This window comes from Tauraco erythrolophus, chromosome 1 (genome assembly GCF_009769465.1).
Source record: "Tauraco erythrolophus isolate bTauEry1 chromosome 1, bTauEry1.pri, whole genome shotgun sequence".
Taxonomy (NCBI): Eukaryota; Metazoa; Chordata; class Aves; order Musophagiformes; family Musophagidae; genus Tauraco; species Tauraco erythrolophus.
In genome coordinates, this window is record NC_141465.1 from 119030864 (window position 1) to 119175042 (window position 144179).

The 144179-nt window shown below is 41.2% G+C and overlaps 2 protein-coding genes across 2 annotated transcripts; one reads left to right on the forward strand and one right to left on the reverse strand.

Annotated features, from left to right (window-relative positions):
• Window positions 1-24559: 24559 nt before the first annotated feature.
• On the forward strand, window positions 24560-112346 carry CWF19L2 (CWF19 like cell cycle control factor 2). The gene is made up of 18 exons (XM_086621771.1): window positions 24560-24643; window positions 36923-37033; window positions 37752-37871; window positions 39293-39400; window positions 41479-41598; window positions 43144-43237; window positions 44367-44482; window positions 46023-46741; window positions 50888-50984; window positions 53871-53960; window positions 82522-82653; window positions 83938-84075; window positions 102126-102338; window positions 103433-103549; window positions 105721-105876; window positions 107252-107332; window positions 110759-110860; window positions 111732-112346. The coding sequence occupies exons 1-18, from the start codon at window positions 24560-24562 to the stop codon at window positions 111957-111959; spliced, it is 2826 nt and encodes a 941-aa protein (XP_086477897.1). The 3' UTR covers window positions 111960-112346.
• Window positions 112347-137116: 24770 nt separating this feature from the next.
• VMO1 (vitelline membrane outer layer 1 homolog) lies at window positions 137117-138824 on the reverse strand. Its single transcript, XM_009980688.2, has 3 exons — window positions 138654-138824; window positions 137961-138064; window positions 137117-137411 (listed from the first exon to the last, which is right to left on the reverse strand). Exons 1-3 carry the CDS (start codon window positions 138822-138824, stop codon window positions 137117-137119), a joined length of 570 nt encoding a protein of 189 aa, XP_009978990.1.
• Between the last annotated feature and the right edge of the window lie 5355 nt (window positions 138825-144179).

Genomic DNA, 144179 nt, shown 5'->3' on the forward strand with positions numbered 1-144179 from the left:
TCTAGCTCTTCATTACGGTGTTGTTTGAAAGCTCTTCTGAGGTTGCCCAGCTGGAATACGCTGGTCAGCTCTGATAAATGCCTACATTCCTGTGAGCACAGGACTCTGTGGCTGCAGCACCAGGGCTCATGGTGTGGTGCCAGCTCAGATACCCCTGGGGAAAAAAAAAAAAGGAGAAAGTTGAAGTGAAGGCAGTATTGGTGCAGTTTTCTACAGGGTAGTTTCAACCCCTAAATGTTGGCACTGGAACAATTTTTATTTATTGTACTTCAGAAGAGCAAAGAACGAGAGTAGAGGGGAACTGACGCTGGGCTGGCTGACTCACAGCAGCCATTGCTGCCGTTGCCTGCGATGACTAGCACAATTTATGCAGCACAGCTCTTTAATTCTTCCAGAATTAAAATATAATGGACTGACTTTTGCAGGGCGAGTGGCTAGCGGTGCCTCTAAAAACCTGTACTGCTAGGCTCTGCCCTCATTGCACTTTTAATTGATTCCTCACCTGTAGTTGTTGCAAGATCTATGGTATAGACAGGTCATTGCTGCTGTAACTAATGGCATCTAAACCAAGGTGCCCATTTTGGTGTTGAGCAACATGGTTTAGGGACCCTGACAGTGCAGGGTGAATGGTTGGACTCGATGATCTTGAAGGTCTCTTCCAACCAGACGATTCTATGATTCTATGATCCTGAATCATGGGGACTTGGAGGATAGCTGTGTGCCCTTGGCCTACTCCTGCGTGCCTTAGACTTGCATCCATTTTGCACTGACCCAGGGCAGAAAGTGTCGCTCTCCTTGTCGCAGGTAGCCCGGTGGTGATGGATCTTAGCTGTCCTGGTTCTGGAAGGAGGTTCTGGCATGGAGAACTCTGGCTTGGGCAATGCTGATGTGTGGGTTGAACATGCAGTACATGACTCATTACCAAAGGGGGTTTTCCCAGCATTCCCAAGGGCTGTGAGCCAAAGGCCAGTCCCAGGAGCACGTCAGCTCTTCAAAGACATTAGAAGAGTTGAAAGAACTCTGACATCCTTCAAGGCCTGGAAACATTATGAAATATTTCTTTGATAAAAGTCAGGCAGTCTCTTCAGATGCTCAGAGAGGAATCAAGTGGTGAAGGAGAAAATGACAAGGGAGGATGGCAGGTGGATGTTAACAAAATGTATTGCAGAGGTTTATCGAGGAGCTCGTTGCGACACAGAATTACGTGCCACCACAGCTGCCCTCTGTAGTACTCACTTGCCCCTTTTTACCTCCTGGAAGTGTAATGAGCTGAAACTCTTTAAGGTCAACAGTTGGATTTAAATGTTACAAGTTTCACAGTGCAGTGGTTTTCATAATAATTATGTTCCTTTTTTTGGCCTTATTTAAATAACAAATGTGCTTAAATGGTTATTCGTTTGCAGTCTAGAAGATAAAGGGAAAGTAGAGCTCCATGTGGGTATGACCTGTGCTGCGAATGCCAATGCCTCTCCTGCGGCAGTCCTCCCCGTGTCCCAGACATCCTCAACGTGCCTCAGTGCACCCAGGAGTAGGGAGGTGGGAGTCTCTGCTCTGGCTCAGATACGCTCTGGGCACATGCAGGCAAATGTCTGGTGGTGTGACCAGAGGTGGCTTTTTGTTTTGGGGGTCACTGACCCCCTTGTTCCCAGCCTCCTGTTCCAGGGACCGGCAGGCTGCCCCACCTGACCCTGCATCGGACAGCGTCTTTCTGCTGCTGTGTTGCACTGTCTGGCCCTGACAAAACAACTGCTTCAGAGCATTTGTGAGCTTAAAGCTAAGTACACAATGATGTGATTTGTCCCAGGGGCAGACAAAAAAGAAACCTGCTAAGCACTGAGAGCTTCTCTTAACTTCACAGAGGTCCTTCAGACTGATGTCCTGGTGCAGCAATCCCTCAGACCTCAGAGAGGCTGGATTTCCCTGGAAGTGCTCAACTTGAGCTTGGAAGGGAGAGACTTAGAACAGCAGATGGCAAGGGACAACACACTGTGTTGGTTTGCTGACTGAGAGCCTCAAAAAGCTGCATGGGGGACCACAGCTTCTCTTCAGAGAGCTTGAAGGACTTGCCTCAGTAGAGCAAGCAGAAAATGAGTTCTTGCACTGCTCCTCAAGGCTGTATGAAGTCAGTATAGAGGAGAATGCAGAGGGAAAGGGAATCTTCCCTGTTTTGGAACTTCTCCAACAATTTTAATATGATGGAAGAATTCTTGATGGATTTATGTGTCAGTCCTTGATCAAAGCATCAAAATGTACTTGAGAACCTATTTCTGGTAAAGCTTCCAAATGATCATTCTAAGAGAATATTTAAGTCTTTACTGAGCAACAGAAGTCTCAAGTTTGCTACTTGCCTGGGGTTTTTTTCTGTTTCGTGTTTGTTTGTTTCTTCAGAACTGTTTCTCTATTTTTAGTGGAGTTTGTAAAGATCTTTATTTTTGTGTGCGCAACAACTTCCAATGTGATTTTGTTGAAATCTATGATGAAAAATTTCTGGATGCGTGTGGTGAAGTTATGTATGTGGAAAAAAAAAATGCTATTTCCACATGCAAGAAACAATACAAAAACCCTTTAAACTCTCGTTTTAAGTAAATTCCTTGTTTATCAAACATGAAAATAAAAAGCCAATACAGAAAAATCCCAAGTACTCTCCCCCATGATAAGCCATGCTTCAGCCATTGTCTTTGTTTTTTTCCATTTTATATGAATCTGGGAGGGGTCTCAATGTGCAGTCCACAAATTTCCCATGTTACTGGGGTCTTTATTTCTGCAAATTCCAAAAAAATGGGGTTTGGTTAACTTTTCTGTATGATTAATAGTATGCAGTATCTTGTTCCCTTATTTCTCTCCTTTGCAGTGATGCCTAGAAAATACTGGAGCAGCGTGCTATCCGTAGTTACTGCCTGTCCCACAACTGCGTGACTCCTTGCTCCCTTTGTCTGTATCCCTGTTTCCTTCTGCCTTATTTTGTACGTTCTCTGAGGCCTGTGTTCTTTGTGTTTGTGTAGTGCGAGTGCAGCTGGCTCCTCTGCAGCTGTGTTTCCCGTAGGGTTTGATTCCTCATCAGCAAAGGCAGACTGAGATGTGTCACCTCTTAAACTGCAGATCCCATCTCTCAGCTATGCTGAAAACTCTGTTTGGCTGCACAGAGAAAAATTACATGAGGTACATGATTTGTAGGAGGAAAAAGGCCTTAGAGAGATAAGATTGCCCCGGCTCAAGGTTATTCCATGGACCGGTGCAGGTCCGTGTACTGAGAGTCCAGATGGCAGGAGGTGGTGTTTGACCCCCTTTCAAGCTTTTGCTTTGTTTAATCTCTCCTAATTTTTTACAAGTACATTGGCTTGTTTATAATAAGCTTTTTTAAGAAATGTCAGCTGAATTACAATCCATCAAGACAGACGGTTCACACATTGCTGTGTTAGCAAACAGCATTCCAGTTTGTTTCTTCTGGAAAAGCTATTGCGTGGTAGGAAGTGTTGAAGCAGGATGAGGGCTTAGGAAGTCGTGCAGTTCAGAAGAATCTGCCAGGTGTTCAGCCTTTAATCCTGCAGACCATCAGTCTGCTCTTAGACAAAGCAATTAATCTGTACAAGAAGTGCAGATATTTAGGTCAAGGTCTTTTCTCCCAATTTATGTACTTAGAGTGGTTTGAGCGGCACAGGAACACAACGTCTAGAGCTGAGGATAATTCATCCTTGTCTCAGACACATTGCAGGCTTCTTCAAAGGGCAATAATTTAGTGAGGGTTCGACACACAGAATGGTAGTCCAATGCCGATGCAGAGAGAAGCCAGTGGTAGTTCATGTTGAAAATAAAGGATCTCTTGGTCAGAATGACGCTATTTCTACTGCACCTGCATGACAGGTCCAAATCAGGCCTGGCTGCTGATACGGGGTGCATCTCTCTAGCCTGGACAGAGTGAGGTCTCTCACATCTGTCTGTGCAATGACTCATTCATGGGTTGATCCAGAAAAGCTCAAGGTATCTCAGAGCTTCAAGGAGGCCGAAGAGACCTGCTTTGGTGTCAGGTTATTTGTTCTTGGGGGGGACAGACATGGCCTCAGCTCTCTGCGACTCGGGCAAATCACAGAAAGTCAGATTCCCCTAAAATTCTTCTGTGCCAAACTTGTAGGTCACTTAGCTCAAGAGCTGAATTTACAATCCTGCATATCCTCTGAGCTCCCTCCGACTGAGAGGCATGCTTTCAACACAATGGGCAGTAAACAGGCAGAGTGTACTCCTAGATGAAGATGAGTGTTGGGGGTCAAGAGCTCTGAGAAGCTCTTGACATAGGAGCTTTGTCTCCTGTCTCCTGGTACGTATTTCTATAGCATCGCAGGTTGTGAAAGCAGAAGTGGACCACACTTCACAGGAGTGGCTTATTCCGGTGGAGCTGTGATGAGGATGCCTTGAGAAAGGGCCACCTCCTGAGGCTCGGGCACAGCTTTGAAATGTAGATGAGAGGTAGGTGAAGAGCTGCTTGGTGATGGGAATACGTAAAACAGAACTGCAAGTACCTCGTGCAAATGCTCAGGCCTACAAGGCTATTGCGTGGGAAATTTTTCTCATTGCAATTTTAGATGTGTGTTATTTTGGATCTATCTCCATCTTCCCTGTTTCCATGTTGCTAGGAATCAAGGTGCAACACACACTTGCTATCAGGACAGGCTGTTCCTTTTTGGGGTCAGGTGTCCTTGCACCAGCTTTTGTTTTGTATCAGTCAGAGGTGGTCAAGTAAAGGCCCCAGGAAGCACATTTGGACTCTGGAGTGGCCCTGAAATAAAGGCTTTAGAAGAAAGAGCACATCATGTTTCAAAACTGACAGAAGGAAAAAGCGTGAGTATGAGGGCTCTGTGGAGTTGCTTTGCTTTGTTGCTTTCTGTTTAGGCACCAGCAAGGGGGAGGACCTGGAGGAACGTGCATGGAGAGCTGTGCTCTTCTGAGCGTGCCGGGGAGCTGCCCAGTCTGCGCGGTGCCGTGGGGAGATCACCATGCCAGTGTGTGTGCAGACAGAGATACAGAAATGGAGTCGTTATTCTTGTGATGCTTCTGTCTCTGCTTGGAGCCGGGTGGTTGAGGAGGACGTTTGCTCACTTTCTAGCTGTGCAGGGATGCAGTACGACAGAAAGGGCAGGACTGTTGGGATTCCCTGGAAATGAAGCAGCTTGTAGAGAGGGGCTCGCAGCAGGGTCTGTCAGCTCAGTGGTCTGAACGAGAGCGATTGTGAGACAGAAGGACTTGCCTGCAGGATCACGTCTTTGATTTTCCTGGAAGATTTTAAAGATTGAGCTCGCAGTCTGGCTGTCCAAGAGAGATGGTCAGGGAAGTGGTGTGATGGTATCAGTAGCAATCCTTTTCATGTTTTGGGAAGGGGAGGACTTACCTTCAGGTGTAGATGGAAAATTAGTGGAATTTGGAAAGACAACCCCCGCTACTGCTAGGTCACCCGACTTCAGTATTTGAGTTGCTTTGTTCCCTGGTGTTAAGGGGTCATGAACAGATGTGCCCAACAGGAGCTGGTCAAGTTTAGCAAAGACAAATGCAAAGTCCAGTTCCTGGGGCAGAGCAACCTCATGGATTGTCACGGGTGAGGGACTGACTGGCTAGGCGACATTTCTGCAGATAAGAAGCTGGGTTCCTGGTTGACAACAAGCTGAACATGTTTCAGCCCTGGGATGTGGCCCACCCAGAGAGCTTGTGCAATCTCTGTCCTTGGAGATTTTGAAAATTCAGCTGGTCAAAGGCCTAAGCCACTTCCTTGGAAATTTGTTTCACTTCAAAGTGTAGTTGGACTATGTGATCTCCTGAGGTCCCTTCCAACACGATTTGTTCTGTTACTCTGTGACCACAATTAGTTCCCAATTTTTTCTTGTTATTTTTCCCCTGACCCTTGTCAGCAAATCGCTCACTCGTCTGGTTCCCTCACTGCTCCCTGTGTCTCTTTTGCTTCAGACGGATGCTTTTCCGTCTCCCTTGCTTCAGACGGATGCTCTTCCAGTGTCTGTGCTGCCGGCATGGCCACGCTGGCTGTTTGCTGCAGCAGGGAGGGGACAGCACAGGTTGCAGCAGAATGGAGCCAAGAGCTTTCCGTGCTGCTGGTGGTCTGATTCCCTGCAAAGTCCTTCCCTGCCACAAGGGACAGTCCGGCACAGGACCAGGATTTGAAGGCGATTATTCTGAAGTCAATGAAGAGATAGAGAAATGTCATGGAGCAGTGGGAGGGAAAGGTGACACCTTCTCTGTCTGCTGCTCTCCCCTTATTGTCACCTACTGTCACATCCCAAGCCTCTGGAACAGGCGGGTGTGGATGGCACCTACTGTGCGAAGCACTACGGCTTACTGCAGTATCATCCTGCCCCTTATCTTTGCATTTTTCTCATGTGAAAAGGTATCCAGACTTAAAAACTGTAGAAAGAAATGGCCACTACTAATATTGCTAAATGCATGGTTCTCTGAGATTAATTCACAAGGATAAAGCCAGCAACTTCTGGTTTTACCTGGATCTTTCTAATTTCCTATGGGTGTAGATATCTGTAATAGCCCTTGGTGCAGGGAATTTCACCCAATACTTTGTCTAAGTGCTTAGAGTTGGCTTGGATGCCACCAGGCTGGACCTGTGTGCCTCCAAGTTCCTCCTAGGCTGAGATTAATTTGTGGTGGGGCTGTAAGCAAGCCCTCCCCTGGCCCTAAAATAACCAAGCCATGAAACAGCTCTGTGTTAGCCCAGCCAGCACATACATGAGGTGGAGCAGCTTCCTGGGAATGTGCAGGATCTCCCTCAGCCAGGCAGCTGCCACAGTAATCCTTGTGCTAAATCAGGCAGGTAGGTTTGAGACCCAGCCTGGCACTGCCTTCTGCCCAGGACTGCCACCCACAGTGGGCTTCCAGACCCCTTCTGCCTGATTTAACCCCACAAGGGGGAAAACAGCTGGAAATCCCACAGGGAGAGAGTCATCCCATATGGCATTGTTAGATATCTGTGTCTCCCAAGCGCAGGATCAAGACACCATCTGAATTTAGCCCTCTGATGTCTCTTTAGGAAGTGTGGCTGTTTGCCACGGGCCACCAGGGTTGTGCTACATCTCTGGGGGTAGCTGGTTGACGACCTGGTCTTCACAGTTTGTCTTTCTGCAGGGACATGTGGTAGTTCAGATAATAGAGCTACTCAGGATTTCCTGAGCCCTATATTATACTGAATTATGTGAAAAGCAGAAGGAAAAATACAATCTTTTTTTCTTGGCAGTAGATCCTTGCACTGCTATAGCATGTTTTCAGAATTTCAGAATAGAAAGAAAAACTAACTCTGTCTCAGACAAAACAAGAACAAGGGCAAAGTCTTCTGAAATGTCCTGTGGCAGCAAAAGTTTGCATGGTTTTCTCTTCTACAGAAACATGTGTGTAACTGCGCAGACAGACCCAGCCTGCAAACACATCCCTCTTATTCCCTATTCCTGATCTGAGACTGAATTGTCTTCAAAGTCAGGTCAGTAGGGGCTTTCAACAACCTGATCCAGTGGAAGATGTCCCTGCCCATGGCAAGGGGTTGGACTAGATGATCTTTGAAGGTCCCTTCCAACCCAAACCTTTCTATGATTACAAATTCTCCCATTACAACTTGATTCCTTGTTTTGTTCCTGAGGTAACTCTAGCATTCCTGTCCCACTGCAGGAAAGCTGGAACAAAATTGCTTTCCCTCTGTTTCATCCCATTTGTGCAGGTCTTGTTTATGGTGCCAGCCGATGGCCATCAGCTACTGCCTCCTTTAAACAGACACAGCGGTGCCACTTTGCATAAAGAGTAAAGCCACCAGGACAATGGATGAACATACAACCAGTTTATAAAAAGAGATTGGAATCTGTATGATGTCATGTTCCCCAGACCCTCCCTGCTGTTACCAGGACAAAGGAGGAGACAGCAAAGAACTTGGCGTTTACCTCATCTAATACAGACGGGGGTTTTGCAGACTAAGGTGAAAACAAACTTTCAGGGTGTTTGTGTGCATGTCTTTTCCTTAAGTGGGTAGAGAAAACATCCCTGGCAACTCTTACTGGATGTGTTTACAAGATGCTACGTCGAAAGTTACTGCCACATCTGGATGCTGTTGACTGAACGAGATTTAGCACTTTCCATTGCAGCTCCTTGCTTCAGCGGTGCCCTGGGCCTCAGTGCAGTTTCAGGGGGATTCAAACAAAGAGAAAAAAAAAAAAAGCTCAACTACGTGCTTAGGTTTTGACTTAGGCATGTGGTTGTAGATCCTTTTTAAAAATTCTTCAGGCTGCTACTGCTCACCTTCTTGTACTAATCCCCACCAGGGAGATGTTTTGTGTTTTAAAGACGTCTTTGAATAGAGACTGGGAGAATAAGGAATGGGCAAAGATTCTGCTAGGCTGACTTAGTCTTAGTTTCTGAAATACAGTAGAGGACTGTGTTGTTGCAACTTGAGGATGAAAGAGGAAAAAGAAGATAGTTTCATGCAGTATTACTCTCCTGCCCTTTCCACTCCCCTTTCTTTGTTCCTAAAGGACGATTTTAATCATACAATCACAAGGTTGCTATAAAGCCATGCTCTCCAAATGTCACTGTCTAATGGGCTGGAAAAATGAATACGTAGTTTGTTGCAGGCAATACTGTACTTTACTTTTCCTCCTTGTCCAGCTTGGACTGCAGCAACTGTGGGGGTTTGTGCCTGCAGACTGGTCTACACATTCCTGTGACCAGCCTGTTTCTGCAGCCAGCCACAGCTGGGGGAGGTCGCTGCTAAATTGTGCTGGTTAGCAGGAGTTTGGGTAATGCAAATGTGCAGCCTGACCCTCTGAACTCTCCCATATCCCTGCCCGGAGGAAACTGATAGGGCAGCCAAGGGTTTTCCTCTTCTGCCGAAGCTCTGGAGTATTTATAGAGTTAGGTTTTGGGATCTCTCAATACCAGAACACTTTGATACAGCTTTGGTGGGAGTCAAAGATCTCTGCCACTTAACACAGAAAAGGCTACGTCTTTCCACCAGTGACATGCCCTGATGCTGCCCAGACATGGACTAAGAGTGTGTCTACCACCGGCACCTCTCCCACATGCCTGGATAGCCGGTTCTAGAGAAATCATGGTTCTTCTGGTCAAAAAAGAGGACTTCTTTTCACAGCTTGACTATGGTAGATGATGTAGCAGTATCCCTCACAGCTGGCCCTCCATACATCCCTGCTATGTTGGAAGGCATGCCCAGTTCAGGCTGTTTCCTATATAATACAGTAAGCTTATAAAGGTTGAGTGTTGCTTGATCAGCTGCCTATAGGGGACCCTAGAGAAAGCAAAGCAGAGTGGGGAAGGGGAGCACTGATTGACAGACCTTACAGAGAAAAATAATTTGGAAGAGGAACGAGTGGAGAAATTGTTTCACATGCTGTTAGTAGTGAGGTTCCAGTGCTGGGAGAATACAAAAGAGCAAAATAGTGCTGGGTAGAGGAAAGATGACAAGAAGAAGTTTAAGAGTAGGCAAGTGTGTTTAAAGAAGGTAGCTGCAGAGGTGGAATGATCCCTCACAAATGGTGGATGTGCTCCCTCACAAGTTGATAAGCAATGGAGCTGCTGAGGTGGAATGATCTAAAATGTTGTCCTAAGCATAATGGGCACTTTGTGTTTGAAAAGCTGTGAGTCAGAGATTGGAAAGGAGTAAGCTGTTGGTCAGGGCATGAAGACTAATGCTGAATGTATGTTACCAGTCTCTTCTTGCCCACAATGGTGTAAGAAAGCAGGAGAAGTAGGGGTTGCAAAGGAGATGGAGATGAAAACTCTGAGTCAGAGACAGGAATGAAATTCGTGTAGCTGAGAAGGTAGAAATAGCAAAACAATCCAAGTGGCTGCTGGGGGAAGCTGTTACAAAGTGCCTGAGGGTCAGCCATAGGATCACAGACAGAATCGGGTTGGAAGGGACCTCTGGAGCCATGTAGTCCGACCTACTGCTCAAACCAGGCTTAAATTCAAAGTTAGAGCAAGATGCTCAGGGCTTTGTCCAAATAACTTAAATTTTTTTTCCAAGATTTTTTTCAAAAGTTGTGATATCGTGACTCTGTGCCTGTTTCTCCACTGACCTTGATGGAGGCCAAGGAGGTCTTTTGCTAGTGCTGACTATCAGGAAAAAACTTCTTCCATGGAGGCCTTTGTATTACCAGTGTTTGAAGTAATCCATGCAGCTCAGAGGAAGCGCGTTCTGTTACACTGCTATATATCCTAAAGGATGGCTAGCATTGGGTGTTGTGCAAATGTTCCTCTTCCCTTGTCTGAAGATTAGAATGGAGTGTAGTAACTTGGTGTTACTATCTACATTGAGGTCACCCTTAACTCAAACAGCGTTAAGGGAAAAACAAATGTTAGGTGTTTATTTACAAAATCTAAACAATGAAGGTGTTAATGCCAGAAGGAAGAAACCATGTTTGTTGTACTTTCCCAAATTCAAACCCGAAATATTTCTATCCTCTTATCTTAGAAGCATTAAGCTTAACCACGTGGCTGTGGACCACTTCAGTTCTGAGGTTTTCTTTTGAGGAAAGAACCATGAAGAACAGTGCTAACTTTTATGCCCCAAATCTTATTTGGGACTTGCTTTCGTCTTCATTGAAATAATCTCCCTCCCTTTACTCACTGGACTTTTATCTTTTTGAATTCCCTGACTTTTAATATTTGTTCCTCTGCACATCTTCATGCCTTGGGAAACGATAATGTCCTGTTCTTATGCCAGGAGTAGGCATGTCTTTCCCTTGGCAGAACCATTATGAATATGAAACTTTACCATATGCTGAATCTTCTAGTCTGTATAAATACAAATGCAGATGTGCTTTGTATGTCCAAGTAGGATTAAAGTGTGCATCTTGCTGCTGGCTTCTGACTGAGAGCGTTGATTTCCTTCACATCTGTGTTGATACTGGATATAAGGTAACTAAGTCACGTTTCAGTCTTTAAGAGGTGTAAGCGTAGGAAGCCAGGAAGTTGCTTTAACGTACTAAGATATGGAAAAGCAGAGAGATTTTAAGAACAGGTTATAGGAAAGAGCTTGGTGAATCGAATCTACAACTTAATATCAATAGAGCATGGCAGCAGAGAGTGGGGACTAATAGCCATCAGTTAAATGACATGATCCCAGTGGGAACAATAAAAGTAAACACCTACCAGAGATATTAAATACAGGCTAGAAAAACAGCAATCAGTCTGACTGGTAGCAAGCTGCTGGTGTACATACAGGCTGAAGAAAACTTCTGAGAACGATACAGAAAGTCAGCTCTGTAGGTAAGTCTCTCCTGAGCGGAGCTCAGACACGCTCCATGTGAAGTGAACGCAATGAGCATGTTCGGGGAACTGTGCACCAGAAATTAATGTTGTGCAGCTGTCACTGCCCACAGCAAATGTTCTGAATTGTACAAAATGTTGCCCTGACCGTATGGGAAACAGTGGGTGGATGGGGAGCCATCCCAAACACTTGTTTTGTGGGAGATTTAGAGTGATAACATTGCCTGTACATTACAAGATTTTCAGATTTACCAGACTCTGGATGAGTTTTAGTCTCAGAATTCCAGTTCAGATATGTTACACCTGCAAATATCACAGAAACTGTTTCCATTTGCAAAGGGAAAATGGTAAAGATTTGTCTAGAAGTACTAGAGAATATTAATAGTTACTGCCTCCAGTGTGCTTTGTCTTGTGTATTCTTCTTGCTGCCACAATTAAGGATTTCTTGTCATTATCACTTTCTGTGTGTCACTGTGGTTTTCTGTAATTTATTGGGGAGAAAAGAGGGAAAGACACTTCATTCATCATTGCAAATCTCTTTTATGTGTGTTAATGCACTTTATACGAAGTGATTACTCTGACAACAGCAGCATTTGGACTCTTCATTTATTATGCAAATAACTTGCCCTGTATTAACTAATATGTGTCCTCCTGGGGCAGAATCAGAATAGCATGGCTTTGTCCAGACTGCTCTGAAAGGCCATACCTGAAATCTCAAGTGGCCACAAATGACTCATTTTCCTTCTCTTGCCTGCCTCCTCACCAGATACTTGCTCCCAAGATGCTTGTTGAATGCAGACAGCTTGTTCCTGTGCCTGATGGTGCTCTCATCCACAAGCTAGATACAGATTTCTAGGCTGAGCCACTGTGGGAAAATAACAGAAGATTGGCTAGGAGGATTGTAAACACGCTCAAGTGACTTGCAGCTGGGGTGCAGAAAAATCATAGAATGGTTTGGATTGGGAGAGACCTTCAAGATCATCTAGTTCCACCCCACTGTCATGGGCAGGGACACGCTCCACTATATCAGGTTGCTCAAAGCCTCATCCAACCTGGCCTTGAACACCTCCAGGAATGGGGCATCCACAACTTCTCTGGGCAAACCTGTACCAGTGCCTCACCACCCTCAGAGGGAAGAATTTCTTCCATCTAATGGAAATCTATCTTTTTTCAGTTTAAATCTGTTACCACTTGTCCTATCACTACATGCCCTTGTAAAAAAATCTCTCTCCAGCTTTCTTGTAGGCCCCCTTTAGATACTGGAAGACTGCTAGAAGGTGTCCCCAGAGCCTTTTCTTCAGGCTGAACAACTCTCTCAGCTGTCTTTATAGGAGAGATGCTCCAGCCTTCGGATCACAAACGCATATATCATACTAATTGTTGTTTAGCCTTGTGTGTTGGATAAGTAGAACACCTGTGTTTAGATAACATAGGCCTGTGATAGACTTAGAGGCACCCTATTGAACACGCTTGAGATTCCTGCCCTGGTGTGAGAAAGATCCAAGTGCCATGGCAAACTGCGCCTGCGTGAATCCTTGAAATACAGGCAGGTTCAGTGATCCTCCAGCGTGGACTGAGCCCCACGGTGCCTGTATCCCTGCTTGTGCGCCTGTGCTCGGGTGCTGCTTTAAGGATCCTCCGGTTGGCGAGGTAACAAAAAATGGGCACAGATTATAGTCATTTGTGTCAATGCCTTTGGTCACTGAAATCCTGGATTTGTTGTTCGCTTTTGTTTTAATAGCAAGTTTCTGCATGCGGACGAGTTGCTGTGGTTAATAGCTGAGCTAACGTAACCAGGGACAGGAGTCATAAGTAAAATCATAGGCAACAAGGAAAACTAAGACCTTTCACAGAATATAATTTGTTTTTATTTGTTCAAAGGAAGAGCGGGGTTTAAGGTTGCAGTATCCCTGTTGTACTTATGCACTTGCAGCAAGCCACTACTGGGGTGTAAATACTGTAAACTTATTAGAAACTTTGCAATGATTTTAAGCTATTTTAAAGGTAGCCTTGTTTAAATTAATCTAATCTGTGACCTTGTCATAATAAAAATAAAAATATATCAAAAAATCAAATAAAATATATATAAAAAATATCAAATATCGGATATTGTGTGAGTTGACTCTCAAAACTAGATGTTTTTTCCTGTCAACCACAGCTGTGGCTTTGAAGAGCTGAGGATAACACAAGGAAGAAGCTAGAGACAATCTAGTGGGATTTCTTGTCCTGTCTGTTTCTTCTTCCCTTCGCTTCCAGTAAGTAAGGTGGTCTAAGTATTTTATTTTAGGACTTTATCTAAAGCCTCCTGGGAAGTAATGGAGAGTTGCACCTCTGACTTCTGTGAGCTCTGGATCAGGCTCTGGGGAAGGTGGCGTAGCCAGGAGTGCTGGACACACCAGCTCTGATGTAGCATGGGAGAGGAGTAGAGATGCTTGTAGATCTAAGAAGACACCAGGACCTCACTGTAGGCAGCCCTCTGTTGCTGTCGTGCCGGGGATGGAGAGAAGAACGCCACAGAATTCAGGTCCAGGAGAAAATGCCAATGCAAACAGCCAGCCAGCCTTTAATTAATTACAAATCCGTATATATAACATGGTTCACAAAGATGGCCAAGGCTATTCGCCGCTTGACCATCCACCTCCCAGAGTGATCGGCTAAATGCTACAACACCCATTTCAAAACAACTTTCCCAGTGTGCCATAAACAAGACTGCATAACAAGCTACAGGTGCAAGATAGAGTCTTAGTTTACAAAAACCTCAAACTGTTTCTCTGCTAGCCTGCATGGGAAAAAAGAACTTTCACAGGGTGCTGCAGTAGCTGGAAAATTTCTGCTTCTAGCTTTTTGGTATCCATACCCCTCCACGTAGCAGCTTTATGGAGGTACATCTGGGCACTGACTGTATCCGGGGCACAGAGCCAGCTCTCTGACATGAAACTTCTCTCTCCCTCTTAAGCAGGCTGTGCCTATGCTTTACCATTACAAAACAACAACCCCAATGACAGCAGTAGTTTTTCCTTTGATTTTACAAAAGCAAAGGCAAGACATTTCCAATTCACAAGCAAATAAGGTAGAGAGAAGTGTCACTGCAGTATTAGTAATTAAATTTCTCCTTCCAATGCAGAAACGCTCTGTATTATCCCTCTAACATGATGGCAAGCTTACCTTTGTTGTAAAAATAATGCCCTTTATCTAAAAAATAAAAAGAAAATCAATCTTCTATCACAACAATCCACAATATCAATGTATTTATTCTTAGCTATGTCTTTGTCTTGTATTCCTACTGAAATTTAAATGAAAAGGAAAAACTACAGAACCAAAGCATAAGACAGTAGAATAAATTAGTGTGAAATGCATATTTTTGTAAAATGATTTTGTTTTCTTCATGTGATATCTTGTTCAGAATCTAGATCAAAAGCGAAATAGTGATTCCAAGGCCTAGACAGAGTTTAGAAATTAACATTAGAAATAGCTTATAGTCTGTTGCTGAGCCATCCTCTCTCCTCAGCTAGTTCATCTTTGATGCCTTGTGCAGAGCAGAAGATGGAGAAGCACGTTTCTCATCACATTCAACTGCTCAAACACACATCAGTCCTTAATGTCAGACCTCTCGTACCTTTGGATGAGTTCAAAGTATAAACTTTGAACCAAGGAACCACTAAAGCATTCATGTCAGAGAGGCAGAGTCTCTTACAGTGTGCTGCAGCTCTCTTTGGCAATCATTCAAGCTGCAATCTGACAATATCTAAAGCTCTCTTAGAATATTTACAGTGAATGCTGCACTCCTGCTATTGGAAGGCAAATCTTGCCTTCAGTTTTCCATTTTCAAAGCTCACCAGCTTTTCACACTGCCTTATTCTTCTAGTTAAAGATGGCAAGGATGAGAAACAAGAGGTTGTTCATTCTTTTTTTCTCTTCGCCTCTTGCTCAGTCTCCAGAAGTGATTTGCATGGTCTATAGTCTTCACACATTCTTTTGTTCTCTCTAAATTTAGTAACACAAACCTGCTGGTTTTCTTTCCCTTTTTCTTCGTTTCAAAATCAATCTTCTGTGCACAACATCGCTTTCTGAGGCCTTATTTTGTGTGCTGTCCATCTTTTCATCTTCATTAAAGTACATGTTTCCTCTCTCTGGCCTCTAAACTCACCCACATCAGATTTCCTAATATACCAATACTGAAATAATCTGTTGACTCACAAGTAATGCCATTCCTGAGTCCCTTGAAAATCCTAATACTTTATATTTCTCATTCAAATACTTGCCTCAGATTATTTGCTCCTCTCTGCAGGACATTATGCAATCTTTCACAAAACTGCATTTTTTTGCTTCTAACCATCTCCTTTTATGGCTCTTTTTTAATCAGACGCTGGCTTTTAAGAGGTTGTTGGCCATCCTGGGGAGGGCTCCGTGTGAAGGAATTATGTGAGGTGTGAAGCCTCAAGTCTCAAAGAACAGGCCATCTCATCCTCCAGGGAGTGGATTACTCACAAGCCTTGACACTGGCCAAATGCTGCTCACTTTTTGAATGAGACCTTGAACACTCTCTCTGTCTTAGGTATCCACAGAGGAGCAAGTGTGACCAAAGACATGACTTCCAGAGAGCTTAAAGGAATTAGAATTTAATGATTAAGATTTAAGTCTACAGTAATTTTCTGAGAGCAATTTTTGGTTCCTGAAAGATAGATTCTTTCTGGGCATCTCGGGCTGGGAAATTTTGATGGGTTATTCCTTTCCAGAGAGCATGTTTTCTTTGAGGAATGCTTCCTATCTCATTTTTTATTGCTACTCTAATGATTTCAGCTGTATGTACTCACTTCACGTCTCACTTTCCTCACGCCATATCCCATATTTTGAGGAAGGATCAGAGGATGTTTTATTTAGAGTTCATCGCTGCCTCTCACCAGGCCACCAGCATGAGAGGATAGATTTCATCTGGCCCAACTGTTTGATTCCCTATTGTCCTTCCGATTGCTTCCTCTCAAATTGCCTTGAAGTTAAATTACTGCAAAGACACTGGAAACTAGCATCCATATTCAGAGCATAAGACATATTTTTGAGACCTCCAACCACTCTAATATCTTTTTTTAATTAACAAGAAATTAATTAGATGCTCCTCCAGTGTCAGCACTCTCTACTCTACCCCTTGTGAACTGGGATTTGCAGAGAGCCTCAAACAGAGCATTTGAGCAACCTGATGTAGTGGAAGACGTCCCTGCCTATGGCAGGGGAGTTGGAACTAGATGATCTTTAAGGTCTCTTCCAACCCAAACCACTCTATGATTCTATGATTAAAAGGCATCTGGTTCTGGTAGGTGGTTTGGTTTAAGACCTTCTACGGCACTGGCAAGAGAGGGCTGTCACCTGCAGCTTTTAACACTGCATGTGTGCCTAAAGGCAGCGCCTATCACAAGCCTCCACGGTGGAGGCCAGAGGAAGCCTGATTGCCGTGTGAGGTTCCTATCTGGCTAAGTGCAGCCAGCACTTCTGGCTGTATCTAAGATTGGAGAGGGATGCAGGAGTCCTGCCCCTGGGCACGACCTGGTTTCACAGTTCTGCAGACCAGAGGAAAACTGTTACAGTGCTTTCCTCTCTGCTTCCTCACAAAGTAACGTGTTCTCCTTCTCATCTAGATTAACTTAAGCCTCAGACAAAGAAACAAAGTTTCTAAGGGAGTCAGAGCATCACATTTGTCTGTATTCAATTAAAAGTAAATGAAAAGAGCCTGACATACATACTAGGGTATCTCTAACCCATATCACCTTATTCTATATCACAAACAGTGAAAGCACTGATTTACCACACCACTTATGGGGGGAGGTAGGGGAAGGGCTCTTTACATTAGTGATGGGTGATAGAACAAGAGGAAATGGGTATAAGCTTAGTCAGGGGAGATTCAGGTTGGACGTTAGGGAGTATTTCTTCTCTGAAAGGGTTGTCAGCCACTGGAATAGGCTGCCCAGGGAGGTGGTTGAGTCCCCATCCCTGGATGTGTTTAAGAATAGGGTGGATGACCTACTTAGCAATATGGTTTAATGGGGATTAGGGACAGTTGGACTCAATGATCTCTAAGGTCTTTTCCAACCTAGAAATCTATGAATCATTAAAGCGGAACCTTTCCTTGCATGAATGGTTCTTGTGTCAGTGTGCAGGAGGCACATTTTTGAACATGGGCTTTAGTTTTGTTTCTTGTTTTTACCAGAAAAGATATCTAACCTTTCTTTCTGAGGCAGTGCTATGAAGAATGCACTAAAAAAAACATGTTTATTTATCGTGCACTTTTCTTGGGTCTGAGGCCGTATGTGGCAACGATGTAAATTAGAAGGTCATCTGCAGTGAAACACATTTGCACTGATTCCTTTTAATGAAGCAATGCTGATTATGAAGATTTAGCTTATCTGTATACTTTAAGTCAGAGGAATTACTGTGATTAATCTGTCTTGATATCTTGCAGATTAAATAAACACAATTCTGCAATCTATGGTCTTGTTCCTGTTCTCTCTCGTTTCGGCTATAAAACCTGAAAGACATGGAGCCAGCTTGCAGGCCACAGTTACGTTTATCACACCAGGATCCCTAGTAGGAGCATTGTTAGGATGGCCAGAGCTCTGATCTCACTGCTGCTCTTCCCAAATACTCCTCTCAGTTGAGTTAATCCGCTTGGCCAGGCCCACATGCCAGGTAGTCTCCTGGGGGAACAGGCAGGAGAAAATACAGAGGCAGAAATCACTCTTCACACATCTACCCTGTCTGATAGGTGCTTGGCTTTATAAGGCATAAAGGCCTTTTATTATAAGGTATTATTCGTGTGTGACCAATCCCTATCTGAATCCACCATCCAGGCAGGATGTTGGCATCAGTATACACTCCAGGGCTATGCGTCTGTCTTTGCCTCTGTCAGCAGCTCCCTAGGATGCTTCTGGTAGGCAGGGTGAGAGCTTGAAACCACATCACGGAGAAATATCGAGTGGATCTTTACTATGAAAGATACTATGTTTGCTCTTTCCCACTCTGAAACTCCTAGGACAGAGGAGACCAAAGCACACATTAAAAGAAATCCGAGGTCCTCCCACCGTATTGTCTCTTTTCTGACTCAGTAGTATCCAACACCATGACATATGCTTGAAGATACACTTGCTTGCTGTCGCCTGTGCGTTTGCAGTAACAGGGGCCTGGAGAGGCATTTGTGCTTGAAAATGAGGTGAGTGGCGAGAGAAGCTGGTAGCGTTACGCTCCTCAGAGGGTTTGCTGTCAAGAACAGTGACAAAGGCAGTGGCTTGGGATGTCAGGCACGTTACCCAGTATTTACAGCTATTTCTGGGTCAAGGGCTGAGACAAGAATTAGATATGAAATTACCCTTCCCTCTTAACTCAGTACTGTAAAATAAAGAAAAATGAATAGCAGTTTCAGGAATTGTGGGGTGAAATGGGAGAAAAGTAAATTGTTCGAGTTGCTGCCAAAAGAGACAATTATGGACACTCTCTCTGACAGTCAAATTCTCTTTACAATTATTATTACAGTGCTGTAGTGCCTTGGAGGCCTTTCCATGGAGCAAGACCTCACTGGTCTCAAAAATTTTCTTCTGTAAGTGTTCACCATTTAATTAGAGAAAGACATGCACCCATCCCCGTGTGTTTTTTGGTTCTCTATGGCAATGAAAGCAGGAGATTCTCCTACAATGCTCCCCATGTGAAGCCCAGCTGGGAGTGTTGTGGCAGCTCCCTTTAGTTTGCTGGGTGCTGCCCACGCAAGTGTGCATTGGACTGAGAGACAGTGCTGCAGGAGAAAAGGGCAAAGACAGCCCCAAGGTCTCTGGAGCAGCCAAAGGCTGTGGTTTCTCTGTACAGAGTGCTGCAACTGAAGATATTGCTGCTCGTGTAACTAATGGGCTGATACAACTGCCTGTGGGATCAGGCTACAAGCTGGCTTCTGGAACTGACCTACCCTTAAAAAGCAAAAATATGCTTTAATCTCACTTTAAAAACAAATCCAACTCACTGCACTGTATTGAAGCTCTGCCTAATATGGAGTTATTATTGCATTGGTCTGAGGCATAAGGACCAATAAACTAAAGCACCAGGGTTTTAATTCCCGCCCCAGCCAGGTGATCAGAGCTGTTATTTGTCTCATTTTGAAAGTAGCTGATCTGAAGCTCCCTGACATGTACACCTCTGGCCCTCTTCAAGTTGAGCAGGCACCATGAAAGACTTACCCATTTCTCTCAAACAACTGATTTCTAAAACAGTGTGTTACCCGACTCAGCAAATCAAGGACAGGATGGGTGTTATGACCACTGTGAGCTTCCCGTCTGATAAAAGTCTTTGTTTTCAACTTCTAGAAAGAAAAAAAAGCATGTAAAAGCCCCACAAGAAATGAACTGGATGAGTTATCACTTCACATGTGTAACAGCTTCCTCACAAAACATTTATTAGTAGCAGTTGTCACTGGAGAATTTCCCAGATGAATGAGTCTCTGTTACAGACATGAAGCTGGGGTGGGCAGAGGGAAAATGGACATTTCTAAACCCCGTCGCCCTGATCTGCAGAACTACAGCTGAAGAGATCACTTGGTTTCAAAGGAGCTGAGCAAATTAATGAAATAACTATTGCTCCAGGGCAGACACCACACGATTTGCTATTGAATATGGAACAATGGGTGAATCATTCTTCGATCCACCGCAGTCTCGCAATTTGTTTTCACTGCGAGCCGAGCTCTCCTTTCCAAGGCAGCCTGTCAGGACCCTCAATGTCACAGGGGCTCTTTTATTGTTGCCAGGAGCACTCTTTGTGATGGACAGTGGAAAGTTGTCTGGCTTTTCAATTCAGGTGCTCACTGTGCAATTCAGGCATGAGCAACTAATAACCCAGGCATTGCTACTGCATTGATTTTTGGGCAAGGTGTTCTGTCATTTTATGGCACTGAGTTTAGACGACTGCTTTAATTTTCTCCTGAGGAAACATAATGAAATTTCTATGAAAGAAATATGCTTTTCCCTATAATTGCGTCATTCTTTGGGTTGGTTATTTTCCCCCTGCAATTTCTCCAAGGACTGACATTTTTATTCTTAGACTAGTCATTGAAAATTCCCATCCCAGCCTAAGTAATCCCTCAGAATCAAATGTAAATGACTGCTCAGCAGTACCAATGGCAACTGAAAACCGTGTGGTTTTAAAAATGAACAGAACAAGAACTAACTGAAACCAAGTACATTTTGACTTGGGTGTACTGCCTCTCTGTCCTCTTCCCAGCATCCTACTGGATATTTTGCTTCTTTAGTGGGTAGACTTCAGAATGTGTTGTTAAAATTGAGGTAAGAAACTCTCCAGCAGCACTGCGGAAAAAAAGTTTCGTATTCTCAAAGTAAAAACCCCTTTTCCCTAGAGCAACGTTGCCTTTCGCTTAAAGAAAACTGCACAGGATCACACTGACTGGAGGGGACTTTTTCCAACCTTTTCCATATAAAAATAAAATATCAAACAAAGTGCAGAAGGCAAGCAGTGAAGGTTAGCAGCATGGAGGTTTATAACACAGGTCAGTTGGAGAGTCACCAGCTTCTTTCAGAGAAAGTGTAAAATTCGCCAATAAATGGGAATAATAATTCACTCTGCAAGGTCAGCGCCTCCCTGTAGGAGTTCAGCAAAGATCAGTATCTCCGGAGCATTATTGTTTTATTAGCGGGTTTAATTTTGGCGCTGAGGATGAGATGACTGAACAGAGGTGCCCAGCTGACCATTAGAACTGGAATACCAAGGGCGTGTTCTCTAGGCTCACTGGAGATTTCTGAGCATGTGAGGAGCTCTCAGACATACTAATGTCTTGAAATAAATAGGACTAAAATTTCATTTTTGCCTGCTTCCTCTGAGAAAATTCTTTTCTTGGATGAGGAGAGGAAATAAGATTAAAATATGTCCTCCTTTCCCTAACTGCAGACTTCAAACTTACAGTCAGCTCTCAAAAACCCCAACGGCAGAATGATTATATTTATAGAACAGCTTTCTAGTTTCTATTGTTCTTCACTTTTTCGAGATTCTAGAGTGTATTTGCATCGTGGTTTCTCTCCTAAAAACAGAACTACTGGAAATGTGTTTTTAAATGAAAATGTACAGTGCCATGTCATTAATGAAGAGGTTACAGATACCAGGAATAACACCACATACTGCAAAAGCTCACACTCTGTCTTGAGTTGTCTTCCTTGTCTGTAACTTCTGGCTGTAGAAAACACATTCCCTGTTCTCGTTCCCTGTGTTGGGTTTGTCCGGTGAGGTTTTGGTAGCAGGAGAGGGGCTACAGGGGTGGCTCCTTTGAGAAGCTGCTGGAAGCTTCTCCAGCTCCAAGTTGGACCCACCTCTGGCCAAGGCTGAGCCAGTCAGCGACACTGGTAGCACCTTGGTGATAACGTATTTGTAAAGGGGAAAAACCCAGCAAACTGCTGGGGAACCTGCAGCAGAGAGCGGGGGAAGGTGCGGGCCTCACCCCCAGCCTCCCGCGCGGGCGGCTGTCTGCGCTGGGCTGCCAGGGTTCGTCAGGCTGGTTGGGCCTGGTGTGGTGGTGGAGAGGAGTGGGATGTGAGAGAAATTACTAAGCAGACTCCAAGGTCAGTGAAGATGGAGCGGGAGGAGGTGCGCCGGAGCTGAGATTCCCCTGCAGCTCGTGGTGAGACGGCAGGTGGCCCCCCCTGCAGCCATGAGAGGAACAGTGGAGCAGAGATCCACCTGCAGCCTGTGGAGAACCCCACACCAGAGCATGTGGCTGTGCCTGAAGAAGGCCATGACTCCATTGGAAGCCCACGCTGGAACAGTGTGTTGCTGAAGGACTGGACCCCGTGAGAGGCGCCCACACTGGAGCAGTTCATAGAATCATAGAATCATAGAATGGTTAGGGTTGGAAGGGACCTCAAAGATCATCTAGTTCCAACCCCCCTGCCATGGGCAGTGAAATCCTCCACTACACCAGGTTGCCCAAAGCCTCATCCAACCTGGCTTTGAACACCTCCAGGGATGGGGCATCCACAACTTCTCTGGGCCACGTTTTCCAGTACCTCACCACCCTCAATGTAAAGAATTTCTTTCTTATATCTAACCTAAATCTCCCCTCTTTCAGTTTAAATCCATTGCCCCTTGTCCTGTCACTACACACCCTTGTAAAAAGTCCCTCTCCAGCTTTCCTGTAGGCCCCCTTTAGGTACTGGAAAGCTGCTATAAGATCACCCCGGAGCCTTCTCTTCTGCAGGCTGAAAAAAAGTGAAGTTACCACCAGCAGGTGGTAACACTGGGATGGAAAGACACCAGTTTGTCTGCAAGAAGAGCACATCACAATCAGAGAAGAGTCTTTCCTTACTGGGCCAAACGTGTTTTTCTCGCTTCTCCTCTCTCACATTTGCTGCATATATCTGAGGACTGAGCATAGCATTAGTCAATCTTGCTGGAACCTCTTTTGTATTCATCTGTTTGCTTTGTACATGGCTCCCCAAAGGGGGTTCACATGCTGCTTTTCCAAATGGTGTCTGTGAAGCTCTATCAGTTATAATTCTCCACCTAGTGGTGATCTACAATAGGTTTTTCTTGAGATGTTGTTGACTGTCATAGCATAAATGAAATAAAGATGCAAGTGCAATTTACACATTTAATACCGCTGTGATAATGATTAAATTACCATTATCACTTTGAAAACATACTGTCCCATGCAAATAGCTAACAAATTACCCAAGCACTTCCCTCAGAACTTTACCTAAATAATGTTATTACTTGGCAACTGTGAACACATTTGGTGTCAGACACAGTAATAATGATCTCATCCCAAAGAAACTACGTCTCAGAAAAACATTTGCTTCACCTGAGATATAGAATCATAGAATGGTTAGGGTTGGAAGGGACCTCAAAGATCACCTAGTTCCAACGCCCCTGCCATGGGCAGGGACACTCTCCACTATACCAGGTTGCTCAAAGCCTCATCCAGCCTGGCCTGGAACACTTCCAGGGATGGGGCAGTCACAACTTCTGTGGGCAATCTGTTCCAGTGCCTCACCACCCTCCGAGTGAAAAATTTCTTCCTTATATCTAATCGAAATCCCCCCTCTTTCAATTTAAATCCATTGCCCCTTGTCCTATCACTACACGCCCTTGTAAAAAGTCCCTCTCCAGCTTTCCTGTAGGCCCCCTTTAGGTACTGGAAGACTGCAACAAGATCACCTGGAGCCTTCTGTTCTCCAGACTGAACAGCCCCAACTCTCTCAGCCTGTCTTCATAGCAGAGGTGCTCCAGCCCTTGGATCATCTGCATGGCCCTCCTCTGGACTCATAGCAGCACTGTCAAACACTGTTGGCCAACTGCAACTTGTAAGTGCTTGAATGTGCGTAGTTTTTAATTTCCCTCCTACCCAGGCACACCCTGATTAGCTAGCACCCTGCCCTTACAGAAGCCAGAGGCTACCATGGACACATGGAACTGGCTGCAGATGGGACAGAAAGGGCCTGGGGGACTGTCTGCAGGTGGGTCATGGCAAAGAGGAGCAGTGGGCGCTGTGTGGAGCTGGAGCGTGTGAGCGCGGGCCAGGCCGTGCTTCCCTCGTTCACTCCTTGTTAACGTTGCTCCGGGCGAGCAGGCCGGGGTTCACGCCAGGTGATGTTGGCCCAGTGCGAGGGGCGAGCCTGGAGGTCGGTATCCCCAACCCGGGCCTTCCTGGTCCTGTCAGAGTCAAGCTGCTTGTGCCGTGACACAGTGTCTGCTGTGACCTTCACTGGCGAGGCGGTGGAAAGCCTTCCGAGAGCTGACTGCAGTTTTGAAGGCATGAGAGAAGTTGAGGAAACGCTGCCATGAGACTGAGCGCGTCACGGCCGGACACCGGCGAGACCCGAGGGGCTGAGAACGGGCGTACGGGGGGGCCCTGCGATCCGCCGCCTCACCCCGTGCGCGGGAGGCGGGCGGTGCTTCACCCCGGCGGGGCCGCTCCGATCCCCAGGTGCCCGGCCCGGCGGCGAGGGCTCACCGCCGCCAGGGCAGGGCACGGCAGGGCAGGCCCCGTCTCGTCCCGCCCCGCCCCGCCCCGCCCCGCCCCGCCCCGCCCCGCCCCGCCCCGCTCCGCTCCGCCCCGCTCCGCCCCGCTCCGCCCCGCTCCGCCCCGCTCCGCCCCGCTCCGCCCCGCTCCGCCCCGCTCCGCCCCGCTCCGCCCCGCTCCGCCCCGCTCCGCTCGCCGTTGCCCGGGACGCCGTTTGTGACACTCTCCCGGCCGCGCCGTACGGCCGGGTTGCTGCGCGACTGCTGCGCGGCGCTTAGTTTCCGGCGGACACTGGCGATGGCGTCCGGGTTTGAGAGCGAGCGGAGCTTGGCGGCGCGCAAGGAGCAGCGGCAGCAGCAGCGAGAGGCGCTGCTGGCGCAGGTGGGGTGCCCGACCCGGCCCGGCCCGGCATGGCCTTTCCTCGGGGGCCGCTTCGCCCCGTCCCTGCCCCGGGCCCGGTGCTGGGGCGGTCTCGTCTTGCGCGGGGCCGGTGCTCCCCTGCGGGAGGCCCCGGGCGCGGCCTCCGCCCGCAGACCCGCCAGCGGGGGGGCGCCCCGGGGAGGGCCCGTTCTGCCCCGAGGGAGGGCCCGTTCTGCCCCGGGGCAGCTGGGCTGCGGTACCGGGAGCGGCGGAAAGCGACTGGGAACTTAGTTTTGAGCCACAGCCACCTGAGTTCGTGTGTTTTGCCACTTCTGGCGGTATTTCGCTTGTGTGATTCTATTCCTACGTCATTGTAAAGAGCCTGTCCTGTCCTTCTGTACACCCTCTCTGCAGACATTTGTACGCATCGATAAGATGGCAGCCCCCCTGCTCCCCGGCCTGCTCTTCTCTGGGCTAAACAGTCGTGGCTCTCAGCCTTTCCTGAAATGAGGCATGAAATGCAACTCCTCTTCCTTGTCTTCCTGGCCTGTCCTCCCTAAAGAGTCGATACCCCTGCATTACAACAGTCTAGTCATGGAGTAGTAATGATTTGTAATAACTTGAACAGAAATGGTACAGCCAGTTTCTGTGGAGCCAGGATGTTACTTGCTTGGTTACATCTTGCTGAAGTGTCAGCCAAGAATTAGGAGGCTTCCGGTCACAAATGCTTTGCTAGAGTTACTGTGACTTGGAGACCTGTGCTAATCCTGATGGATTTTATTCAAAATCTGTTTATATGCCATGTTTGGTACTTGTGCAGTAAGCTGCTGATTCTTGCTGTAACTTGTAAGTGAAAGGTAAAGTAGTAAATGGCACATTGGTGAGATGACGTAACTTGGTTTGAAGTTTAAGGAGTGGAGAATAACTATGGAAAGAAAAGTGTAAAAGAGGAGGACATGGTGTGGAAAAGGTCAAGGTTGTAATGATGGGCTTTTGAGAGATGGAAGGCCAAAGTAAGCAGCAACCAAATATTACTGGGCAAAGATACTTTCAGAAAAAAAATAGTGGGAAAATGGTCTGAATAGCCTGAGGCTTACATGGTATTGATGTCTTTTCTCAAGGCAAAGTAGGAAGACAGAGGATTTCAGGTAATATATGCTGTGAATGTCTCTGTCACTCAGTTGTGGAACTGTTTCTAGGCAGTGGAAGTTCCTTTCAGTAACTTCAAAAGTGTGGGGTGATCATAGAATCATAGAATGGTTAGGATTGGAAGGGACCTCAAAGATCATCTAGTTCCAACCCCCCTGCCATGGGCAGGGACACCTTCCACTACACCAGGTTGCCCAAAGCCTCATCCAACCTGGCCTTGAACACTTCCAGGGATGGGGCAGTCACAACTTCTCTGGGCAACCTGTTCCAGTGCCTCACCACCCTCAGAGGGAAGAATTTCTTCCTCAGATCTAATCGAAATCTCTCTTTCAGTTTGAATCCATTGCCCCTTGTCCTATCACTACACGCCCTTGTAAAAAGTCCCTCTCCAGCTTTCCTGTAGGCCCCCTTTAGGTACTGGAAAGCTGCTATAAGATCACCCCGGAGCCTTCTCTTCTCCAGGCTGAACAGCCCCAACTCTCTCAGCCTGTCTTCATAGGAGAGGTGCTCCAGCTCTCGGATCATCTTCTTGGCCCTCCTCTAGACCCGCTCCAACAGCTCCATGTCATTATGTTGGGGACTCCAGAGCTGAATGCAGAATTCCAGGTGGGGTCTCATGATAGCAGAGCAGAGGGGCAGAATCACCTCCCTTGACCTGCTGGCCACGCTGCTTTTGATACAGCCCAGGATACGGTTGGCTTTCTGGGCTGCCAGTGCACATTGCTGGCTCATGTTGAGCTTCTCATCCACCAGCACTCCCAAGTCCTTTTCCTCAGGGCTGCTCTCAATTCATTCTCCGCCCAGCCTGTACTTGTGCTTGGGATTGCCCTGACCCATGTGCATCTTGCTGCACTACATGCTTTCCCCTTTTTGACAAGCAGGTGAAGGGAAATTCCTGTAACTTAGTAATAGCGGATCATACTATCCTGCAAAAGTTTGTTGATGTTGTTAAGATGTCTTTTGCTCTATTTGAACTGCTGTATGATATGTTTTAAGAGTGGTCCTTTGCCCAGTTCCACCTCTTGGATGTTCAGAAAATACTCTAAAGTGGAAGTGAAATTTATGTAGAATACCATTATCCTACTTTTCCTTTTCTTTTCAGTTGTTGCCACTTCTACAGCAAGCTATCTGGGGCAATGCCACCCTCTTAGAATCATAGAACAGCCCTGATTGGAAGGACCTTGAAAGATCTCTTTTGTGGGAAACGGAGCCTAGATGAAATTTGTCTAGTACTCTGTCCAGTTGTGTCTTGAAAATCTCCAGTGATGGGGATTCCCCTCCTTGTCCTCTTCATGTGACTCCCTTCTTGTGAAGAGAGAGCTTCCATCCTCTTTGTGGGTGACCATTAAGTACTAGAATACTGTGATAAGATCCCCCCTTAGACTTCTCTTCTCCAGGGAGAAAAGACCGAACTCCTTAAGCATTTCCTCATAGGACAACCTTTCCTCAAGGTTCTCCAGCATCTTGATCATCTTCATGGCCCTCCTTTGGACCTTCTCCAGTCTGTCCGCATTTTTTTTGAACTGTGGGAGCCGACACTGGACACAGTACTCCAGGTGTGGCCTGAAAAGCACAGAGTAGAGCGGGATGACCACATCTCTGTCTCTGCTAGTGATGCTCCGACAGGTGCAGCCCACGATCGGATTTACCTTTTTTGCTGCAGCGGCGCACTGCTGGCTCCCGTGCAGCTTCTTGTCCACAGCCCTCAGCTCCTTTCAGCAAGGCTGTTCCCCAGCCACACAGATCCAAACCTGTACTGGGCTCTTGGGTTATGTCACCCCAGGTGCAGGACCTTGCATGTGGCTGTGTTAAACTTTCATACAGTTCTTGCTAGCCTGCTCTTCCAGCCTCTGCAGGCATCTCTAAGACGGCTCGCCCTTCTGATGTGTCCACCTCACCATCCAGTTTGGTGTCATTGGCAGACTTGGTGAGGGTGCTTTCAGACCCTTCATCCAGATCATTCCTGAAGATGTTGAGCAGTGTGGGGCCCAGTATGGATCCTCGGGCACCCCACTTGTGACAGACTGCCAGCGTGAGTAAAAACCATTGATAAATGGTTACTTTTCGTAAAAGCTTTTCTGGTGTCAGGCATTGTTGCAGTTGTTAATGAAATAATAATTTTCTTGTTTTCTTATTTGCTTCTATTTGCGTCAGCACCTTAACATGAAATAAAATTGTTCTGTGAGGATGTGGTTTAAAAATTTTGGTGTAACTTATTCTTTGCAAACATCTGTGGATGATTTTTTCTTCTTTTGTTCATAACTCTGTGTCCTCGTTTTGACTGGGACAGTTTTTTCTTTTTAGCAACTGAAAGAGCTCTTTTGGTTTTAGTCTGGGGTTCGCTATGAGAAGAATGTTGACAGCGCACTGACGTTTATAGTTGGCACTGAGGCCACAAGGACTTTTCAGCTTCCCGTGTTCCTGCCAGTGTGCAGGAGCACAACAGGCTGGGGGGGAGCATGGCTGGGACAGAGGGTCCACAACTCCCCTTATGATTTGAACTTAGATTTAGGATTGAGGGTCAGATTGACTTTTCCCATGTGGCTAATGTAGCCAAGACAGTTGTTTCGTGGTTGCAATATTGGAAGCTCCTGCTTTTACTTTGGGAAAGACACTTGGGAAGCTGTATAGGTCTTTGCTTCAGATAATCAGAGAATTTTGCAGAAATGACTGTGCTTCAGCAGTTCTGTTTCTGGAAAGATGAGATGTTCAACCAACTTGCCTTAAGGAGCTTTTAGTTATAAAATATTGGAAATTATTACTCCGTCTTCTGTTCTATAGAATATGTAGTTAGGGCTAAGATAAAAGGGAGCTTTTTAACTCTGGTTCTTGATAGTTAGAACAGTGAGGAGTCTGAGAGAACCTTCACTACCTCTTCAAAAGTAATTCTCCCCAGATCACTGAGCTCAGTAGCAGAATCTGGGATTAACTCACTCTTGCAGATTCCATAGCCACAAAAATCAAGAGATTAAATAAATAGTAGATTTTGAAACAGTTATAGAAATAAAATGGATTTCCTTAGTACCTTTTACCTTAAAAAGAAGCTGAACAGAAGAAGATGCTTTGTGTTGATTTAAAAAAAAAATATTTACTGTTTCATGTTTTTGTTGGTTATGAACTTATACTTCTTTTGAAGAACCAAAATATCACCCAACTCATTGATTGAGGTTTGTCTTTTGGATTTTGGAAACGTATTCTTTTATTTCTGTAGTCTGTCCTCCCTACTGCATTGGTAAAACCCTGCAGCTGGTAATGTTTATGATAATGATCAGTAATCAAATAATTAAGTGTTGACATGCAAATTGTTATTAAGCTCCAGAAATAGCATCTTGTTTTGATGAGCGTGATAGCTCATAACACTACTGTTTTAGCTTGCAAGTTTAGAAGGAGAAAAGAATCTGATGGGTGTTTTGGTAAGTGCAGGGATGTGTACTATTTCTAGACACGAACGCTTTTATTTTTTTGTTAAAAGCTAGCAATAATGCAGTTTTGAATTATTCTTGCATCTGTGGAAGACCTGGTCTTTCTGTACTTCAGGGTTGCTCTTCTGTTTCTTGTCTTTTTTCATGGACTTTGAGTCCATGAAATCTTTCTCTCAAGAAAAATGTTGAGTGTAGGTAAATAAGACCTCACTCTATTTCAAAGAAATAAGATATGTTCTTTAAACAGTGTAAATAAAACAATGTAAATAAAATGATACAGGTTCATTGCACAAACAAGAAATTTTGTGTTTAGTTTTACTTATTTAGTTTTCTGAAAATATTGATTTGAGATGTGCAAGCCATTATTCTTGGAAGCATCTTGTTTGATGCTTTTGACTTAAACCTCTACCTTTATTTTTCATTTACGTTTCTTGATTTATTTTCTTAGAAATACAACTTAAAATTTAAAAAACCCCAATGTGTAACAATATCACTGAGCTCGCTGTATTTGAGCTCTAAACAAGCTGTGAAATCAGCAGGTTTTCCCAGTGAAGTTCGATCAGGTGTTTCCTAATAAAAGCCTAAGCACTGAGTTGTTGCAGTGATTATTGTTTGCCAAGGTGATGGAATGCTTTGGCGGTATTTTACACTTCAGTATGCAGTGCAAAATTACAGAAATTTCTCCTTGGACAGAAATTAATAGCAAAACATATCACCGTCAGGGGTTGTGGAGCTGTAATTTGTTGGAAGTTGCTTCTGTGCTGTAATACTAAGTACCTTCTTTTTGTTCATTCCCTTTTAAATCCTCTATGAAGCGTTATATCCCTGACCCTCTCTGTTGAAGGAAATAAGCGTGTCAGGATTACTATACTCACTTAAATCTTTGAGTGATATTAGGAGAGGAACAGCACTGAGAAATGAATATTGCCTTTTCACAAAAGATTTTCAGACTTTTGACAAGGCACTTTTGTATGCGTTTTTGCAAGCAATATCTTTGATTTAACAGACAGGTCATTCTAGAAGGCGGGTGATGAAGACAGATATCTCCATTGTTACGTTCTGTAAGTCCTTCCTCTAGTGCTCTCTGCAACAGGATGGAGAGGTCCTACATTAACATGAAATGTCTGCCTATAGTTTCCTAGCAGTCGTAGCTACCGTCGTGCATGTGTTTATCTGTTGTGTCTGCAGCTGTGCCAGGAGAAACAGTTACTGCCTCCCAGATGTTTCTGCCCGAAGAGTGACATGTCCTACAGTCTGCTCTTTAAATTGCATGTCTGACTGTGGAGACCAGTGACGTACCTCAGGGGTTCGTAGTGGGACCGGCGCTGTTTAAAATCTTTGTCGACGACATGGACAGTGGGATTGAGTGCACCCTCAGCAAGCTTGCTGACGACACCAAGCTGTGTGGTGTTGTGGGCATGCTGGAGGGAAGGGATGCCATCCAGAGGGACCTTGACAGGCTGGAGAGGTGGATCTGTGAGAACCTCATGAAGTTCAACAAGGCCAAGTGCAAGGTCCTGCACGTGGGTCGGGGCAATCCCAAGCACAAGTACAGGCTGGGCAGAGAATGGATTGAGGGCAGCCCTGAGGAAAAGGACTTGGGGGTGTTGGTTGATGAGAAGCTCAACGTGAGCCGGCAATGTGCGCTGGCAGCCCAGAAAGCCTATCGTATCCTGGGTTAAATCCAAAGCAGCATGGCCAGCAGGTCGAGGGAGGTGATTCTGCCCCTCTACTCTGCTCTCGTGAGACCCCACCTGGAATTCTGTGTTCAGCTCTGGAGTCCCCAATACAAGAAGGACATGGAGCTGCTGGAGTGAGTCCAGAGGAGGGCCACGAAGATGATCAGAGGACTGGAACACCTCTGCTATGAAGACAGGCTGAGAGAGTTGGAGCTGTTCAGCCTGGAGAAGAGAACTGTTCTGTAACGATCATTGATCACAGGAAGCTTAAATGATTTAAGTGATGATTGTTTCAGTGACCTGTCTTCTGTGCCTTTTGGCAGGCAAAAATGACAAAGAGCAGTGACGTTTCCAGCTGTCACGGCCATGTCTGGAGGAGGCAGAGGTACAGGCAGCACTCTGATTCAGTTGCGATTTGGCAAGTTGGAGTAGAAGCTAAGCCCTTTCTTGTGTTTCCACTGCTGTCCTTCTTGGGAAAGCTTTGTGGATATAACAATAATTGGAATGTTGACAGTAGAAAAAACAGTCTAAGCATTCATGAAAATAAGTGTATTAGTCAGGTAGAGAATTGTTATAGGAGCATCAGAACTGCAAGGAAGGGTATGTTCAGGTTCCCTGAGCTTTGGGGTGATGGAAGCTGGGAGGGTAATACAGGCCACGGCAGCCTTTCTGATAGCTGAATATTGGAACTGGTAAATGAGTGGAATGGATTGTGTGAGAGGATGGGAGGAGGTCCTGACATCGGAAATAAAAGCTCATTGTTTAAATTTTGGGTGCCTTATGTTAATGACTGAAGGATTGATCTAGATGTTATGTCTTTTGAATTTATCTAACAGAAAGCTGCTGCCAAAAGGGGTATTTCCTACTTCTTCCTCCTGTTCCCTTCCTCCCCAAAGTGCACGTTTTTGTTCTCATTCCTTGTGCTTAAACTCGTAGCCTTGACGACCTTGCCAGAGGGCCAGCTTGGAAGCTTGATCTGCAGGAGGCTGCACCCTGGTCTTGGTGGGATTCATTTTGCATCAGGGTAGTCCTTGAAGTCTCTCAAGGCTAGAATGCAAGGACAGACCTGTGCAGGGAAGGTGGAGGAACATGCAGGTGGGATTGTGGAGACGAGAGGTATGGAATGGAGCCCTGCCCTTCGGTGGCAGGTAGCCATTAGAGCAGCTTAGCTGTTACTCTCTGTGTTGGATATTTTTGTCACCCTGTATCCATCTGGTGGTGTGCTGTGGAGTTTCCTCTGATTGCTTTTTGGAGAAAAAGGGAGTTTTTCTCTTGGATGGGGAAGTTGGCTTTTGAATGGGAGTGTTTATCATCTGAAGAGCTAGAGGCTAACCACAGTTAAAGATGGAAATTGCACAGTCTCTGTAGGGGTATGGAAAATTTTCTCTGGCCTTGGTGATTGCTGAAATGGTAAATAGAGTTGGGGTCAGGAAAGAGCATTGATCAGGGTTTCTGTGGACTGGGGAGGGACTGCCTTAGCCTCCATCCCTAGGTGAGGTATGTCCACTTCTGGCTATCTTTGGGGGACTGACGTGTTAAAACCTCCATTTATTGTGTGACCTCGACCTTGGCCGCTGGCAGTGTCTTTGATCTTTTCTGCTTCTTCCTCAGGTGGAGTGGTGTCATTTTTTACAGCTTTTGGTATTTGTTTCTGCAGTGTATTACAGGCTGTTTGGAGCAAGTTTTATTCTTCATTTAGCAGATACTGTTGTCAGCAACCGTGCAGGCTGGCCTCAGTGACCTGTCTCATGAAAACCAGAAAGCACTCTCCCTGATCTTGGTTTCCTTCCTCATTCAGATGGGGCTGTGAAATCCCAGACCCTTGGTTCTGCTGGTGGTAAAGACTACAGAGTTTGGCTCAGTTCACCTTGGCAAGCGTTGCTAACAGTACTGTAGAATAGTTACTGGTTTTTTAGCACCTTACCAACAGACCTTTCAGAGTGCCTGGCCAGCGTGGTATTGCACCTCGCGCTTGTTGCAACGGAGACCGTGAGCGACTTTATTAGGGTGTTGCAGAAGTGGTAATACAGCAAGATGCTTGCCCTCCTTGACAGTTGCTGCTTGTAATGGTCCTCTGTTCACATGTAGCATGCCGTTTGCATAATTAATGCATTACTTTCAAATAGAGGTATTCCAGAAATGTGGCATGCTATATTTATGGAGGAAAACCATAAAAACATTGCAGTGATAGCCTAAAACGTACCTGATGTTAAGTACTTGTCTGTAAAGGGGAAAGGATAAATTGTTGGATATATTTGTGGTATCATAAAGTATGAACGAACCTTAATGTGAATTAAATGCTTGAACTTCTGTGGGTTGAGAGACGTGAAACAATTAGAGTTGGCCTTTGTAGCATAGAACGATAAGTCTGACAGGGGACTTAATTATAAAATGTAGAAAGAGAATTAAAACTAGGTAGATGCTAGTAGGTCCTGCATCATTATAAAAGACAAGTAGACTAGAAAGGTAAGGTTTGAAACTAATGAAGTATAGACAGATTTTTCCTTCTCCCCCCCACTGGAGATAATTGGCGCTTTGCATGTGTGAAGGGAAGCCATTCACTAACAATAAAAATGAATATTGTAATTCGATGGTAGAGGGAGCTAGATAGTTTTTAGAGACAGAATGGATCAGAGGGTATCACTGCTAACTTTCTAGTCTTGTGTTAAAATGATAATTTAGGTGAAAATACAAGTTCTTTCATCTTTTTAAATCTCTAGGCAGATTTCTCTTTTTTATTTTACATATGGATATTGTTAAGAATCTTCTTTGTATCTTTCTCTAAGAAAAAAACAAACTTTCACCTGATGCTTTTGTACCTGTCTCTTTAACAGTCTGGTGGTATTGCCACTACGGATTCATCTTGCCCAATCCTGTTTTATTTTGTATTCAGGAGACAACAGTCTGCAGTTTGACGATGATTTCTAGTCCTTATGTATTCTGAATATATATTTGTAAACTTCAGCCAAAATGATGATCCACCTCTTTTATTAGGATCATGTATCTCAAATACTTGCCTGTATTTTTTCTGTTTGTTCTTAGATCTAACAAAAAGTATAAAAGCTCCTCTTGTGCCTTATTTATAATGTTAAATTCATTTAATGCAACGTATGTTTGTAACTTTGGTAACATGAAGGAAATAATAATTTTATTTAAAATGTACCTGCTGTTATAGAGAAGAGTAAGAGGCTAAATCTTCCTAGACAGGAAGAGTGTATTAAATGAAGTCGTGTTGACAAGCTGATCTTGATGGGCCTTTATTGGACATGTTTAGGGATTTATATGCCCAAGAGCTGCTGAAGGGGTGGAAGGGAACTGTTAACTCCAGTTGCAGGTCTTTCACAGCCAAAAGCGAAACAGTATGTGGAAAGCCTGTCCTTTTCCCAGTCTAAATCTTGGCAACATGTTTTGTGTTTTCTTGTGCAGCAGACAAGTTTGGAGTCTGTTTTTGTTGTATTTTTCCCGTCAAATCTATATTCAAGTTCACTTTATCTCTGCTGTTTCATCCTTGTCCAGTTATAAGCTTAAGTTTTGTGTGTATGTGTACACGTTTTGTGAGTTGCATAGCTGAGGTTATTACCCTTCACTTGCCCATGAATGTGGCATGCTTAGTTACTTTATTTTACTGAAATAAATAGTTTTTAATACAGAAGGGCTGTCATCATTTCTGTGGGCTAGAACAGAAAATATCAGTCAATAATTTCTGCATGAAATTTCAAGCTTGATGTCCCAGATGGATAGATGTCTTAGGGTGGGCAGGGTTAGACAGTGAGACTTCTGGATCATGAGAGCTAGCAGGAAACATACCTGCATTTTTTGGAGTCCTGGGTGGTTTTGGTGACCCTATGTTATGCTTAACATCCATTTTACTCTCACTTAATTAAAATCCTTCTTATTCTTTTGTTATTTTGTTTATTTATAAGCTGAAAAACTGTTTTGATATTGGAATAAATGTCTCAGTGTGCTCTAAACTCATTCTTCCTTTATCCTTGCCTTTTGAATTTTAAGATGTAGCATTCACCCTTGTAGACTGTCAGCTTCATTCTAGACATGGAAGTCCCAGTCTTGACCTCTTTATTCAAGCTGTCTTAAACTATTTTTTTTTTTATTTTATTTTGCAACGTCCCTTCTTTTAGAATTTAGAAGTCTGGGTAGCAGCCTTGCTTTGCCTTCATTTAAGTGCATTAGGAAGTTTATCACTTTCTGGGGCTTCTAAGAAAGTAGATGATGAAGGTTTAAAAGGATGCTTAGTTTGGGCACAGATATGTAGTATTTTTTTTTTTTTTTTTGATCTTTGTGCCACTTCCAATATTGCTAATGACAGTGTTTAAGAATACAACAGCACTTCTAACTTACGTGTTAGTTTCTTTTTTTTTTTAAAAAAAAACCCTTTTAGTCTTATTTTTTAGCATGTATTTCTGTTTATTGAACCCTTACGGTGTACTGGTCCTTGTCCTGCAAGCCTTGTTTTCTGACAGTACAAAAGCTGCAGATTTCCTTCTTGACTGTATCAAAAAAGAGAAACTGGCCCATGGTAGGGAGGTGCCTGTCTTGTGCAGTGCATAGGCTTGTGTCTAGAATTTGTTACAGAGAACTAATAGCTGACCAGGAGGAAAGGCTTCACTGTTTGTCTAATCTCCTGAGATTTTTTTTTTTTTTTAAAATACTGATCTTTTTTAAAATTGTGTGTGATATCTTGGCTTATGATTAAAAACACTTTCTGGTAAAACTTGTTGTTTCAGGATGAAAACCAAACTCCACCTTTTGGCTTTGACTTTAGTTATTAGAAAAAAATCCCACGAACGAAAAAACAAAAGCAAACTCAAACTTGGAAGACTTCTCACTCAAAATTAGGGTTATAATAATATAAAATAACTTTCCTCCTGCTATTCAGGTGTGATGATATATTGCACTATGGGATAAATAGTTTTCTAGTGGCAAGTTATATTTAAGTAAACTTGTTTTTTGAAGTCATGTTTCTTCTGAAAGTAATAGAGGGAACTTCAGAGGCTGAAAAGGTTGTTACTTTATTGATGTGTTTTATAAAAATCCTTTTCAGGAATTGAAACTGTCTGCAGCGATTATTATTTTTTCAGAAGTAGTAGTAAAAGTATGTATAGTTTTGTCTTCATAACTAGAAAGGGAAGAACATTTTGCAGCCCAAAATGCTAATCCTGATATATTTGTATACTCCTTGAGAGCATGGACTTCTGCAGTTCCAAGTTTTGCATCTGGCTGATATATTTTCACAGTTGAATGTGCACAGATAGGCTTTCCAACTTGTCAGATTAATAGATATTGAGCTGTGCTTTGCAATAGAATAGTTGCCCATGGAATTTTTTGAAATAGAAACTCAGAAGTCCACTATATAAGGTACCTTCCAACCCTAACCATTCTATGATTCTATCATATCATGGGCAGTTCATGAAGGTTGTAAGAAAAGAAGGCTTCTCAGAATGAGAAGCGGAAGTTGAAAGCCTTTGTGTCACTCTTATTTAAGATGATGAAATCAGTGCTAGAGGAACTGCAAAGCTGTAGCTTCAGGAAAGAGAGTGCATAATATGTTTATGCACATGGGCGTGTAGTGATAGGACAAGGGGCAATGGATTCAAACTGAAAGAGGGGAGATTTCGATTAGATATAAGAAAGAAATTTTTTACATTGAGGGTGGTTTAGACACTGGAACAGGTTGCCTAGAGAAGCTGTGGATGCCCCATCCCTGGAAGTGTTCAAGGCCAAGTTGGATGAGGCTTTGGGCAACCTGGTGTAGTGGAGGGTGTCCCTGCCCATGGCAGAGGGGTTGGAACTAGATGATCTTTAAGGTCCCTTCCAACCCTGACCATTCTGTGATTCTATGATTCTATGTTTTAGCTGAGTTTCCCCTTTAATGTGTAATCCAAAAATATTTTTATTGCAGTCCTCTAAAAAGAAAAGTTCTCAAGAACAGTTCTCAACATTGCGGATGGTTGTGCCAGTGTCTTACAAAGGTGCGTCTGTAAGTAGATGCTACTGAATTCCGCCTGATTATTTTTCTTTTCTGTTTGTCTTAGGCCAAAAGTAGTTATGAAAAAGAGCAGAGGCACAAGCTGCTGAAGCGTCTGCGAGGTGAAGATACATGGATGCTCCCTGATGTGAATGAACGTGTGGAACAACTGGAAAAGGTGATGGAACTGTACATCACAGAATCGTGTTGCTAGCTTTACAGCATGTTTGTGTGAACAGAAGGCTTTGAGGCTTTAAGATGATCTTTAAAAGCCTCCCAATTTCTGAACTCTTTATGCTTTGATATTAGCTTTTTTTAAGTGGAAATAATCTTTTACTCACAAAGAGGAAAATTTTCTGTCATTCAATTCCAGCTTTAATTTCTACTAAATGCAGAAAAGCAAACTCTGCCAGACAAGATTAGTTCCATGGGAAGAAATCTGGAGGATCCAAGGCTTTGTAGCAGTCTCGTTTGTGATCATTCACAGGAGAAGCCTTAATGGAACCTCTGAATGTCACATCCTTTTAGTGTAGAAATCTGTGCAGATATTTCAACAAAGGACAGATGTGTATTGATGGTGCAGCGATTCCTGAAGAAATAGATTTGACCAAAATAAATGCAGTGTAGAAGATATTCTATGTATAGTTATAGTGCCTTACTTCCAGGAAAAAGACACTGAGAAGGGGAAGAAATGTTGATTATGAATGTGAGGTGTGCCTTTCTCCCCTGCCAATAGAAGAGAGAGAGGGTAGTAGAAGTAAAATGTAGCTATATCCAGCTGTGTGTGTGTGTGTTAACTTTTTCAGTGTGGTTTGGTAAGTAGATGGTGATTGTTTTTCTTGTATGTGGGTGATTTGGTTTGCTGGATCTCATTTACAAATAACATCTACTTGTAGGAACATTCTGTGCAGAAAAAAAAGAAAAAGGATAAGCATTCAAAAAAAGCTAAGAAAGAAAAGAAGAAAAATAAGAAACAAAAATCTGAAAAGAAGAATGACTCACCTGATAGTTCTTCAGTAAGTAAGCAACTTTAAAATGCTTCAAATGACATTTTTAAAACCTGCACCATTTTAGTCTCTGTTGAGTACACACGGTTAGTAAAATTAAGACTCATTCTTACCATTTTCTTATGTTTGGGAAAAACTGTGGCAGTTTGTCTTTTTAATATGCTGCATATTTAATCAATTGAAAAGATGCTGTTATGTGAGTTCTTGTGAATTTTATAATATTGATTTCACTCATTAGGAACTAAGGGATTTATAGTTTTTTCAGCAGAGAGAAATTGAAAAAAATCATCATTCTAGGATAGAATGGAAAAATTCATAGGTTCCCTATAGCCAGTGGTATATGGTAGAATGATGTGTCTAAAGTTGCAAATACTTGCCTTTGATTTTAAGCATGAGTTACTGCTGCCTTTTCCATGGATGCTCAACCACAGAAACTCTCAGCAACATGTTGTGCGTGGGTCTGAAGGAAGGCTCAAAATTGCGCATTTGAATCTGTAAACAGATGCCTTCACATTGAGGGGCACTCTGGCAAAACGGTACAGAGACTGCATGAGAAATCTGCCTGCTGCTTTCTGGCCATATTGTGTAAAACATCCAGCGTTTTTGGTGCAAGGCAGGTAGTGCTGTGGTCTTTTCTCTTTTCAGAGTCTCTTTTATTGAGTGAAGGAGCATGCAGTATGATGAGATTTATTTCCCAGGGACTGATACCAGAAGTGAACTATGCTTTTCAACGTGGGTAGTAACCTAAGCCACAAGTGTCCCACATTTCCCATGGGAGTCATCAAAACCCCTCAGATAACGTGAGTTCCAGGATACAACACAGTCCTGGCTGATACCTTTCATCCAAAGTCTGTTATTCCCATGACAGGTTCCTGTAAATAGCAAAGAAACTCTGTTTAATGAGGTCTTATTTGCTTCAAGTGTAAAATCTCAGTACACTGTTTGCAAGTGCAAGTATAGGAGGTTGGATATGAAAATAGGAGATAGCATGTACAGTGCTTTATATTGTACTGTGTCACTGATTTTACTTTTTTGATATAAAACATACTTAGTAATGAATTTAGATTTTTTAATTTCATTTTTGTAAAGCCGTAAAAACAGTTGGGTTTGGTTTTGTTTTTATTCTGATGGTTTTAGCTTTAGCAGTGTTACGCTAATAAACCGCCAGCATTAACTAGTCTTACATACTGTGAAGTGCTCATGAAGTATGGTGGAGTGTTTTGATCATGAAGGAACAATCTCCTATGGGAACATCAATATTCTATTTTTATTATCAGTATTTTTAAATAATAACCAGTATTATATTAGTAATGCTTAGCAATCACCATCGATTTTGATTATCAATATACTTGGTAAGTATTGCATTTTATCAACACATAATAGTATGTTAAGGTGTTATTATTATTCTTTACATTAAACTCTATTTTTAGGATTCTTCAGTTGAATGGGTTGAGTCAAATGTGTCACAGTCAGATAACACAGAAAAAGCTTGGAAGGTCAGCAAGCACTCAGATGCTGTGAAAGAACCCTCCCTGCAGGTGAGCAGTCTGGTAACTACTCCAGAAATAAATTCAGCATGACCAAATGTGAAACATGTTTAGGTTTCATGGCAGCTCTTTTGCAATGTGTTGAACAAAACCTGTGTTACAGACGAATGTCGTTGTTTAGCTAGGTAAATGTTGCATTTCGTTCATCCGAAGACTTCTCTACCTAATACTTGCTTAATGTTTAGCAAGGCACTACACTTAAAGTTGCCTAGCACCAATTCCTTTCATCGTGTTTTGAAGCTCTATCAACTTAGCTTGATTTAGCTTGAAGGCTCTGGGGAGACCTTCTAGCAGTCTTCCAGTACCTAAAGGGCACCTACAAGAAGGCTGGAGAGGGACTTTTTACAAGGGCATGTAGTGATAGGACAAGGGGCCATGGATTTAAATTGAAAGAGGGTAGGTTTCAATTAGATAGAAGGAAGAAATTCTTCCCTCTGAGGGTGGTTTAGACACTGGAACAGGTTGCCCAGAGAAGTTGTGGATGCCCCATCCCTGGAAGTGTTCAAGGCCAGGCTGGATGAGGCTTTGAGCAACTGGATGTAGTGGAAGGTGTCCCTGCCCATGGCAGGGGAGGTGGAACTAGATGATCTTTGAGGGTCCTTCCAACTCAAACCATTCTATGATTTTCTCAAAGAGGTCAACTTAAAGATCTTAACTAGACATGTTATTTTTTCTGCATAATTTTGGTGGCTGTTCTACAATGGAATGAATTTTAGCTTCTGTAAGGAGACACACACACACAAAAAAAAAGACAGAGAAAGAGAAAAGCCCTCCAAACTGCAGATCTGAAGCCTATATGGAAAACAGAGTCAGGCTCTTTTCAGTGGTGCCCAGTGACAGAACCAGAGGCAATGGGAACACGCTGAAACACAGGAGAAACGGTTTTGCTGTGTGAGGGTGACCAGGCAGTGGCACAATTTACCTGGAGAGGTTGTGCAATCTCCATCCTTGGATATGTTTACAAGCCAGCTGGACATGGTTCTAGGCGACTGACTGTAGTTGGCCCTACTTGAGCAAGGAGGTTGGAACACATGACCTCCAGGGGTCCCATGCACATCTACTTCTGTTGATTCACGTTGCTTGCTAATGTGGGCATAGATACTGTTGAATCACTTGAAGATAGATTGTTTTCAAGTTCCTTCTGTTTCTTAGAGGAAATCTGAGAAGTGAAATGTTGTGTTTCACCTCTGAAACTCTCTGGTGTGTTGCTTAATATAATTTTTAAGTAACAGAGAAAGTGTGACATATGACATCTATTCAGATTGACAACTCAGACTTGAATCCTGCTGAAGATATGAAGACTCTATTGTAAGGACATGTTTCAAAATAGGTGTAATCTTGTTATTTTGTTTGCTATACTATCCACAGAAGTGTTCCAAATACTTATTTTTGTAGAGTAGTTGTTTATAGTGTGTATGTCACTGCTTTCTTTTGAGGCTTCAGGTTTTGTGTGTGTAAAAGTAGTAGGTATATCTTGGCTTTTTGCATGCTGCTTTTCTTTAGAGAGTAATCCTCATTTTTAAAATGTCCTTAGTCTGGCTTAGGTTTTGTAAATGCAGTTTTCTACCTGTTGTTTTGAGTACAAGTCACAGAATTTAGATGCGTAACTGTTTAATTTCAGGGTGCAGTTAGTGCCTAGATATCCGAGGTAATGAGCTATGCTCGGTTAGTGATTGTGAATTTTGTATGTGCGAGAAGAGATGTAAGAGGTCATGAAGTCAGAATTAGTAAGATGAAAAGCAATTGATCTAGATGTACAGTGCTCATTTAAGCAAATAATAAGCAGTCTGTATAGTTTGCATGCTTATTAGTGTCTTAAATACATTGGGAAGGTGTCTTTCAAATTACAGAAAGACATTTATGAAATTTGTGTAAGTGAATATTAAAAAATTGAAAGATTTGGATTCTTAAAATCGCACTTGCTTTTCATTAAAGTATTTAATACATGTTTATAAAACCTATGCTGTTTATTTTAAGTAACCTTTGTTAGTAGTTGCACTGGTTTGATTTGTACCTAAGCCACATATTTGTTGGAAATATGATGCTGATTCTTTGTGTTTGTTTTAAAGAGAGAAGAATGGATGAATTTAGACTTCATGTCATTGAAAACCACTTCAGCAGAAGCTGTCAGAGGTGAAAGACACAAAGAAAAAATGCTGGAACGACAGAAAGCTCAAGAACTTGAGCAGGTAGGAGGAATCGATATATCAATTTTTTTCTGCATCTTAATTGTGTGTGATGAATGAGCCGATGAATTGGTTCAAATATGTAAGTCTTTGTATAGTTTTTAAGCTAATGCCTGATGTATTGTGTGATAGTGATTTTAATTAAATCGATGAGTTATTTGTTCTGTTTGGGATGGGAAGGGTTCATACAGCAGGCTTATCTGTGGAGAAAAACCTTTAAACTAGCTTCTAGGTAAGGAGAAAGCCAGTTTTGTTAGTACTAAATTCTGTAATATTTGAAGTGCTTCTGAGATGTTTTACTTAATAACAATGACAGACTTCTGGCCTTCTTCCCCATGATGTCTGTGAAAGGAGCACCATTCTTTTATGTGATAAAAGCTTACCTAAGTTTCTGTGTTAAAGTGTAAGGTGCTGGGGCTTGTTTTTGCCTGAAGAAAGGATTGAGCAGTTGCTGTGCCTTTCGTGCTGCATTTGTGCATGAACACATGGGTGAATCATGCTCTGGCTGGGGAAGGGGTTGCTGTCGTTAAATTAATTCTGTTTACATAAAGTTGCTGGCTGCTTCGTTTGTTCATTCAGGTCCTTAAATGTGATGTGGTGTGACTGAAAAACAATGTAGTGTGATCTAAAAACGTAGTTGCTGATCACTAATATTTACTTGCCCTCACATCTAACAGTAGACCATTTGTTGCTGTTAGGTTTTCCAGTTAGTTATGTTGTGGCTAGGAACCAGATTGACCTGGAGTGCTGTTTTTGTGTAGTATGTGGCACTTTGGTTATTGTCTTTTGAGAAGGAATTAATCTTTTTGTTTTTTCCCCACATAATTTTTTGCTGAACGTTTTTTCTGAGCTGTTGAAGGACCATTTAATTGGGAGATCTTAAATCACCAGAATGTCAGCATGTATTATATGGTTAATGACAATTTATATGTATTCTTGATCCTAGAAAAATAGGATTTTTATAGACTCTCCCACCCAACCACTTGCTCTCTGTGCAGGTTTATACTTTTGTATTTTCTACACCAGAATGTCTGTCCTTTCTTTGATATGTAAAACAATGCGTACAACAGATGCATGCAGCACGTCAGTGGTGGTGGTGTGTTGATGATGTAACATAGACAAATTCAACATATTGTCAGTGCTGGAATGCCTTATCAACCCTTTTCTCCTGTGGACTTCCTTGCCTGCTTCCAGAGAAGTCAGTTGACAAAATCACAGTAAGTGATCTAGTTTGAAGGTGAAAAGCAGTAACTTGAGGTAAAACTAAGAGCCCTCGTAACAACAGTGCTTCAGACACGAGTACGTTGCTGCTACGCTGGCAGTGAAGTCAAACAGTAAAACTGCTTCTGTGTAATAACAGTGCCAGCTAAGCACGTGTTTGAGAGCTTTAACTCAGGATGGAGCGTTATGTTTATTTCCACCTGTCTTTAGGTAGCACAAGTTATGAGTCAGCTCTTCTATTCCCACACAAGTCTCACAAAATTTATCGAATATTCTAGAAAATACAAACTGCATGCTATGCACGCATGAAAATTATTTCTGTTTCAGGCCATGCTGTCTGAGAGAGAACTCAATCCCTATTGGAAAGACGGTGGTACAGGTTTGCCACCAGAGAAGGATGAAGAAGCTTCAGTTAAGACAGGTAAACAGCAACTTTTAGTAATAATCTTAAATTTCTGTCTTGGGTCTCTGGCCTCTGTGTTCCTAACAAGTTGCTATTAATGTTGACGTAAAAAGATTATGAATAACATGTAATCAAGTAAAATTTGGATGAAAATTCAGTAGTGAATATTGGGTTAGTGTCACAGTATGTTGTTTTCCAGAATTTCTCTTCACTGATTTTTAATCTTGAGTGGTTTGACCTTCAATATCTTTACAGAAATTCTCCATTTTGAACTAATTAAAGGAAAGCATGATTTAACCAAGACAAGATAAATTGTTGTTGTCACCTCATTTGGTTCCTTTCATTCCATTACACAAATTATAGTTTTAAAATATTCAACCACAGAAGCCTGAGTCACATTAAAATGAAGTACATTACAGATGCAGTTGGTGGAAAAATATTGTTTCTGTGACCTTTTCACTTCTTTCCTTAGCCTAGGGTTATTCTGCCTATTTCCAGCAAGAGCAGTTAGAAAAATGTTTTTCGTAATGTCATGAAACATTTATTATGTGATAAGAAGGGTCCTTTTATTTTGTCAACAGGGAACAGTAGGGTCCCTGGCTTTCCTCTTTGGGAGCCTTTCCCTGTGGACAGTCTCTCCTGCCAAACCATTAGCCTCATGCCCACTTTTAGGAGTCACAGAGATCAGTGATCTCTAATAGGTGACGGGCATCAGTGAGTATGTGTCCTGAATGTTAAGACCTCTGCTAGCTTCTCAAATGAAAAGCAATGGATTACTCATTAATTTTCTCAGAAGGGGAAAGCCCTTGTTTGTTTAAACAATAAGAAGGTTGTAGGTTTTTGTTTTTTGTTTTTCATATAAACCCTCACAACTTCTCATATGCCACTCCTGTCTTGGAGTTTACTTGTTGTGTTCTATGATCAAATGGCGAAACTTAAATTAAATCAGTGGTATTACTGAGGTGTATCCAGCATTAACTTATAAAACCATGTAATTGTATTATGGTACTCTTTATATTTTTCTTTTGCACTTCTTCAATTTTTGCATTAAGTTTAGGTGGAGGTTTAACGTCACATACAGAGTAAGGTTAAACAGGAATAACTACTGAGATATAAAACTATGACCTCTCATTGTTTTCTACTTTAGTTACAGTGGTAGAAGATGCTGGATTGAGTTGGTTACGAAAATCATACCAAAGGATGAAGGAACAGGCTGAGAGAGAGAAACGAAATTTTGAGGAAATTGTAGCTGAGAGATACGGGGTAAGGATATTAAATTATTTTTTTTTCTTACTACTAAATGCTTGGAAAATATTGCTTTCATGTGAAGGCACAAATACTTCATGTGTAGAGTTAGATATAAGGAAAGAAGCAGGAAAAAACAGTCTCTGAAGCTTCTCTCAAGTAACAAAGAGTTTAAAAGCTACCTAGCCTTTTATATCTTTTTCGTTAAATATTTTGTAGTAGATGAGATCCTATAGCAAATTTAAAATACTTATCTTCTACATCAGGAAATTCAAATGATCCCAGTTCCAAAGTACCTGAATGCTTCCGAAATTCTGATGTATACTAGAAAATACATTTTGTTCTCCTGCATGTAGCAGATAATAATTTAAGTTTTGGATAATAATAATGCCGAGATAATTTGGAGAGCTGTGTCAAACTTTACCAAAGATGAATCTTTTGGCCACTTGTGATCTGTTCAGTCCAGATTTATTGAGAAAGCTGATTAATTCTGAAGAGTTTAAAAATCTTCAAAATTAATTTTTAATTGTTTTAATAGCAATGTTAACTCTTTAAAGCCTGCCCCCTTTACATACTATATTATTGGCGTCAAAAGTGTGACATGTTAAATCTTTGCCATAGTGTTACAGTTCAGTTTTCTGTGGGTTTTTTGATTAGGTTGGTTTGGTTGTGGAAATCTTGGATAAGATAATATGACTTCATACTGTTGTCTATAAACTGAATTGTAGTCACTCCTGAGCGATGAAACCAACATGGTCAGCACTGGTAGAAATTATTCAGTGCCAGTGATTGTAAAGAATATTATTTTTAAGAACCTTTCTCAAGAAAATGTCGTTCAAACAGCGTTGAACCACTCTGGCTGCTGAAGTACAGGATAGTGATTGAAAGAGATCCCTGCCTGATTTGCTTCAGTATGTAATGTTATGAACAAAAGAAACCAAAAAATATTGGTGGCTTTTAATTCAGCTCAGAAGTGGGAAGAGGAACAGTCCACATTTTGCATAATTGCCTAATGGGTAGACTCTTTGTCCAGAAAACCAGAGACAGAGGTTCAAAGCCTGTTTCAGGCTAAAGATTTTGAACCCTCTCTCCTGTGTTTTTAAGACTAGATTGTAAAATGGTTTAGTGAGAAAGTCCATTGGTTCTATAGAAGCTGAGCATCTGTTGACGGTAAATGCAGAGTTCATGGGGAAGAAAGAAGAAGCCTTTCTCCCTAGCTCAAGCCTCTAATCTGTAGTTTGCCTGGAGGAGACAGTTCTGAGGCTCTGGTCCGTTTTCCCAGGAGTGCTTTAGCACCGTACTTTAGAGCCATGGGATCAAAGTTAGAAACAGTCCAAGAGAAAGGATCAGAAAGCCTTCCCAGCAAAGCATCTTAGACACGAGGCTGTAAGTTCTCTGTTTTGCACTGTCTTCCTTTCCACTCCATGGCTCATGCCTTGTCCTTTGCACAGTGACTCATTTTCACAGAATAGTGCTTTTCTTGTAATACTTTGGAGGGAGTTTCACAATACCCCGTGATCTTAAAAGCAGTATGACTTTTTTTTCTTCTTTTTTATAGTCAATGGAGATATTTCAGTCACGATTAGAAGAAGCTGAAAAAGTTGCATCCAGAAAAGAAAATTATTATGGAAGTGGAAGATGGAAGAAAACTGACTATTCAGAAAGTGAGAAAGGGAAAAAAGAACAGCATATGAAAAAGGAGATACGAGACAAAGACGATATAAACAGGAACATGTTTGGGGGCTATACTAGGGAGAAGTATGGCAAGAGATGGGCTCAAGAAGACAAAGGTTACAAAAGAGATAGGTCAAGAGAAGACCAAGAATGTGGACACAGTAGCACGGACTCAGAATTGAGAGGCTACAGCTCCAAAGCAGAAAAACACTCTGATGAAAAACGAAGTCAGGGAAAGAGTTCATCTCTAAGCAACATAAAACATAAATTTCTGAAACCATCTGAAGATGATTTGTCATCTTACAGTGCACCTAGAGACTACAAGTCACAGCACTCCTCTTCCAAACTGCCGGTTCATAGCTCTTTGAGCAGCCGTTTCCAAAAACCTAGTGAGGATACTGCACTGGAGACCGAAACACACAGAGAAGATAACAATGAGAAATTAATTTCTGATCAAAAATCATCAGGTACTTGGGAACAAGTTAATGACGATAGCTGGAAAAGAACTCCAAGTGATAAAAAAGAGAAGTCACGACAGGAGCACCCGAACGGTATCCCTGAGGAGAAACAAACACTATCTGACCATAAAACATCGTGTTCTAGGTATTTTACACATATCTTTATTTGTCTTTTATTTACTGTATTTTTCATGGCAAAGTGTACTAGAAACCCTGTCTTTTTTGTGACAGTATTAGATCTGATCATATCAGACCTCTTTAGTTAGGAGGAGGCTAACCTCACAGCGAGGGACAGCTGAACCACTGTAGAAGTTATGAACATCCCCTGCTTGTCCTGTCTCCTCAGCATATTTGAGAATTGCTAATGATAGATTATTTTCTTCTCCTTTCTAATGCTAGTTCACACTGCAGTGAAATTGGCCTTTTAGCCAAAAAAAACGGCAAAACAATATTTCAACTGTCGTTGAATTTGTAAAAGACAACCTTGAAATGTTAGAAAATGCTGACTAAAACCTAAAATAATTAATACAGCAGGGATAGGTTTGCCACCTGTGAGATAACTCATACGCTAAAGTAGTAGCATATGAAAAACAGTAGAAGGTATTGATGAGAAAAGTGCATTTTCTGTGGAAAAGAGGGAAGATGAATAGGAGTGGGAAGGGAAACGCAAACTAATATGTGGTAGGAATTTGTTTGCCTGACTTGCTTTAGTGAAAGGCAGCAGAGGATAGTGAGGAGAAGCGGTCAGAAAAGTAAGTTGTAGACAACTGAGCTTTTGCTCTACTTGAGGCTACCTGTTCTCCAGTATTACCAGCTTGCTGGTTCTTCCAGTGATATGGGTAGCGTGTTTATTACTGTGAATACTTTCTTTCAGATCTTCCCAATAATAGGTAGGCATGTGCAAAAGTACTTTAGAGTCAGGATGGCCTTATTTAATTGCTTGGGAAAGCTGGACAAGTCAATATTCTTGGTCAGAGTACGTAAGAAGGATGATATGATTTAGTTTGAAACAGCATTTGATGAAATATGGTAAAGTGTAATTTCTTCTTTCTTATATGCTTATGTTGACTATTTCCAGAAAAAAAAATTTTATAGTGGGATTATGAATTTACTTTTCATGTTTAATTGTTGGATTCTAATAACAGTACCTTAAAAGTATTAATTTTTATAACTGTTCTTCATGTAGTACTTGCAGATACCTCACCATGTATTTGCCAAGAAAAATTGTACATCAAATGAGAACTGTGTGACTAACCAGAAACAGGCAGCGTAGTCTAAACAATTCTTTATATTGTATAGGTTGGGTATTTTTTTCAGGTTGTACTTGCTGTATTTTCTACTTTGATAGGAGCCAATGAAATTTATGTTTTCGTTGATAGCAGGAAGATAAATTGTTTGTATGATATTCACTCAATCTAAGGTATTTCTTTATTTGTTTTAAAAAGCATGAGTTTGAATGTCCCTCATGGCAGGAGTAGTTCTTGATTCTGGCCTGAATAGTTTGTATGCACTACGGGAAGTCCCACTCATAAGTGTTTGTCATGTTGTGTTTTATTGTTTATTTTAGTATTTACCTAGGTGTTATTTTGCTGGAAAATGAGAAATACATCTTTATAGTTGTCTGAAAGAAAGATGTTGTAGCATTAACCCTGTGATGTATGAGACATTGTTAGAGATGCAAATTTGTAATGCTCTTTGTTTTTCTAGATATTGCCCAAATACTTATTGCCCTGAAGTGCCGGGGGTTTACCACTTAAATGCACTTTGTAAACTGCAGATTAGAATGATTTACAGTGTGTCTGAGCTGGAGCCTGTGAAACTTCTTTAGCTCTTGAGTCCTGGTGTGTTTGTGACTTTGTTCCCCTACAAGGTCTGCACAATCCACACTTATTTTTGGCCTGCCTTGGGTAGCGCGTTGGTTTCCACAAGGAAACGTCTGTATTCGTGTAAGGAGAGATGCTGTGGTGAGCTGGGAGAGTGCATCTGCACAGACTCTATGGAAATACATGCTCAGAACTGTATGTCTGGAAAAAAACGCACCCTTTTGAACAAACACTGGTGTGGTGTTGGCACTGTCACCAGTTGAGTCCAAAGCACAGTACCATACGCGCTGTTATGAAGAACATAAATTCCATCCCAGCCAGACCTAGTAGAGCATGTAATTACTGAGTAGAAGTGAATGCCGTTGCCTCATTATTGTTATCTTAGAAGAGACACTACTCCTTTACAGTCTTTTTTTTTTTTTGTTAAATAATGATGAATCACTTTTTTGTATTGCAAGTACAAGAACTGTACCTTTTAGCTTTTGGTTGCCACATGTAGTAAGTGCAGTGCTAATTGTAACTGGACAGAGCTGCAAATTTCGGGGAACTATATTGTGTATGGAAGTGGTTTGCTTGTTCAAGTTCAAAGAATTCAATTATTATGATAGAAAAGATAATTATTTTCCTTGCAGAAGAGCTTAGAAACTATTTAGCTGATGTTTTCTTTTGCATGTGTTTTCTGTTTCAGTAGTTAAACCCAACTGTGCATCTTCGTTGATGTTTTAATTCTATTTCTTAGCCAATACAATTACTGAGCTGATTTATTAGTTAAGTGGAGATTACTTAGGCCTAGAAGACCGTATAGCCTCTGCTTATTGACTTATTTATTTCCAAGTTCTTTTAAGCTCACTCTTAACTCCTAAGCTTCTGTGTGTTTGAGGTAGTGTATGACTTGTCTTACTGTTTCCTTCAGTGGGACTTGTCTTTTTTTGGTAGAATTTTGTAGAAAATTCTGACTCTTGGAACGTTTCAGGTTTAGATATGTGGGGTAGTTATCTGTTGGGAATAATTCATGTGCTGCTACTTTCTTCTTCCTGAAGCTTCTAGTCTCGTACTACATGTACTCTTTCAGTGGTGTTCAGTCAGTCACAAAAAATAAATCTTCATTGACTTTGATTAATAGGGATGGTGGTTCAGTTCCTCATCTCTCATGCTGACAATGTACCTTTTAAGTTTTATCCCTTCTAAAACACAGAGAGAGTTTCTTCAGCCTATAAATCAAAGTATTTTGGACAGTTATGACACAGGTTAATTAAAAGTGCTGATTGGATGTCCAAAGGATCTCCCCAGAGGAGAAGTCCATCTAGCAAGCGTTTGCTGAAAATCACACTTAATAATGTGACTGCTTCAGAGTTTAATTTGAGACAAGATAAAAAGGAAAAACAAAACAATGTCTCTAATCTCAAAAAGTTCAGACGGTGTTTCAGGTGCTAACGCCGCTTAAAACAAGCATGTATGAAGTAGTAAACATCTCTTGCTCCCTTTACTGAAATAGTCTGCCTTATTTTGGGCAACCTGGTGTAGCGGAGGATTTCTCTGCCCATGGCAGGGGGGTTGGAACTAGATGATCTTTAAGGTCCCTTCCAACCCTAATCATTCTATGATTCTATGATTCTATGATTTTGAAAAATATAGGTTAAGGAGAAGTGAGAACTTCATCTCTGAAGGTTCTGTTTCAGATTAAGTTAATGTAAATGCTTCTGCTGAGTTTTTGGGTTTTGAATTGGACATCTTCAAAACTGATAAAAGTAACTTTGTTAATTTCCTCAGGCTGAGGAGATCTGGCAGTTACAGATGACACCATCTTCAAATCCTACAGGGTTTAACCATATTAAGTAGTGAGTGAATTCTCTCTTTTAATAGCAGGGACCAATATCATAGCTGTATTCTTGTGTCTCTTATGTTAGATATTTTACTTTCAGAGTTAGTTGGTTATACTACTGTGAGCAGATAAGTATGGGTATATAAGTAGTTTTCAAGAGATGGAAGCCACTTGTCGTACACGAGAACAGCTAGGAAATGGGTGATTTTGCTGGTGCTGAGAAGTAAAAGCATGACCAAAGCCAGAAAGGACAATTAACAGAGTTGGTTTAAATTACTCTTTCTGCTCCTCTTTTCCTTGCTTTTTGTCTGCTTATACCTGTTACTGGGTCTTGTCTGTTTTTTCATGCTAAGCTTTCTCATAGAAACAAGAGAAAAAACAATATATCTTGTTCATAGATAGTGCTTTTCATTTTAATTGATTTCAAAACTAAGAGGAAACATACCTCATAAAAAATTTTATTCAAGCTTTTTGGTTTCAGAGTCCTTGGCAACATCCGACTGCAAATATATTTTTATAATATGTTGTTATCAATTATTTTGACAACAGGAGCTTATGTACCAGTACAGCAGGCATGTAGTATGTAATGACACAGGTGAATACTACATTGTTTTCCCATAGATTTAGTGCTGCTGGTGTTTTACAGAGATACGTCAAAGGATGAGCCGCCTCGGGTCCTTAGTGGAGAGGAGATGAACAGACTGGGAGCGAGGATTGTGAAAGCAGAACTCATGGGAGACATGGTAATGTCTTTGAAAAATTGTCGTGATTTACTGCAATTTTTCTTTAAAACTCACAGTGATTTAGTTGTTAAAAAAAAAAGGTATTGATTCAAGCAAATAAAGTCTTGCAAAATTTCATCAGGTAGGATTCAAAGATACTGCTTTTACTGTAACTTCTGCTTTAAATGCAATGGTTCATAGACTAGAATAGAGGATTTGGGTTCCCAGGTTTTGTACGCTAGGCAGCATATCCAAACCAAGTTGTTCTCTGCCTTTTCCATAGGATTTAATGTCTTTTTATTAAGCAGGCAGCAGGTGAAAACTACAAAGCTCCCAGTCTGTGTTACAAGGTAGACAGTATCTGGAGCTTTTTTTCATCAGCTTTGTCACAAGTGGATGCTTGTGGTCCACAGCTCTGCTGTATAAGCATAGTTTTTAATTATGGTATGGAAATATAAAACTGAAAGGAACTGCATAGGCCATTGCATCCAGCTCTGCAATGAGAATAGCTCTGCAATGCGTTGTGGTCAGTTCCACAAAACGTCTGCCCTGAATGAGACTGGGTCCATGATGCTGAGCTAAACAGCTGCATGTTTCATGTTGCTTTAGAAGGCATGTTTCAGCAACCTGAAGAATCAAGAATTTTACTATTTTGGAACACTCTAAACTCTGGACTTAATTTTTTTTAAAATTACATTAAGTATGACTGCTTGGAAGTTTCAGTTATAACAAGTGTTAGTTTTTAAACCATGTTTTTCAAGTGCTTGCTCTGAATAGTTGCTCTTAAGGATGTATTGTTGAAATTTTTTGAAGCATATAATAAAATAACATTTTAAAGAAGTGAATGCTATCACTATGGGCCTTTGTTTTTTTTTTTTTTAAAGATTAATTTTTAGTGTGCTGGTTTACCTTGCCTCTTGTGACAGAATATTTGCACCAAAATCTGCATCAGTAAGAAGTAGTAAATAAGACATGCTATGACTTCAGGTGCCAGATTAATATTTCCTGACATTCAATGATGCTTTGATTTGTGGGAAGTTTTAGGATATTTGGCATATGAATGTATTGCTGGATTAGGACATGGTGTTGGTTTTTGTCAAAACCTGTATCACATAATTTAATTATTTTTAGGAGAAAGTGTCCGTTTTATAAATATTTTCTGTTCAAACTGATTTTATATTGTGGATTCTCTTTGTACAGACTTTAGACACAGATATGTTTATGTAGCTTTACAAAATTTAAAGAAATACACCTTTTCTAGAAATCCTGTTAATTTGAAATCTTATCAACTTAGAAAGTGAATTAAAAGTAACTTCAAGCAGTGTATTTTCTACTAAGATGTAATGAGTGTTAATGATTTAAATAGATGCCTCCATATTTTGTTTTGTAGTTTTCCTAGTTAATATACAAAAAATACACTTGTGAGGAAAAATATGTTTATGAATATAATTATATGATAGGTTTGTGAGGGACTGGTGTTAGTCACTTCAGATATTATTTTAAGACATTTTCCTACAGGAGAAAATGGTTGAAGCTATCTATACACTAGTTGCTCAAAAGTACTGGGGAGAGGAAAGTTTTCCAAAGACTCTTATGGAGAGCAGCAAAAATTTTAAAACTTTTTTTTTTACTGCTCCACTGCAATAGCATTGTCCAAATAAAAGTTTGGACACAGTATGGGTTTTTTCTTTTCCACCTGACAATAACTGAATAAGAGTAATTTGAATAAAAATATACAGGTATTCTGTGGGGAGAGTGTGATTTATTATTCTACCATTTTGATTTGTTTTGACCAAAATCATGTAGCAGAAGCCAATATTACAATTTTAGTGTTAATTTTATATGTAAATTTTTCTACATATGCACTCTGAATTAGCCTAGTTAAAAAAAAAATTCACAACGAAACAAACACCACAATATGAATAATAAAAAACCTATCTTAGCCTTGTTGCTCTTTAAATATTTTTTTCATGGACTTTTTCTGATCAGATTGAAATGCAGCTTGTTTAGAGAAGTTCATCCCCACACACCAGAACAGATGGTTATATAACAGCATGTCCTGGTGGCTGGAGCTCAAGGTTGGCCATGTGAGACAAATGAATTCTGAATCTGTTTTTGTTGCTGACTTGCTGCTTGGTGTTGATCAAATTACTTAATTTTGAGGCAGCGATGATAGGCTTGATTGCTGGAGTCCAATCAATGAAACCAACAAAGTGGCCAAAGTTTAAATGATTGTATTTCTTATAGGTTGATAGGTTGTCAACTGGTAGTTCTAAGGAAACCAAGATACTCTAAAGTGCTTGTATTTAATAAATGGATGAAAGAGCAGGAGCATCAAAAGAAATTTACACAAGACTAAACAGTTCTCATTTTCTACATCTTGTCCGTTTTAATACCTGAAGTAAGATCTGAAGTGCCAAAGTTGGACATGTGGTGTAGAGAGATGTGAAACTGCATAGCAAAAATGCCTGAGACACACTTCCCTAGACCCATTGTGTGCGTGTGTGTGTGTATAGATATAAAAGTAAATAAAATGATATGTAGCATAACCTGCAAAGGTTATACTCTTGGTATGTTCAGACTTCCTTATTTAGCCTCCTATACATAAAGTATATACACAAAGCATTTATTAGTATAACTGAATAATGTTCAAACGTATTTTTTCTGGTGTTTTTATGACAATGTATGTTTCTATACTTTAGATGCCTCTGTTCTGAACAATTTTTTTTGTCTATAGTAAAGAATCGTGTGAATTATATTGACATATTTTATTTAGTCTTTTGTGTCACTAGCGTTTAAAAAATATATCAAACCATTAAGAAATGGAATGAATAGTTAATTCTGATATAAAGGTCTCTAAAAGTTTAAAATGGTTAAACTAATGGAGTACTACCACTTTCTTTGAAGGAGTTAGCTTCACAACTTCAAGCAGAACTTGAGAATGCACGCAAATTGATAGAGACTCAAGGGCAGATTCCGGCAAAGCCTGGTGGAGAGGTAAGGGGAAAATATTCTTCTTTTCCTTGTGGTAACACAATGGTATAATACATGTAGCAGCTGAATTATAAAGAACATGAAAAGTACTTAGGAAAACTACAAAGCGTGACTTTAGATGAGTTATTGTTCAAATTAAATTGTACTTTTTGGTGGTAAACAAAACTTTCTCCGTTGTACTTTAACAACTTCCATAGGATTTTTTTTTTATTGATATTTTCTCATCAATGATATATATCGTCCATTAAAAATAAAATTGATATGTGCCATGTCACTGACTGTTTGCCCAGGAGGCTTAGACCTTGTGGTCTGGAACCTAGGCTGTCTTGCTTTCCAAACTCTGCAGTGACTAACGCAGGCACCAAAGCACCAAGCAAAGCAGGTCTGCATCTTGCTTAGCTTACCAGGATTTAGTGCTGGCTGTTACATAACTCTGATGTCTCTGCAGAAGCTGGCCCTTCAAATGTTATTCTTTTTAAAGAGTGGTGTTCCAGAAATGGATAGTAAACTTCTTCCACACCAACTTTGATATAGCTACACGGAAACAGGGTCAATACCTTAATTTATGAGCTCTGTCCTCATGATGGAGAGGAGACTTTTAGGCAAAAACTAATGTTCTTGTCTAATTTGACCCCAAGTCCAGACTAGACTTGTGTAGTTACACAGGAAAAAATCCATTCAGATTTTAAAATTGGAAAGTAGAGGGCATGTTATGGGTGCTCCTAAAGAATGTTGATAAAAGACCTGTTCCTTAGAAACTGAGTCATGAATGTGAATGACAATTTTGGTCAGCCTTAGTCTTAACCATGGTCTAATTTTTATCTTAATTTTTAATTAAAGGATTTTTAAAATTTACAGCATGTTAAGTACCAAATGTAAAGACTACTTGAATTTTCAGAAAGGAGAAATAATTTAAAAATACCAAGTGAAAACATACTTAGCATGAGGCCTCTCTTTTTAGCTGTCTTCATCCTGGGGGCAATTGATCTCACAGTTTGCGCTTTTACCAAGTGATAGTCTGCTCTGCAGAGATTCTTCCCTACATGTAGAAACAAGCTTAGAGATGCGAGATTTTGGAGATTCAGAAGGATAGACTGATAAAGAAGAAATAGTCTACATCCTTCTGGTCTAACATGGGTCCTAATCTATCTCTGGAATGGCATCTGAAAAATACATGAGTAGTCCAGGAGGAGCCTTCTGAAAAAGAAAAGTGTATTATAGACTTGGATAGATTGGAAATACCGTCTTGCTGTGCTAAAGCCTCAAAGGGATTGACTTAGTCATTTCTATTCACGAATGTGCTGTAAGATAGTTAGATTTTTCTTTTGTATTTTGTGTGCCTGTCCATAATCAGTTTGCACTCTTGTGTGCATATTTACTCAAGCTGGGCCTGGGGACTTACAGGGCATGTTCACTCCTTGCCCTGCATTCTCTTTAAACATGGTGGAAAAAGTTGTGAATACCCATAGTCTCCCCTGTCTTTCGCTTCCTCTTCTGTGGGAGTTTGACTAAGCCCCCATTGACCACTTCAGTGTAGTGATTGATATAAGCTTCTTTGCAAGATTGAAGGGATTTAAAAACAGGGCTCTTTCCTCTCTGAAGTATCTTGGATGCGAAATGTCTACCCGTCTGAGTTCTATGTTGGCTTTCTCTGAAGGTCAGGATTGTCGTCTTACCTAATTCCGGATGTAGGCGCTTGGTTTTTAGGTCTGTTCATCAAAGAATGCTTATTTTTGTGTTAGAGTCCATCTGTCTTGCAGAAACAATCTTTAGCTTGTGGGAACCAGGACTGTTGACAGTCCTGCTGTTTTGGACTTCCCATGGTTTGCCATTGAAAATAGTCCCTTACAGATGCAACAGGACTGATGTCTGTAATTCTGCAAATGGTTAGTTCTTGAACTGCATCATGCCAGAACAGTATCAACCTCTTTACAACTTGCTGTAAGGTTGCTCAGCTTCTTAGACTTGCTGTAAATTGACAGACTCCCCAAACCATGGTGAAAACCTTGAAGTTTACTTGAAGTCACTTGGGCTTTAATTACTGCCAGGGCTTGCTTTCTAGAGGGTGAAGGTCTTCCTGTACATTTTAGAGGCTTGCTGCCTTGTCTTTATCGATATGCTTTGTCTCTGCCTGTTTCATAGCTATTTCTAGCCTCTATTACGTGGCTTTTGAGTGCGAGCAGTCCAGCAGAGGTGACAGTTGCTCTGTCATAAGTCATGTCCCTGTGATAGTTGCCAGGGTGACTTTGGACTATTGGGATGCAAGCAGAATGTGTTGCGTACTCCTGTGTATCAAGGGCCAGCTGTATCACATTGTGTCCCAGATGTTCAGAAACTGTTTTGTTACACAAGAGCAGCTTATTTGTGAAAGTGTATTTGATATTGTGTGAATCAGTCTTGCTGTAATGTTGACCACCCAAGAGACAGCCTCAATCAGTTCAGCCAGCTGTATTCCAAGTTTGCTGAAGCAGTTTCCACAGAAGTGGCTTTACAAATAGATATCCCATTGATCCCAAAGTTTGATAGCTTTGCTTTTGCTACCAGTGAAGTGTTTTGTTTCAGGCAGGTCTGTCTTTGGTTCTTGGAGCAGCATGACCAATGTCGTGCTGAAAGGTACTGAAACATGGCTTTGCCTTATTTTCACTTCTGTTGGGAGAACTGGGGAGATAAAGTAGGAAGCAGTGAAGGCAATTCCAAATTCATCTCCCTAGGAAGGATTTTGTACTTTGTGATTAATTGAACATGGATCAATTTCCCAATTCGGTTCACTATGTGACTGAATGAAGACTTGTGCTAGTATAAGGGGGTGTGCATAGGTGGCTGGGGTTTGTACAGAGCACAAGATCAATTTTTTTGACAGCAGTGCTGGTTTATTCTGCCTTAAAGTGATGAAGAAAATACAGACTGAAGGGACAGTGAAGTGGTAGATTAAATCCTGGTTTTGTTTGTTTGTGAGAATAAAGGCAAACCTAGCTTTTATGATTTATTTAATTTAGACAAAAATTCTACCCCAAGCAACCCCAAAATTATGGTTTTGAAGTACAATTTTCAAATGCTAATGTTTGGTATTTAAAAACCTTATGTCAACTGATGTATTTCACCAAGCCTGGTAAGATCACCAAGATCCTGGTAAGATACTTTAGCTACTGGTTTTCATTTTGGCCAAAATCATCCTTACTTTTAAGACCTGCTGTTTTGTAATACATTTAGACATTGCAAGTAGAGATTTCCAGTTGAAAGAAGCCAAAAGGCACGGATATATATGTCTTTATGAACCTAGAATAGCAAGAAAATTGTGCAAGATGCTGAAGAAGAAAAGTCCTGAGTAAGATCACTTGAGTAATTTTATAGCCAAAATTTATCTTGGGGGAGAGGATTGTTGTTGTTTTCTTGTTTGTTTTTTTTTCCTCTGTTCTTGGTAGTTAGTGTGACATTTCTATTAAATAAAGTGAACAAGCAAAACCCATAAAGTTACAGGTTTTCTGTGTACGAAGGTATCTCAGATTAAAATTCAGTACAGCTGAAAACATGTTTGGATTCTGTTGATGTTGGGAGGGGGGAAGTTACTTTTTCTTAAACCGTTTTTCAGCAGTATTGAAGTGTTTCTTTTATGCACTGCCAGGCCTCATTTTGCCTGCCTAACATTTGATTTGTTTTCAACTGCTAGACTTCCACATGTCCAAAGCGCAGAAAAGATGAAAATTTATTAGTTGAGCTGTCTTAAATTGTTTGTGACTTTTGAGTAGCTTTATAAATTGAATTCTTTTGCCTGAATTGAGAAATGAATTTTTAAAGAAGATTTGTCTAGTTGAAGAGGTTAGTTTATATATATATTGTTCTTGAAGGCAGGAGTAGTTGTTATCTTGCTTTTTATGATACTTCGGGAAAAATAATAGGACATGTTGTTTGGGGATATTGGCTCACTGAAGTTGTTTCATTTTTTTCCACTTTTTTCTTTTCTCCCTTGCGTCATTTCCACATAATCTTAAATGTTTAATTTCTCAATTGCACTTTTTCCTACTTCTTTCCTGTAGTTAATTTTTTGATAAAGTATCTGTATCTATAAATGAATAAAATATATATAATATATATATCATATATATATATTAGCACACATATGAAACCTAAGTAATGGATAAAAGTGTTTTTTTTAATAGCCTTTGAACTAGTGTGCTATTGTATTTTCCTTGTTAGTTGTGCTGAGAGATCTAAGAAGCCTTAGTATTTTCAGGCTTAGTGCCTGAATGTGCAGTAAAAGAAGATAAAAGTTTTCTGCTGCAGTAAGCAGAAGGGCTGTGAGAGGACACCACCATGTATCAGGCTGCTGTAAGTTGGGAAAGCTCCTCAGTAACTAGGCTTTGTGAAACAGAAAACCAGATTAGATGGGAAGATAACTGGAAGTAAAAGGTAGATTTATTAATATTTATTCTTTTTGCACCTCTAAATATGTCAATATCTGATATCCTTTAGTGCATCACAGAGTATTTTCTTTATTAGTAACATTAAAAAAAATTCTGATCCTATTTTTTTCCTAGTTTGAAATGTGAAATTAGATCAGAATAACAGTTTAAGCAGTCTAGACACTGAACAAGCCTGACTTTTGCCACATGGGATTAGATGGCTCTCACGAGACAGAGACTGTGTGTGTGTGGTAAATGAGAAGTCTGGACCATAGAGTTTCTGAGTTAGGATAGGTGATGAAAATAAGTTCTTATTGAATGTAAGGAGACAGCAGCAGAAAATTGTGGAGACTTCGGCATTTAGAAAATAACTTCCATGTGTTCATGGTTTACCTCTAAATGCAGTTGATATTTGTTACCCAAAAGTACTACATGACTCTTTGATTTGAGTGCATTGGTTATGAGCATGTTACCTCTGCCATTGTCAGTAGGAGTCATAATTGATGTAATTTATGCTTTTATTCTGTATTTTTACTTAACAAAATATATCTGGAACATTAGCGCTCTTCTGAGGCACACCGTTTGCAGTGGTTTTTGCTGGTACGAAAATTGGGAGTTAAGAAGTTAAATGAGCAAGAGGCAGATTGAAAATAAGTGGAGAAAAGGTGATTCTTCACAGAATGGTTGCTCCAGGATGTGGATATTGGAAACTTAAGTAGATTCAAGGAGAGACTATATCAGTTCATGAAAAATAAATCCCTTGCGGATTGTACAGAAATGATGTCTGGCTCTTAATGGCTGAGTCGCAAATGCTGGGAGACATCCTTTGTTTTTGTACTCTTCATTAGGCATTCACATTTGGCTACAGCTGGAGAAGGCATGTTGGGCTTTGGATTGATCCAGTATAGCTGCTTTTATGTTTTAATCTGCATGTAGAAAGTGTTCTTTATGACGGTTCTAAATGATTTATGATGTGCATTATTTTTGGGCCTTGCATTTTTGATTTTTTTTTCGTCAGATTTTTTCCCATCTTTTATTGTACTTCAGTCAATATAGTCCCTGCTTAAGAATTAGAGTCTAATCTGCTAAATGAAAAACAGTTTGCTTTTGTGTTGCTACAGACTGACTTAATTGTGTTTGTGTTTTTTAATCAGGGATTATATTGACATGATACAAAATTAGGTAAATGTAGACTCTATGGCCTATAAGAAAAAAACCTTCTCAATGCTAAGCCTGCTACTGTGTTCCATAGCACTTAATCAGTATGCAGGAAACAGAAAGTAGTCTCTGCTGAGCAATTGCTGGAGACAGTTCTTAATAATGATGAATTGTGTTTAAAATGCAAGATCAATACAAAATTGAATGAATGGTAGAAGGTGGTACCATAAGCACAATAACATGGTAGAGGATATACTAACATAGAATATTTAAAAGAGGAGAGTGAAGTTCTGATAAACTAGAGAGAAACAAATACAGGCTTTTCTGTCATGCATTTGAGAAATTGTAAGGAAAACGCTAGTGATTTCAGCATAGCAAATCTTCATTTGCATAATTGAATTTTCTATGATAGTCCATCAGCCTTCAGTCGTGTATGATTAATTTAATAAATATATTTAAAGCATAAGGAATAAAACAGTGATTGAGATAGATATAGATGTGTATATGCACACATACACTCACACAAGGTGTGTAAATGTATATATATTCCACAAGCTATTTATATTCCTCAAGGTAGAGAAAAAAAATGAGAAAAAGTCTCTTAAGGTTTTTCTGATGAAGGATATGTAGTGATTCTGTGAAGCCTCTTGGGCATGAAAGATATCTGTAGAGCAGAAGTTTTCAATTTTGGCAGGCACTATTTCACTTTATAGTAGGCATCTGACTGATGCTGCTTTAAAGGAGAAGACATCTAGGCTACCTCTTGGCTCTGTAAGGGTAACACTCTCCAATCCGTTGCTTGTGCATTTCCGGTGGGGAGAAGGTTTATACTGCAAGGCAAAGTTGATTTAGCTAGTTTTATGGCATAAATAGGGCTCGTCTTTTAGTGAAAACCTTCATAATATTAAGAGCTTCATATATATCAAATGCTTCTGCTTTTTAATTTATTTTTCCCGAATATGAATAAGAAGGATGATTAGGTTTCCAGCACCTTCTCTTACAAATTATATCTGACCACAAATTTTGGTGTATTGAAGGTCTGATATTTAATGTGGATCCTCGAGATGCATTAGAGTCCAGACTGGGAGAGGGTTCTGGGGAACTTAGCACAGTTAAATGGATTTCTTTTTTTTTTTCCATCTTTTTGAAGAATTAACACCATTTTTCAGAAAGGAAACTGAATATCACAGCTTGGCTTATGCCTCAAATCCTGTTTATGATAAAATACCATCCATTGCATGCCACTATGTATGGTTCTGCATTAAGAGAGACAGGATGGAGCATGCTCAGTCTTTATCCAGAGAAATTATTTGCAGCACAGTTATTATCCTGAGACAAGTAAACCATATGACATTAGGAGTAGCTGAGAGGAATCAGTTGTGGAACAAAACTTGAAATAATATTCTATTGGTTCCAATAATGATACTAGGGAACAATGAGAACATTTCTTTATTTTTCATGTGTTTTCAAGATTGACCTTTTCAAAAGAGCTTAAAAATGACAGTGATTCTGTGGGAAAAGACCCAGTTATCTAAAAGTGGTGTGTATCTGAAAGTGAAGTGGTGTGTTTGTGTGTGTGTATGCATGTATGTCTGTGTATATGTGTGTAGACATGTAAAATTTAGATAGTGATTGATACTTTGGAATAGGAAATGAAAGAAAGAATAATCAGTGCTACTGATGTGTGGGTTGTTTTTTTTTTTCTTTTAAAAAACCAAAACCAACAGCAAACAAAAACCCCCTCAAATCACTCTGAAAATTAACATTCAAAATTGCAGGTGTGCCAGCATGTTTAATTTTAGGTTTGAGAATTGAGACTGTAAACACAGACATTTTTCTGCAATAAAAATATTTGGTTGTCAAAATTTACTTGCAGTGTGTTTTAATAACACATGGTTGAGTGCCCTTTCATTGTGACATATCCGATGCAGAACTTAAATACAGTTGTAGTAAAGCTTTTAGACTTACGATATAAGTAAAAAAAATATTTAAAACTACGTCTCAGAAAAATATAGGTGAGACGCTTTTATAAAAACTAGAATGCTGGGGATTAATGATCCTTGCTAAATGGCTAAAAGCACAATAAAAATCTGATTTCATGTAAAACCTCAGATTGTGGGGAGATACACAACAGATGGCTCTTGGCCTGTTTACTCTCAGATGTTTTCAGCTCATCATAATTTCTAATTTCTGCTGCTCCATCACGATTGAGTCTCGTCTGCAGGATGACTTTGACATTCTTTCTTCAGCAAAAGTTTCTGTTTTCCTTGCAAAGAGTTGACTAGCTCTAACTGGAACAGAGAATAATGAAGTGTGCATAATTTTGCAGAACAGCTTTAATATCATTAGTGCATACTTTTAAAAAATAATAGGTATATGCAGTTTCTGGTAAGTGTATTTCCTGAACATTCTTGTTGACGTCTGTAAGAGAGGATTACACAATTATTTATAAGACAAAAATATATTAAGACAAAGTGTCTTAATTTCCTGAATGCAATTTATAGGAAATTGGTTTTTGAAATTAAAAAGTACTGGAGAAATTGTGTCAGCTACTAAATGATACAGAATATCTTACTGGTTTCAGTACATGTAACAGGTATAAAAGGGCAGAATGGATAAATCTTAAGAGTTCAAACTGATAGTACAGAAGCTCTGGACTATGCTTTGAAACTGGAAGCAAAAGACCTTTCCAAGTGCCATGCAGCACTTGTAGTTGATGGTGCCAGTTTTTCTGGCTCTGTTTTTCTCCTAAGTAGAATTTCTGCATATTTTTACTTCATTGTCTACCCTATCACTCTGTTTGCTCATAGTGAATTCTGTTTTTCTTAACAAATTTGGCACCCCTACACCAAGAAAAAACGTAAACAAAAGTATTCCTGGAAAACCTTCCTGGTGCAGTAGATACTTCCAGTTTGAAACTGAAATGTAGAACCTCATTGATGCTTCTTTTGGTCCTCACGCAGCCAAAGTAAACTCAGGGTATTGCACCTTTTTGGATTTCAAATAATTTACAGGTAAAACCAATTATAAAAGTGTGAAGCATGAATCAATAGTGTAATTTCATAGAATCATAGAATCATCTGGTTGGAAGAGACCTTCAAGATCATCGAGTCCAACCGTTCACCCTGCACTGTCAGGGTCCCTAAACCATGTTCCTCAACACCAAATCTACATGTTTTTTAAACACCCCCAGGGATGGGGACTCCACCACCTCCCTGGGCAGCCTGTTCCAATACTTCACAACTCTCTCTGTAAAGAAATTCTTCCTGATATCTAACCTAAATTTCCCCTGGCGCAACTTGAGGCCATTCCCTCTCGTCCTGTCATTCATAACGTGGGAGAAGAGACCGACCCCCATCTCCCTACAACTTCCTTTCAGGTAATTGTAGAGAGCGATAAGGTCCCCCCTGAGCCTCCTCTTCTCCAGACTAAACAGTCCCAGCTCCCTCAGCCGCTCCTCATAGGACAAGTTCTCTAAACCCTTCACTAGTTTTGTTGCCCTCCTCTGAACCCGCTCCAGCACCTCAATGTCCTTCTTGAAGTGAGGGGCCCAAAACTGGACACAGTACTCCAGGTGTGGCCTCACCAGTGCTGAGTACAGGGGGACAATCACTTCCCTGCTCCTGCTGGCCACACTGTTTCCATCGACCAACACCCCCAGGTCCTTCTCTGCTGTGCAGCTTTCCAGCCACACTTCCCCAAGCCTGTAACGCTGCAGGGGGTTGTTGTGGCCCAAGTGCAGAATCCGGCACTTGGTCTTGTTGAATTTCATACAGTTGGCCTCAGCCCATCGATGCAGTCTGTCCAGGTCCCTCTATAGAACCTATGTATGTTTAAGTAATGAAGTGCAGTTACTGTGTTCAAAATGAGGTTTTGAAAGGAGAATTTGACCACCCAATGACTTTTGAGACCACCTGGTCTTTAGTGTAATCACAGGTCTCTAGCCATTGCTACCAACATAAGCAGAAAAGTTTTCTAGAAATAGGCTGTTTCAGAGGAGCAATTAAGCTATGCACCTATCCTTCTATAAGGAATTAAGACTTTTGGCTTTTGACTAGCACATCTGGATACTGAGATACTTTCATCTAGCAGCACAGTTTGCATGTTTGTGCACATAGATTTTAGCAGAGGTTCTTCATGAGCACTGCACTAACGGCTGCAGAGTGGGGCTCTCCACCCATGTCTGGAATGGATGTGCTACTACCTGTGTTGGTATTGGCTTTCCTGTTCTGTTCTGCCTGTGAGCCCAGGGGAATTGCTTCTAGGTAAGATGGTGTTACAGACTCACTGCTTTTCCAAGTCTTTGGCTTTCTGCTGATGTCTCCCAAAGTATCAGCAGTGATAATGGCTTGAGGGTATGGATATAAATGAAGAGAAGCTTAAAAGGAGTTGAATCTTCATTCTGCAGCATCAAATTGTCCACGTTCTTCCTCTAACTTTTTTTTTTTTAAGATCTTTTTCTACATATGCTCCTTTAGTAATAATTTTTCAGATTGAACTACTTCTCTTTCTAATAAAAATGCATTATTAAGCTCCCTCGTGTCTGAATTGCTGGTTTTGGTTGGGTTAATCTGTTGCTTTCAGCTCGTAAAATTATCGTTTCTGATACTGCACTTTCTGAAAATACCTTATATACCAGAGCTAGGGTAAATCTCTTTTCTAAATAGTGAATATTGAGACCTGAACATTTTTGAAACTTCTCGTGGTATTTTTACTAGACTTTCATATTTACTTGTTACTATTTTTTTTATATTTATTTAAGTAAACTCTGTTTTTATTTAAGTATTCTGAATTTCTGCTTATCGCCTTCCTGGTCTTGTATTATGTTTGTCTTTGATAAGTCCACAAATTCTGGTTTCATATTATGCTGCAATACCTTTCTTTTTGTGGTCTGAGTATATATGTTTTGTATCAGATATTCTTGCTATGGAAGCAAGCCTTTTTTTTTTTTTCTTACATCCTCTAAGTATAGTGGCTCACTGATGCTGTGGTTAATTGACCAACCATTTCAAAGTGTAGCTAACAATCTAAAATATCAAACTGTACCTTCAGACCTTTCTTCAAAGTGTATTTGCAAGGTTATGTGGCTTGCCAATGTCCAGTATTATTGTTAAGTTAATCACTTTGGTTTTCCCCATTACTCGACACATCACTGGACACTTTACAAGCTATTGTAAATTGCACATTACTAGTTCCAGTCTTACTTCCACAGGTTGGCAGTACAACCCTTACTGAACTTGATTTGAGATTTGCATGCATGTCCATTCTACTTGTGAGATATTATTTTGATCGCCCTATCTCAGAGATGCTCTAAGAAAATAAATACGGAGAGCGAAAAGAAAGAGTTTTGAATGCTGAGATGATTGGAGACATTTCAGTGTAAAGAGGAGATGAATAAGAAGGTCAGGTTAGCTCTTCTGAGTAATAAACAGCTTAACTAAAATACCTTTTTCATAATATAAGAACAAAGAATTGTTGAATTTAAAGGGCAACTGATTTTATATCAATAAGATGAAATTACATTTTTACATAACATGTTATTAACCTGTGTCACTCTGACTGGGGGAAAGAAAGGAAGGAGGCTAAACAATTAGTGGTTATCCAAGTACCTAATCATTTTGTAATAATGAGTGTTTTCACTTATAACTAGGAGCTCTGGTTTTGTTTGGGTTGTTTTTTTCAGTCTCATAAACTTAGTGCTACCTGATGAAGACACTCTTACGTAGGCTGGTTTGTTTCTGTGTTACAGCCTGCATTAGGTTTTCTAATGCTTCTCCTCACCGTTAAGTGCAAATTCCTGATTATGGCAGGATCTTTTTGATCTTGTAAAACCTTTTTTAATCCAATTCCTATATTAGCTTAGTCCCTTTTGAAGTTGTAATAGTGATACTTATTGCTATGTTTACAGAGTCTTTCTTGAAATACTACATTTTTAACCTAGGTGAAAGTCTGCTCTTGTGTCGCTTCCTCATGCTGCTATTTCCCTTAATCTTATTTTTTTTCAACTATAAGAAACCCAAATCAAAGATCCAAGTTTTATACGGTGGACTGCTGTTACAGAGCTGGGACCTTTTTAGTTTCATCTTGCTGTGAGATCCAAGCCTTGGTCTTGCTATGGGGAATGGTCTACCGACTGATTTTATAGGCATTACCTTAAGGTGGGCAGTTCCATTATTCACAACAGATGGCAGACCCTGAATGGAAGCTTAGATGCTTATGTTACGTGGGGACTCCAGATAGTGACTACACTGAACTCCTCGCCGAGGAGACCTGCTCTTGCAAGTAGCCAGCACTTTAGGAGGCAGACTGCTCCTTTTAAATGGAATTGGCTCATCCTTCTGATAACTGTGGTGATCGTGTGTAAACATGAGCTGAGAACTGAACAAAAGAGTAACTGAAATGAGAGAAGAAAGAGTAATTGAAAAGAACAGGAGACAGTGGATGGAAGAAATAGCTACGTTTGTCATGCTGAGAAGAGCTAGACGTCTTCTAGACTTACAAGGACAGACTTTTCTAACAGAGGAATAAGGCAACATTCAAAGCATTTCCATTGGCCATAGACTGTAAGAGAAGGGAAGCAGGTTGTGTGCTTAGTTCAGCATCTAATTTGTCCATAGTGTTTGGGTGTAGAGGTTTGTTCCTTGCTGAAGGCTGTTGCTGACTTTTGTTACTCTTTTGTTATGTTGTGCTTGTACCACTTCAGTGTAGCTCTGTAAACATTTGCAGACAGCTCTCAACTCACGCAGCATGCAGCTTTCTGTTGGCTCAGTAATTAAAAAAAAAATGTTTGTTTTTCCTAGCTCGAGTTGCTCCCTATCCCACAATATACTGACTGTTAAAATATATTTTATTCTCGTTAACTGTTAACATGGAAAACCAGTTCCAATTGAGTAGATCCTCTCTCAGATGCTTGGCTGGCCTGCTCCCTTTGTTCAGCTGCTCCAGTGTCTGTTCCTCAAATGAAGCAGTGCACCTGTGACAGAGCTTTTCCATTTCCTCCTGCTGGATTATGGAACAGACATCATCTCTGGGGAGTTCAAAAATCTTTTTTAGAACTCCGTTTTATTTATTTATGTATTTAATTTAACACGTTTATCTTTCAAAACCAGACTTGTCTGCTTTGTTTTGTTCAGTTGGGTGTTAATCGCTGTATAGTGGTTTGTGTGTTTGGTGAGAACAACTGTGTACTTTGCATATTTAATTGGCCTGAAGTAAAAATTCATGTTTCTTAATTAATGGCAACAGCTCTCATTCTGTAAATACACTCTGTCTTTGTTCTTTTCAGACTGTAAATTATATTGTTTGTGTAGAGTCATCACAAGATTCAGGGATAGTGACCAAGCCTCTTCTCCAGTTTCAACTTCAACATTTAATAATATGTATTTGAAGTACTTCAATATATATTTTTAAAACTGACATCGTACTTATATAAATAGAGATAATATTTATCTGATGGTAATTATTAATGAATAATTATTATATTGCTATCACCAACATGTCTGTTTATAATATAGCTTAATACATTTAATATTTAATAATATTTATTTAATAAGTCATTAATTCATAATTCAGAAGCTCAAGAGGTTTAAAGTAAGCTATGTAATACCATGCATTCACTGCATGAAGTAATACATTCTCCAGGTATTAAAAGCAAGTTACAACAGAAGCAGAAAGACAGACTGAAGTGAATCTCTGCATAAAGCACAGAGAGATAATTATCACCTCTTTTAAGAAAGATGGGAGCAGTTCCTGGGAATATTTCTGAGGTCTCCTGGATGATTTCACAGTTTGTCAGTAGGAAAGAAAGTAGTTACTCCATTCTAGTGCTATGCTGAATGGCATGTGGGTGTTACTGTATGCCATGTCATATAGTCGTAGGAATGCAAGCCTATAAAGGTGTAAAGAAAATATCAACAGATTATATGAGTTTTAAGTACAGTTTCAATTAGATTGGTATCCATACTCCTTTAAATCCCTCACAAAAGTCAAATACTTCTGTGAGTCATGGCTTTTCCCTGCAAAAGCTCTTTCCCAGTATGCCGTGTTTGTTGAAGTGTAGAGGAGTTCTGTTCTTTATTATGCTTGTGTGAGTTTGTCCATTACAGATGTTAAGTGCATCACCCTGTAATTCCCAGAATCAGCCTTTGGCACATTTTAAAGGTTTATGTTGCACTTGCCACCCTCCATTATTTTTATACTGTGACCTATTTAAGTGATATCATAGAATCATAGAATGGTTAGGGTTGGAAGGGACCTTGAAGATCATCTAGTTCCAACGCCCCTGCATAATGCGTGCTGAAGGATGTGGTCGTTATGTGTTGGAATTCTTTTTGGGGCCTCTAGTGAAAATCATCTCTTCAAGGCACCTTGCTTGAAAAATCATTTTACTGATATTTCAACTAAAAGATGATTTTTGAAGTTTATTCTGTTTTTTAAAGGAAAACAAAAAGTTGTTGAATAGGAAAATCTTATGTTTAGAATGCAAATAAACAATTTATTATTCAAATGTCGTCTTCTGATACTGCTATAACCATTTGATCATCTTTTTTTTTCTACCAGAAAGCTTTCTGCTTCTGATGTTTTTAGAAATAACTTTAGTATTTATTGTTAGTAAGATGCTGCTCAAAATCAATTTTGCCTTGCCATTTTATATTAATACAGTACCTTTCTATATTTATGCTGTGTTTTTCACTCAGTTCTACTTAGACAGGATTTTGAGTTCTGAAGGATGTCTTTACCTCTAATGACATCTTTAATCTCTGAATAATCATGCCTGGCATATTTGATCTATCAGATTCATCTTGGTTCATAGGATGCATTTACTTTTAGTCTATAACATGACTTCACATTAGTCTTCATGGTGTCCCTAACTATGTTGTCCTTTTTTTCTGCTTCTTTTAATTTCTCTTTGATGAACCACTTCTTTTGTTGCACTGTCTTCTAAAGCTAAATATTACTGTAATTTTTGGCCTTTTCCTTATCTTTGGAATTTTAAATCTAAATATGTTATGGTCAGTCTCATATGCCTTGTGTCAGGACTCTGGACTCTTTGAAATTAGGGAAAAAAACACCCCAAACCTCACAAAACCCACAAAAACCTGCCAGCTGTAGGGTTCTGACTCAAAAAATTCAGTATGTATTGTTTCTGAATGTTTATCCTCTGCATCGTTTCCTGTTGTGTAAATGACACCCTGCTGAAATCTCTCGTAAGAACTTACTAATGCCATACTGTCTTCCTCTCTCATTTCATTGTACATATTTATGGTTCTTAGTAGTTTTCTAGCCCTTCTTGTTTTTTTTAAAAAAGAAAGAAATTATTTCATATTCTTCTTAGGCAACTGTATTGTTGTTTGCAGTCCTTAATGTTAGAAGACCCTTTCTAATACCTAACTTGCGTTTCTTCTGCAATTTAAACCTTCTTGTTTTCCTCTTATTTGTCACGTATTCTGTTTTACAGAATCACAGAATGTTAGGGATTGGAAGGGACCTCAAAGGATCATCTAGCCCAATCCCCCTGCCGGAGCAGGACCACCTAGATCAGATCACACAAGAACATGTCCAGGCAGGTTTTGAACATCTCCGGAGAAGAGATGCAGCTTACCAGCATGTGTCTCCTAATTTTGTCTTCCTTCTCTCCCAAATATTTAAAGATTTTTTTCTTGTCCTCTAGTCTTTCTTTTTGCTTTTTTTTCCAGTTTCTCTCCTGTTAAGTTTGCATCTTTCTTGATGTGTAATGCCCCAAATAGGGTGTAAGGCCATCTGAAGTCTTTTTCATATGGAAAAATGGAAGTATTCCCAACACAAGTCAGCTTATAATCGTATACATCTTGTGTATACGTTCCAGTATAATGCTTCTTTTTTTAGCACAGGCTGTAAGTTTACTTGGTTTGTGAACCATTCTGCATCTCCAAGATCAGAGCATTCACCTGGAGAAAAGATTTTATCTAGAGACAACAACTACTAAACCAGCAGTTTAACAGCAGCTTAGTGTTTGGTGGCAGCTACTGAGTTTTATATCATGATAAAATTACAAAATATTCTAGTGGAATGTTCAATTGTGAATTGCTTATTGCTAGAATAAATAGACAACTTTGAAGGACTTCATGGGATGACATTTATCGGGAAGCTGAGAAAGTGATTTCTGAGGCAGAATTAGAGCACTTTTAAACAGTAAAAAGGTGGGAAGGAAACATATGCCTATTTATGTAGATGATCATTAAATGTGAAATAAACCATTGATATCTGTGTCAAAAACGATACTTTTACTTAAAAACATTCCAGAAGCATGTCCAAAATTGTACTTCTAAGTCAGAAGTTAATCATCATTTATGGGCAGATTTGGTTGTTTTTTCTTCTCTCAGTCTATAAAAGGCTTTTTGCAAAAAAAAATTGGGGTTTTGGTGTTTGATTACTGCATTGCATTTTTGCTTGATCTTCAGCCAGATGTTACAAGTTTGGTAGCAACCTATGGGGAGCTAATATTTGACTTGAAAGAGTTGACCTGCCTGAGGATGGAAACTTAGTGAAGAATTTGATTATCAGATGCATTTAGAGAAAGCAGAAACATTTGAGTGGGCACAGAGGCAGCTGTATTTTATTAAGTTTCCGCCCGTGCCCCAATTCATTCCATAGTTCAGATCCAGAAGATACTCTTCTACTGCTTGTATGTTAGTGTGTTGGCATGCAGAAATGAGAAGAAAACAGAAAGTGCAACTGTTGTTAGGATCTAACATTTTGGAGCCTGTCTTCAAAGGCACATTAAGTCTGTTTTTTTCTGACATGTAGAACACCTTGTGAGTTCTATTCATGTTGGGAAAATAATAGGCTACTCAACAATGACATCCTTTTTGAAATGTCTATTTCAAAAAATTTAGTGAAGAGCTTAACTCTGGGGATGGATGTTTTAAAAGGAATTAGATGCTTGTTAAGTTGACATGAAGATCTGATGTTTACTATTCTGTGCGGTTGCTGAAGCAAAGCAGCATTGCTGTTGTAATGTCTGTTGGTTTTAGGGATTTATTTTTTTGAAAGTCATGTATACAATGAACTGAAAATTTAGAGACTGGGAATGGAAAAGATGTAGCAGTTCCTTGTGGAAAATTTCCATCCTTTTTGTCTCAGCAACAAAAGATGTGGGGAAGGAGGAACCTGATTCACCTGAAGTCAGCATCTTTTTGGAGACTCCATAGGAACACCTGTTTAAGGTGTTTCAGTAGTCTAACAAGTAACCGTTTCTGAAGGGTCCCGTTTGTGTGAAATCCCCCGTCAGGCATGCGCTTCCGCTCATTCGACTCCTGATACTTGCTGCCCCTTCTGTGTGTTGATTCCACTAGTCCTTTTGGAAGACGTGCCGTATCCCTACTTGGCCACATGGGTTTGGTAGGTTTGCGACAAGGTGGCTTTTTTCCTCTGCAAAGGTCTATTTCATTTCAGACTAATTAGCAATGCTCTGGATTTTTTTAGTTTTCACTGCAACATCTGCAGTTATATCTTCAGCTTCGAAACTTGTAGAATTATCCAAATCTTTAAAGAGCTAGGGCATTTGTTGTGTTTCCTATGATGTGTTCTGTTGGTCCCTACCATTTTGTATTGCTCTTTTAATGATTCTCCTCTACATGATGATCTTGTGTTGTCTAAAATATTTAGCTTGTAAGTGTATTTGTCTTTTCCACCATTTCAAACAAAATTTTGTGCTTATTTGAATCAAGTGTTGCAGATGGATGAGTTTCTTGTTGTCAAGTGAGGTACACCTTAGGAATCAGTTTCCCCCCTGCCCCATTCGTTTTTTTAAAGTTTTGCTTTTTCTTTTTATTTGCTCTTCCCTGGCTCCTTCAGCTGTTAATTTTTTTTTACTCTCTGTCACCGTACTGAGCCTTGCTATGTCAGGTTGTTTAAGCATTACAGTATTTACATGCAGAAAGAAATGACCAGTGTCCTAGCAGTTATAACCTCTTCATTGTTCTCTCCAGAATCCTCATTTGCATTTAAATCCCATTAAAAAGTGTGGTGTACATCCTACTGCTTTTTCCTCATGTTGTATTCTTTCCTCACCCTGTTGTCCTTTGTCTTTGCTCATCTATTGGTGATTGGTTTTCTTTGTTGTTGCATTTTCAAATTAATAGTGCTTTTAATGCTGTAGCGATAACTGGGTCTCAGACCTGTCTGAACAGCGTAGTGATGACATGAAAACACAGTTCCTCCCTCTGATTGTCTCTGTCTCTACTCGGCTTTGAGCACATGGCAAGTGAGAGGTGGAAGCACATGGTGTTTTTCTCCTGTTGCAATGTTTCTCCTCTCTCCCCCTCCCGATAGAGAGAAAGCACCTTATTTTGTGAAAAATTAACAGCTGAGGCAGATATCTGGATAATGCTGGAAATAAGTATTAGTGTATGTATATTCTCCGAAAATATCATTATTCTTATTGGATCCAGACCAACCAGTGCTGGACATCTTGGTTTGCATTGCAAAATCAGATTTGCTTTTGGTGTTACAGAAGAGAGAAGCTTGGCTTACCTAGGCAGCTTTTTGGCCCATAACTTCTACCTGTGTATGACTTCTCTTGGAAAAATAGAATTAAGCTGTTGAAGCTAATGTACTTCAGTATCTACAGAATTTTCGGACTTATATTGAGGTTTCTGGGACAAACCTACATTAGGCAAGGATGACAGATGTAAAGCAGACATCAGTTTGGTGGAAAATAGCTTCAAATTGAGATTAATAAAGTTGTTTATAAGATTTGACAAAGGCTGTCTTAATATCACCAGATTTAGTGATGTCCCCATTATTCGCTCTAATTTAATCAAACAGCTTACCTGCACATCTTTGTAGTGTAATCAAGAAGCTCGCAGGCTTTTTAAATATTGTGGGGTTTTTTATTCTTAATCTTTACAGAAAGTTAAATATTTGTTTTCTGGTGAAGAATTTCTGTCTTTTTATTTTTATATGTGACAGCCAACATGGCTTCACTAAGGGCAAATCCTGCCTGACTAATTTGGTGGCCTTCTATGATGAGGTTACAGCATTGATGGATAGGTCAAGAGCAACTGACATCATCTCCCTGGACTTATCCAAAGCATTTGATACTGTCCCACATGACATCCTTGTCTCTAAACTGGAAAGACATGGTTTTGATGGATGGACCACTTGGTGGATAAGGAATTGGCTGGGTGGTCACACTCAAAGAGTTGTGGTCAACGGTTCAATGTCCATTCAGGGGTCAGTACTGGGGCCAGTGCTATTTAACATCTTTATTGGAGACATGGACAGTGGGATCGAGTGCACCCTCAGCAAGTTTGCAGATGACACCAAGTTGTGTGGTGTTGTGGACACGCTGGAGGGAAGGGATGCCATCCAGAGGGACCTTGACAGGCTGGAGAAGTGGGCCTGTGAGAACCTCATGAAGTTCAACAAGGCCAAGTGCAAGGTCCTGCACGTGGGTCGGGGCAATCCCAAGCACAAGTACAGGCTGGGTGGAGAATGGATTGAGAGCAGCCCTGAGGAAAAGGACTTGGGAGTGCTGGTGGATGAGAAGCTCAACATGAGCCGGCAATGTGCGCCTGCAGCCCAGAAAGCCAACCGTATCCTGGGCTGCATCAAAAGGAGTGTGGCCAGCAGGTCGAGGGAAGTGATTCTACCCCTCTACTCAGCTATCGTGAGACCCCACCTGGAATACTGCATTCAGCTCTGGAGTCCCCAACACAACAAGGACATGGAGCTACTGGAGCAAGGCCAGAGGAGGGCCACGAAGATGATCCGAGGGCTGGAACACCTCTCCTGTGAAGACAGGCTGAGAGAGTTGTGGCTGTTCAGCCTGGAGAAGAGAAGGCTCCGGGGTGATCTCATAGCAGCTTTCCAGTACCTAAAGGGGGCATACAGGAAAGCTGGAGAGGGACTTTTCACAAGGGTGTGTAGTGATAGGACAAGGGGTAATGGCTTTAAAGTGAAAGAGGGTAGATTTCGATTAGATATAAGGAAGAAATTTTTTCCCTGTGAGGGCGGTGAGTCAGCAGAACAGCTTGCCCAGAGAAGTTGTGGATGCCCCATCCCTGGAAGTGTTCAAGGCCAGGTTGGATGAGACTTTGGGCAACCTGGTGTAGTGGAGGGTTTCCCTGTCCATGGCAGGGGGGTTGGAACTAGATGATCTTTCAGGTCCCTTCCAACCCAAACCATTCTATGATTCTATGATTCTATGATTCTATGTGTGTTTATAATATGTTTATTTAAGACTGAGAAACACCCTTATGAAGTGGGAATGCTTATTGTCTCTGCTTTGGAGGGAGCTGAGCTGACCTGGCTCTTGACAGGATGTCCATCATCTGAACAGATGTTTTTCAGCTGAAGCTTCCATTCCAAACGAGAAGGTAGTTGGTGGGAGCAGATGAATGTATGGGAAGTCTGAGGGCTCGGTGCATAAAGGGAGTGACATGGAACAGCACTTAGCACTCCCATGCTTTGCTTGTAGGCAGCTGGCAACAATAGTGTAACCTGCAACTGTAAGTACCTACAAATAGAGTTTGCAACAGCTGAGGTGTAATGAAGTAATTAAGCAGTCATTTGGGAAACGGTAATGTTCGTTCTGCTCCCTGGTATTTTGTCTGAAGGACTGGAATCCATGGGAGTGCTGTATGATAATGCTCCATTTTCACACATGCTGATAAATTCTCTCTGGCTTAATGAGTCCTCCTTGTGTATTCTTCATTCCTGCTTTACAGGTATTCCAGGCCTTCTGCTCTCTGTACTTGGTGGGTAGAGAATTCATGGGAAGTAAATTTGTAATCTTGCTGAGCTGTATTGAAGTTAACTGAGTGAATGATATTTCTCCAGAATATTTTTACAAAAGAATATATTTTTCTGAATTAAATCCGTGACCGCAGTGGGTTTTAATGAACTCAAGAGTGTTAATAAGCACTGGATCTGAACTAAGTCAACCAGGGATAAAACTTAGGGATAAGGGTGCTTAGTCTAGGCATTTTGATTGTGTTTGGATATAGAATCGATGTTAAGCCTTTCACCTCTGGCAAAATGGGAGCAGTTTTGGGCATGCTGAGAAGCATAACCTGATATGGCTCTAGAACTCCACTGGTAAAAACTTAGGTGTCCATAAGATCTTAAGTGGTGAAGGATAGACTGGGGGTTTGAGGATTGCACTTTTCTGTCCAAACTAAGACGACCTCATTTGTAGGTAGTTCCTTGAGGCAGGTGTTTGCTTCTGGTCGTACTTTTCTGAATATGCCCAATATCATAAGGATTTACACTATCTGGCAACATGTTCCTATTGTACAGGGAAATTGAGGGATCTCCTCTGGGCTCATATGAGTGATAGTGATTTTAGTATCCATCAATGGTCACTGGCTGACAGATTGAACTGTGGGCTAGCAATGGGCAGCTTGCTTCTTGGGTTCTGATAAAGGAAAGTCAACATTACCAGTAGTTTTCATATTAACCTTATATCTAGGTAAGTATTTATGCCTAATAGGAGGACCGACCACTCTGTGAACTTCATTCTTTCTGATATCCAGCATTTAATGTGTTTGCAGCTGTTCTGTTTTTCCCTCTTTGGAAAATAATCTCAGAAGAACTGTCAGTCATAGGTAATAGGGTTTTACGTTGGTGTTTTTTTTCTTTTTCCCTCTTCAGCTGAAGTAGAGATTAGGAGCATAATGCCAAATGGACGTGCACCTTTCTTTTGATAGCATCCCTGTGTAAATTGTGACATGGATCTTGTGACTACCCCTTCAGTAGTGATCTCCAGAGGACTAGTTCTGGGTCCTGTCTTTAATTAGTTTGTGTCCTGGGACATGGTGCTTTGTGAACTACAGTATTGCAGAAAAAAAAAAAAAGGGTTCAGAATGCTGATAGCGATAATGAAGGGAAAATGACACTGTTTAGTTTCCTATTGGTCTTTATTCCATTTAAATAAAAGATGTATGTCAGACAAAGGATTCATAGAATCATAGAATCATAGAATCATAGAATCGTTAGGGCTGGAAGGGACCTTCAAAGGTCATCTAGTCCAACCCCCCTGCAAGGAACAGGGATATCTCCAACTAGATCAGGTTGCTCAGGGCCTCATCCAATCGGGCCTTGAACGTCTCCAGGGATGGAGCATCCACCACCTCTCTGGGCAACCTGTTCCAGTGTTCTACAACTCTCATGGTAAAAAATTTTTTCCTAATATCCAACCTGAATCTACCTCCCTCTATTTTAAAACCATTACCCCTTGTCCTATCACAACTGGCCCTCCTGAACAGCCTCTCCCCATCTTTCTTGTAGGCCCCCTTGAGGTACTGGAAGACCGCTATAAGGTCACCCCGGAGCCTCCTCTTCTCCAGGCTGAACAGCCCCAACTCTTTCAGCCTGTCCTCATAGGAAAGGTGCTCCAGCCCTCTTATCATCTTCGTGGCCCTCCTCTGGACCCTCTCCAACTGGTCCATGTCCTTCTTATGTTGGGGACTCCAGAACTGGACGCAATACTCCAAGTGAGGTCTCACGAGGGCAGAGTAGAGGGGGAGAATCACCTCCCTTGACCTGCTGGCCACGCTCCTCTTGATGCAGCCCAGGACGCGGTTGGCCTTCTGGGCCGCAAGAGCACATTGCCGGCTCATATTGAGCTTCTCGTCCACCAGTACTCCCAAGTCCTTCTCCTCAGGGCTGCTCACGATCCATTCTCCGCCCAGTCTGTATTTGTGCCTGGGATTGCCATGACCCAGATGTAGGACCTTGCACTTGGCCTGGTTAAACTTCATGAGGTTGGTACGGGCCCACCTCTCCAGCCTGTCGAGGTCCCTCTGGATGGCATCCCTCCCTTCCAGCGTGTCGACGGCACCACACAGCTTGGTGTCATCGGCGAACTTGCTGAGGGTGCACTCCATGCCACTGTCCACGTCACCGACAAAGATGTTGAAGAGGGCCGGGCCCAACACGGACCCCTGAGGGACGCCACTCGTGACCGGTCTCCACATGGACATCGAGCCGTTGACCACTACTCTCTGAGTACGGCCATTGAGCCAATTCCTTATCCACCGAGTGGTCCATCCATCAAACCCATGCCTCTCTAGTTTAGAGAGAAGAATGTCGTGCGGGACAGTGTCAAAAGCTGTGCACAAGTCCAGGTAGATGATATCCGTTGGTCGACCCTTGTCCACTGATGTTGTCACCCCATCATAAAAGGCCACCAAGTTGGTCAGGCACGATCTGCCTTTGGTGAAGCCATGTTGGCTGTCACCCACCACCTCCTTGCTCTCCATGTGCCTTAGCATGGTTCCCAGGAGAATCTGCTCCATGACCTTGCCAGGCACAGAGGTGAGGCTGACCGGCCTGTAGTTGCCCGGGTCCTCCTTGTTCCCCTTTTTAAAAATGGGGGTTATGTTCCCTCTCTTCCAGTCATCGGGGACCTCGCCAGACCACCACGACTTCTCAAATACAATGGCCAGTGGCTTGGCAACTTCATCCGCCAGTTCCTTCAGGACCCGCGGATGGATCTCATCAGGTCCCATGGACTTGTGCACCTTCAAGTTCCTCAGATGTTCCCGAACCTGCTCTTCAAGTACAGTGGGCGGTGGTTCATCCTCACAGTCCCTGCTAGTTCTTTCCACAGCTTGGGTGGTAAGACAAGAGGCTTTATCAGTGAAGACTGAGGCAAAAAATTCATTGAGTACCTCAGCCTTCTCTATGTCGCGGGTGACCAGAGCACCAGTATCCTTCCGGAGGGGGCCTACATTCTCCTTGGACTTCCTTTTGTCCCCTACATACCTATAGAAGCATTTCTTATTGCTTTTTATATCCCTTGCCAAATTCAATTCCTTCAGGGCTTTAGCCTTCCTCACCTGATCCCTGGTCACTCGTACAGCTTCTCTGTATTCCTCCCAGGCTATCTGTCTCCGCTTCCACCCTCTGTAGGCTAACCTCTTCATTTTCAGTTGGTCCAGGAGCTCCTTGCTCATCCACGCAGGCCTCCTGGTCTTTTTGCCCGACTTGTTCTTCATCGGGATGCACCTCTGCTGAGCTTGGAGGAGGTGCTCCTTGAATGTGGACCAACTTTCCTGGGCCCCTCGTCCCTCCAGGGCCACCTCCCACGGCACTTTGCCCATCAAGTCCTTGAAGAGGCCGAAGTCCGCCTTCTTAAAGTCTAGGGTACAGAGTTTGCTGAATGGTTTCCTTGTTGCCCCATGGATCTTGAACTCCACCGTGTCGTGGTCACTGCAGCCAAGGCTGTCCTTAAGTTTCACCTCACCCACCAGTCCCTCCCTGTTGGTGAGCACAAGGTCGAGCATGGCACCCCTCCTTGTCGGCTCCTCTATCACCTGCAGGAGGAAGTTGTCATCCACGCATTCCAGGAACCTCCTGGACTGCCTGTGCCCTGCCGTATTGTCTCTCCAACAGATGTCAGGGTGGTTGAAGTCCCCCATGAGGACCAGGGCTTGTGACCGCGAGGCTGCTCCTATCTGGCTATAAGGCGCCTCATCTGCTCTGTCCTCCTGGCCAGGTGGCCTGTAACAGACCCCTACCGTAACATCCCCTATCCGTCTCCGTCCTCTAATCTTGACCCATAAGCTCTCTGTCAGCTCCTCCTCCGACCCCAGGCGAAGCTCCACGCATTCCAGCCGGTTGCTGACATAGAGAGCGACACCCCCTCCTCGTCTCCCCTTCCTGTCCTTTCTAAAAAGCTTATACCCCTCCATGTTGACACTCCAGTCATAGGAGTCGTCCCACCACGTCTCTGTGATGCCAATAAGGTCGTAGCCCTGCTCATGTGCACGCATCTCCAGCTCATCCTGTTTATTTCCCATGCTGCGTGCGTTGGTGTACATACACTTCAGCTGGGCCTCCGACAAAGTCGACTCGCTGGCTGGAGCGACAGGGGTTCTCTTGGACGGCAGTGTAAGTTCGTTTGAACATACCTGCGATCCTTCCCCAGCCTCTGGACCCTCAGTGCTGGCACTGGTGCCATGCTGACAGCGGTATGAATCTGACTTCTTGGCTGGAGCGGCTGGAATTCCCTTCTTCTGTTCTACGGGTACTTCCAGCATATCTTTATCATTCTTGATATTCCCCCTTGATATTAATTATTAATGATAATTAATCATTTGACTGATTGCGCTATTTCTAGATCAGTTAGCTCCTGTTTAGAAGTTTTGAACTTTTACACCAGTTATAATAAACATGTTAAAGAAAAAAAAAAAAGTCATCTTTTTTTTGACTCATAGATCATAAACAGATCTCCATGCTTCGTCAAGTAATAGTAATTGTCTCATTAATGAAAGAGAAAGGTTAGAACTTGTTGACCACAGTAATAACAGTAAACAAGCTGTTTTTGCTAAGAATAAAGATTTCTTGATGTCTGTTGTACAAGGAAAGCAAAGGCAATGTGAAGCCTTGCAAAGGTCTACATCCTTTGTAAATAAGCAGTTGTATTATGGTCTATGTAAAGAACACAGGAACTCTACTTAAAGACTGTTTTGTATCTGTAACAACGTTAAATGTTAAAATATAGAGTAGAAAATGGCTGATAATACAAAATATGTTAATCTGAAAATACATTTACAAGAAATTAATTTCTGTTTAGTTTTAGGGAGAGGGGAAATTATAAATTTATATATTTTTTTAGTATTTCATAGATTTCATAGATTTCTAGGTTGGAAAAGACCTTAGAGATCATCGAGTCCAACCATCCCTAATCCCCATTAAACCTTATCCTCAAGTAGATCATCCACCCTATTCTTAAACACATCCAGGGATGGGGACTCAACCACCTCCCTGGGCAGCCTATTCCCGTGGCTGACAACCCTTTCAGAGATGAAATACTTCCTAACATCCAACCTGAATCTCCCCTGACTAAGCTTATACCCATTTCCTCTTGTTCTATCACCCAACACTAATGTAAAGAGCCCAAATAATCAATATTTGACAATATTGATTATTTGACTCAACCATGTTTCAAGGTTACATACTTATATCGTTTAAAAAATAAGACTTATTTCAGATGTTTTTCTTCTATATTTTGTCCAGAGCTAGAGCAGTTTTGGGAGAATGAATGCTTTAAACTTGTTTCAGTTGCCAATTTCCCTCTGTAATCTTACTAGTTTATGTGGTCTTTTGAAAATGACTTTTTTTTTTGCAGTTCTTCTGTGAGTGGTAAATTGTTGTAATAAATTGCATGTGCATTATTGAGGGTAGCATGTTGGCCTCTAGAGTTCTCATTACTTTGTGTAATCTACAAGATGGAAAACACAGCTCAGGATGTGATTAGCTGGCTTACAAACTTGTTTTTTGACTTGGTGTCAACCAAGGATCCCAAGTCTTTTTTCTACAGAGTTGCCTCCTACTCTGTCTTCAGCGTTTGCCAGTGCACGAGTGTGTCGCAGGTGCAAGATTAGCATTCGTTTGAGGCTCCTGTCAGCCTATTCTTTCAGTTGAGCTCACTCTGAACGGCAACCTTACCTTCAATTCTATCAACCCCATCCCACCTATTTGGCGTCTCAGCAAACTTGCTCACAGCACATTTCGTTGTCCAGAGTGTTGAAGTTGTGTTGATCCCTGTATCAGCTCCTGAGGAAGGGTGTCTGTAACAATGTGCTAGTTAAACTATGAGGAGTGCCAGTTAGGCTTTGAAGCATTGACAACTTCTCTTTGAGCCTATAATCCAGGCAATTTCCTACCCATCTTACAGTCTACACATCCCTCCAACTTGGCAACAAAAGTACTATGAGACTGCATTGAAAACATTGCAAACATCCAGGTAAACAACATTCCCAGTATGTTCCTTGTGCACTGAACCAGTCATCTCACTGCAGAAGGCAGATTTATCAGACGTGATTTGCCATCTGCAAATCCATGTTGGCTGTTCCCAGTCACCTTGCTGCTGTTGTATTTGGAAGGGGCTTCCGTGAGGACTTGTTCTGTAATTTTTTGAGCACTGTGGTGAGAGTGGTCATCCTGTAGTTTCCCAGGTGTTTCTTCTTCATCTTTCTGAAGGTGACTGTATACATTTACCTTTTGCTAGGAGCATCCACTGATCACCACTACTTTTCAGATGTGATAGGGAGAGACGTCTTGTCCAGCTTAATCAGCATGTGCATCCCATCTATATCAATAAACTAGCATATTTCCAGTTTGCTTAAGTGGTCTTTAAGTTGATTCTTCCTTTCTGCAGGTAGTACTTCTCCAAATTCCACTGCTAGGCACTGGGGCCTGAGAAGCCTGAGAGTAGACCTTGCTGGTGAAGACTGGCAAGGTATTGAGTGTCTTAGCCTCTTTCATGTTTCATCTCCTTTGTCACTAGGTCTTTCCTCTCTTTCACAGCGGACCTGTGTTGTCCTTGCTTGCAGAAGGATATCCAGTATGCTCATAGAATTCCTTCTTTTTGTTCTCTGCATATCTTACTAATTTCAGCTTCAGCTCTGGTTTTCCTAATTCTATCCCTGCATGTCTGGAAAGTGCTTCTGTGTTCCTCCTGAGTAACTTGTCTCAGGTTCCACCTTCTGTAAGCTTCCTTTTGATTTTGTTAGAAGTTCCCCATTTAGCCAAATAGCAGATCAGATGGACCCTTCTCATCCTCTGTGGAGGTTGTCTTTGAAGATCAACTAGCTCTTGTGGACACCTTTGTCATTCATGACTATCTCACATGAGGTCCAGCCAAGCAGATCCCTGAATAAACTGAAGTCCGTTTTCCTACAATCTGGAGTTTTTCTTTGTTCTGTTACTTGCTGTCCTCACTTCCCTTAGAATCTTAAGCTCCAGTATCTTGTGGTTGCTACAGCTAAGGCAGCTGATGACTTCTATGTCCCCGATTAGACTGGTTTTTTAAAAAAAATTATGAGTATAAAATTCAGTAGAGCAACACTCCCAGTCAGTTTGTTCAGCATTTGTGTCGATGCTTGTCGTCAATGTATTCAAAGTCTGGATTGCTTGTGCCCTACTGTGTTGCTCTTCCAGCAGATGAACTGGTGGTTCTGTTCCACCATGAGGACAAAGGGTAGGTGTGTGAAAGCTTCCCTTGTTGCCCTGTCCTGTGCGTTCCTCTTGCCTCACATCTCCAGCACCTCAAGAGCTTAGTTTAGTCAGGTTTGGAATATATCCTCCTTATAATTCTCAAATTTCTTTTGATATGTAGAAGCAGTAATTGAGTACAAGTGTAGCTTATGTGAGACTGTGTGTTTGCCATCCAAAGGCAATGACCAATCTGACATATATGAGGTAAACGCTTGTTTTTGTTTCTGTATCTTTCAACACACTAACAGGTGATTTAAACGTTGCCTTTTCTGCCTCAGTCTATAATTTAATTTGACCTAAATAATCAATGTACATCTACTCATTTTTTTTCTTCTTTACCATAGAGAGAGATACATGTAGCTGTTTGTACCTATTGGTCTGCATATCCTAGAATCAAGATTAAAAAAATTTCAGAATCACATTGTGATAAAAGTGATCTGTACTGGTGGTAGGTGCCGTGCAGGAAAGAAAAGTCTCATCTAATGGAATGTGTTGAAAAGCAATAGCTAATGTTTTGGCTAGTTTGTTAGCCAAGTTTTGAAAGGAAAAAAATACACCAAACGCACACAACCCCCTCGCCCCAATCCACAGAAAGCCCAGAAGTGGTAACGTGCTGCAGCTTTTCAGATGGTTTTCAGGAATGCACTGTTATAGTGGTAGTGGTGCATGTTAATTCAATATTATCTATTTGAATCTTCAGAAGCATTGTATTTCTTCTGGAGATGCAACTTTATGAGGAAGAGCCAAGAATACAAAGTTGATTCTTTTTGGAAAGGATTTATTAACGCTGCACTTAACTAGCTAAATATTTTTTAATATTCTGTTTTTTCTCAGTGTGGAAAAGAATACCTTGTGCAAGGTAACACTGTCTGCTTTGAATTATAATGAACACACAAAACGTAAAGAATCTGTTATTTAATCTTTAGGATTTTAAACATTTATTTGGTGTGGATTAGGTGTTTCTTTTGGTTTTGTCTGTATCATCTGTTAAAAATAAATCTTAAAACCTGACACAGGCTTCAAGCCGTCAAGAAGATGAACAAGAACAAGTGGTCCTTGTCAGAACAGATCAAAGTGGAAGGGCATGGCCTGTGACTGCACCAACTGAACCACAGGAGCCAAAAGGAGGACGGAGAAAGCGACAGATGGTAAGTTTTACAAATGTGAATATTAAAGTGTAATTCTGAAATAATTTTGTAGTTTTACTTTTATGAGCCATAATTAATAAGTGTCTTATCAGAATGTCAATAGGTAGTTAAGAAGTTCCTTTCAGAAGATGACTGTAATTAGGTGTTAGAGTACATATTTATTAAGCATATATTAAGTTTATTTTCAGACTCTATTTCCCTAGGGATCATTTTAGGGCTTATTTCAATGCACATTCAAGTCAAAGTAAGTTTTTCAAACTCACAGTCTCTTAGCCAAGTAGTTTATATTACACAAAGTTATGTAAATAATGAAGATTAGCAGAGCTGAATATTTCCAAAATAAAAGATTTTACTGAAATACTCAGATCTTGGAAGCTAATTTTCCTCTTCCTTTCTCCTGCAAAAATATTGCTACTGCTGATGATAAAAATTATGACCTAGTCTTCGTAACAATTGTTAAATTGTAATGATTTTGGGGAACAGTGAGAAGCTCCCAGGCTGGAGCAGTGTTTTATTCTTAGGATATTTGCTTGCAACAGTAAATAAGCTAATATTTTGATCTTCCTGGGATAAGAGAAGATGACAATACCTCGTATTTGTATCAGGTGTATTCTTGATTATGAGGACAGCTCAGTTTGTAACACTGCTATGGAGGAGTGAAAGGCACAAAAGGATGAGGAATTGGTTGTCATCTTCGTCTTGTTTCCATTTTGCAAAATGCCGTCTCTGCTTTATGTTAATGACCATTCCCTGTGCTCCTTCAGGACTTAGTATAGTCTTGCCCTAAAGGACAAACTCTGTTCTCTTGTGCGCTTTGTCTAAGATGGCAACATTTCCCAGCAAAGGTACTGCATTTATACAAGTTTGCAGTAGTGCCTGTGATTGCTGTGCTTCAGTAGTGTCTGTGACTTGACAAGTCAAAAGCTTCTGTAAATAGTGAAGATTACATTTTGGAATATTCCATTTTTGAACGCTCATTGACTGTTTCAGAGAATTACTGTACATCTTTCTGGAGTGGTAATGTTGTAGCTCTGACAGCTTAAAGATATAAAGGATATAGCGATTGTGGGAAGAGGCTATATTCTTATTTAGACCTATAGATGGAATTGAAGAAAGGAGATGTTCTTTTCCTTAAATCAAATGAAGCAGCAAGCTCAATTGTTTCAGATGTGCTTAGCTTGATTTGTGATTCTTTAAACTTGTTGAAATTATTAGGATCTGAATTTTATAGTTGAACTTTCTCATTAGATTAATACTTATTTTCAATACCTTTTTTTTTTTCAGGTCCCTACTCATATAGATAAAGAAAGAGTAAGGTATTTTCAAGATGATGATAATATGAACCTGAGTGACTTGGTCAAAAATGAGAAGATGAGAACAGCAGAGGATCAAAACTCACTGTTCATGCGTATGGCATCAAAGGTAAGGTGTTGTGCATATGGCTTTTTAATTAAGCACTTTATTATTAGAAATATCAGGGAGGACATGAGGCCTCAGTGCTTTAGGTATGTCGCTTTTGTTTGAGAATTCCAGTTGTCTTGAATAATAAAGTGTGTTGTAAGATGGTCCTGAAAGATGTTATCAAGGTGATGGAAATCTGTATGCATGCAGGAATTACAGTGTGTTCATTTCCTTCATGGAGGTGATTGTGCCGTTCCTCTGCCTGTAGAATTTGAAGCTTCTAGAGTGTGTTGTACATTAATAGGTTGCTTGTGCCCAACAAATCACGTTTTCCCCAAATTAGTGATTAATAAAAGTAACATTTTCTTAGTGCTTAGAATGTCTCTTCCATCTAGAAGTTACAAGAATGAATGAGATTTGAAGCAAACTACTTGAAATTCCATCAAGATGTCCTGGACAATGAGATAATGTATGCTCACAGGCTGCACATATTTATATATTACGGTTCCATGAGTGATTCTACTTAAAAGAGCGGCCAGCTCACAGACAGATACTGCAGTGCAAATGGAATGATTAATTTCTGTCATCCAAACTGAATAATAAAGATACTTTTCTGTGCTTGATATGGGAGTGTTTGAAAGAGATGAAATCTGATAGCTACGAGATACAGTTTCTGTAGCATAGTTCAAATTTTACTAGATTACTGCTCCAGGATTTTATGCACCACTGAATAGGTTTTGAAAAAGCTTGTTAGCATAGAATTAGTATCCTCACAGACAAAATTTTTTTTCCCATTTATCTGGAAGGCAGTCAAGATCCTGGAGAGTAGGTTTTGGTTATGTTGTGTTGTGCTTTTTGGGTTTTTTGTTTGTTTGTTTGTTTTTCTTTTTAAAATTCTCCTTCTTCAGGTGGTACTTGAAAGAATCAGAAAAGCCATGATAGTGCCTGATAGAAAATACTTGACCTGATACTATAAACCATCTGGCAGGAAGTTATTCTGGAGAGATTATCAGAACTTTAGAAAGTAGTGTGGTTTATGCATCTTCCCATTCAGCTGCTTCTGGTAGAAGTTCTCATTCTCTCCCACTGGCATACTCAAAAAAATGGTGCCCTTGGGGTCCAGTTAAATAAACACATCCTGTTGCCAGTGTTTGATTTCCTTCTTTACCTTCCGTTCAAAAAAAACCTCAAACCCAAACAAATTTACTTCAAAACCTGTGTAATAGTGCAAACTATTAACTATAATTAGCTAGCGTTTCTGTCATGCAAACATTTACAAGTAAATGAAAATGTAAGAACACAATAAAGCTTTGTACTGTCCGCATCATATGTTTATAAGCATTATGAAGAGAAGTGGTTGCCATTTTCTCAAGGACCTTATTCATCTTGTGTTGTCTTGTCTTCATTAAGGATTTTATTTGGAAGAGGTAACTTTCATGAAGAATGGTGATTGGGAGGGTTGTGTATGAATGTCTATGTTAAAACAAGTGTAATGGACTTAAAAAACCATCTCTAACTCAAATCTGGGCATTGAAAGTGAATTTGTAAATCAATATTAACATGTCTTTCTGAAATTGTTATTAATGTGCTCAATTTGACCTGTGTTTAGTCTGATGTTTTCATGTGACTGCTTCCACTGAAGAGTTTGCAGCATTGCTTTTTGTGCTCTGATTCTTTTCAGAGATATGAAAATAAAACCAGGCTAATTTGAGCTTCCTGAGTTTGGTAATAACAAATGTTTGCAGTGCCCCAACGAAGACATAGTGGAGAGTGCTCTCAAAAGAGAAATACTTTTTTGCTTGGATTTTTCCAAACTCAAATGAAAGGCCATGCAGACTTTTCTGAGAAACGTGTGCATTTATACAGTAATGTACTTGACTTGCCCCTGAAATTTCTAAACTTTTTGAGAAGTATTGTTTGTGTATTCGTATATTTGTTGATTCCAAGTTTCCTCAAACTGAAAGTAACATTTGACTGTTAGAGCATGTTCAGTTGTCCTTGGTTTCGTTTTTGTATTTTTGACATTATATTAAGTGATTATTAATGCAAGGAAGACTAGCAAACTTGAAGGGAGATCAAGTTTCTATATTATTCAGTTTTCTAAGTCTTCAATGGGAAAATTCTCATAATTTTTCTTTGTATTTTTTTCTGTTTTTTTCTCTATTCAATTTTGAAATGCTGTGAATTTATCAAGTTCTTGATGACTAAGATACTTAATGCAAGACCAGCTATATGAGAGATTCACTCAGCCCAGTATTGTGTGTCCAACAGTGACTGCTGAGGAGAAAGAGTATAAGAAGAGGTCACATTTCCAATGATGCTGCCTTTATGTACTACTTTCCTGGCCTTTAGCGATTTGGAGGTTTTAATGGTACCTCCTTACCTGGTATTTCTCTCTGCTTTTTGTTTATGGTTAGTTATGTTAATTGGAAATTGGACTGAATATCACTTGTTATTTCCTTTCTGTGGCTCCTCATCTCTTATTCAATCATCTGTACCTATTGCCAAAAGTTATGAGCTCTAATTATTGAGTTTGAAGAAAATAGAAAACCAAATCCTGTATGCATAACATCTTTGGTTAGCATTCTTGTTACCTGCAGCCAGTTCCTCAAAGATTTTGGTTACTGGCACTGTGAGGATTTCTGGGAGAATGTGAAATCTGTTCCATTGAGGAATGGTGCAGAAATGGCCTGTATCAGTATGTAGCTGTTTTTAAAACCCAAGATTCTGTACAAACGAGAGTGAACTTTGGCAACTGAACTTCTGCATCCATATAGTAGAGGAAAATGCAATATAGTGTTTCACTTCTATAGAGGCAATTATGAAGAAATGTAGAGTCTGTTTAGTGGGAGTTTAAAACGAGTACGTAAAGAGAAAATGCTTGCAGGTTATGAGATACTCGCTCGTACTCAGTGCTAATGCCACTGGTGAAAACTTTCTAAGGGAGTGAACACCCTCCCAAAATGAGATAAAACTTCATTTCATTGTTTTTATTTAAAAATAAATCCAAGGGTGGGTGAACAGAACAATAAAGAGCTTCTGGAGGTTAAAAGACAAACCAAATCCAGAACCCAGCCATTATTTAAAAAGTACTTGTCATCTCCAAGTAAAGAGAATGGAAAAGAGCTTAAGCATAGCAGACTTGGAAATCCACTTTGATAAGAAAGATTGAAAAAATTATCTTGAGGGAATTGTTTCAATTATTTTGAGTTTGCGAAAAGCATAAAACTAGGAGTTAAACTCATTCATTGGAAGCAAGAAGCCTGCAGGAATGTGGTGTTGAAAAAACCTGATCAATGTATAATTAGAGCATTAAGGAAAAATAAGTGTATTCCAGAAGAACTAATCATAGAATCATAGAATGGTTTGTGTTGGAAGGGACCTTAACGATCATCTAGTTCCAACCCCCCTGCCATGGACAGGGACACCTTCAACTACACCAGATTGCTCAAAGCCTCATCCAACCTGGCCTTAATGCTTCCAGGGACGGGGCAGCCACAACTTCTCCGGGCAACCTGTTCCAGTGCCTCACCACCCTCATTGTAAAAAATTTTTTCCTTATATCTAATCTAAACCTGCCCTCTTTCAGTTTAAATCCATTGCCCCTTGTCCTATCACTACATGCCCTTGTAAAAAGTCCCTCTCCAGCTTTCCTGTAGGCCCCCTTTAGATACTGGAAACTGCTATAAGATCTTCCCAGAGCTTTCTCTTCTCAGATTGAACAACCTCAGTGAACTATTTACATTAACATCCTCTATAAACGTGGTCAGAGCACTTCTTTTGCATGAGCCATTATTTACAGGGAATAAATGAAAAACTGTCTCAATTTAACAGTGTCAGTAAGATGAGCTCAAATTTATAGAAATCCAGTATTTTGAGAAGAAACCTGAATTTGAGATGAATAATAACAAGTGACTAAAACCAAATGGTCCTCACTTTTAAGTGGTCTGAAGGAAATCAGGTGTGACATGCTGAACTATATGCTGCTGAGTGTAATCTTTATTCATCCTGAGGAACAGAAGATGGCAAGTGTGATGGCAATCTTTAAAAAGAAAGCAGAGGCCAGGAGTAAATGGTCATTTTTTGTTCCAAAAGGAGGTTACCAGTGGTCTCATCAGGAATCCCTTCTGTTCAACACATATACATACACCATCTGGAGGAAGGGATACTTTATGACCTGACAATTTGTTACTGTTACATAATTATTCAGGACTGTCAAAATAGAAGTCACTATAAATTGTAGAATTTCGGAATACAAAACTGGGATTTTTCTAACATTGTGAAACTTATATCTGAGCTGATTCTTAAGATTCACTTTAGAGAGTTGCTGGAGAGACGTACGTATTTTAGTGGTGTGAGTCATCTGTCCTATTTTGAAGGCCGTCTGACAGACAATATGGGCATTAAAGGAATTAAGATGTCTAGCTCAGACACAGGAGATTATGCTATAGACCTCTCAAATAAGGAGAACAAGATCCCACCATAGGTATCGAGGCAGTAAATTCAGATGAAGCTCAGGGTTGATGAATGCAAAATGATGGTAATTGTGAAGCTGAGAGAACTGTGCACACACCACAACAGGCTGTTACTGCTTGATTTGAGAGTCATTGCCAATCTACAAGCATCATCTCAGTGATGGTGGGATTGTGAAAAAGGGGAATTTAGGACCAATTTAAAACATACAAGGCTACTGTGGTGCACCCATGGTGTTCCCATAGCTTGAATGCTCCCCAAGCTCATGAAGCATACCCTGTGGTCGAAGGTACAGAGTGGTGGCCATCTGAAAAAAACCTAAGCAAGACAAAATTTCTTTGGCTTGGAGAAGGGGAGAAGGCAGCTGGCAGACTAGAACACACAATTAGCATAAAAGTTTAATGGAAAACATCTATTTTGGTTTCTCATATGTGAAGTGCTCACAGAGCAGAGTTTAACATGATGGAGGATTTTGTTGTTTGGTTTCTTTTAGTGAAGGAAGAAATTGTAAAACTCGCACCGTAGAGCATGAGATGCTGTGGAAGCCTTAATTGTGAGTGGGAGCAAAAAGGATACAGCGCCTTTGTGAAGTACAGTTTCATTGGTAAATATTAAATAGGGACATCTAGACAGGCTTTTGGCTCAGGATTTCCCCAGTGAAATACTGAGAGCTGCAAGCGTATAGCAGAAGCTTCAGTTCTACATGTGTTGTTTATTGTTTTCCCCATACGTTTTAGCTGTTGCTGAAGATTGATTTTGCAACATAAAATGATCACAATTGGTTAGAGCTATCGACTGTGTTTAGTATGTTTCATTCTAGCGGCTTCTTTCTTTTTGTTGTGTTTTTTTTTTTGTTGTTTTATTTAAGGATAAGATTTCTTAATACTGTTAGAATAATGTGTTATCTTTCCTAGCTTATGCAACTGCTTTGTTTTAGTTTGGGAAAGCTCTGAAGCTCCTACTGACTTCAATAATCTTTGTGTCAGATGATATGTGCTGTGTTCTTTTTTTGTCACTAGGCAAAGATGCACTACATCACGTTATTTTATTAGAACAAGCTTCTTGAATGAATAGCCAGCTCTTGACTAATCTTTTAATATTGAGCCATATTATTTATTTAGTAGCTACATGTGCTGAAGCTTGAGCTCGAAGTAGATGTTTTTATCAATTACTGTTCAAGATGAGGTATTTTCTTTTGGCTGTACAAAGAATCTGTTGCAATCGATTTTTAGTTGTCCAGATTTTAATTCATGGCACTGAAGTCCTCCAGTCCTGTGCAATGTCAGATTTAGGTTTTGAAGGAATTTTTGACTTTCATAAAAAGAAGCATCATAGATGACAGTTCTTCATCTTTGTTAAAATCTTAAATGCTTTTGGTAGTTTCTGAACAGGTTATTCCCAGCTCTTGTCACCAGAAAACGTGATGGTCTTCCCCAGATGGTGTTGTTTCTTGATCCTAAATTAAGAAACTGGCTCATAGGCATCCTGAATTTTCCATGTCTTTAGGTAGGAGGCATTCTTCTTCACAGCATTGCAAGATTGGTGTTAGCGCTGATGTGTTGGCAGCAGTCTGAAAAATCTGGGTGTGATCACAGGCATTCTAAATGGTTTCTTTATGTACTTTATAAATGTATACTGCAGAGAGTATCTGCGTTATGATCTGGGGACTCAGTGAGACAATCTTCAAAAGTCTTGCATCTCTCCTAAGTGGATTCAGCAAAGTGTTTTTGCATCCAGCAGGAAGTCTAGCAACCAAACCTCTTTTGTCAGTTTTAGTTTGATAACGCGGTACACAAATTTAACACGTATGAATTACTTTCTCCTTGTGCCTTCATTTGAGAAGTGGAAAAAAATATCCACAAAAATGAATCTATCATCTTTCAGAAGAGCAGTAGGAGGAAACTGCTTAAATTCTATAAATTATATCCTACCTTGGATGGGAGAAGGGAGGTCCTACCCCTTGAATTCTGTTGGATAATTTCATTCATTTTATCAGTCTGATCTGCTTTTGTTGAGTGATGGTTGTGATTTCTTAGGCGTGGCTACTGGGATAGAAGAAGTTATCCACTGCAGACAAGGCAAATGCTTTTAAAGAATTATATAGAGAGTATAATTTTACCAACTACCTTCCTTTAAGGATCTCTCTTGCACAATTGCTTCTCATTACAGTGTTGGTTTTGCTCCCGTAAGTTCTAATGCCAAATCTGATGCCAACATAATTTGTGAGAAAATGAATGTTTGAGGGATGGCTCATCCTTAGGTTCAGTTGAATGCCTCTCTTTGGCTGAATGGAAAACAAACCAAGGTTTGTTTGAATTACCAGAAAGAAATTTGGTTATTTGTTTTTAGTCTGTTGTCTTTGTTCATTGTCTTAAAATTGCTGGCTGCTCAGCCAGGTAGAAAGAAAAGTTAGACTACGAATTTAAGAAGCTTCTGCTACCATGATATAGCCAAATATGTCTTTTTTTTTTTTTTTTCATTTAGATCTTCTATCTTATGGTCAGTTTATATTTTTTCCATATTGTTTATATCTTGTTCAGTCTAGTGAATGCTCAGTCCCTGGCAGCAAGGTGGTTCTCCGGTCCTTACAACTCTTTGGTTATGCAGTGGGATCACCCTAATTGCCACCTTTAATCCAATGTGAATTTACCCATGAGAACAGAGGAGCCTAAACCCTCCTTGTCTTCATTGCCTCAGTCGAGTGCAGCGTATTTGCTCCCGTGACGTGTTGGACCAGCCAGCAGTGTAATTCCTCGTGCAGTTGTGACTGTCGCCAGCCATGGTTACCGCTGATCATACAGACTGCAGCACTATTATTTCCTTCATGGATTTTCCCAGGGCTTTTATCACTTTCCCAGACTATGCTGAAAAGAAAATTCCAGCCGCAAGGCTGTTGAGGATAGAGGAAATGGGCACTGCTCTCATGAATGGGAATGGAATGAGAAAGACAGACCAGTATATTTTCTGGCTTTTACACAGCTGAATGCTGGGCTCCATCTGAATGTTACTTTCCTGATATTTAGTGTATTTCAAATGATATACAAACTAGTTGTTATGAATCTCTGAAGATAATGACATAATTGCAGTTTCGTAAAGGGAGATGAGGCTGTTGAAATAGAAGGATATAATTCATAAAAGGATTTACTTTCTTAAATAGGACTTGGAAGAAATGTCAGTATGTAGACCCAAAATCTCTATCCATGAAGCCTCTGTCTAATCCCATTGGCAAATGAAGGTCTATATAACATTGTCTCATGCCTGACTCCCACTCAGATTCACTGACTAAACAACCATTGTGGGCAAGCCATACTCATCCCTACAAGTCTTTTTCTCACCTGTAAAGTTTCCTTTTCTCAAGAGCTCCATGAGATCAGTTGGAGGGAATACGCCATCGCCTTGTTAATTGTTTGCCTGTTGAGCTTGTTTTGAATTTAGATGAAAAGCAAATTCTGATTTATCATTCCCCTCTTGCCCATTCTTCTTTTTCTAGACCTGGTTCTAATACCACCCTCTTGTACTTGAGGCTCTTAGCTCCTGTTACTTTTTGGCTTCTGTTCACAGCAGGTTGATGTGGACATCAGTTATCTCATAAAGTTTGAAATACCACCTCTCCTATAGCTGCTTCATGCATACTATTATGTCAAACTTATGAACGTCATGAAAAAGCGCCAAATCTTTATGTTTCAGTGGTGAAAAAGCTTGTTTTTTTTAAAAAATAAAACCCCAACACTTAAAGTCTGATTCTTTCATATTTCACTTTTGCTCCTAAAGAAAAAAATCTGTTTGAAGTTACTATATATCTACTTTCTACTTTCTTCAGCTTGAAAAGCAGGTTGAGGTCTCAGTGCTACAGAAGCATGACTATAGGATACAAAAAAGTCAACAAAATATTTGAAAACTATTTTTTTCCTTCAATTTTAGAGTACCAAATATGTGTGAAGTGTTAAGTTTTCACTACTGATAGCTTTAAGTACCCTGTCTGTAGTTCTTTCTGTCCTTGACTGTTGTAAGTAGTTCAATTTTCCCAAATTCATGCTGTTAAGACTTATGTAATTCTTTCACTTATGTCAATAGATGCTTGTGGGTGTATAGAGACTGATTTCTAGAACATTACCTCAATAGAAATTACCTTCTATTTGTACACATAAATCCTACTAAGGCATTTTTTTTTCTTTTGATTATGTTTTACTATGAGAAAGTGAGAAAGATGAATTTGTGTTGTTCATCACACCATTTAAATTTTGGCCATAAACTAATTTTATTTTAAAATCTCTGCAGTAACCCATAACATGGATTTAAGCAGTGAAAAATGTGGAACAGTATTAGTAATGCTGACCTTCATTATTCATTTAGTAAAGAGATATGCTGGTATTACGGGTTTGCAAAAAGGGAATTTGCATGTTGCCCTTGGTTCTGAAGTTTGTAAAATGGACAATTGCTTTCAGCCTTATCATTTTTACTTGCTGTGCAAACCTACCTTTTGCACATCTTTGCATTTCCATCACCATAAACCAAAATAATAGTCTAGAAACATTTTAAAAGCTAAAGTGAAAAAAGCAGAATGTTGCTGCTGCTACTATGTGTAGCAGTTTGTGTAATAAACCTTTTTCTTCTCTTTCTTCACGTGGTGAAGCCATTCTAGCACAGTATTTAATAGACATGATAAAACCCTAACAAAGCTCTGGTTGCTTGTGCATGTGCATGGTTTGCTGTAAAAAAATTAATATGAAAACCCAAGAGAAAATAATTTTAAACACCTCATTCTGCATCATGCTACATTTCAGTTCAATGGACTAAACAACTTTCTGTGTATATCGTGTGGGTGCAAAGGTAAAGTTGTTCCTGCATGTGGAAACAAATCATCAGCACTGACAGCTGGATTAGGAAAGAAAACCTTGGAACAGAAGGAACTGCCCATATCAAAAGACTGCATAAGCATTTGGCATTCTTCATGAATTATGTTAAAATTATAAGATATGTTGCACATGAAGACCTGTGCAGGACAGTCTTTTCTAGGCATTTAATTTACAGCCAGGGATAAATTTAAATGCTAATCATACTTTAATAGCAGAATTCTGTGGCTGAAGGTATTTTCTTTGGCTTACATTTCATTTCATTGACTTGCATATAAAGTTTTACCTGTCCTAAGAACTAATTATAGCAAAATCTACAGTTTTGATTTCAAATAACTGAAGCAAAAAGGAGCGTGGTCCCAGCCATTGAGCAGTACTCTGTTTTATTGCTTGGCTTATGCTCCTCACAGGTAATCCTGAACTACCTTGCTCATCAATCTGATTCATAATATTTTCCTGTCAGTGTCATAGGCCTTAAAAGCACTCTGTGCGTTGATATGTTAAAATCCTTTGATACTAGGTGTTCAACATATTATTTATTTCACTAGGATGATAGGTTTGGGAAGTGCCTATATGCTGAATTATATGTTGAATTAAACCCTTGAATTCAGATGTCTGTGGTCGCAGGGAGATTGGAGTTGTAATAAAATTAGCATGATAAAATTCTGCCTTGATTTGGCTTGAGCAAATGCTATTTGAGATCAGAAAGACCGTTTTCTGAGGTGATTTTGTTGTAAGCAATAAGTGCTAAATGCTGAATAAATTTTAACGTGATGAGATGTATTCATATGTCACTCAGGTTTATGTTCTAAAATAATAGTTTATTCTTCTTTATTGCAGCTTCCCAAAATATATTATGAGTACAACATTCCACAAATATTAACTGTCATTTAAAGTTGAAGACGTCAGTGTTGCCATGACAATTTAAAACCAAACTGATACGTTTTATACAATCTATAGCCTTTTTTTTCACAAATTTTCCAAGCAGATGCACTTTTATTAGCTTATATGGAAGTAACTTTAACTATGATTGCGTTAGTGAGAAAACAGGAAAAGCAGAAGTTCAATAGTTGCATACAAAATAGAACAAGAAAATAAGCAGATAAGTGTACGTACAAAAAGCTGAAAATATCTTGCAGTAGAGCCACGCAGGTATATTTTGTTACCCTGCTAATTGCATTTAATGGAATTTCCTGTTTCATCCCCAAATTTCAGAGGAAATTTGAAGAGGGGAAAAAAAGTGTACTCAGGGTATTATATAGGAATAATCCCTGATGATTAGGAGTTCTGAGGTTTCCTTTCAGTATCACAATGATATTAAATTCCCTAGCAGGGCTTTCTTTTCAAAGAGTGCACCCAAAGAGCAAGTAATAGCAGCAGAGGGAGAGATAGGAGACCCAACGTGCAGTGCAGTTCAGATGGAGTGTGTAGGCAGCCAGCAGAGTATAAGGCTCCAGGGGTTTTACTGTAGCAATAAGAAAACCAGAATCAGTTTAAAATTTGTGAGATACAGTACCATTGATTGGAACACTTGGCAGAAAATGAGGCTGACCCTGGAATGTACCTGACACGGATCTACAAGAGTTACTTTTGGAGGTAGCCCCGTGCCAAGGTACCTAATGGGTTCAGTAATGTAAAAAACAAAAGAAAAAAGACATCAATTTTTTTATGAAAAGAATGTTATATAATGAAATTATTCATGTAATATATTCGTATTATTCATGCTAATTATGATAAGGATTTCATCAGCAAATACAACATTGTCATTTTTCTCTCTCTCAAATCATTCTCCTTTGTGCACAGTCAGATGCTGATCTCTTTCTCAATTCCTGTGCTGAATGGTTAGCGATCTCTCCTCTTGTTTTGGGTTTTGGCCACATTTGCCCACATTAGATCCATCCAAATGAGAGCCCTAAGGATGATTTTTGTCTGCTCCTGAAAGAAATTTGGATACCTTCCCTGTTAGGGGGGTTGGAACTAGATGATCTTTGAGGTCCCCTCCAACCCTTACCATTCTATGATTCTATGTTTGTGTATTACAGGCCTTTCTTAGCCAGGGCAAGAGAACTGTGATGCCATCCCTGTTGGTTAAACCAAAACTGCATCCTGGTTGTGGAAAATGGATCCTTTGTGAGATGGAAATTTCAGTTACTCAATTACACCATGAGGCCTAGGAGGCTATGTCATTTTGCGTGGTCTACTCTGGTTAACCAGTGCTTGCCAAAAGAGAAGGAAAACATGGAAAATAGATGGTGCATATGAAGGAAGAATGTGGCAGATGAACCCAGCCCAAAAAAGTGAAATGGAAAAGAGAAGACAAGGGACTATGGAAAGGATCTGTCTTATGAGAACATCGGTTTAGGTTAGCTCTTGGGTTTGGCCAGAGTCTGGCAGAAACAAGGACTTCAGGTGCATTCTATTTATACATAATCTGAATTTTTTCTATTAACTTTAGGCAGTTCAGTGATGTTTTTTTAGGACATTCCAACTTAAAACTGGTATATAAAAGTGACTACCTCCTTCTTCTCAATCTCTGTGCAGCACCTGAAATACAGCAAGTGCAGCACCCAGCACAGTGAGGGAACTAAATACACCATTTCCAGAATGCATTGACTTTCACATTTAACAGGTGTGGTGCTTCAGCTGATGCAGAGCAGCAGCTTTCCACCAAATCTAATGCATTTCTTTCAATTTGTACTAGCTCTGTCTTTTGTATGGGAGAAGATATGTATGAAAGAAGTCAGTTTTTAAATGGTTACTTCCTTTCCTTCTGGCATTTTGGAGAACACTCTCTTCTCATTCTTTCAATTCCTCTTTAACTTGTTTGGAGAGGTTTTGTTATAGCCAAATAATGCAATTGGCATTGGTGCACTTTGGCACCAATTTGGCACTGGTGAGGCCGCACCTGGAATATTGTGTCCAGTTTTGGGCCCCTCGCTTTAAGAGAGATATTGAGCTCCTGGAGCGAGTCCAGAGAAGGGCGACTAAACTGGTCAAGGGGCTGGAAAATAAAACTTATGAGGAGCAGCTAAGGGAGTTGGGGCTGTTTAGCCTGGAGAAGAGGAGGCTGAAGAAGAGGGGAGACCTGATTACAGCCTACAAATACTTGAGAAAAGATGGTGGGGAGGTAGGGGGAGGGCTCTTTACATTAGTGATGGGTGATAGAACAAGAGGAAATGGGTATAAGCTTAGTCAGGGGAGATTCAGGTTGGATGTTAGGAAGTATTTCTTCTCTGAAAGGGTTGTCAGCCACGGGAATAGTCTGCCCAGGGAGGTGGTTGAGTCCCCATCCCTGGATGTGTTTAAGAATAGGGTGGATGACCTACTTAGGGATATGGTTTAATGGGGATTAGGGACGGTTGGACTGGATGATCTCTAAGGTCTTTTCCAACCTAGAAATCTATGAAATCTATGAAATTGGCAGAACACACTGCACACCTTATTGTAAAAGTAAGAGTATAAATTTTTTGAAAGAGAGTTTTCGGTTTCTTCTGAATAACTTTTCAAAACAGCCAATATTTAGAGTAACAGTTGAGTACTCTCTAGTCTGCCACGGTAGCAGCTACATTTTATTTCAGTTCTGATGCATTGATATTTGGCATTGATACTTGAGGGATAATCATATTTAAGGAATTATGCTCTTAAAACAACCCCTTTTTTTTTTTTCATTGCTTCTGGCAGAGAACATGTTAGTGATGTTCATTGCTACTATTCCAATATTGCAGACTAAATGTCTTCGGTGTGTTTTTTGTTTAAGGCAGAAAACATTGCTGAATGGATTTTCCCACTTATTCATATCATATCTTATTTCAGTAGGAACACGCAATGGATGATAGTTTTGTCTGGTTTTAGGTTTCTGTACTTCGTGAACTGTTTTGAGGTATGTTGGAAGGACACCGTGGTAATACGAGAGTTGCAAATAAATTCTTATTCCTTTCATGGCTGTTGTTTTTAGAGGTGAAAATATATCCTGTTTTAACACTTTTAAAATCATCTAAAGAATGTGATAAAACGCAGCAAGAAATGAAGATTCAGGGACAGGGTGACCATCTGTAACTTGGTCTCTTTGTCTCAGAACTGCAATATAACGACACTGTGCATTGATGTGCTAGACTTACGACTTGAATAAAGGTCTCGTAAAATTCTCCTTAAAGGTGTGAAAAAGCGGAAGAAACTAACACTCATTTTTCCACTTTGTCCTTGTCTGCTTTTCTTCAGCAAGGGAAGGTTATAGTATGTGAAGAGCATCCAATTGGACATGAATTATTCGTGCCTTTTTTATTGCACAAGCGGGTTGAAATGTTTAAAATAATTTTTTTCTTAGACATTGCTTATTTAAAGCACTTATTTAATATCTTCAAAGCTGAGGGTTGGTTTCTTGAACTGCCTTGCATTCCTTGTTATCTTCTGTTATTCATTAGTATTGCAATGGGATCTATAGTTTGTTGCTGATAGAGACTCTGTGCTAGAGGTAATCTGAACCTGATCGGTGAATAATCCTCTAAATATCCCTTTACTATGGCTTCTTTCCCCAAAATGCTGTATTGCTACCTACCTTTTCCTGTTCCTTTACTTCCAACATAATCTTATGTTTATTTTACTTCCATTCCCAACGTGCTTCATCTAATTCTGTTGACCAACATATATTACATCTTAAACCAGAAGTGCAATGTTGTCTGGCTCTCATGGCCTCTAGCTGTATGAAGAACTCTTCTACACATCTTTTTATTTTCAGGAAAAAACCAAAATTTTGTTTTAAGACTCTCCACTGACTTACTCTAGCCTGATGCACAGACCTTCGGTGGTTTCCAGGCTGCACTGGAAGCTTACATTGAACGAGCGATGTATGCGCAGGATTTTACTTACATACATAGCCTGTATAGTAATATTAGAAGTGAAGATACTATTTAATCTTTTCCACTGTTTCCCTTCACTATGAAGATTTTGAATTTTGAATTTTGACATCTTTGTCGGTGACATGGACAGTGGGATCAAGTGCACTCTCAGCAAGTTTGCAGATGACACCAAGCTCTGTGGTGTGGTTGACATGCTGGAGGGAAGGAATGCCGTCTAGCGGCACCTTGACAGGCTGGAGAGGTGGGCCTGTGAGAACCGCATGAAGTTCAACAAGGCCAAGTGCAAGGTCCTGCACGTGGGTCGGGGCGATCCCAAGCACAAGTACAGGCTGGGCGGAGAATGGATTGAGAGCAACCCTGAGGAAAAGGACTTGGGAGTGTTGGTTGATGAGAAGCTCAGCATGAGCCGGAATACTGTGTTCAGCTCTGGAGTCCCCAACACAAGAAGGACATGGAGCTGCTGGAACAAGTCCAGAGGAGGACCACGCAGATGATCCGAGAGCTGGAGCACCTCTGCTATGAAGACAGGCTGAGAGAGTTGTGGCTGTTCAGCCTGGAGAAGAGAAGGCTCCGGGGTGATCTTATTGCAGCCTTTCAGTACTTAAAGGGGGCCTACAGGAAAGCTGGAGAGGGACTTTTTGCAAGGGCATGTAGTGATAGGACAAGGGGCAATGGATTTAAACTGAAAGAGGGTAGATTTAGATTGTATATAAGGAAGATTTTTTTCCCTGTGAGGGTGGTGAGGCACTGGAACAGGTTGCCTGGAGAAGTTGTGGATGCCCCATCCCTGGAAATGTTCAAGGCCAGGTTGGATGAGGCTTTGGGCAACCTGGTGTAGTGGAGGGTTTCCCTGCCTATGGCAGGGGAGTTGGAACTAAATAATCTCTAAATCCCTTCCAACCCAAACCATTCTGTGATTCTTTTGGATGGCTCCAGTTTTGCCAATGGCTGGTTGGTTGATTTGTTTCTTTCCTTTTCTTTTCTGTTTTTTCTTTGGTTGCATTTGTAGCTTGTTTTTTTTTAAGTCTCCTGAATTGTGCTTGTTTTCATTGACTTCAGTTAAAGTCATGTATTGGATTTAATATTGCTTCAGAGCTGCTCTTAGGTTTAAGTCATTGAACGATGAATATTTTTTTCATACTGCATAGAACATGATACAGAAAAGTAAAATTCCTGAACAACAGCAACATAATTTCTTTTCGGTTGCACTGAATTACTACTTGAAATGCAATGATCTTCTATTGGTCATGACTGTACCAGGAGAAACCAAATCTGATCTGTAGACAGCACTTACTTTTTCAAAGTTTACTACTTTTTAGGTGTACGTTCTCTTTCGGGTCCCAGGTGTCTTACTGTATATAGCACTTTATCCACTGTTGAAGAAAGACATCATCTAGCCTGTTTAATAAGATGAATATTTACTTCATCACTAGACAGAATTCTTGACTTAAGTTCTTGTGACATAAGGGATTTGCGTAAGAGGAACTATAGAGTATTTTTAAGGTGTTTTGAAAAGTACTACTATTTTAATAGGCCATGAAAACCAGGAATTTCCGTGATTGCTACTAAGTGCAAGCAAAGTAAAATAGTAATGATAGTGTGCTGCATGTGATAGTCTAGATATCCAAGGTGTTTTGATTTGCATTTTTCCTTTTCTTTGTTGTGCGACAGCTGTCTTTTTTCATGTGTATTTGCATTCTCGTGGCAGATTTTTTTTTTATTTAAAAAAAAAAGTAAACCTATACTTTTGGTATTAACAAAATGGTGCCATTCTATAGGTAATGCTTATTGGCGTTTCTTCTACTGAAGCTTCAGTTTTACCTTTCTTATATGACAGAAGAAAAGAGACTTGGTTTTGACACCCAAACTACTAAATATTTTTTCTACAGCTCAGGAATCTCCTGTTTATTTTAAATATAGATTACAGCATTGTAAAACAGAACAAGAACAGAGTTGAACTCTTGAACTGTTGATTTTAGTCTGCAGTGGCTTCCAGTAGGAAATGCACATAAGCAGTTAAATGCATTATAGCTAAATAAAGTAATATTAAGGAGGCTGCTCCTCAGTTGTTTGGTAATGAAAGTACTGAGCATGTACAAAGTAAGCTATTGGTCTGTGTTAGAGAATTACAGTGTTCTGGAAAAGGAAGAGCTATTGTCTCTGTTTGGAGAGGGGAAAGTTACTTATCTATACCACAAAATGAAGTCTTAATTTATTTCATATCAGATTATCTATTCAAACTACGCTTGGGATATATTTGGAGACTATGTTTCAATTATGACAATATGCCTTAAAAATACCTTCAGCTAACGTTAGTCCTTTGCTAGGTCTACCCCTGTCAGTATTCTAAAATATATTAGGATTTGTTGTGAAGACACTTCCACCGTTTCCTTAGCAATTCTTGGAGCAAAATTACACATATGTAAATATGCCAAGACTCTGAAGGGCCAGCACCTCCAGTATCAAGAAACCTGTATAGTGTACTGAGTTTTTTTTCTCCCTGTCATTTTGATAGGGAGATTACTGAAACTGTTCAAGGTAAAATTACAGTCAAGTATAGCATGAAAGTATTACAGCACTGGGATTTCATTTAAAGAGAAGAAGATGAAAAAATTCATTTGAATGCTTTTTACATTTGCTTTAGCTGTATGTGTTGAATGTTCAGGGTGTTAATGGCACATAATTTAAAAGTTATATAGAGCAGCCAAAGCAGAAAATGGATAAATACTTTCCTAAGTCCTTAAAAAAGTTAATCTTTACAATCAAGAGTTGCTAAGTCTAGATTTAGGCAAGATGTCATGAGATTTGTTTGTCATAAAAATGAAAAAAGGTTGATAAAGCCTGATGATACATATATATATAAACTGTGAGTTATGAAGCTTAGTGAAATCTGCTGTCATTTGGATTTGAGTCCTGTGACCCCCATACTTTTCGTGCTTTCCTTTCCATTCATTGTCTTTTGCTGTTATTGCCATAAGCCCACCTTCTTACCATGTCCTCTGTCACCTTGCGTCACCTTCTTACCATGTCCTCTGTCACCTTGCGTCATCTTCAGTTCCTCTGTTTCCTATCTATAGACTCCATCTCTCACAAATATCTTCTAGGTAAGACCTATCCAGTTTGTGTGGGTTTCCACTATTAAGGTCCTGTAAGATACCACTGACCTTCATCATGTCTTCATAACAAATTTAGTGTTTTCAGAGTTTCTGTTTCAATGTGTCACATTTAACTAAAATGCATCAATTAATGAGCAAATAAAAAAACCTTCGGATCATTCAGCCTTGTTTCTGGTATTCTGCTAGTTCTGTTAGTTGTCCATATCTAGCAACAGGTCCACTCAGAAAAGACTATATGTTGAATACAAAGACTTTTCTTCACAAAATGGCTTAGTATTGTTCACTTGGTAAGAATAACTGTTGGCATGTTTTCACAGAATATGAATATGAGTTGCAGAGTTATGATCTAGTTATTTCACAAGAAATGGTATAGTGAGTATTGATGATAGTTGTAATAGGAAACGAGGAGGGCGAAGACAGAAATAAAATATATGAGACTATATAATTTAAAAAATCGTGCATCTATTTAAAGCTGAAGTTATGTCAAGGTAATGTTGAAATACCTAGTCCTTAACTTGAGGTGGAATACAGTAATACACTTTTCTCGCTGCTGTCACACATCTTATTTTAATACCTGTGCTGCCTAAGACTGTGTATGACCGCTCTCAGGAGATGGACCTGATGATTGCATGTCCTGCAGATGCCGGGTGGAAGGAAGCGATGCTACTGCTTACGTGCTTTGTGCTTTTCTCAGTAAAGGATACTACAAAGAGCTGAGTATTTTTTCTTGCTTATTTATATACACATGCAATTTTTCTGTGGTTTTTTTTCAGCTCATGGAGAAAACTGACAGAGAGTACTACACTCTGGATGACATGTTTGTTTCCAAAGCAGCCAAAAAAGCACGCAGTGGGGAAGAGGAAGAAATACAAAGAAGAAAAGCAATACGTGAGCACCAGCAGCTTGCTGCACGCATGGAAAAGTGCCCATACTGCTTTGATAGCAGTGAACTTTCTAAACATCTTATTATTGCAATTGGTACCAAGGTAAGAAAATAGCAATTTAACACAAATGTAAAAATAAAAAAGAAATAAAGGAAGGCAGTGTTAATGTTAGAGTGCCTAAGATTAAGAACAGAATTGCTTCTATGAAATGATTTATTGTTCTGCATCCTATTTTCCTTGCCCTTCCAATTGATTTCACAAATTCCTCAAGGGTGAGAGAGAAAAAGATATAAATCTGTCATGAAATGTAAAGCTGATCTTTGATATCAGAAGTTCAGATTTGTGGATTTGTGGAAGACAGGAGCAAAAATGAAAGAGATTAGACTGTAGGTGGATTTGTGGAACACTAAATCACACTGCACTGGAGGAAATTTGAACTAGTGAAGAATTGTATTCAATGATATAAAAGAAAATTAAGTGGAGAATTCCATTTTTAAGCCTAAAATCCCTTGCAATAGACAAAAGTTTGGTATGAAGAACCTTCTTGTTTCTGGTAATGCTTTTAAAAGTTGCACAAATATTTGGATTTATAACGTATAGGCTTTTTTGTCATTCTTTCTCCAAAGTCTGTGTTTATTATTGATATTTTTCAATTGATCTGAAACTTTTTATAGGCCAAGGAATTAAATGCATAGAGATGTATTATGGTACATTGCATTTATTTTTTTATAAAGATAAATTATATATATGTGTGTGTATATAAATGCATACAGATACGTATCTGCATGTGTACGTATCTATATATATGTGTTTATACACCTAATAGATATATACAGAGATACATCTATATCTGTGCATTTTTATATATATATTTTCTTAGAAATGCATATATCTGTATAAAAAATGTATTGTAATGGACTAAACAGTGTGATTTCATAATAGTTAGGGTACTACTTAGTTTATAAGGCTGATATAACTGCCTTGGTGGAGCTGCCGTCTGGATACCACTAGTTCATTGGAGCTACTGACGGATAGTGGGACCTTTTTAAAAACACTAAAATTACTAATATCGTGCTGTAATTAGAAAGTAATGGCTTCTATTGGTTTGAATTTTATCAAATGATGTATTTCTTAGCAATGGGAAGATTTTTAACACTAGAAAAATGAGCACTTCAGTTTTTGTTTGCTTTTTATAGGTATACTTGTCTCTACCAAGCAACCAGTCCCTTACTGAAGGTCACTGCCTGATAGCCCCTCTGCAGCACCATACTGCAGCCACTCTTTTGGAGGAAGACATCTGGGAAGAAATCCAGGTCAGCTGAGAAACTGACTCGTGTTTTAACAGTTTTGTAAAATAATGTTTTCAATAATAATATACTTGTCAGAAGTACCTATTTTCGTAATTTCCAGCCTAGCAGCTCTTTCTGATTCCACTAAGGGGCAGAACATTCTCACATTATGGATGAAAATTAGTGGTCAAAAATTGAAAAAGGGAGATGCAGGATAAACACCGAATAAAACTTCTGATTTATAAGCACTAGAAAAAAATGCCTGGAATGCTGCAGAACTTCTGTTGTCGAAGGTCAGGTTAGAGTCACATCTCTCGGGGTGATGTAGGTACAGCTCATCTCTTACAGAAAGTGGAATAACTGGCTTGGCACTTGGGAAGTGCCAAGGGAAAGGAAAGGATTGACAGGGCAGAATGCATTCAGCTCTGGGGCCCCCAACATAAGAAGGAAATGAACCTGTTTGAGAAAGCCCAGAGGAGGGCCATGAAGATGATCCGAGGGCTGGAGCACCTCTGCTATGAAGACAGGCTGAGAGAGTTGGGGCTGTTCAGCCTGGAGAAGAGAAGTCTCTGCAGAGATCTTGTAGCAGCCTTCCAGTACCTACAGGGGACCTACAGGAAAGCTGGAGAGGGGCTTTTTACAAGGGCGTGTAGTGATAGGACAAGGGGCAGTGGCTTTAAACTGAAAGAGGGGAGATTTAGATTAGATATAAGGAAGAAATTCTTCACTCTGAGGGTGGTGAGGCACTGGACAGATTGCCCAGAGGAGTTGTGGATGCCCCATCCCTGGAAGTATTCAAGGCCAGGTTGGATGAGGCTTTGAGCAGTCTGATGTGGTGGGAGGTGTCCCTGCCTGTGTCAGGGAAGTTGGAACTAATTGATCTCTAAGATCCTTTCCAACCCAAACCATTCTACAAATCTGTGAAGATTCCGAGAGGCTTTCGGAAACATTCACCCTGTCACAAAGTTAGATCTTTTGTGCGTTTGAAAATGAGTCTGAATGAGTCTCTGAAATCATCCGTCGTGCTTTATAATTTAGTTCAGCATCTACATTGTACGCTGTAGAATGATGCTTTTGCATATCTTGGATACAAATACCCACTCCCAAGAGTCATGGAGCAGCAAGAGTGGGCTGCTCCACAGAGAAGGCAAGGAAGGGATGGGTGGAAGGTGACAGGCAAGGCAGGTGAGGGAATTCATCTCACTGACAAGGTGCAGTCCCATGGTACCCAAGCCACGAGAAGAGCCACAGCCTAGTGATGACCAGACAAGTCTGCAGTGATTAGTTTGATTCAAGGTCAATTCAGCAAGTCAATGTCAAGAGCAGCCAGGCACATGGCACATGGCTGGCACAGGCATCCCTGAGGCTTAGCTCAGGCAAGGGCCAAAAGTGAGGGTCTGAGCTTAATTGCAGCTCCTGGGTGAAGGGGGCCCAGGCCCCCACTTCTCACAGCAATTTTTTCCCCAACTCTTTCTGCTGTATCTGATCCCAGCTTATAGCTGCACCATGTCAGAGCTGCCCACCCGCATGGGCAGCCAGTGCCTCAGCAGGTACTGCAGAGCCTGTTGAGTGTGTGCAGGGCGCTGACGCTGGAGCTGGCAGAATTGTAAATTAACATATGCTTTGAATAGGTGCAGCACCTTATCTCTAAGGGGAACTGGTAACAGTGAGGCCAGGAGTATTAGAGTATTGTGTTTGATAAGCTTCCGTACGGTGAAGATGATGGTTATAGCCATGTCTGTCTTCAGAGGCAATGTTAATATTTTCCATAAAGGTCAAGCATGCCTAGTGGAAATGAAATTTTTTAAAAAAAAACAACTGTGTAATTGGAATGAATAGTGGAAAGATAATGGTATCTAGAGTCAATACAAGCCAAGACATCACAGTTACGAAGTTCAACATAGTTTTAATTTCAACTGTAAAAATATGTGGTATTTATTAAAACTGAGTTTGTACTGTTAATTATAGTGTGTATTTCACGCTAGTTTTCTAGACTTACTATCTTTGTATCTTAGGAAATATAGTTCATGCTAAATTGTTGGATAGTATGGAATTTTCCTACCATGGTGGCTGCTGTTATCCATATTATTATGAATTTATTATGAATATAATATATGTTAGTGAAATAATATAAAATATATCTGAAAGCTTTGAAAAGCTAACTCAAATTACACTTTTTTTTTTTCTTTAAACAGATGTTCAGAAATGCATTGGTGAAAATGTTTGAAGCTAAAGACTTGGACTGTGTGTTCCTAGAAACAAACATGAGTATGAAGAAAAGGTATCACATGGTATACGAATGCATTCCTCTTCCAAAAGAAGTAGGAGATATGGCTCCAATCTACTTTAAGGTACATAAAAATGTTTTCTCTTAGGTCATTTGAATGTATATTCATCTATTTCTGGATTTTTTTTTTTTATATTCAAGTACTATTTTTGAAAAGATGAATTCTTTGATCCTACTTATTGATCCGTTCTTTGATCCTATTCCTTGATCTTAAAACAAGCCTTGTGAGGTAATTCTGTTTTTCAAGTAGTCAGTGGAAGAGCTGTATGTCACTGTGCAGTTGCCTCAGGTCTGACTGCACTGACAAATACTGGAAGAAGATGAGAGAATTGTAGTTTCTTGAAGCGTGGTAAGGATTGCAATACTTCTTGCTTAAGTCCTGTAGTATAAACTTAACACGCCATACATGTGACTTGGCAAGCATAAAATGAGAAAATAATGTCAACTATTTTAAGAAATACCAATATATAGTGTTTCATCCCTATTTTATTTCAGTAGGCCCAGACTTTACATATTTCTTAGATCTCTGATGAACATTAGACAGCATGATAGATATTTCTTCTATAGCTTTTTTTGGTTTCTTTGCACTGACCCTGTAAGGAAAGATTCATTGAACCTTTTGCCTGGAAGAGAGGCCTTTCAGCTTTCAGCAACTGGATCGTGATTTGACTCTTATAAGTAAATTATTTTATTTGTTCTTTGAAATATTATTTTTGTTTTCTGGAAATAATTGATGTGATTGGTTTTTAATAAAGTGGAGCAGTCAGTATGATGAACAGCAATGCAGTAACTTCTACATTTGAAACTCTCCACCTGGTTGATTTCATGGCTATGCTTCAAGTGCTGGTAAAACTCGTGTTTTGTCTGAATGCTAAAACAAAGACAAAGTACAAGATTTAATGCAATGTCATGTGCATAAAACTTCTCTCAGGAGTTTCCACTATTAAAATAAACAGCAAATGAAATTTAAAATGTACCTACGCTATACTACACTATACCCACCTATACTATACATAGATATAGAGGCAGCTTGAAAGGTTTTTAAGCACAATCAGCCTTCTAAGCTGGATTCTCCTCTTAGTGTTTAAAGAAGAAAAATGGCTAATATACTGTAATGAATTCATAAGAGTTTTTGTATGAGCTTAGTAAAAAGAGAATGTGACCTTTTAGTTGAGACTTGTTAGACATAATTTGTATCAGGCAAAAGTTAAATTTAAAAAAAAAAAAAGAGGAAAAGAATTAAGCGAGTTTGAGGATACTGAACGATTCCTTTATAAAGTATGCAAGTACTGGAAATCAGAAAGATTGACAAAAATAAAGTTACTTTGTTAAGAAATAATAGGTACTTGCAGTGCAATATACTTCATCACATTGAAAAGTTAGTTCTTTGCTTGCTGTATGAAGGACTATTTTCACATTTAGATAAAATGATTTTACAGAAAGCTATAATGGAGTCTGATGAAGAGTGGTCCGTGAACAAGAAGTTAATTGATCTTTCTTCAAAAGATGTTCGGAAATCTGTAAGTAATGAAATGTATTGAACACTGAATTTCTCAGCGAATTCTTCTCATCTTTTTTTGTTAATAACTGTTTCTAAGAGAGAAGAAGGGGAACACAATTAGATTAGTGGATTAGGAGATGGCATAGGCATGATGAGAATTGAGTCTGACTGAACTCCTAACTGACATTAGGGAACAGATTCTGATTTATTTCAACAATAGGTAGACTGAGCTGCAAGCCTTGGTTGAGAACAAAGCTGGCACTTCGAGGACATGTAGCAGCATAATTGTCTTGATTAACTTTAAGAATTAAGGTAGATCAAAGATTTGTAAATTACTTTGCTGGAAAAATTACAATGTGTCTTTTTCATTGACCCAGAACAGCCTTTTGTGTTGCTAAGTTTATGAAGTGAAAATATAAATAGCACTATAAGTCTTCCTTTCTAAAACTAGGGAACAGTACTCTCTCTGTCTCCTGGATACTTAACTGAAACGTCTTTGTATATGCTAATCTTAAAGGAATAATGCTGAAACTGTTAGGTTCAGAGATTGTTTCGTCTTTTTAATATTGAAGTGAAAGATGTCTGGTATATAGACTTTACTACAAGTAGTTTACTACTATGTGGTATTAATACTTAATTTCTGAAAGTATATTTTAATAAATATAGCACCTTTGCACTAAAAAAATCCTATTTTAGCAGAAAGAAGAGATGGGTTTTAATAATGAGACATGAAGCTCAATAAGACAGAGAGAGAAATTAAATGCAGAAGAGTAAGGGACTGGGAGGCTGTGTAGTAGGAGAGGTTTTGTGTATTGTGATACCTCTTGAACTAAACCCACAGTGGTTGCAAATGTAGCAAAAAGACAAAATTTATTCTTCCATGTAAACTCAAATGTCATATGAATGTAAAGGGAATCAGTTATGGGTCACTTTATTCAAATTGGTGAGGCTTCACCTGGAAAATTTGAGTCTTGTTTTGGGCACAGCGTTTTAAGACAGTTGCAGAAGAGGAGAGCATATGTTAGGAAACTTAGCTAAAGAAACTGGTTTAGGGATTGTGCAGTCTCGGAGAGAAAAGACTGAAATGGGATGTGATAGTAGATTCCTGTATATAGGAGATTGTTTTAAAGAGGATAGTACTTCGTTGTTCAGTAGCACTGTTGGGTACAGACTAGAAGGAATTCAGTTAATTTGTAGCAAGGACTTAGGGAAGGCTTTAAACTTAAGGTGAATGTAAACAGACAACAAAATAGGTATGTTTTGGATATCTTCTGCTCATTGGTGTTTCAGAACAGGGAAAACCAATAACTGTCACAAATAAATGTAGTATATTTTCTTGGCACATACGAGGGCATCAGGACATTTGATTTCTTTATGAATCTTCTTAACCATACATTTCTGTAGCTGTATTATATACCCATTTGAAGGTAGGTCTGTTTTCAGATTAAGTCATGATACTCCTTTAAATTAATAAAATGCATCTGAGTGTGAATTGTTACACAGTTGTGTGATTTTAACACTATTTTAGGGTAAAAGAAATGCTTTTAGCCTTCAGGAAGATATGAGAGTATAGAGACTGAGCTGAGGTTTGAGGAGTTGGGGAGTTGTATTATGACGTGGTGGTGCCTGGAAGGAGGGTCAGACGTGACTTGAGATGTCATCTAATCGGGGGATTGTGTGCAGAGATTGGGACTATGATGTCCAGAGGCAGAGCCTAAATATCCAGCCCTTGCACAGCATCAAGGCCACCTCTGCTTCTTCCTCCGCTCCCCGCAGCAAGGGGGCTGGGAGTGGACACAGCCAGGAGATCTGACCCAGCAGCAAGCACTGTTCAGCGACAGCCAAAACTGCTGGCATGTTATCAACACTGGTTTAGTCACTAGTCCAAAACTCAGCACCATATGGGCTGCTGTGATGAAAATGAACTCCATCCCAGCAAGACCTGATACATTGCTAGACACAAAGAAGATGAAGCTGACATTTTCCTTAAGGTGTCACCTGCTGACCCATTTTTTCCTTATTTAATGATGTTTTTAGTTCCTGTAAAATGTTTTATGTTTCTTGCTATGCCATGTTGCCCCTCTGTATTCAATCTTAATTATTATTTGTAGATTGAATTTTCAAGCAATATATGGAACATGCCTTGTGAAAATGGCACAGGTATTTGGACTGTAGCACAGGAAATGCTTATGAATTTGAGGCTTTGTAAATCTTACCTGTACAGGAACATCCTCAACAGTTAAAAGAGTGGAAAATGGCTTGTTGCAGTGAAACAGCAGAAATTACTTGCAGTACTGGTGCAATAAAATGAATCCACCTCTCACTCTGACAGACTGAAAGGTCTTTCCTTGTGGCAGGATAACCAGAGTCTCCTCTGTAGGCTGTTTTAAATTACCTGAATTGGCAAGTTATTGATAACTTCCAGTCATGTCATGAGGTGTTCTGGTAGTGTATTCTCCACAAAGGTGTTTCCCCTTCCCCTTGAGTGACAGTGTTTCCTTAGGGAAATATTTCTTGTTATCACACACCACCTTATCTTAATAAATGTAACTTGCTGGTGGTTGTCTTAAAATTTCTTCTCAACCCATGTAATTCAGAGATGTGGAGTCAGGAAGGCATTTGCCCAGTGTACATGCTGCTGCCTGGTCCTTCGTTGTCTCTTAACTGGTGCTGCAGCGGTGTCCTCTGGAGGTTCTACCACCCAGCAATCATCTTTTCAGTATCTTTTTATCTACTTGTTGTGTGTTGTTCTTTCCTCTTACCTGTTTGTTTTACTGTTTCTCTGTTGCGATTTTATACTACACATGCTTGGTTTGAGAGGTGGTTCAAAATAAAATGTGATACTATCAACTGTAAAACCACTTTCAAATTCATCAAGTTTTGAGGAGGTTAACTAAATATTGTGTCCAGTTTTGGGCCCCTTGCTTTAGGAGAGATATTGAGCTCCTGGAGCGAGTCCAAAGAAGGGCGACTAAACTGGTCAAGGGGCTGGAAAATAAAACTTATGAGGAGCAGCTAAGGGAGTTGGGGCTGTTTAGCCTGGAGAAGAGGAGGCTGAGGGAAGACCTGATTACAGCCTACAAATACTTGAGAAAAGATGGTGGGGAGGTAGGGGGAGGGCTCTTTAAATTAGTGATGGGTGATAGAGCAAGGGGAAATGGGTATAAGCTTAGTCAGGGGAGATTCAGGTTGGATGTTAGGAAGTATTTCTTCTCTGAAAGGGTTGTCAGCCACTGGAATAGGCTGCCCAGGGAGGTGGTTGAGTCCCCATCCCTGGATGTGTTTAAGAATAGGGTGGATGACCTACTTAGGGATATGGTTTAATGGGGATTAGGGACGGTTGGACTGAATGATCTCTAAGGTCTTTTCCAACCTAGAAATCTATGAAATCTATGAAATGCCTACAGTCTGTTAAACATCTAAAAATGTGGTTTTGTGTGTATAGGTTCCTAAAGGATTCCCATACTTTTCTGTGGATTTTGGCCTTCAAGGAGGATTTGCTCATGTCATTGAAGATCAACACAAGTTCCCTCATTACTTCGGAAAGGTATTGTCATGTAGAAGATCAATTTATCAATTATCTATTGTGTAAAATTTAAGTAATCAAAACAAGATGCTGCCAGAACAGTCACTTTGATGTACCTTATCCCAATTTATTAGCTAACTTTCTTGGTAAGTCATCATAACTTAGTTTGTTGAATAGAGGAATAATTGATTTCTTCACTGGCTGATACTCAGAATATGATTGTAGATCCATGTTTCTTTTGAATTAATAGGAACTCTAGATATTTGACATATAGTCTAATAGATGGAAAATACTTGCATCTATTTAAGAAGAAGAAAGACAAAAAAGAAGGTTTTTCGTGACCATAGTATTCTGATACAGGTGCACTGGCTTCTGCTTCTGTAAATTAGGGTGCGCACAGACAACTCCTAGTATAAAATATGTGTGGTTAAATTACTCTATGTAGTATAGAGAGTATAGTATATACAAGAAAAGCTGCAATAAAATCTTCCTTTCTTTATTATGTCACAGCAATCATTTATTGAAAAAGTCAATATTCCAAAAACATTAAGAGCGATTGGGTAGAATATAACTTGTTTCAAGAAGAGTTAAGAGCAAAGTGGGCAGCTTTCTTTTTTCTGAACTTTTCTCTTTTTAGTCACAAATGTACTAATATTTTAACAGTCTTGCAATGTTAGGATATTTTTGCAGCACATTGCTATGCTGTACCTAAAAGGATTTTGCTGACACAACTATCATAACAACTACAGTTCTGATTTTTGAATTTTTCAGAATTTCCAGTTTTAATAAGTAGCACTTGAAGAAAACAGTGATAAATAATCTCATCATTTGAAAATACATATTTCTGTATTCTGTGGTAAAATAGTGTTAAGTAATTTGCATTTATCATTAGCTATCTTTGTTCTGCTTGCAAAGGAAGTCATTGGTAGCATGCTGGACTTGGAACCAAGGCTCTGGAGAAAAGGAATCAGACAGAATTTTGAGGATCAGAGGAAGAAGGTGTTGCAGTTTGCACAGTGGTGGAAACCATATGACTTCACCAAAAAGAAAGAATAAGTACCTCCCTGCAGTCAAGGACTATGAAAACATAAATTATATTAAAGGGTATTTCGTATGTTAAGAATAACACCAGTGTGCTATTTATTACTAGTATATTTTAAAACCAAGAATATCGTTTAATTTCTGTTTACCTGTTTCTGGTTTAGACACTGTGGATCACATGGACCTGCAAGCCTGACAAACCACAAGTGTACAGTGTTTTTAGTTTTTAATTTTTTAGCTGAGCCAAAAGAATAATATCCATGTGGCTTTTGGAATTATTCAAAATGTAGCTTCTGCTTTTGGAATTTTTATAATCTTTGAGGCAATTGGGGTTTTTTATGTTGTATTTAGCATAGATCCAGTGCTTAATTATCATGGTGACTTTTTGTAGAAAATGGTGTAAATTTTAAGAACGTTTTGATTAATACAAATACATTGTTGCAGAAGGAAGCTGTACAGAAAATTATTTTCTGATTTTGCGTCCTTGTGTTCTTTAAGTTGAGATCATTGCAGTAATACAAATTTTCAAGTATGATGTGGTTGATAAACCTGCTGCTTCTCCCCTGCACAAGAATTAATGCCGTTTTCTGTACTTTCTTGCAATACGAAGTAGTATTTTCAAGCTGACCTATTGCATGAAGGCTGATGAGAGAGTCCATAGCTGGTGGCAAATGACAGTTTTAATGGTAACAGTTATTTATTATGACAATAAGAAACTGAAAAGAGAGGAGCAGTGAAGAACCTTAAGGAAAAAACTCTCCAGTGACCAGAAAAGAAGAAAATAATCTCAGGGATCTCCCCAGGTGACTCTTCTCCCCTGAGCATCCTCTCTAGTGTGGTGCAGTCCACCAGAGTACTTTTCTGATAGTAACAATTGTAGGTTTTGTCAGGAAACTCCCTGCTGGTGGTTCCTGCTTGTGAAATGGAAATGGGAAATGCCTGTTTGCTGTTTAAAGGACTATTGTCTACCGTGTTATTTACTGGGTTTTGTTTTTTTCTTTTGTATAAAAGTTACAAAGTGGGGGTAGGAAAGGGTAGGGGAGGGTAAAGGAAGATTCTCTCATCAATGTCAATCACTTTCTGTGGGAAACCTGATGTAGCAGGCTCGGGTTTTGCAGGTGCAGAGCTGGGAGAACAGGACAAGGACAGAAGGACAAGACTGAAAACATTGCCACAGTCTTCTATCAGTGGGTAAGGGAAAGGGTGCAAACTTGCAAACAAAAGACTGCAGTGCTACGAGGAAAGGCTGTGAGAGGCAAGTGGAAGGCCCTTAGCATAGCAGAATTTAGGGCATCATGCAAGTGTCCCAGCGTCCTTCCTGCACTTTTTCTGCTGAACTGTTGCTCTGTACAGCTCTGTTACCTATTGTGAACTGCTCGGATTAAGAAATGGATCACTAAATATTACGGGGTTGAGTAAGTGTTCATCTCTAGTCCCTTGGTGGTCCTTTGCAACTTTCCTGAAGAACTAGTACTACTTTTTTTTTTTTTTTTTTTTCCATTTTGGCAAATAAGTCTGGTCGATGTAGAAATCTATTGTATTGTGAATTATTTTCTGCAGGATCTTTGTAAATTCTTGTCACTGCAAGAGAAGTAACTTAAAAATAAGCTGTCACGATAATTTTAGTGATTTAATGTCCGATTTGTACTATTTTTCACCAGCAAGCTGTGGATAAAAGGCCAGTTCTACTGTTCTCTAGTAGGTTTTGGTCTTCCTTAGGCTACTGGGGAGATTACAGAGCAAATAGGACATGAAATAGTTGCTAGTAGTTGTTTAGAATGTGGTAGCGCCAAAGCAAGTTTAGGTATACCTAAAGTGCAGTCTTTGGTGGTGTGACGCATCACTAAAAATTGTTTTCTCTGAAAGTGTATGTTGTCTTCCATCTTGTCTGCCCCCGTGGAGGATAGCCGGGAAGTGACAGAGGTGACTTGTCTTTTAAGGCCATGGAAAAATCTTTACCCAATGCTGTGCTGGAGATGCAGTTTTTCTAAATGGTGTAACTTCTGCTCAAAATTTGTATTCCTGAAGGAAGTGCTGTGTTTCACAAAGGGTGTCTAACCTGTACATGGAAAAGTCTTCCCCTCTGACTCATGGTCTGTGCACCTTTTATTATTCTCGTTTCAGCAAAAATACTGATGTTCTTTGGACCAGAAAGGGTTCTGAAATATGGAATAAGGGTAACAATCTCAATACAGGAAAATCTGTCTTACCCTATTAGAAGTTTTCAGAATGGGGGACTGTGCTTATCATATAGACTGAGAATAGTATCTTGTCATTGGTCACAGACAAGCTTCAGGATAAGCTGTTCTTCTTCATAAGTGTCTCTAAATATTCATGAGGTCATGAGAGTGAAACAGCTTGTTAGGGCACTTATGTGGAAGGCATAGTACATTTAGACTTCAGTCCTCACTCTTATAAATATTAAAAATATTTTAAATAGACCTCCTTCATCTGAAAGAATACCCAATACTTAAACTCTTTTGGCACTGAGAAGTGGAAAATGTAAATTCAAGTGTCTTTGGGGAGAACAGGGATCGGAAGCTGGATTTGTTACATTGCTATAAATGTGCTCCTGTGTCCTCTTTGGTGTAACTGGGGAGGAAAAGGGACTTCCTTCTTCAAGTGAATCTATGTGTGTTATTTAACAGGTGTTTGAACATAGCTGTGTCCTACCCTGTCAGACAGAAAGATTCTTATGCGTAATATGTGCTGCTACTCTTCTGCTCAGTGTTTGGCCTAAAATGGAATGTTTCCCTGCTATCAAGTCAGCTTTTTCCAAGTTGGAGTACTCTCCTCCTTTGTATTTCCTCGCTATGCTGAAAGAACTGTGTCCTCTCACCTGCATTCCAGGTCTTTTAGTGGTTTCAGGAAAGACGTGTTGCACCAGCACAGCACCATTGCTGCTGCTCGTCAAGTCCTGGGTGAGGTCTGAGCAGGAACTTGCACTTCAGAGCTTTATATTCAATTTTATTTGCCACTAAGTTCTCTAGAGAGAAAGAGATTGGATGCTATAGTCAAACAGATCATCTGCCTCAGGCCTTGAAGATTTCCAGGCTGCGTCTGTCTTGGGGAAAATGAGTTAAACACGGTCCTGTGAGATGTTCACTTTTTTCTTTGCTTTTTCTCGGGCTGTAGTATCCTGTATGGTTTCTGTAGAAAGCTGTCTGATGCATGAGGCAGTTTTCTTCCTATTAAGGACCCACAGCTGAAGGAAAGCACCATGAATTTCTACCACACCATTAGCAGCTGTGATATCATTATCCTTATCCATAACCAGTGGTGGTTGATGTCAAGGTGATTGCCTGAAATCATCCATTGATGTAAACTGAGGTAGTGTAAATGAGGTTGATGTAAGCTGAGGTAAACTCAGCTAAAAAGGAAAGCAAGGCTTTGTGCTAGTTACTGGCGTTCTTCCAGATATGTCGATATTCCGCTTGCTTTTCCCTTCTCCTTTTGTATTTTCTTTTGGAGTAAGGCAGTGAGAAACAATCATAGAATTGTTTAGGTTGGAAAAGACCTTGAAGATCATCGGGTCCAACCTTTAATCTAACACTGCCATGTCCACCACTAAACCATCTACACGTCTTTTAAATACCTCCTGGGATGGTGACTCAGCCACTTCCCTGGGGAGTCTGTTTCAATGCCTGACAAACTTTTTGAAGACATTTTTCCTCATATCCAACCTAAACCTCCCCTGGTGCAACTTGAGGCCATTTCCTCTTATCCTATCCCTTGTTACTTGGGAAAAGAGTATGTTGGCCCTGAATTTAATGTAGAGTTAACATGGGCAAATTCAATCAGAAATGGTGACCTTGTGCTCTTTCACTCCCTTTCTCTTCTTTCCTGGCTGCTATTGCAAGAATTAGGTTTCCATTGTCTTATCCAAGCTAATCTTTCATTAGATAGATCGTCTTAGCAATACTTGCTAAGATTTAGCAAGACTGGACAGTTCAGCCAGTCAGCTGCCAAGATTAACCAGTCTGTACTAAAATACGGGGTCTTTGCCTGAATCACCATCTCCCATGGTTGACAGTGAGGGTTTCCTACTGTTACATAATAAAAAAGGCACAAACCCCACGATGCCTACTAGTCTAACAAACAGAACCTGCAGTCTGGTTCTCCAGCTGACTGTGTGGATTAGGATATGTATTGTTTACTTTTAGAGAACAACTACTGAGACTTAATATAATTTCACTAGTTACACTGGGCTTTGTACCATTAAAAATGTCAGAATATAGCCCCTATCATGAGGAGGAGGTGGTTTTACGTACATGAAAGGAATTACATCTTGTTCTTAATCTGCTAACACTGGCTTTATGAAATGTATTAAGTAAACCTTAAGCCTTTTAAAAGCAGTTTGTGGCATCCATAGAATCAGAAGAGGAGGCCAGGAGATAATTTTATCTAGTTAATCCCAAGACAAGGTGAGCTATGTTTGTGGCATTCCTAGGTCTGTTTTCTCTATGAAGATCTCTGAGAAGAGAAAATCCACAGCCTTCCTGGACAACCTGTTTCAGTAATCACTCTTCTAATCATGAAATGTTTGTCTTCCTGCTCTTTAATCTGAATTGTCCATGATTTAAGTCAAGTATTTATTGTCTTGCCTATTATGAATGTGTGAAACATTATTATTTTCTTTGAAGGTTCCTTTTACATGTTTGAAGACTGCTATTAAATTGTCTTTTCAAATTCTAGTCTTCAGGTTAAACCGTGCATATTTTTTCAATATTTTCTTGTGGGTTGTTTTTTCTGTTCTTATTATTCTTCCGTTCTCTGGAGTCTCTCTGGTTCATGAAGATGTGATGTGATGAGTCTCGAGAGTGGATATATCATCTCAGTGATGTGTTATCAGTATGTCTGATGTGAAAGGGTTACTGCCATTCTTGGTGGAATATCTTCCTATTCATTCCCTGCCCAAGGCAGTCTGCCTTTTTCACAAGAGTATGACATAGAGAAGCCCATGACTCTCTGCAGTCTTCAGATCCACTCTGCTCCCAAGTCAAGAGTTTGCCGTTACAGCTGGATGCTTTTTGCCCAAGTTTGTTGACTTTGTTTCCTTTTCATAGACCATTTTTCTCCATTTTGCTGAGGTAATTTTGAATTCTACTGCTTTTAAATAATTTTTTTTTTTTTTTTACAGCTCCTTGAGTCATCTGCAAAATTAAGCAGCAACTACTGTGTTGTGGCAACTAGAAATTGATGCCACATCCATGTGCACCCTGCAATATTTGAGTACACTGGCTAAACTGTTTTCCTGCTATCACTTTTATCATTGCTGATGAACTTGCTGCTTTAAAGACCGTCACTGCATTTCAGCAGGTTTAGGATGCATTAGATTCCAATCTCAGAGTTAAGCGAGTGCCCCTTTGCTGCAAAGCAACATTTCTTCTGTTCCCATCTATTCCTGTTCATGAATATTCTTGAAATGAAATATTTTTTTGCACACCACAGGTAGGATTCAGCACGATGTTAAAACTTTTCTATGTGCCCACCTGTGAGCTGCGTGTCTGAGTTCACAAAATAGTCAGTGTTGGCCTAATCAGGAAAGTTAATGGAGCCTTAGAAAGTGATTCCTCTTACGCTACTGGTGACCTGATGGGTTAATTGAATTGTTCACTAGGCTCTAGTGACTGTATTGGCTAGGGACCAAAGCCTACTATTATTAATTTTATTATGTAAAATCAGTCTAAATATGTAAAAGCAACCTATGTTTGGCAAATGCCTGACTCTCTCAGCCAAGAGAAGTGCTTGATGGAGATTTAGCCACCAGTGTGGCTATCCCTGTGTAGTATTGCTTTCTGTTCCATGTGGGTGCAAGGGATCTTCAAATGTTGCAAGATCAAATAGTGATTTTTACAGTCAGAAATCTGAGGTTTCTTTTGCTTGAGTTTTCTTCTCTCTAATCAGAAGTGGTCAGAGCACTGAACTGTCAGTCAGCAAAGAAAACTTCATCAAAATCAGTGTATTTCAGCTTTATTGAAACAACTTACTGAATTAAACTTTGTGACTGATGTTCTCAACAGTTTTCTCTCTTTAGTTATTATGTGTTGAAAATTAATGTGATATTCCCATATTTAGTATTTTTAGCCAACTGCACTTAGTGTTTGTAAACTGAGTGTATGTAAAGCAGATCTGGAAAGCTTGAAGTGGGTCCTAGTTTGGTCCATACTTGTGTTTGGGAAAACTACCTACTTTCTGTGTCTTTTGCTATCTGCAGATAGCGAGGGGACCACCAGCCAGCAGAAGTTTTGAGAGACTGGCTTGAAATTGTGTGCCGTGAGTGATTTCCAAACAAGTTGGTTGAATTGAAAAGTATATGCTGCTGGCCATTCCTGAGAACTCTGGGGAAAATGTTTTATGTGATTAGAACATAGATTTGGGATTTTAAAACCCATAAACAACTTAATATGCTTTTGAAGGCAGAGTGTGGACAGAGAATTTGGCTATTATCTCTTTTTACAAACAGGATATGCTTCTTGAGAGATTTCTGTGAACCAGCTCTCCACTTTTCCTGAAGCATAGTCTTTTGTGGGAAGCTTTTGGGTTGTTTTTTCTATAGAGGAAAAATATTTTGGCCGATATCAGAACAGAAACAGACGATAGGGAATTCTCCTCACATCTGTGTGAGTAGTTCTTGTCTCTGTATATAGCTGTCTGGAGGACTATGGATAAATAGCATTTTGTATTTCCTACTGAATATGAAACCTTTTAAAAACTTTATTTAAAACTGAAAAAAAAAAAGAGTGAAGCTCTCCAAGGAAATCTGAATCCTTAGGACTTTTGTCTTCACAGCTCTTTACAGACATTAGCTTCATATGTCTGAAGGCTTTGACCAACTTAGCTCCCTCTGACAGCTGCAAAACTTCTGGAAACTGTTGGACTGAGTGAATTTGCCCCCACACCTCAGCATCTCCCCTGCCCCAAGCCAGCACTTGGGCTTCGGCTTGCTGAGAGCACCCAGAAGTTCATCTCAGATCTGAGCTCTGTGTACGACCCTGAGATTCCATTCACGTCAGGTGATTGCATCCTCCTTGAAGTGCTCCTTGTCCACGAGCACTGTTTTAAATGATTTATGACTGCACAGTCTTTTATTTTTAGCTTCTGTGCAAAACTTCCAAATCAAATCTTGCTGGGAACTGCTGTCTGTGATAATCTTGTTGTCTTCCTTTCCACTAATGAAAAACAGATTCAGTTTTGCAGTTAAGCGGTGCAGTTGTCTTCCTTAGTACTTTTTTATACTAATCAAACAGGAATACAGGTAGATGAGAACACTAATATGATTCTGGTGTATTAAATAATTAACTTTAAAAAGGTTAATGAGTACCTGCCTAACAAAGGAGCAGTGCTAGAACGTCTGGATTATCTTTTAATGTTGGGAAGAGAGGACAAGCAAGCAGGTTGTGAGGATTCCAGTTCAACATTTTCTTGCTCTTGATTCACAGAAGAGCTGCACTGCATTCTTAGGAAGCAAGTTTGCCGTGCAATGAGGATGCTCGCTTCTCCCACCCGTCTTCAAGCCTGTTTATGATATTTGATTTCTGCGAACTGCTATGGTTTAAACATTAATGCTTATTTTTAAGGTATCAGAGGTGTGAAAATACAAGAAGATGATAAGGATTTCTTTTAAACTAGAAGGAAGGGGCTAGTTTGTGAGGTTTTTGGCCATCTAAAGGCTGGCTTTATTGCCTTAGAGACCAGACGTTAATGACTTCCTTTGCATTCCCACTGGTACCTGCAACCTTAATCTGCAAGGGCTCTATGTGGAGAACCACAAAAGGCAGAAACAATGAACGTAATATGGGACACATTTGCATTCAAGGAGACTCGGGACTCTGAATAAGAAATTTTATTTTTTTCCTCTGAAAAAAACTCAGAGGGGCTGGAAGCAAGATGCTGAAAGATGAACAAAACACATCCATGCTGCAAATACATGATCTGTTATAACCCAGACAGGTAATGCTGGCAATAACTGTATCTTCTCCAGCAGCGGCTGAGCGGTAATAGTGTACCCTGCTCCAGGCTCCACAGCTCTGGGATCTGGAGGTTTCGAGAACAGGCTGAAGAGCATTTCTTGGGAATGGCACTCTGTTTTGGAGCAGCAAAGCACACTAAATCACCCTCAGAGTCCCTCATTGCCCATGGCCTGTGATTTCTAGGGAATTAGCGCACTTCCTTTGCTTGACAGTTCAGTTGTTTTGTCACTGGAGTGCAGGATTAGGAAAGGGATATTTTTGTCACTGATTCCAGGGGAATTTGTATGTAATCCACAAGCATCGATCTTGACTGTCCGTGTTACAAGAAACTTTTACACAGATTTGTAAGTCTAAAGAAACAATGATCACCAGAGATCCGGAAGGTCTATAGTGATTGCAGTTTTACAGGAAACAAGCAAGAGAAATAAGTGGCATCACATTTTTTTTTTTTTTTTTTTTTTCAGTAGCAGGAACTGATGCTGCTTGGGAATAGAGTATGACTCGTGATACAAAACAGCAAGAAGTCAGGCAACAGCTAGACATGCATGTGGAGGCAAAAAAGTGTCACTTACAGATGTCACTTCCAGTGTCACTTACAGATGGAGAACGTCCCATCTCTCCCTGTAGCCTGGCTCTGGCGTTTCACAGGAAAGAAGTAATCCAGGAGTCAGTAATTACACCACAAAAGACCAAATTCAGTATTACTTTGGGGGGAAAAAACTGTCAGCAACCTTATACATCCAGCTTAAGGTGCCCTGCCTGAAAGACCATTCCATTAACAAGTATTTTGCTGATAACAATACAACTTCTCTTAATAAATGCTTTTTTTTTTTTTTTTTAAATAACTCATAGTTTCTCTGCTGCTCAAATAGTTTCATTTGCTTTTACAATCAGGCGATTCCTCAGTTCTGTCGCTACCAGTCTTGTGGTGGTTTGCACATATGGGCTGCATTGTTTAAGGCAGTAAAATAGTGATGTTTCATTTCCGCAAATTAGCCTGCATGTCTTACTTGAGTAACAGTCGTCTTTGTACAATTCTTGGTTAACATGTTTTAGACTCATGGAAGATTTCTGGCTAGGTTGCTTTTGTTATGTTTTTATTCCTGTAAGAAGTTGCTAATTTGAGGATGCCAGTAAGAACGCTTCTCTCACGTGGTATCATGCTTAGCATCTCTGTATGTGAATTCTTCTTAGTTAAGTAGACTGGCACTACCTGATCCTGGGGAGTCCTCGGACACCTGTGCTGTTCCCTTTCCTAATAGGGAGGGGTCTTGGGGACAGGGTCTGTTTCTTGGAGATGGGATGTGTGGTTACTGATTGTCTCCCTTTTCTAAAAGAAGAGTGTTATGCAAGAGGACAGGTCTTGGACAATAATCTAAACTTGATCACTCTCACCTTCTCAGGAAGCGTGTTCCACATCTGGATCAGCTTATTAGGGATATTTGCTAATGAAGCCCTAGTGTGGTGACACAGCAGCCAATTATTTTTTTTGCACTGAGTTCCCACTTGTTTAATGACAGACAGCAGGACCTTTTAAAACTGCAGGCCTGACAACTTTGTGTTAAATCTGTTATTTCAGTTTAGACTTTAACAGCATGTCTAAACCCCAACCTGAATCTCCAAATACAATCACATTACAGACCAATTATTTTGCTTGCTGAGTCACTTTGTCAGTTTGACAGCATGCCTGGCAGAAAATTTTTATTCCTTTCAATTATTTGATTAAAGAAATTAATTAATTCAGTTTTATTTTGTTTGGCGATATCAAGGTCTGACTCTCCCACTGATTCATAGTCCCCACTGATAGTCACTGGTGGGATTCATTCTCTCTCCAGCCCTTCGAAGCTGGAGAGATCTCTTTTGTGGTAAACGCAATGAGCAGTCACGCTTCTGGGCAAAATCCTTCTTTCTGGCATGCTGGGGTGCAGATCCCTGGTCTCCCTATATTTGAAGACCTACTCCCAGCTTATCACTTGTATTGGGCAGATGTTGACTGTATTTTTCTCTAGCAGCCATGAATGGCCAATGCAACAGTAGTCATAAAGAGGGGGTTAATTCTTATGAAGGACAGCTTTCTGGTGGATTATTATTTAAAATGGGAAGTACAAAGATATGTAGACAGAGTTTGGAGATGGCAAAGAACCTTTAAGGTTTCACCAAGTTGGTCTTGAAGTTTGAAGTTAGCAAATATTTATAGCGTTTGAACTTCTGAATATTTGGTCCCTTAGTCAGGTTGGGTATCTGCAGCTTCTAGTGAAGAATGAGAACTGGTAACAGAAAAATGCTGTCACAGGTCTCTGTTTGATATGTTTTTCTGCTCACTATAAAGGGAAACGAATAGTATTAGCATTGACATTCTGAAACTGTTTCTCAAATACAACCAATGCATTATGATTTAGAATTTATGAATATTGTATTGCTATCAACAGGCTGCAGAACAAATCGGCTGTTGTGCTGGCTATTGCCCAGTCGCATAACTAGGCCACCCATGTCATAAAGAGTTCAAGCTTTAGCCAAAAAAAACCCTCAGAGCAGAGGAAAATTCATGCTTTTTACTCTCATTTTGCTAACGAGGAATGACCCACAGAAAGATTGGAACTCGTGTGAGTTGCCACTTAACACTGCACAGTCCCTCCTGCTCGGATGTGGTCGGCACAGCATGATGTTTAATGGGAGGGATGATAATCCGCTTCTAAATTATGGAAAGGAAAATTATTAGGGATCTGTGTGAGAACATAATAAGAACATGTAGGGATAAAATCAGAAGGGCTAAGATGGAAAGTGGATCTAGTAACTTGTAGGGTCATAAAAGACCAGGAGAGAGCTTCGACCCCAACACTAAGAGGAAAGCAGTGAAAGTATGGCGTCATTGCTGAGTTAGGAAGAACAGCAAATACCTGATGGTGCAAAAGACAGATGAAGTAATTGTGGCTTCTAACTTTGTAAAAAAAAAAAAAAGAATTTTGACCAGACACTAAATACAATTAAGTTTTCAAAGGATAAAATAATCAGGAGTAAGGAAGAAAGAGGTAGAACAAAACGTTTGGTAACTTGCATGCATGCCAGTCTCTGAAAAATCAGCAAGAAACTATCTGGATGATTTGGAGTATTTGAGGGAGATGTGAAAATACTATTACTGCAGACTAATAAATATTTACAGAGGCTTTAAAGTATAGCATAATATTACAGTATATGTAAAATTGCCTAGAGCTATGGCCCATAGCTTGGTTCCTTTTGTCAAAGACCTTTAAAAAAAAATAAATTAAGCAAACTTTCAAAAAAAAATCAATTTTTTTGAGGTTTTCTGCATGGGAATCTTCACACTTCCTTTAAAAACTTACCTTTTCCTCTGAGCAAACCTTGCAGTATTTCTGCTTTGAATTTTCTGTCATTATACGGTTCAAATAAAATTCATCTGTGGAAAAGTTCTTTCAGGTGGAGCTTTACTGCTCAAGAAAGAGTATAATTTTCACTATCCTCTTGGCGATTTGTGCAGCAGAAAGGTTGTTTTGAAGTGCATAAAACCTGCTCTTTGTGCTGGGTAATTTTGCACCCTCCTGTGGCCATGAGGCTTCTTTTTCAGTCCCAAATTCCCTAAAGTAGATAAAACACATTGCTGTGAGAAGCAAAATGTTCAGATCCTGAAAGTCATCAGTGTGCCCTCACCCTACAACCATGTAACCCGCGTCTGTTTCCAGAAGGATATATTCAAATAGCTCTGCATTTTTTATGAAACTTTTGCTTTCCATAGTGCTCTACCACTGCTGGGGAAAAAAAAAAAAAACCACAAACAAACCCTTATCTGTGACACTTAGTTTATGCTTAATAGATAAGGTAGGCATACAGGAGTCCTACAGTACTTTCTTGTCACCTTTGACAAGCTTTGTAGTATCACAGAAAAATGGCCCTTGGGAACTGAGAAAAAGAGCTGTGGTTCTGTATCTGCGCCTTCAAACAACTTACTTTCTTCCTTCTGTTGGGACAAGCCCTCTGAGGAGAAATTGCTTCAGTACTGAAACAATTTCTGTATTCTTTCCAAGGCAGGCGTCAGTGAGAGGCAGGGAAGGCTTAAATACCTCAGGACTTGTCCATATTTGCTCCCAACTGAATCACAGAACTGCTTGAAACTTTGTACGTGCACTGTCCGTGTGTGGAAGGAAACTCCTTTCAAATGTCCATCACCATCCTCTGGAAGAGAACCTGATATGCAATTGCAGATTGTAGATGTGTTTCATCAAGACCCCTTATATCTCTCGAGTCCACTTTTTCTGTTGAACAATTTACCTTTCCTCCTCTGAGAAGCCATCAAAGACAAGTGTGGCAAGTAACCCTCGGCCTTTGTTTCTACTATAACCTTCAGAATTTGCTTGGAAATGAATTCTGCAGTTTCACTAAGAAATGTAGCAAAAAATACAGGGTTTTCACTACTCAGTGGTGAGATGCAAGGAGTAGAGTAAATCTCACCTTAAATTTAGGAGGGTGATGTAGCAGTAGTATAGGGAAGGCGTCTGAACGCCTGTTACAGTCAGTACAGTTAGTGGAGCCGACAGTGATTCAGCCCACTGAGTGTGGGTGGTGTTTTGGGGTGAGCCAGTGGACTCCAAGCTGTGTCCTGACTGGCTCTCCGTGGGCAGTAATGGGAGCTCAGACACTTGCCTCACATGTAGACATGTGAGACAGCATTGTAGAAACTCAGATCCAGGAAGGCTGGATTGTAGCCGGTATTTCTATGTAGAAGACTATTGTAATGATTTTTTTTCTCCTATATAAGAGTTATAGCCTATAGAATGTAACTTTTCTACTGTGAGTCTTGCAGCAGCCATCAGAACAGTATTGATTTTTCTGTCTTAAGGTATTAGCCAAATTGTGTCTTATTAAAGATGGGTAAGTTTAATATGTTTCACGTACTGAAGGTTTAATGTTTGTTAGTATAGTTTAATGTTCTAATGGAGGTAGGGACTGTGGGGAGAACCGAAGTTCTCTGAAGATCTTCCTGAAGATCTTAACAGAGGCCAGCCCCTAAGAATTGAGGGTAAGTTTTCACATTACCTAGTGGTTATATTTCAGAAGTCAAAGGCATTGGGCGGCATCCCGGAGGACTTGCAGAAGGAAAACATGTTCCAAAAAGCAGGGTAAAGAGAACTCTGGGACCTATACTCTTCTAACCCATACCTTGGAACTGGAAAGAAAGCAAGTAAAGATCTACAGGTGGTATACATGGGTAAAAAAAAATTTAAAATCTGGATATGCTCTTCAGAAAATGGTGGGTCCTTGCCCTGGCAGGCAGATGGACTGGAGGTTATCCAACAGTGTGGTATCTTTTATTTTTTTATCTTTGGTGACTTTGCATTTGGGCAGAAATTAAAGCTAGCACTGAAGCTCTTGTGAAATGTGCTATAGGCTCTTTAGTGTCTCCAAGTGATGGACAGATGAAATGGTACTCTGTGACCTGAATGGCGCACTAACACCTAGCAGATGAGATTCTTTAAAACGTTATTTGAACTGTAGCAAACTGCTTTGTTTTGTCTTGTCTAAATTATGAGTTTTCCAGGCTTTGTCTACAGTCAGCAGTGAGCAAAAGGTACTTCCAGCACATAGAGGTAAGTGGAACAAAAGTGCATCTGCTTCATTAAGTTATCTAGTTAAGGAGTTTTCTGTATGGAAAAAACCCATACCCCCAAATCCCCTCAAAACAACGAAAATGGTAAATTAAACACAAGGACACACAACCATTAACAACGAGCTAGCAGTGGAGACAACAGTGAGGACCAAAACTCTGATGACTGGTCAATGGGCCAGAAAAGGAACTACTCAGGCACAGCCTTGAAGACATCAGCCTCAGCTTCGTGACTGATAAAGAGGGAAAACATGATTACCGTGAGTATTGTTGGATATTTGAGGGGGCTTGTGGGCCTATGTGAAGCTTATTAAGGGATATCAGAAGAGGTTTGTAGGATTATATAAAATTTATTATAGGAAGTTTAGGGGAAGGGGAAGGATCAGGGTGGATAGGTGAGGAACAAACATGAGGTAATGGAAAGAAGGAGGGGTAAAAAGGGCCGGCTGAACTGAGCCCTGTGCCTGACCACCACATCTATCCTATCTTCTTAAATCCTTTCCTGAACCTACCTTTCTTTGTAATCTCACTATGCTGTGAGTGCTGCAAGGTCTAAGTGCCAGCAGCTGGAGAAGGAGCCATAGGTCCCAGTGCCTGGGGGTCTGGCTGTCAGCAACTGGAGAGACCAGCTTGTATGCAAGAGGCTTAAATGCCAGCACCTGGAAAAAACTGGGTGTGTTGATGTTTCCCCAGCAAATTTAATCCCGTGCACATATGTACATATGTTTGCCAGTGAACTGGACTAGCCCGTGAGAAGGGGGAGACCTGCCTCCAGGAAGATTTGAGATCTGAGTTGGTGGCTGGGTTGGATAAGGGTCCTGGGGTCTGGGCATGGATGTTAGGTGGACTGAGAGCCCGTGTTGATATTTGAGGGATCTGTGGGTGTGAGGTGCCTGTGAGATGAGTGTGTGAGTGTGTGCATCTCTTTTGCTTGTGAGCATCAAGCTGGGCGAGCCGGTGCATAGGGAAACTTGCGGTAAGGGGGGCCAGGTTCAGGTATGGACCTTCTTAAGTAGACTCAGGGGCCGTACTGAAATCTGAGGGGTCTGTGAATGAGGACATGCTTGTGAACCTGGAGAGTGAAGGCATGTGTGTTCTCACTAGCAGGCTTCAATCCTGACCAGCTGTAGAGGAGGGTTGGGATGGGACTGAACTATTGGTGCCTGTATGTGAGCACTGTTGATGTTTAGGGGGGCACTGGCAAAGGCCATGCTGGCTGGCAGTCTGTGTGGCAGCCCGCCTTGGTGTCCTCTGTGTGTGTGTGTGTCTGGGATACGCTCTCAAACCCGCTATCTGAACCTGCAAGCATCTGAGATATTCGAAGACTACTTTGTAGTTGACTGACATTCCTGAAGGCTCTGAATATATGGTATCAAAGGCATGGACTTAATTAAATGACTCTCTTAAAACAGTGGCCATATGGTATGCCGCTTCCCTTGACTGCAATGACATCTGCTAAGAATAAAAGAAAAAAAATAGTCATGTCAAAGGTCATGTGTTATTTCCATGAGTTACAGAAAACATGCTTTCCTAAAACTCCCACAGCACCAAATGTAATGACTCATTGCCTCTGTTTATTCCTTAATTACAAAGCTCCTATGCAGGGGTCTCAATTTTATGACAACAGACCTCACTGGCATCATTTTCATAACAGTTCTGCTCCATGACACGTTTGGGCCCCAGCATGGGGTTAGGCTGAGGGCAAAATGTACCTTGGAGTTTCCAGTGGTGGAAACCTCCAGTGTCCTCAGCACCAGCACCTACTGACTTATAGCTGAGGAGAAAATGAGTGGAAAATTCAAGGGAAAATACAGCACATGCCAAGCAGGAGAATCAATAAAACTTCGAGGTTTAAGGCAGAACTAGGTGATGGATGTGGTGGTACAGCCACAACCATGTAAAGCAGAAGGCCACTTTCACGTATGTATTCCATCGTCACACACTTCCCACAGTGCTGCTGGACACAGCCTCTTGAAAATAATGCTCTTTCACTCTGTGTAATTGTAATTATCCAATCGAGTGATGCCCAGCCTTTAGCTGAAACTTGCTAATAAAATAACCTTGTTTTTCTGCCTGCCTCTGGTTACAGCCTAATGTGTGCTCCTACCTGTGGCAGAGCCATGATTAATAGTTTTAGTGGTGATCTTGCTTCTGTGAGAGGAGGTCCTGCCAACCCGAAGAGAAGCTAATCCCAAAAGAGAGGCATGGCACAAAGGGTGAAGCTGCTGTAGGAGTGCTGCGAAGGTTGATCAGAGGGGATGAAGAAACAGCTCTGATGGCCCTGTAAATATGCTGGGTGAGCTTGATGAGGCTGCTCAGACGAAGTACAAAGATGGTGTTTGAAAATAAGAAGGAAAAGGAAGAATTGGAAGAGCAATTGAGAGAAGAGGCCGAGAGTGAACGCTTTCCCTCTTAGTTTTACCTTTGATTAATATGAAGATTAAGAGAGATGAAAGAGTTTTGAACAGGTCTGAGTCATCTCTTCTAATTTGGGGGAGGAATATTCTTCTGCAGAGTCCTTTCTCCTCTTCAGGGTGTGCTCTGGGAATCGGACTGCCTGACTGAGGTGGCTTCACGCCTTGCAGAGAAAATTGCGATTGCATTAAGGCTACTTGCTGCCTTCATACAAGCAGAAGGAAATGTGTTTGGGGTAGTTGCTGAGCTTGCAAACACCCACTTTTAATGATTTAGGTTCCAAAGGTGACACATCTCACTACTGAATTATTAAATTGTTGTCCTAATTTATCTGGACCTACAGATCATAGTGTCTCTAATACTTTTTCTCCATTAATTACTGATTTCAGCAGTGTGATTAGGTACAACAAAGGCTGTCTCTCCCTGGCATGGGATGTACTCTAGCTTCTTTTAATGTGTTTTTCCAAAAGAAAATAAAATCTTATAATAAAATCTTATTTTCTTTTTTTTTAAAAAAAAAAAATCTTCATTTGGACAATCATTCTTTGTGAAACTGTACTAAGAGGAGCTTCTTCAGACACTTCAGTAAAGATTGCAGAAAGAAACAATTGACACACATTCAACCTGAGGAGCTGGAGATGCCTCTTTTCTACTAGTCTTTTAACCAAGCCTCTGTGAGTTGCTCAATATGTAGGCTGCAGCCTAGCAATAAAGATTCCATGGCAAGTCCAGAGACAATACTAGTTCTCAACTTGCTTTTTCATAGAATCATAGAATCGTCTGGTTGGAAGAGGCCTTCAAGATCATCGAGTCCAACCGTTCACCCTGCACTGTCAGGGTCCCTAAACCATATTGCTCAACACCAAATCCACACAGTTTTTAAACACCTCCAGGGATGGGGACTCCACCACCTCCCTGGGCAGCCTGTTCCAATACTTCACAAGCCTCTCTGTAAAGAAATTCTTCCTGATATCTAACTTATATTTCCCCTGGTGCAACTTGAGGCCGTTCCCTCTCGTCCTGTCATTCATAACGTGGGAGAAGAGACTGACCCCCATCTCCCTACAACTTCCTTTCAGGTAATTGTAGAGAGCGATAAGGTCCCCCCTGAGCCTCCTCTTCTCCAGACTAAACAGTCCCAGCTCCCTCAGCCGCTCCTCATAGGACAAGTTCTCTAAACCCTTCACTAGTTTTGTTGCCCTTCTCTGAACCCGCTCCAGCACCTCAGTGTCCTTCTTGAAGTGAGGGGCCCAAAACTGGACACAGTACTCCAGGTGTGGCCTCACCAGTGCTAAGTACAGGGGGACTATTCTGTGCTGTTCAGGACAGCATCACCTAGCAAGGACTTGCACTGATCTATCAGTTATGTGTTTATATTAAGAAGCCGCTGCACATTTTGATCCCAAACATAATTTATTCCTTCTGTGTGAAGGAATGACTCAGGTTCTTGTAGTTGTTGTGGCTGACTTAAAATATGTTATTCATTTTGCATGAAAAATAATGCTGTAGGCATATGACTCCATAATGGCTGCTCTGTGGCCATTTTGTGGTCTTTGGCTCACTCCCATTATAAATCTTGTATTCTTGAGATATTTCCAACCCACTCGTTGAAAATGGCATCAACCTAATATTCAGCATTCAGGATGTTGGTTAGAAAAGTTATCCAGGAGTTTAGAAAGATGCAGATGCCTTAGTCAAAGGTGAGCTCTCCTGAGACATAACATTTCTTCTCAGAGCTGTTGGAGTTCACATGACAAGCCCTGGGGAGGGAGGCAAGAGCAGAAATCTCACGGCTGTTTGATGTGGTTTGAGGCTGTACGTAACCTCCTACACTAGACACCTTGTATACATAATAAGATTGTGCCTGGCCCAAATAGCTTACAACACAAAGAGAGGCACAAAGGGATGAAAGAGGTTGGGGGAAACCGAGTTTTGTGGGTACCAGTCCAAACTCTCCCTGCCCAACTGCAGAATCGTTCTGGATAACCTGGAGCAATTCCAGATGCTTGTATCTTCTTGCCATCATTCTGTCAGTGTACAAGTAGTGAACTAATGGTCCTTAATCCCAATTACAAGAAAGGCTTGGTATAAGCGGTCCTAAGAGGTTTAAGCAGGACTAGCACAGTCTGAAGTAAGTGAACAGCTGCTCTTTTTTTTTTTGATTTTTTCTTAAACTGAGTTTATCCGTAAGAAATGTGCTCAGTAAGATGAATTGGTGTTTCATGCTCACTGGACAGCAATACCGCTGTGCCTTCTGGATCTTTTAGGATGTGTGTAAAACTGACTGAAGTAAGTCAAAGTCCATTTACACAAAAAGCAGCCTGGCAGTACAGTGTAAGGTCAGACAGATGATAAGGACGTTGGAACCAGGAACCTCACAATTTTCTAGGAAGTTGCTCTAGACAAGGAAAAGGAACTGTCTCCAGGGATATCATATTCATGTATGTATGAGCAGAGAAGTGCTGGACAAAGAGCATGGCAGAGGGACGCCAGCACCCATCACCTGCCAGCAGAGCCTGGGTGGCCCCAGCAGCGCAGCGCAGGGCACCTCGCCTGTCTCACCCAGGGCAGTGGCTTGCATGAGTAACACAGATCCTGGTAATTTGTCCTGCTTTTCTTTCCTGTCAGGCCATGATTTTATTGTTTTTTTTCACTTCGCTTCAGCACACAGGCTATTAATGAACGTGTCATGCCAGCACGGCTGCTTCGTTAGCTAGGCTCCAGGCAATCCAGCCTGGACACCAGCTCCTACCAGACTGCGGTGTCTGGAATTTCTATGGGTTGTCTAATTAATACAGCAAATACAAATAACAAATTAGACTGAGGTGTTGAACCTGAGCTTTGCATGGGGATTTTTCAGCCCAAGAAAATAGCACTAATATCAGCACAGTTTTACGTTCTTTCTCCCTGCTGCAGTTATTGGGAGATGATATCCGAAAGTGCTACAGGGAGCAGAAAGAAAGAGGTGCAATAAGGGCATCAACTTCAGTTTAAAACATCTTCTGTACCTAAGTGGAAGAGGCAAGATGACACTAAGTAATTTTCAGGACTATTACAGGTGACAGAGGTGCATTTAGACAGATCCGTATGAGCTGACAAGCAATATTTAGAGAAGAAGGGGAATTGGGTGCTTAGACAGCAGCTGTTTTTTGACAGGCCTTTGCGATGAACCGGGGGAAAAACAGCTGCATAATGAGTCTTTGAACTATCTACTACAACTACACTCCAGACACACGTTCTAGCAAGACATCGAAATCATAGCACTTTCTAGGTTTCTTGTTCTTGTGAAACCAGATGTTACTTGCACAAATTTGAGGCTTGGAAGCACTGTAAGAACGGCAAATGGTGCTGGCTGCTTTCTTGATACAATGATTGTTTTAATTATTTTTAAAAAAATATTCTTCAGAATCATGCCAGAGAGAAGGAAAATTAGAAGTGTGGGTTGTTTTTTTTTTTTCTATTAGGACTCTTCTCCCAACAGTATCACCATTGCAGCTGGGCACTAGAAAGCTTTCAAATGACATCCTTATCCCCTGACATGAGAAGAGGAAACCATCAAAATGTTGTTGCCATCCCCCAACAAAACCAGGTGCATGGAAATTGTGGCTTGGACAGAAAAAAACCCTAACCACCTTTACTAAAGTGTTTTGGCTAAAGGGTGTTACTGGAATTGTTATGAAAGCTCCAGGTGGCTGTAAAGAGCAGCAGTGCTGGAACTGGTGCAGGTGGCTTCCCTAGAAACGTGTCCTTTCCTCTTCTTCAGCAAGGCCACCTCCAGATCTTGGCAAGGGATCTCCTTCTTCGTAGATGGACAAGGCAACCTGCTCCAGGTATTCACAAACTGGCCTGGGTATTGTGGTGTCTCTCCACTCTTCTTTCCTAGAGGCAGCAGCATTTCAAAGCTACTTAAGAGACTGATTATTCCTAAATCAGCTTCTGAAACCTGCATAGGAAAGGCAGCAGCGCCCCATGGAAATGTCAGTGCAAATGCTGTGATGAATCTGGGCAAAGCAAGGAAATCTCAAACACAGCAAGAAATGCTAGAAAGCACGTGTCCGAATACACGGCTGAGGCTGATCTCTATTTTCCCTAGAAAATCAAAGGGAAGATGTGAATGATTAAGGGATAGAAAAGAAAAAAGGAAAAAATATTCAGGCCAAAAGAAAAGAGGGACGATACAGGATTGCATCAGTAGAGAGTACAGCCCTTTTTTAACTAATGGAGTTTCCTGAGGTAAGGAATTACATCAATTTGTCTCAAAATGACACTTGACAAGGAGAAAGGTGTCTGCTATAATCTCATGTAATAAACTGTTCAGCCCACTTAAATATGCCTTCTATCTGCTTTATCTACTGAAAACATACGCTTTAGCAATTCATTAACCTCCCTTCTAATTACATGAATATAGGCAGCACTCTGCTATGACCCTGCAGAACCACAACACAAGAAATTTTGTTCTCTTGCTCAAAGTATATGTTCACTTCTGAAAAGAGGCACAGAAAGGTCAGAGGGATGTAGCTGTTTGTACCCTCCCTTGGATTTACTGGAATAATTGCTTGCTTGTTCAGAATTAGCCATTACTTCAGTAAGGATTTTATTACAGGTCAAAGATACACTTGTGGAAGCAAAATCAAATCTCCTACTAAAATAAAAAATAACAGATAACGTCAGATACAGTATTTCTATTTCAAGGAAAATATAAATAAGTACTTCATTAAAGATATTCTCAGAGAAAATAAGCTGGCTTGGAAGAGCTCTGAACTTCGGGGACATTTGCTGAATGTGGAGCTAAGTTCACATTTCGCAGCGCTGGAGACGTACTCTACTTTTTCTGAAGGGAATGTGGCAGTCTCGGGGGATGGCAACGCTGATAAGCGTAAGACAGCTTTCGGCTGCAGTGTCTCCCAGGGCAGTTTACTTTCCAGTTTAGACTGGAATCCAACACTTGCTGCTTCTAAGGAAAAAACAAGAAAGTTTCCGGGTCAGTTTTGGGGCTGACTGCTCTCATGAAGGTAGTTTGTTTGAAATGCCCCGTGCCTAGAGGTGAGTGCATGCTGTCTGATGTGAGCATTTTGCAAGGCTTTGGAAACAGCTATTTTCCAGCTTTAGTATTAATTATTTCACTTCATATGGTGATCTACAGGCAGTTTTAATTCCACTCATTTCAGAGTCTGTAAAGTGCCTTGTGCCATATGTATCGCATGTCGGCGACGTCCAAAGTCTGCGAGTGCACTGGGGGAACCAAAACTTGGAAAGAAAATGAGGAGGAGCAGAAGGTTGTGTGTCTTCCTTTGGTACTCCTAGGAGAAACACTAAGAAAATTTCCAAGGGTTTTTTCATCTTGCTCTATTTTATTACTTATATTTATTCTCTCACTCCAGGAAGGGTGTACCAGGTGTTGTGACAGCTGGGGGACAGGCCTAGGACTTCTAAGAAGTGCACTGTCACCTCACTAGCACATGAAGAGGATGCATGCAAATGTGTGTGCTCAAGTTGCAATGAAGATTAGAGCATGGATTGTCCTTCTGCTCCTTGGTTGCACAGCGCCTCGTGCCACAAGGGTTCTGGTTCATCACTGGGGTTTTTGAGTATTAGGTCTGTCACCAGAACAGACAGTTAAAATGTGACAGAGCTCCTCTGATAGTACACGACTATCCGATACAGATACTGAAATGTGAACACTGCTCAAGCAGCCATCAGTCAGTGCTCCTGGTCTCCACATGGCCCTGCACTTTTGAATGAGGAGAGGTTTGAGAGAAGGCAGGCATTGTCCTGTGTCCATCACAGAAAGAGGATTGAGTAGAAAGCTGTGCACAGAAATCTGGTGTAGAAGGAAGTGGGGGAGCAGTGGGAAAGCAGTGCTGAACCCTGGCGAGAGAGGGCTGAGGACAAGAATAGGTCTATCTTTGTACAGTTGCTCTGAACAGATGTGAAGATGGTGCTGTTTCTACTCCGGGTACTGGATAGCTCTGATGAGCGTGGTGCTTGGCTGGGGACACTGCTGGGACATGACTGGCTATGGCTGCGGGCTCAGTGCTCTATCAACCGCGACAGCAGAGCTGTCACAGCTGTCTATGGACAACATGGCAGTACACCCAAGGAAACGTTCCCGTTGGGTGCATGTCTAAGCTGTGTAGAGACCTTTGTGGTTTGCACTTTGCTTGCTGGAGTGTAAATGACATTGTGTTACCTTTACTACCTGTTCCCTTGACAAAGATTTTAGCTTGAGGATATTCTCTGTTGCACTTCTTTACTGTAGTGTAGCTCCATTGGCTCTTCTCTGATTGAATCAGAGAATTGGGCAAATAACTGGGACTTTCTGAAGAGGAAAGCTGATTGCTTGCTTGGGTAGAGCAAGGCCACCATCCCTCCACAGCTACAACACGCTGTTTGCAGAAGTGAACCCTGGGTGTTATATTTTAGACCCAGCCCCCATCCTCCAGGTGCATAGAACCATACCTATGTGAACAACTGGCGTTACTACATTAACAGTGGTTGTTGCACAGAAACTAACTCATTTTGAGGAAGTGTCACTGTGAATGTCTTCACATAGAATTTTGAGCACTATGCACATGATGCCCAGTAAATGGGGGAAGAGTAGGTCCTGCTTTGCATCAAAGGTGCTTAAAAGCAAAATAGGCATGAAGTGAGGGATGTAAGATTGAACATCTCAACCAGCCCTTGCTATGCATCAAGGTAAATAACTTCAAAAGACGCAGGACCATTATTGAAAAACCTTGCATTTCCATCTGGTATTTCATTCAGGTCTTCCTGAGATGAGAGAGGCCACACACTGCTGTGAAGGGACAGAAAGTGGGCACTTGGCATGAGCCTTGTCGCTTTGTGGTGGACTGCAGCAAGCCCTGGGTTCCCCGTTGTAGGGTAGTGACATACACTGTACAAACAATTAATCAAATAATAAATTTGAAGGAGTAACAGACATGGATTTCTCTTCCAGAATTTCACTGCTAGTTATTCTCATCCCAGAAACCGGACTTGTTTAAGAGAACCTGCCATTGCCTTAGTGTTCAGCCCAGTCAAGTGTTTTTGTAATAATGGGGAGGGCTAAGAGCTGAGCAGGAAGACCACGAAATGACTTCTAAGACTGGTTCTCTTGCAGGAACCGCCTGTGTAGACAGAATGTCTGTTCCCCGTTTAATGCCATGTAAAGTGCTGTGTATAGCAATTTGCTCAACTGAATGAGTAATGTGAAAGTGATACAATAAAACAAAGGTAATATAAAAACCTCCTGAGACATTGGTAACAAGAATCCTATTTTTTTTGTCTCAGTGTATTTCGGAATGCCCTAGGGGAACCTTTTTTTTTTTTTTTCCAGGAAAAAAGCTGAGTTACGAATTTTCCTACTATATCTAATTGTAAGCAGAGATTCCCATAACAGAAAGCAGACGTACCTCAGGAGGGTCTTTATCTCTTAAAATTGGATACCTCCCCATGAGGATGTGTGACCTGTTTTCAATGGCTGGATGGAAATGGTTAAATGTACTTGTAAATACACCCGTTGTGAGGCGTATCCTGGCTGTGTGCCAAGTGGCAGGCAGTCTGATGCACAAGGGCAGACTATGGCACTGTTAATGCTTTGGAAACCACTGGAACATCTGTACTGCCAGCAGGCATTAAACAAAGGTAATACTGAATTTGCTGTGTCTCTGTGTTCAGATATTTCGTGTGTGCACAGAAACTATCGGCTCACAATCTTCCTTTCTTATCAGAAAGAATACCCAAGTGAGCAAATTTCAAATATGTGACCGTGGGAAAGGGCTATGAACTTTCCAGAGTTAAGGATGTTGTCCCCGTCTCCTATATCTTTCTCAGATTTCTGCCTCTTTGTACTCTTGGTGCCGAAGAAAGGGTTTGGTTTTGAAATCTTTGCCATTCACTCTGGAAGTCTCCAGAAAGTCTCCTTTCCTCCCCAAGTCCTCCCTGTGCATGTGGACCATACGACTCTCCAATCAACTTGTTCCTGCATAATACCCTGTGAGATGTGGGTTTGTGGCTACTCCCTGTCCCATACCTTTTATCGTTGTCAGAGTCCTCAGCCTGCAGCCCCAGGAAGCAGACAAAATATGAACTCCAGAGAAGAGCTGAGCAGGAGATGTTGATGCTGAAGGAGATGGTGGTGGGTTCAGGAAAGGCACCTATATGATGGTACATTTCTGACCTCACTGCATGTGAATTACTGCAGTCTTGGGAACAAAAATCTGCAAGGTGCCTCATGTGCACCAGGCGATGTTGAGATGCTGTGCTGAGCAGGCTGGAATGGGAAGCATGGAGCTGCGACCAGGAGCTACATGGTGTATTTGAACGTCTTCATGGATAAAGGAATGTATGATAGTCATCCCTCCACATCCTGAACATTATAATGGAGAGAGGGTGAAGAGTTCCCCTTCCTCTCCTTTGAAACCATGGTTTCTGCCAGGGCAGATGATCCCTTTTCTCCTCCTTCACTGTCCAGCCTTTACAGTCCTTCCTCCTGCCTTACCTACAGGTGTGGGCATCCTCTGTGCTTGCTCCTAGAAACTTGTTAGGTCATAAATTTGTTGTAAAGCCTAACCAGAAAGAACATACGGACCCAGGGAGAATCAGAGTGGCAATACCAGGTGGAGCAACCAGTAACCTCAGCAGTGCCAACAGAGCTCCAGATCTGCTCCCTGTGATTGCTGGGGGAGAGCGATCAGCCCCAGGCTTCCAGTGAACCCCACTGAAGAGTCCAGGGGACCACCACCTCCCCGGAGGGCCCTGCAGATTCAGGGGAGTGGGTGACCGCCTACAGGGGCGTGGGACTCACGGAGGGCTACAGGGGAAAAGTGTTTGGGGATGTTGTACAACTTCTTACGAGGTGTTTTAAGAGGATTGTGGCAATGTGCAAGAATTATTATGGGATATTTAGGGGAAGGATCAAAGGTGCTTCTGTAGGGGGTACCAGTGTGAGGGAAAAGGGGATAAAAGGGACTGGCCCTGGGTGACAGCTGGCTGGTCAGTAACCCATCCTCAGCCTCTCCCTGGGCTGCACCTGGGAGCAAGGAGCTGCAGCAACTTCACATCCACTGAATGGGGGCAGAAGGAAACCTCCTGGGTGCTGTAGCCACAGGATCTGGCTACCCTTCACAAAATCTAATGGAGAAAAATACACACTGCTCCTTGTGCAAGGACAGGTTCAATGTTTAATGGTGGATCATTTTGTAGATGCTGGCATGAGGTGGGGGGTCGGCCTCATTCACAGCAGAAGATTCTCATGTCATTGAAAGCTGTGTCATCCCCCTTTCCCTGGGGTTCCTCCACCTTTGTCTGGAGCCCACAGATGGCCCCGACGGTGCACTTGCTGCTCCATGAGCCGAAGTGACCCCCCGAAAGTCCCCATCCCTCCAGCTTGGTTCCATCTGAGCAGGTGAACATCACGTTGTTGGCTGCTGTGTCGTCACCTAGGTGCTGCTTCTCTTCCACACGCAGTGAAAAGGATACCATCTTGTTGCTGGAGCAGACCTGGGCCTGGGTCCAGTTTCCCCACCTGCCAGAGAACAAAACAAGTCACCAAGATGTGTTCAGCCTCTGCTGTGCTGCAATCAACACCACAACTCGCCTGGGACCCTGGTAGTGCTGGTGCAGAGGATCTACACAGGGATGGTGGGTTTCTACAAGCACCTGTTTCACTCTGTTTCTCCATCGCCCCCTAGATGCCTGGCCACCATGAACCCTGGGTTACTGTCTTGCTGCAGGACTCCTTGAGAATTTCAGCTGCTTGTTTTGTCACTGTTGATTAATGTCCTTTTCAAGGTAAGCGTTTGAGGAAAAGGAGAAAGTACATGTTTAAGATTTGCATTTTTTTTGAACTCTCTTTCATCTTTCAAAGTACTATTCTCTTCCCTGGGACCAGATCTCTACCCTAAGACCTTCACACTTTGTGGCCAGGGGCACCTCACCCACCTCCTCAAGCGGGGTGAGGAATCACCTTCACAGGGAGTGTGGATGCCTATGGAGGAACCATCGTGCTGATTTTCCTTCATGATCCCCAAAAGCTGCTGCCCTGAAGGAGGATGAGAAAGAGAAGACTACTCACCACCCTACGGAGGACTCGATGACTGTGCCATCTGTGCAGAGCAGGCGAATACCGTTCAGGGCTGTGTCGTCGCCGAACAGCCAAAATCCCTGGTAAGGCTCCACCTTAGAAGAGGGCAAGAAAATGGGAGAAGTCAGCACCCTCCCTCTTTTAAAAGAAGAGATGAAGTTAGCCCTTGTGATGGGGGGTGGTAGGAGGCTCCGAGGACAGAGCCAGACAAAGGTAGTCCTGCTGAGCAGGGCTGCAAGGCATCCCCACAGCATTTCTCAACATTTTTGCTGTTTGCCCACCTCTACTTTTTCTCCAAACTGTGGAGCAGAGGCTCTGGACACAAGAATGCTTGGTGGCTGACCTGGGTCTTGCTTACCCTCTTGCTGTGTGCCGTGACACCCAGAGCAGGGGTGTTGGCATGTGGGAGTTGTCCCAGTCCCTTTGGAATGGGCTCTGTAGTACCAACCCCACGTCTTTTCTTACTCACGGTCTCTGCTAAGACATCACTCACTGGCAGAGAGCCTGGAGAGCTACTCTACGCTAGAGATTTCTTGCAGATAAGCCCGCACAAGCGATGCAGATACAATGAAAACTGCTGAGAAGGGACAAAGTGTAGTGGCCAGCCCTGCTGAGACCAGAACAAAATAACATCATTTCACAGCAGGGTTTTTTCCCCACCCCAAAGAAGGAGTGAAACCTTACCTTCACTTGAAATCCCTTAGCGTAGCCGCTGGGGCAAAACTGTGGTGGCCCCCAAGAGCCCCAGGGGCCTCCGTTGGGCACCGTGAGGATGGACTCATATTCCCGTGCCTCCGTGCCCTGGAGGCCGTTGGAGCCCAGCAGGCAGAGGACGGCCAGGATGAGCAGCTGCATTTCAGGAGACCTGCTCAGTGCTTGGCTGCATGGAGGTGGTGGCACCGGGGAATTTATCAGCCAGGATAGTGGGTGGGAGTCCTTGGGGAGTGTCAACAAACCTAGTTGTTGCTATGTACTGCTCCTGTTGAATGCCTGTCCCTCAGTGGTGGGGCCACCCTTGCCAGGTGGAAGGGGTGTCACTGGTAGGCACTGGCCAGGGGGCTTGTGAAGCTGCAAAGACTTGTGGATGGGAGGGAAGGGAAGGGAAGGGGGGCAGAGCTGGGACCACTCCCCAAGGGAGTGCTGTGATTTTGAGGAGGGTCCTGGCAATGCGGTGAGTAGGGTCCTGGCAATGCTGCGAGGAAGGTGTTGGAGAGAGTGAGGTGGGTAGAGGAGTGGTGGACTGGAAGAGGAAGAAACCTCTAAAGGGGCTGAGGCAAAATGGAGGCGGAGGGGTCTCAGGGTCCTTTGCCCTAGGGAAGTCCTCACTTGCTTCCTGTTCCTCACTTCTCTGCTCATTGTCCTACTGGGGCTGAAGAAAGAGCCTGAACTTCGAAGCCATTGCATTTTACTCTGGGACGTGCATTAAGTGTAGGTGACTGTAAACAGTGGCAACCCCTCCTAACGGGGCAAATGCCCCAGCTGCCGACCATCTCGTGTGGCCTTTGCTGAACTCACTCCAGTTTATTCACATCTTTCTTGTGCTGGGGGCAGAGGAATGGGAGCAAAACTGCACAAAGTCCTGTCATCCCTCGGACTGGGGCAGACACAGCTCCCAGCTGCTCAGGTGTGTCTTTACGAGGTGTGAGCATACAGAGAGGGTGGGAGCTCCGAGCAGAAGCAGACCCTACTTCTGCTGTCATTCCACTCTTAGACGTGAGTTCCTTGTGCATGCCCTGTTCCTCTAGACGGACTAGCCAGAGAAGAAACCTCTGCCGACAGCAGTGTTCATGAGTATCCTGTGAGTAGTTGCAGAGTGGGTGGATAAGCTACTCACAGTCCCATTGAAGAGTCAGTGATGATGCCATCTGGGAGACTTGTCCTGTGAGGTCTATACCAGCAGTATATCCTACACTACAAACACAGACAACATAGGGAGAAAGAGTTATTCCAGGCTTCGATTATTGAAGAATGGAATAGCCTGCTTCTGTAATGGTCATTTTGGGCAGGTGAGGGAGGAAGTGTTGCTTTCAGTTGAAATCCTCTGATGTTACCCCTTGGGTAAAATTGTAAAGAACCCCAGCTACTCATGGCACCCCACGGGAGACAATGAGGACAAAGATGTCTTTTTGTGTCATTGTGTCTTATAGGCAGCAGGAACCTGACAGAAAGAAGACAACAGGGGTGAAGGACTGTGTGGTCAGGGTCCTGGTCTGTAGAATGAATAGCTCGTGGATATTTTGCCACTCCTGGTGAGACAGGACTTTCTAAGCTTGAGGTGTCGACTGGATTTCCTCATAAGAGTGGCAGCAACCACAGCAAGAGCAATGGGCCATTACCAGGTGCCATATCCAGTAAAGAGCTGTAAATAAGTGGAATGATCAACCTTCTTCCTTAACCATGTTGGCTGCTGATGAGGCTTTCAGGATATACGGAAAGTTATGGCTTTAGGGTGGAGTGGTGGCAGAGACACTTAGAACGATAAAAGGATCATAGAATCATAGAATCATAGAATGATTAGGGCTGGAAGGGACCTTCAAAGGTCATCTAATCCAACCCCCCTGCAAGGAACAGGGATATCTCCAACTAGATCAGGTTGCTCAGGGCCTTGTCCAACCTGGCCTTGAACGTCTCCAGGGATGGAGCATCCACCACCTCTCTGGGCAACCTGTTCCAGTGTTCTACAACTCTCATGGCAAAAAATTTTTTCCTAATATCCAATCTGAATCTACCTCCCTCTGTTTTAAAACCATTACCCCTTGTCCTATCACAACAGGCCCTCCTGAACAGCCTCTCCCCATCTTTCTTGTAGGCCCCCTTGAGGTACTGGAAGACTGCTATAAGGTCACCCCGGAGCCTCCTCTTCTCCAGGCTGAACAGCCCCAACTCTCTCAGCCTGTCCTCATAGGAAAGGTGCTCCAGCCCTCTTATCATCTTCGTGGCCCTCCTCTGGACCCTCTCCAACTGGTCCATGTCCTTCTTGTGTTGGGGGCTCCAGAACTGGACGCAGTACTCCAAATGAGGTCTCACGAGGGCAGAGTAGAGGGGGAGAATCACCTCTCTCGACCTGCTGGCCACGCTCCTCTTGATGCAGCCCAGGACGCAGTTGGCCTTCTGGGCCGCAAGAGCACATTGCCGGCTCATATTGAGCTTCTCGTCCACCAGTACTCCCAAGTCTTTCTCCTCAGGGCTGCTCTCGATCCATGCACCACCCAGTCTGTATTTGTGCCTGGGATTGCCATGACCCAGATGTAGGACCTTGCATTTGGCCTGGTTGAACTTCATGAGGTTGACACGGGCCCACCTCTCCAGCCTGTCGAGGTCCCTCTGGATGGCATCCCTCCCTTCCAGCGTGTCGACGGCACCACACAGCTTGGTGTCATCGGCGAACTTGCTGAGGGTGCACTCCATGCCACTGTCCACGTCACCGAAAAGATGTTGAAGAGGGCCGGGCCCAACACGGACCCCTGAGGGACGCCACTCGTGACTGGTCTCCACATGGACATCGAGCCGTTGACCACTACTCTCTGAGTGCGGCCATTGAGCCAATTCCTTATCCACCGAGTGGTCCATCCATCAAACCCATGCCTCTCTAGTTTAGAGAGAAGAATGTCGTGCAGGACAGTGTCAAAAGCTTTGCACAAGTCCAGGTAGATGATATCTGTTGGTCGACCCTTGTCCACCGATGCTGTCACCCCATCATAAAAGGCCACCAAGTTGGTCAGGCATGATCTGCCTTTGGTGAAGCCATGTTGGCTGTCACCCACCACCTCCTTGCTCTCCATGTGCCTTAGCATGGTTCCCAGGAGAATCTGCTCCATGACCTTGCCAGGCACAGAGGTGAGGCTGACCGGCCTGTAGTTGCCCGGGTCCTCCTTGTTCCCCTTTTTAAATATGGGGGTTATGTTCCCTCTCTTCCAGTCATCAGGGACCTCGCCAGACCGCCACGACTTCTCAAATACAATGGCCAGTGGCTTGGCAACTTCATCCACCAGTTCCTTCAGGACCCGCGGATGGATCTCATCAGGTCCCATGGATTTGTGCACCTTCAAGTTCCTCAGATGTTCCCGAACCTGCTCTTCAAGTACAGTGGGCGGTGGTTCATCCTCACAGTCCCTGCTAGTTCTTTCCACAGCTTGGGTGGTAAGACAAGAGGCTTTATCAGTGAAGACTGAGGCAAAAAATTCATTGAGTACCTCAGCCTTCTCTATGTCCCGGGTAACCAGAGCACCAGTATCCTTCCGGAGGGGGCCTACATTCTCCTTGGACTTCCTTTTGTCCCCTACATACCTATAGAAGCTTTTCTTATTGCTTTTTATATCCCTTGCCAAATTCAATTCCTTCAGGGCTTTAGCCTTCCTCACCTGATCCCTGGTCACTCGTACAGCTTCTCTGTATTCCTCCCAGGCTATCTGTCTCCGCTTCCACCTTCTATAGGCTATCCTCTTCATTTTCAGTTGGTCCAGGAGCTCCTTGCTCATCCATGCAGGCTTCCTGGTCTTTTTGCCCGACTTGTTCTTCATCGGGATGCACCTCTGCTGAGCTTGGAGGAGGTTCTCCTAGAATGTGGACCAACTTTCCTGGGCCCCTCGTCCCTCCAGGGCCACCTCCCATGGCACTTTGCCCATCAGGTCTTTGAAGAGGCCGAAGTCCGCCTTCTTGAAGTCTAGATCTTAAGGATCTTAAGGAGAAGCAGTGAAGAGGAGCTAGGTGAGGGAGGAGGCCCTGAACTGGATGATGCCAAAAAGGTAGAGATGTTTTACAGTTTGTAGTTCTATCCACAGAACTTGCTCTGTTTGAATCACTGTTATTGAGAAGATCTGTTTTCTTTGTCTTCCACTTTCACACAACTTCTCCTGTTTCCTCTCTGTTGATCAGTCTGAGCTCCAGCCCCAAAGGTCATGCCACTACAGGTAGGAGAAGAGGGATCCTGGCTGGGAAAAGACCCCATTCAGCGTCTTTGCTGATTTTTTTGTTGCTCCCTTTTGGCTGCTGGGGAGGAGACAGGCAGAGGCAGTGGCACCGGGTCAGTGGTTCTGTGATATTCCAGCAGGAAGCAGGGAAAACAATTCTCACTAGTAATTAACTCTGCCTGTGGGAGAAAGCTGACACTGTGTGCATTTCTGTAACTTCAGAGTAGGGAGCTAGAAAACAAACAAGGAACTAATCTCAACTTTATGTTTCCCTCTCTTGTCTCTCATTAATTTTTAACCCTGCCAGAGTGATGAACTTGACTCCTTCTTGAGTCAAAGACACTTTTTTTTCCTTACAGGAAACCTTCCCAGCTCTAGGAGTAAGGCATAGTCCAGAATGAAAATGCTGGGATCATCAGCAGTTGAATTTGTGCTGCTGGGGTGCACAGCCAATAAGTACTTTTGGGTAAATCTGCTCATACACTGAACTTCCCTGGGTATCCAGTGATGTCTCCAACATCCCTGCTAATGAACATTTTCTCATCTCGGGAAGTTCTGTCTCTTCACCCTCTGCTTCTTTTTCTCTTCTGTTAAACTGCAGTCCTCCAGTCATGGAGGCAAAGTTCCAGCTTGCAAGTCCAGGATGGGTGGATTTTTCATGATATTAGATTGGAAAGCTGAAGTTTGAAATTCTCAGTGAGTCTGGCAACTTCTTTGCTGGTTAGCTTTGGCAGCTAGTTGTAGGGTCATGTTATGTGACATATCTTCTTTTCTTTTAATTGAATTATTGGAAGGTAGGATAGCATGAGACTCAGCAACAGAAGTGAAGACATGATGACCAGTGTAGAACAAAGACCACTTCTGTATTTTTGCAAACATACAAACCAAAGCAAAATGTCTGGGTTATAGAATCATAGAATGGTTTGGGTTGGAAGCAACCTTAATGATCATCTAGTCCCAATCCCCCTGCCATGGGCAGGGACACCCTCCACTACACCAGGTTGCTCAAAGCCTCATCCAACCTGGCCTTGAACACTTCCAGGGATGGGGCATCCACAACTTCTCTGAGCAACCTTTTCCAGTACCTCGCCACCCTCATTGTAAAAAATTTATTCCTTATATCTAATCGAAATCTACCCTCTTTCAGTTGAAAGCCATTGCCCCTTGTCCTATCACTACACCGCCTTGTAAAAAGTCCCTCTCCAGCTTTCTTGCAGGCCCCCTTTAAGTTCTGAAAGGCTGCAATAAGATCTCCCTGGAGCCTTCTCTTCTCCAGGCTGAATAGCCCAACCCTTTCAGC

What these genes read in the sequence shown, in the direction of transcription:
- CWF19L2 (XM_086621771.1), top strand. Translation starts at nt 24,560, where the DNA reads ATGGCGTCCGGGTTTGAGAGCGAGCGGAGCTTGGCGGCGCGCAAGGAG. An exon ending in CAGAACTCATGGGAGACATG is followed by an intron (nt 50,985 to 53,870) that starts GTAATGTCTTTG and finishes CTTTCTTTGAAG; the next exon opens with GAGTTAGCTTCACAACTTCA. An exon ending in CGGCAAAGCCTGGTGGAGAG is followed by an intron (nt 53,961 to 82,521) that starts GTAAGGGGAAAA and finishes AACCTGACACAG; the next exon opens with GCTTCAAGCCGTCAAGAAGA.
- VMO1 (XM_009980688.2), bottom strand. Translation starts at nt 138,824, where the DNA reads ATGCAGCTGCTCATCCTGGCCGTCCTCTGCCTGCTGGGCTCCAACGGC. An exon ending in CTAAGGGATTTCAAGTGAAG is followed by an intron (nt 138,065 to 138,653) that starts GTAAGGTTTCAC and finishes CCCTCTTCTAAG; the next exon opens with GTGGAGCCTTACCAGGGATT. An exon ending in ATCGAGTCCTCCGTAGGGTG is followed by an intron (nt 137,412 to 137,960) that starts GTGAGTAGTCTT and finishes GTTCTCTGGCAG; the next exon opens with GTGGGGAAACTGGACCCAGG.